General features: G+C 47.2%; 3 protein-coding genes across 5 annotated transcripts; 2 read left to right on the forward strand and 1 right to left on the reverse strand.

The window, feature by feature from the left end:
* The first annotated feature begins 15943 nt into the window (after positions 1-15943).
* MYO7B (myosin VIIB) lies at positions 15944-81574 on the forward strand. Of its 2 annotated transcripts, XM_056110353.1 has the most exons (47): positions 15944-15961; positions 22403-22507; positions 23564-23716; positions 24333-24517; positions 28918-29039; positions 31242-31384; positions 33495-33608; positions 35147-35300; positions 37750-37826; positions 39052-39171; positions 39441-39583; positions 41128-41338; positions 42052-42187; positions 43613-43776; positions 45618-45755; positions 47773-47925; positions 48744-48842; positions 50677-50771; positions 52684-52768; positions 54122-54340; positions 55373-55540; positions 56605-56823; positions 56986-57153; positions 59725-59802; positions 59901-60028; positions 63249-63375; positions 65617-65736; positions 67068-67241; positions 67965-68192; positions 69484-69651; positions 71723-71828; positions 71928-72054; positions 73044-73210; positions 73671-73852; positions 74801-74922; positions 75168-75325; positions 76160-76313; positions 76761-76916; positions 77774-77879; positions 78632-78745; positions 78926-79013; positions 79517-79623; positions 80095-80280; positions 80527-80643; positions 80895-80978; positions 81088-81207; positions 81473-81574. In XM_056110353.1, exons 1-47 carry the CDS (start codon positions 15944-15946, stop codon positions 81572-81574), a joined length of 6408 nt encoding a protein of 2135 aa, XP_055966328.1. The 2 variants fall into 2 exon arrangements, with proteins under 2 accessions (XP_055966328.1, XP_055966329.1); XM_056110354.1 differs by lacking the exon at positions 59725-59802.
* A 1031-nt stretch (positions 81575-82605) lies between these two features.
* Positions 82606-115648, reverse strand: LIMS2 (LIM zinc finger domain containing 2). 2 transcript variants are annotated; one of them, XM_056110349.1, is made up of 10 exons: positions 115384-115648; positions 98441-98600; positions 95568-95634; positions 95232-95352; positions 86759-86908; positions 86000-86150; positions 85132-85224; positions 84534-84582; positions 84358-84433; positions 82606-83527 (listed from the first exon to the last, which is right to left on the reverse strand). In XM_056110349.1, exons 1-10 carry the CDS (start codon positions 115392-115394, stop codon positions 83380-83382), a joined length of 1026 nt encoding a protein of 341 aa, XP_055966324.1. In that variant the 5' UTR covers positions 115395-115648; the 3' UTR covers positions 82606-83379. The 2 variants fall into 2 exon arrangements, with proteins under 2 accessions (XP_055966324.1, XP_055966323.1); XM_056110348.1 differs by lacking the exon at positions 115384-115648 and adding an exon at positions 103692-103815.
* Positions 90142-93331, forward strand: GPR17 (G protein-coupled receptor 17). Its single transcript, XM_056110350.1, has 2 exons — positions 90142-90162; positions 92100-93331. Exon 2 carries the CDS (start codon positions 92169-92171, stop codon positions 93186-93188), a length of 1020 nt encoding a protein of 339 aa, XP_055966325.1. The 5' UTR covers positions 90142-90162; positions 92100-92168; the 3' UTR covers positions 93189-93331.
* Positions 115649-143387: the final 27739 nt, after the last annotated feature.

Genomic DNA, 143387 nt, shown 5'->3' on the forward strand with positions numbered 1-143387 from the left:
TGAAGAGCTAGACAAAGTATCAATTCCACCATCAAAATCAGCATCACTTACCTGGTTTATTGAATTATCACCTACTCCAGTTTTACTTTTCCTTCCAAGTAACACAGCCTCCTCTGGGAAATCAAATGAATCATGGGGATGCATCTACCATGGGAATGGGGCAGAAGCCCCCTATTTATGACCAGTGGGCCAAGTTTAAATTCCAGAGTCAAGATAGAGATTTATTCACTGGGCTCTCTACAGCTCTTCAGAGAAGAGAAAGGAACACTTACATTTGAACCACCGCATTATTTCCCTGTTGCCTTGGACAAGCCTCTTATAGGAACGTGACCTCAAATCTGTAATGGTGATAAAGCGTTATCATCCACGAACCGGTTCTGGTCCTCCCTGGTTCATCAGGACTTTGGGTCTGAGCTCCACCCAGTGTAGAAATCTCTCTCTCACTGTTGCCAGTTTACTGAGGGTGAAATACTCACGCTTGCCCCATGAAACAGATACTTCTTTGGTGTGTCAGTATCACAATCCTCTTGGGATTCCCAATGCAAAAGCCCTTTCCCAGAGGGACTCCCGTTCCCCACAGCTTTCTGTCATTTTAGGAAGCCAGATGTGGAGTTACATATTTGGGTAGGGTATCTCATTTGACCTTAACTGGCCTTTACTTTCTTCAGCTTTAATCATTGTGAGGGTACACATTAGTTCTCTGCTATGGTTACTCTGTCTCTCAGGAGATACTTAGCAATATATGAGACGTAACTCTCACCACTGAGGAAGCAAATATAGTGTGTAGAAGCCAGGGATACTGCTAAACATTCCACTGTGCACAAGACAGCTCTTCCCCAACTCCCAGCAACAGGTTAACCTTGTTCAAAATGTCAATAGTTCCAAGACTGGGAAGCCCTAGATTTTACAGTTAGACTGTCCTGTGAGCTACAACTCTTGCCTGAGTGGTACCGTGGTTCCAGAGATGCATTTAAGCTTTGCTTCATCCTTCTGTCTTTAAGCCTCAGAAACCATGGACATGAAAGGGGAAGGTCCTTTAAGATTTTGGGCTTGGTTAAGTTGGGGAATCACCTACTATGAAAATGTAGGTGTCATATCCTTCTTTGGGGGTGGGGAAATAGGTACTGCAAGTGTATTTGTAGTTTGTGTGGTGTGATATAGGGAATGAATCTTGGATTCAGTAGATTAAGATTCAAATTCTGCCCTTGTGATTTAATTGTTTAATGTAAGCAAATTTCTTGATCACTTTGCAGTCTTTTGGTTTGGTTCACACTGACAGTGCTCAGGGCTTATTCCTAGCTCTGTGCTCAGGGATCAGTCCTAGAATGCTCAGGGGACCATGTGTGGTGCCAGGGATAGAACTGGGTCAGCCATGTACAAGGTAGGTGTACTACCTGCTGTACTTTTTCCCCAGACCTGGTCTCTTTCCTTTAAACTTCCTTACTAGAAAAATGGAGACTGGTGAGGGTTGAATAAGTGAGCACATGCAAAGATCACAGAACATGAAAAATGCCTTTTATTTATTTATATTTTTAGTAACTGTGATATACACTGTTACAAAGTTGTTCATGATTGGGTTTCAGTAATACAATGCTCCAAAACCCATCCCTTCACCAGTGCCCATTTCCCACCAACAATGCCCTCAGTTTTCCTTCCAACAACTTCCTACGCCACCCAGCCTGCCTCTACATCAGACATTTTCTTCTGTCTCTTTCTGGAAAGCACCTTTTAAACTTGAGTTCTCTGAAACTGAGAAATGTAAAATTCTCTAAAGAGTAGCACAGTCACAAAGATTTATGCTAACAAACTTTGCTATTTGATATCATTAATGGAAAATAGATTTGATGGGAAGGTTAGGCCACCAAGAAAGCATGGGCCACTTCTACAATGTGGTAAAGATGAGACAAAGTATGTGCTATGCTCTGTTACAATTGCTGTGGCAGTGGTATAAGGGAATGAACCACAGGTAGTTCCATGCATAAGTTTTGGCTCAGCTCAGAAACATGTTTTTAAAGATTAGATTGAAGAGAATTGTGGAAGAAACATCAGGTTGTAGGATAGTCAATTTGGATCGTAGAGGAATGGGGAAGAATCTTTCTGGCCTGTCTCTAGCCCCTTTTCTTGATTTCTAGGGTTTGGGGTTTCTCAGTCATGGGAAGTCCAAGGTTCCAGGAGGACAGTCTAGAGCATGTCTCATGTATATGTCTGGTGACTCATGTAGAAGCAAACTTTTTGTTGGGAGGAGGATTCTATTGATTTCTCAGACAGGTTTGTGCTGTTTGTTTCAATAAGTTACCTTTTGGAATATTACTATGGTGACATATGTAAACAAAGCTACAAGAGTAAATTTGTTCATTGCAGTGCAATAAATGATAACACAGGACTGAACACCTTCTGATGCCCATCTAGGGAGATTGGCAACATAGATGAAGAAGTCCTTCCAGATGACCACTGTGGCATCTTTAAAGAGGCGTCTTTAAAGAATAGTGGTGAAAATTTGGCACAGTGCACGAAAAGGTTCATGACTGAATGTTGAATGTATAAAAGAGCAGACAAGAAGATTGCTTCTATTGACATTTACTTAACCCAACCTTTGGATCACAAAATCACAATCACAAATCATCCTGTTAATCGTCGATTGCCTCGAGCAGGCCCCAGTAACGTCTCCTTCATCCTAGCCCTGAGATTATATTCAAGGCTCTTTAGGAGAATGAGACCCATCATTGTTACTGGTATTTGGCATATTGGGTACGCCACGGGGAGTTTGCCAGACTCTGCCGTGGGGGCAGGCTGCATTCGGTAGCCTGCCAGTTTGTCCAAAGTAGGAATGAGATAATAAGATGTCATAATAGGATGTTGCGCGGCCGCAAATGCGGCCGCTCGGTTCCAGGAGCTGATTTTTATAGTCTCTGAGTCTTGGCCGTTGATGGGATTACACGGCGCCAGGGGGCCAGTTGGTGGGTATGACCCCTGCCTACTGGAATATGGAGGATCTGGGTGGAGGATGCTCGGCCCAAATCCGAGTAGGCTTGGAGATCTCGGTCCCGGAACCCGCGTGACTTTGTCCCTCTGCCAGTATCTTCATGTGTGCGGAGAGTGGTCTCAGCATGGTGGTGGCTGGTCCTGGAGGTCTTTGGCTGCCGGAGCCCTGGTCGGGGCGGGGAGGAAAGCTCAACCCCCTCCCCTCCAAGGGGTCCCAGCGAGCGAGGACAGTCAGGCGCGGGGGCAGGAGACTGCACTCTTCTCTTCCGGGGGCTGGTTTTTATAGTCTTGGATTTGGGCCGAGCATCCTCCACCTTTGGATAAAGTCATCCAAAAAATTGTTTCATTTTATGCAGATGTTCCTACCCACTGTTTTTTCATGTAAGGGCAGAGGAAGAGGGTTGGAAAGGTCTTAGTTGGGTGCTGGGATTTCCAGAGTGAGGGACTTGCCGTTTTTGAGAGTTACCAGGAGAAGCAGTGTCACTCCTGTGGGAGTGAAATGGCATGTTTCTAAATAGAAATGCCATGTGAAGATCCCTAAATAGACATGCCACGTGAAGCTCCCTAAAGCAAGGATTGGCCTAGAAAACTAGATGATATTTTATTTATTATTATTGGCGGTGGTGGTGGGCTGGAGCGATAGCACAGCGGGTAGGGCATTTGCCTTGCACGCAGCCAACATGGGTGAGACGAGTTCGATTCCTCCGCCCCTCTCGGAGAGCCCGGTAAGCTACCGAGGGTATCTCGCCCGCACGGCAAAGCCTGGCAAGCTCCCCGTGATGTATTCAATATGCCAAACACAGTAACAACAAGTCTCACAATGGAGATGTTACTGGGCCCACTTGAGCAAATCGATGAACAACGGGAGGACCGTGACTGTGGCGGTGGTGGTGGTGGTAGTAGTAGTGGCTGAGTCTTACCCAGTTGTGCTTATTCCTGTCTCTGCACTTAGGGATCACTCCTGGTGGGGCACTAGGTACCAATGGAGTACCGGGGATTAAACCCAGGTCAGCTGCATGCAAGGCCAGTGTCCTACACACTATACTATTGCTCTAGCCCCTTGGATGAAATTTTAGGGGTTAAAAGTCTAATTGGGGGTAGGGTAGAAATTGGAGAATACAGTGGTGGGGGAACATGTGCTTGTACATGTATGCACGTGTGTGTGTGTGTGTGTGTGTGCGCATGTGCATGCTTCTGTGTGTGTAGAGGTAGAGATGTCATAGTGAGGGTGGGAGCTGGCCGAAAGGCTCAATGCACAGCGCTCCTTTTCAAAAGGCCCTTCACGGAGTCATCTCCCAATTGACTTCTCTACCTTTGTCAGTCTCTCTCTCTCTCTCTCTCTCTCTCTCTCTCTCTCTCTCTCTCTCTCTCGGTTTTTGGATCACATCCAGTGAGGCTCAGGGCTTATTCCTCCTGGTTCTATACTCAGGGATCACTCCTGGATCTGCTGGGGATTATACGTGGTACCTAGGTAGGCATTGTGCAAGGCAAGTGTTTTAATCCCCTATACAGCCCTGCCCCTGGTGGTCAGTTTTTTTTTTTTAATTATTCTTTTCTTTTTCTTTCCTTCCAGGGGATAGGTTTTAAGAAACAGAAACTTCTTGGGGCTGTCCCCAGAAAAGGCATATTTAGCCAAAGAAACTGGACATTCCACTCCCTGGGGCCACAGCAGGAGGCCCAGGAATGTCCCTGCCTGTCACTGGAGCTTTCAGTCTCCTCCTCTACAATCACTCATTTTGCCTTTAAAAAAAAATCTGCATGTGTGGCTGGCCTCCATGATACTTAGCATGATACTTTCCATGTAGTACCACAGCTCAGATAGAGAAGCGAGCACCAAATAAAGGGTGTTGGGAGGATCCTCCCAGGATGGGAGAAGCATGCTGAAAGTAGACTATAGACCAAACATGATTGCCACTCAATGCCTCTCTTGCAAACCACAGGACTCAAAAGGAGAGAGAGAGAACAAAAGGGAATGCCCTGCCACAGAGGCAGGATGGGATGGGGGGAGATGGGGTGTGGGAGGAATACTGGGATCCTTGATAGTGGGAAATGGGCACTGGTGGAGGGATGGGTATTTGATCATTGTATAATTGAAACCCAAGCACAAAATTTGTGAGTCTACAACTGTACCTCATGGTGTCTCACAAATAAAAATTTAAAAAAAAATCTGCTCGTGCTTGATTCCCACCTCCTAGACAGGTCCAAAGTCAAGGTTGCTAACTTATCTTTAACATTATCTATCAGATAATTCCCACAACAGGACCTGCCATTGGGAATTATTCCTCCCAGGAATCTGCATGGGTCAACTCTAAGGACCACTGAGCCCTCTTTTTCCCCACAGATGCAGCTGAGTAGGCTTTACCCAGGTGCCCAGCACCCACCCATAACTTCTGAGCACACATTTTCCACCCTCTTTCAAAACTACTCCTGCTACCCTCATATTTTCACTCATTGCTGTCTGGATGCTCTCTTAGAGCACACTCACAACTATTCTTTTCCTCAGAAGAACATACGTTTGCCTTTCATTCACGTTCCCCCCACAGCCAGTCCGCTTGCTTCCTAGGGACCCTAAAGAGAATCTTGTTGCTGCATGACCTGACTGGCCTCACCAGCAGGTCCCTACACTTGCCCCCCTCCTCCCCTTCTCATCACTCCCTGTCTCCTGCCCCAGTGTGCCTTTGGGACACAGGGTGGATGTTTGAAAGTAAGCTTCTATTTTGGACTTCTTTAGGGTCCCTGTGACTTCTGGGAAGATGCTCGGCTCCCTTCATGAGACCAGTAGCACCACAGATGCCAGGTGGCCAGCAACAGGTGTGTTGCATGCAGACCCCGTGACTTCAGATTGAAGAGCCCAGGGTTAAAGATCAGATAGCAGTCAGGCTTCACTCTCTGGAGCTGCTGGGCTATGTGGGATGGGTGAGTCTGCAGCTCAGGGACAAAGTCCTGTAATAAATTACGTGGACCCAGAGCTCTCAGCCATTTCCTCTTAGGGCCCTTCCGCCTCTGCCATTCCCTCTTTTTCCTCTTGTCTGCTGCCCAGAACCTCCTCTCCCTGCTTTCAGACTGGAGGGGAAGGGAGTCAGCCAGCCCCTGCATTAACAAGGTAAGGGAGCCGGGGGTGGGGTGGGGTGGGGGGGGACTTCTCTGCTTGCAGGAAGTGTGTGTGTGTGTGTGTGTGTGTGTGTGTATGTGTGTGTGTGTGTGTGCGCGCGCGCGCGTGCAATCTTCTGTGACAGGGAAGGAGGAAGGAGTACAGTTACTCCTTTGGGAATTGGAATAGGAGGGCTGGAGGGAGAGATGGCAATTCTTTCAAGGAGGTTTGGAGTCCCAGACCTAGATAAGAGTTGCAGGGTGCAGCTGGAATGAAATAGGGGAAGGCCTGTGAAGCAGAGAGCTGGAGGGTCTCTTTCAGAGCCTGCAAAATAGAAACTCCAGCACAAGATTCAGTTCATCAGACTGCGGGCAGGTGCCTGGGGAATTGGGAGGAACTGATCTGCTTCTGGGGTAAGAAGGAATCCCTGGGCATGGAGGATCTGTTCCAAGATAGTTATCCAGCATGGGAGGCTCACTTTGTGACGGGTGGAGAATGGCAGAGGTGCTGGTTTCCCATAAGGAGCTGCATCCAGGGCACACATTTGTGTTATTGTTCACATTTTAAGAACCAGGAAACAGGATCCTGAAGAATGAGGTGCCTGTGGGAAGCACCAGGGCCCTGACTGTGCTCAAAGCCCAGGCTTACCTGCCCGCCCAGCTACCTGCCTTGAACAACTATGGAAAACTGCATTAGTCATTTCTTCAGGGAAGAGGCCCAGACCCCACCCACTGGGCCTTAAAGCCTCCTCTTGGGCTGTTGGGAAAGAGGGAATCTACCCAGTGTAGATTCCTGTGGGCTGTCAGTATGGTGGGCATGCACCCTCTTCTCACAGCAAAGGATATTTTAATCATAGGTATGGGGAGGCAACTGAGGGGTAAGGGTTGTAGACCCCTCATTTCTCCCAAATCATGCTTGTTTCCTTCCTTGGCCAGGCCTCCCTTCTGACTCCACTTTAACTCTGGACTTGAATTTGATTCTAACTCATTAATCTCCTAAACCCCATTTGGGATTTTAGTTGGAAGCATGGTTCCATGTGGAATCTTGGCTAAGAACCATTCCCTTCCGCAGAACTGCCCACAGGAAACCCTCCCATCTTCCTGGACCCACCAGGCACCTACTGTCTAGGCCTTGGGTGCTTTGTCCCAGGGACCCCTGCACATATGTCTGTCTGGGGTCCTGCTTTGTCCTTAGCTCAGCACAGGGCAGGTGCTCTGTGGTAAGTGACATGGCAGGAATGATTGTATTACTTGGGTGCATTTCTCTAACTCAGTGCTTGGCCTGTCTTACTGCCTCCACGTTCTCATTCAAGCCGTTGACAAGTTTGGGGAGGAAGAGAAGGAATTCTAGAGTATCTCTTTATGAAAGTGACATGGACATGAAAGTAGGTAGTGCTTTCACTAGGTTTTCTGAGGGCACGGGCTTCTGTTCCCACCTAGGGTGTGGCAGAGACCAGGTTCTTCGTCAGTCTATGTTGAAGAACGAAGTAGTGAGTGGCAGAAATAAAGTTTCAAGTCCGGTTTCTGAGTTCATTGTCATTTTGAATTCTCTTGTAAGCTTTTTAAAGTAATCAGGAAACTTGGATCACAGTCCTTTGCTGCTGGGAAGGCAGTTCAAAGGAAAAGTCACCCACCAGAGCAGTCAAGTGTCAGGGAAATTGGGAAGGCAGTTTGGGGGCAGATGACACGCTCTGTATGGATGGAGCCTGGGCAAACACTGCCACCCCCCCATCCCCCACCCCTGTAAAAAAAAGAAATCAGAGAGAATTGGGAAGGGGAATGATAATAGTGGGACAGGCTGTGGAGGGAAGAAAGGCTTGATGAGCATGGGGGTGAGCAGGGGGTATTCTAGGTCAAGGGAAGGCCATACAAAGATGGACGTTTTGAATCAGATTTTAAGTCTATCTCAAGTTCTATTGTGTTGTTTTGGGGCTGTTTGTGGACTTAAGAGCTATTCCTGGCACTGTGCTTGCAAATCACTATCAGCAGTGTGTGGGAAATAAAGATACCAGGAATGGAACCCAGGTCCACAGCCTGCTGAACAGGCACACTAGTCCTTCTAAAAAAATATTTTACTTTTTAAAATTGAATCACCATGAGATACTCAGTTACAAAGTTATTCATGATTGGGTTTAAGTCATACAATATTCCAACACCCTTCTCTTCACCAGAGTAAACTTCCCACCACCAACTCTTCAGTTTCCATTCTCTCCCTGTCCCCAACAACCTGTCTCTATGGCAGGCACTTTTCTTCTCTCTCTCTCTCTCTCTCTCTCTCTCTCTCTCTCTCTCTACCCCTCCTTTCTCCCCCTCCCTTTCTCTCTCTCCCTCTCTCTGTTTCTTTTTGGACATTATGGTTTGCAATACAGACACTGAAAGGTTATTATGTATATCCCTGTATATACTTTCAGCACTCAGCTCTTTATTTATTTTTTATTTTATAAAGTAGTTCACAATATTTGATTACATTTAGTATTCAAACACCAATCCCACCACCATTACACCATCCCACCACCATATTTCAGGTGTTTCCATCCCAAACTCCAATTCCTTACCCAAAGAAGAATAGAAATAATATAATATTTTCCTCTAAAGTTGGTTGCCTCCTACTTTGAATCCCATCAGATGTGGTGCAGTACTCTTGGACTATGGGTAGGGTGTGTCCTATAAAGTGTCTCACAGCAGTTCAGGGAAAGGTTCACTCATGGGTGAGGCTCGGCCCAGGTATGTGGAGAGCGGTGTCAGCACTCAGTTCTTGTCCAGAATGATCATTTCCAACTCTTATTATCATAGACACTAATTCCTTGAATTGTCTCCCTGATCCACATGCATGCACATTTGGCTCCTGGCAGGAACCAAGCAGCTCTAGTAGCAGTAGGAGATGCTCTTTCCAGGCTGGAAGAAACCATCTGTGTTGTACCTGCCAGTACAATAAATAACCCCTGGGCACTTGTGACTTGGAAGCACTTAAAGGATGACCAGTGTGACTGGGAACTGCAGGAAGGTGTTAAATGATTTGAGGCAGCATATAGACAGCTACCACAATAGAATGGAAAGTGAAGGAGAAACCAGGATGAAGGGAGAATTAAGGTGAATAATACAATACAGCTGGAGAAAGGGTAGCAAACTAAGCTTCAGTGTCTTTGCAGAGATAACCACTAAATAAGCTCTCACCCACCCATTAGACAGTGAAAACTAGAATAAAATCAGCCACATGATTAACAATGTCCAAAAATAAGCTTACTTGGGGTGGGGGCACACGTAGTGGTGTTCAGGGTTTACTCCTGGCTCTGGGCTGGTGGGGCCTGGGAGAACCATACGTAGTTCTAGGGCTGCATGCAAGGCTGGCGCTTCAATCTCTGTACTATTCTCACTGATTCCCAAGGTCTATTACTGAGGTGAAGACTGTCTTCCTTGGTGGGGTGTCATGAAGAGGACAGCAAGCGAGGAAATGGGATATGCAGTAAGTCAGGAGGGCATTGCAAAGGCTTTATCTTTAAAGCTCTCTCTGGTCATGCTGATAGCACTCAGCTAAAGTGAAACCCATAAAAGCTGTTTTCTGTAGCCAAGGAGATAGTACAGCAGGTAAGTGCTGTACATGCATAGTACTTGCATGTGGCTGGTGTGGTTTGATCCCTGACCTCCCACATGATCCCCAAGCACTGCCAGAATTGATCTCTGAGCACTCTGAGCAATCCTGGGTGTGGGCCAAAAGCAAAAAACCAAACAGACAAACAAACAAACAAAAAACATTTTCTGGACAGATGTTAATCCAGGGGCTGGAGCGATAGCACAGCGGGTAGGGCATTTGCCTTGCACGCAGCCAACATGGCCGACCCGAGTTCGATTCCTCTGCCCCTCTTGGAGAGCCATGCAAGCTACCAAGAGTATTTCGCCCACACAGCAAAGCCTGGCAAGCTCCCCGTGATGTTTTCGATATGCCAAACACAGTAACAGTTGTCACAATGGAGACATTACTGGGCCTGCTCGAGCAAATTGATGAACAACGGGAGTGATGGTGGCAGTGATGTTAATCTGAATTTCAATAAAAGGCAGTAAATAGCTTGGTGAGGGCTGTCTAAAATCCTTGAGGCCAGAAAAGGGCAAGCAATAGCTAGTTTGGATGAGGACGCTCCCACTCTTTCTTTCACTGAACTTCGTGGCTGATCTCTGCGGATGGCCATCTCTGTGGGGTAAGAGGTGGGATTTTAGGCATTTGTGAACAGTGACATTCTGTGGATGGTGAAATAAAGAATAAAAGCAATCTGTGGGAAATTCAAACATTATAGAAAGGTGAAAAATGCAAACACAATGTCTCCTTCTTCTCTCCGTCCTCCTATTCCTCTCTTCAGAAGAAAACACTGTCAACTGTTTAGTATAATTATCTGCAAACCTCACATATAAGAAAAGGCAAGCAATAGCTAGTTTGGATGAGGACGCTCCCACTCTTTCTTTCACTGAACTTCGTGGCTGATCTCTGCGGATGGCCATCTCTGTGGGGTAAGAGGTGGGATTTTAGGCATTTGTGAACAGTGACATTCTGTGGATGGTGAAATAAAGAATAAAAGCAATCTGTGGGAAATTCAAACATTATGGAAAGGTGAAAAATGCAAACACAATGTCTCCTTCTTCTCTCCGTCCTCCTATTCCTCTCTTCAGAAGAAAACACTGTCAACTGTTTAGTATAATTATCTGCAAAAGTAGCTCCATATGTAACCTATATTTTAAAACAAAAATGAGTGTAAGATGTAACTTCCTTTTATGATGTATTCACCCCATCAATACATAGATCATCCTTGGTCCCAGAGTATTGGGTGGAGGAGAATAGAGAGTCTCAATGTGGTTTTGATCCTTAGATGGCAGTCTTCTTATATGTGAGGTTTGTATAGTCTACACAAGAGGATATGGACACAGTGATCTGGTGCACAGACCCTTGGTCCCTCCATCTCCCTTCTGGTTTCAGTAATACTGATTTTCCGCTTAGTACCATCCTTCCTTATTTACTTTTCAGCATTTTCTTTGTCACTCCCCCATACTCCACTTCAAGGATGCCCCAGAAACACGTTAGAGGTGTGATTTTGGACTCTGCAACTTTAAAGAGGTTTTTGGCAGTCAGTAAAGTAAGCTGATCTCCAGGATCTCAACCACACGGACCTACCTTAGGTTTAACAAGAGGTCCTGAGCTAAGAAGGTAGTTTGCTTCCTAGGGGCAAGAACTTGCAAGTATCCTAAAGCATTACCTCAGGGACAATGCCTTACCTACCTCTCTGGGATGAGGGGGCAATACCACCCATCCGTCCATCAGTCTGTCCACCAGTCTATTAATTCCGCAATCATGTCCTGAGAACCCTAAGGCACAGTCTAGCTTTGAAATTTCTCAGAGTGTGGGGTGACAAAAGCAATAATACATAAGAAGGAGTAAGTACTGAGGTGTAAAACTGCAGCTACTGCATGGAACAATGCCCATGCCTTTGTGTGAGTGTGTGTATGTGTGTGTGTGCGTGTGCGCACATACATGCGTGCATGCATGCACATATATACATATTCATGTATAAAGATTGCACTGAGAGAATATGGAATATTTAGGAAGAGCTTGAGATTCAAGGGAAGATTCAAGGGAGATTATTCCAGGAAAGAAGTGAGACACAAGGTAATGTTAAAAAATGGGAGGAAGAAGATGAACCCAGAGGACCTGAAGTGCCCCAAAATATGGCATACTCTTACCTATGTATGGAAGGCATAAGGTGGTTTAAAAAATTATTATTTTGGGGCTGGAGCAATAGCACAGTGGAGAGGGTGTTTGCCTTGTACTCAACCAACCTGGGTTCAATCTCCGTCATCCCATTTGGTCCCCTGAGCACTGCCAGGAGTCATTTCTGAGTGCAGAATCAGGAGTAATCCCTGAGCATCACTGCGTGTGACCCAAAAGGCCAAAAAAATAATTATTATTTTTCAGTTTTAAAGTGTCATTTGGTGGGTTGTCTGATGATTTTTTTTAAGTCCAGAAGAAGCAAGCCTGAGAGGATTTTCCTCTTCTAAGTGAAGGATAAAGGGGATTAAAGGTTAGGAAAGTCAGTCTTCAAGTATTTTAATTGATTAACAACTTTATCTGGTTTAGGTAATAGGACAACACTGATATCATAAAATGAGTAGGAATTATTCTCTCTGCTTCTGTTTCCTGGAAGATATAAGAAAAAGTAGTATCTTATCCTTAAATGTTTGGTGGAATACATCTGCAAAATAAACTGGGTTTAGTGCTTTCTTTCTTGAAAAGTTATTAGTAATAGTGGAGGGAAGGTGTAATGGTGGTGGGATTGGTGTTGGAATATCGAATGTAACAAATTATCATGAACAAAAAGAAGAAAAGTTTTTACTGACTTAATTTCTCTGATAAAGACAAGTTAAATCTATTTATTTCTTCTTGTGTAAATTTCAGTAGTTTGTTGTCTCTCAGGTAATTGATTCATTTTGTTTAATTTCTAAATTCCTAGTCATAGAATCAGCATAATATTTGCTTAGTATAATTTTAGTACATGGGATAACCCTATTTTATTTCTGATAATTAGAAATTTATGTCTTTTTTCCTTTTATCTTGATCAAGCTGACTTGACATTCATTAGTTTTATCAATGTTTATTTTTTGTTGATTTCCTGATTTTATTCAAGTAGTTTATACCCTAATTTCTGTTTTATATTATTTTAAGAATTATATTGCTCTTCTTTCTCTTTTTTAAAGGCAGAAATTTAGTTTACTGATTTTAGGTATTTTTTCTTAATAATATATCAAACATTATACATATTTCTATAAGCCCTGTTTTCCATAACATTGGAAATTTTGTTTTTTCATTTTCATTTACTTGAAGACATTTAATTTTTTTCTGGAAGTTTTTTTTGATTTATTATTCATTTAGTTATTTTTAATTAATTATTATTATTTTTTTTTGCTTTTGAGCCACACCTAGCTGTCCCTGTGTTTACTTCTGACTCTGCTCAGGGGTCACTCCTAGTGGTGCTTGGGGGATCATATGCAGGGATTTGATCATGGGTTGGTCATATATAAGGCAAGTGCCTTGCTCCCTGTACTATTTCTCTGGTTCCTCATCTATTATTTTTGTGTTTTTAAATCTCCATATGTTATGGAATGTTTCAATTATTTTGTTGCCTCCTCCTCCTCCTCCTCCTCCTCCTCCTCCTTTTTTTAGTGAAACACCATGAGGTACAGTTGTAGACTTACAAACTTTCGTGCTTGGGTTTTTTTAGTTATATAATGATCAAGTACCCATTCCTTCACCAGTGCCCATTCTCCACCACCAATAAAACCAGTAGCCCTCTCACCCTCCCATCCCCCACCCTGTCCCATCTCTGTGACAGGGCATTCCCTTTTGCTCTCTCTTTTCTTTAGGGTGTTGTGGTTTGCAATAGAGGTATTGAGTGGCCATTGTGTTCTGTCTGTAGTCTACTTTCAGCATGCATCTCGCATCTCGAGTGAGTCCTCCAAACACCCTTGACTTGCTGTTCCCTTCAGGAGAGGAGGTCTTATTCACCTCTGGGGTTAGGGAGAAAAATGTCACCTCAGATGTTGAAAAGGTACCTACACTGATTATAACCATTTGCACGGTAGGTACTCAGCAGTATCTGTGAGGTTAAATTGTCATTAAGCATATAATGGCCCATGCATGAAATCAAACTTGGGAAAATAACATTCTTTCTTCAGAACAGGACAGCTTAAAAACTATCATATTCATTTGTACCTGTGCCCTACTCCACTCTAAACTCCCTTTGCTCAGCTCAAATGCAACCCCAAACTGATCTCTGGCAGCACTGGAACTTTTTCCGCTCTGCCTTTGCTAAACTTACAGCATCCTCGGAGAAGGACCTTATCTCCTTCCTCTGTGAATTCTTATTCATCCGTCAAAGCCATCATTATAACACTTCACCTGCAAGGGTGGCTTTATTCTCTGTTTATTGAACAAATATGTATGACTTCTCCCCCACCCCCCCACCCCGCATCAGATGGAGGGACATGGCGGTGGACAACAAAGCCCTATCACTTCACACTGCTCAGTACAATGCAGGGCAAAGTGCCAATGTCTTTTAGTTGGATCATGGCAGTTCCTGCTTTTCCTCCCCACAACACCCTGCTCCTGCTGACCTAATCAGGCTTCTTGGTTGCTCCCAAAGTAGTTGGGAGGCCATGAGGTACTGGAGATAGACTGGTAAGGAGATACATCTGGGATGGGTTGCCACCTATGCTACTGTTGAACTTGGGACCTTTCTTTGTGTTTCATGTATGGAATGAAAACACAACTGTGAGGTTGGGGTGCTATGAGATTGTGATCAGACATATGAGTGATGCTGACTGCTTGCCTAACTCCCCAAATTGCACGGTAGTAATTTTGAGCTTCTAGACCACTTGGATTGTGTTTTAAGTGGGGTCAGAACTACCTCTGTTCCCTACATTGAGCACAGGCTGAGTGCAAAGTAAAGGTTCAATGAAAACGAGTCAGGATGAGAGAAACAGAAAATATCTTCTTACACTTGAATTGAGACAGAGACTCATTTGTACATTTATCCAATAGTTTTAACTTGATTAAAGAAACAAACCAGTCTTTTATTTTTAATTTTTATTAGTGAAACACCATGAGGTACAGTTGTAGGCTTACAAATTTTTGTGCTTGGGTTTCAGTTATACAATGATTGAGTACCCATCCCTCCACCAGTTCCCATTCTTCACCAAGAATGATCCCAGTATCCCTCCCCCCCAACCCCCCCTCCATCCCACCCTGCCTCTGTGGCAGGGCATTCCCCTTTGTTCTCTCTCTCTCTCCTTTTGGGTGCTGTGGTTTACAAAAGAGGCATTGAGTGGCAATCATGTTTGGTCTATAGTCTACTTTCAGCATGCATCTCCCATCCTGGGAGGATCCTCCCAATACCCTTTATTTGGTGCTTCTCTATCTGAGCTGCCTTTCCCTCTAGCTTGTACGGCTGGCCTCCAAGCCATGGAGTAGACCTCCTGGTACTTATCTCGGCTATTCTTGGGTGGTACTCTCCTATTTTGTTACTTTATGTTCCCCAGATGAATGCAATCTTTCTATGTCTGTGTCCCTCTCTGACTCATTTCGCTTAGCATGATACTTTCCATGTAGTACCACTTGTATATAAACTTCATGACTTTATCTTTTCTAACATCTACGTAGTACTCCATTGTGTAGATGCACCAAAGTTTCTTTAACTAGTCATCTGTTATTGAGCACTCAGGTTTTTCCCAAATTCTGGCTATTGTAAACAGTGCTGCAATGAACAAACTAGTACAGATGTCATTTTGACTATACTTTTTTGCCTCTCTGGGATATATTCCAGGAGTGGTATTGCTGGGTCAAATGGGAGCTCAATTTCTAATTTTTTGAGAATCGTACATAATGTCTTCCAACAGGGCTGAACCAGTTGGCATTCCCACCAGCAGTGAAGGAGAGTCCCTTTCTTGCCACATCTGCATCAACAGGGGTTGCTTTTGTTCTTTTGGGTGTGGGCCAGACTCTCTGGTGTGAGATGATATCTGATTGTTGTTTTGATCTTCATCTCCCTGATGATTAATGACGTAGAGCATCTTCTCATGTGCTTTTTTGCCATTTGGATTTCTTCTTTGAGAAAGTTTCTGTTCATTTCGTCGCCCCATTTTTTTTGATGGGGTTGGATGTTTTCTTCTTGTGGAGTTCAATCAGTACTTAAACAAACGAATCTTGAGGTAAGCCCAGACCAAGCACTCTGGACTTACTGATGATCCCTTTGCCCAGCGCTCCAAATCAGGATTCTGAGAAACTGAAATTCTTCTTTCTCTTTATATACAGGCTGGGAGCAGCTGCTGGCTCAGGATGTCGGCCTTCAGGCTGGTAAGAAACACTTGGTTCCATCTCAGGAATGTTCGTGAGAATTACCAAAGGCTGAATTAAATTGCTTCTAAGGAAAGAAGAGACAGACTACAATATTAGGAAAATGTCAGCAATGATAGAATTTGAGAAACAGGACAGATTATCTAAAGAGAACAAGCTGGCCACCCCTGGGTCTTGGGGTCTTGGTAGGATGTCTACATGGGCAAATCATTTGTTATTTAAATATCTTAACAAAGAGTTGTCTTCTCATTCGTTCACTCACCACAGCTGTTGGAAAGACTCAAACTTCAAGGACCCAAATCATTCTGGGCCCTGAACTACCTAGCTTTCCTCAGCCCCAAAATATTTATTTAGAATCTGTTGTGTCCCTGTGGCTAAGAGATGGTGCTACCTGGGAAAAGAACTGAGGATTTTTGCATTTACTGTAAAAAAAACCCTGGGAAGTTGCCCTAGCTGAGGCAGTCAGTGGGAAATAGCCTCCAAGCATGCCTAGTGGTGCTTGCAAAACAAGAGAAACTCAGGGGTTGGAGAAGCCCTGAGGAGAGCCCTTAAACTGTGTGTGTGTGCTCCCCTGTTCTTTAGAATTGTAAACCAAACTCAGAAAAGCCACTTATTGTTTTGTTCAAAAAAATTCCTCTATAACTTTCCTTGTAGCGATGGCAAAGCCTCAAATTGGGGAAAGAGAGAGAGAGAGAGAGAGAGAGAGAGAGAGAGAGAGAGAGAGAGAGAGAGAGAGAGAGAGAGAGAGAGAACCATTAACTTCAAGTTGACCATTAACTTCAAGTAGAGTTGAGTTGAGATTACATGTTTCGTGACGGGACGGTGATGTCTTATTCATCAATGAATCCTTCAGCAGATGTGCTGAATAAAGGCAGAACTATGCTGAGGTCATTATTGACAAATCACCTTTGTCCACCCTCTGCTGCTCTGAAAAAGTTTTACTATTCTCTCTCTCTTTGTTTATTTGTTTTTGTTTTGGGTGACACCTGGCAATGCTCAGGGACTATTTCTTGCTCTGCACTTAGGAATTACTCCTGGCAGTGCCAGGGGACCATATGGGATGGCAGGGATAGAACCTGGGTCATCTGTGTGCAAGGCAAATGCCCTATCTGCTGTACTATCACTCCAGCCTTGGAAGTTGGACCTTTAACAGACAGGAAATGGACTTGCCTGAAACCATAAAGCTCATAGAACGCAGAGAAGAAATCAGAACTCAGTTCTGTGTGACTTCAGAGGGGTTTTCTGCTCAGACTGCCATAGCATGCAACATGAATGGTGTCCTTAGTTCAATAGAAATTTATTTCTTCACTGTCTGGAGGTCTAGGTACCAATAGAGTCTTTATCTATGAGTCCTTTCTTCCTGGCTTGCACCACCTTCTCTCTGTGTCCTAATATGCTTTTCTTATTGTAATTGCATGTGTGGACATTCTCGTGGTATGCACACACAAGTGTATACACATACACACAGTGCTCAAGTTTTACTGTCCTTATAAGGTTAATGATCCTATAGATCAGGGCCCTATCCTTTTATCTATTTTAATCAGCTTTAGCATCTGAAAAACCCAGTCTCCAGATATCGTTGGTTGGAATTAGGTTTTCAACATCTGAATTTGGTGGAAAACAATTTAGTTTCTAATAGGCTTTAATTTTTTTCTTTTTGGGTCACACCCAAATGCACAGGGGTGACTTGTGACTCATGCACTCAGGAGTTACTCCTGGCAATCCTCGGGGGACCATATAGGATACTGGAAATCAAACCTGTGTCGGCCGTGTGCAAGGCAAATGCCCTACCCACTGTGCTATCGCTCCAGCCCCTAGACTTTACTTTTATTCAATATCTATTATTAAGAAAATCTAAATATATGAAATGTTCTACATCATATATTTTTGGAAAAACAATGGGTGCTGGACCCTGCTTTCCAGCTACATAACTTCTGGTATAGTTAAAATAGGAATTGAGTTGGAGAAGTTTGATTTTCACGCTTCAGGGGTTGGTGCCAGGCTAGGTGTGAGATGGGCATTTTTCCAGCAGCAGTGGAGCACTCCTTTCTCAAAGATTGGCTCTCTGCCCAGGGAAACTTTGCTGCTTGCTGGCTGTGCCACCTTGGCCAGGATCTCCAACCTTCAGACTGCCTTTCTGCCATCTGTCATATAATTGTGGGATGTCAGAGGCACTGCCCTTTTTGGCCATGTGGTAAGGAGAAACAACTATAAATTCTCAAGTGCAAAGGTTACAGAGGAACCAGTCATCTGGTGCCTGGGTCAGCTGATAGCAACTTCCCAACCTTCTTCAGCCTCCTTTGAAACTCCTGCTCTCTATGACCACCTCTTGGAAACAGACTCTCCTTGATACAAACCCCCAACACTGCCACTTGCATTCTTGTGGTAAAACAGGAATAATGGTACTATTGTTGCACAGTACATTGGTGGCCTCATAGAAGCTTAAAGTTTGATAAAAGCATTGGGCAGCTGGATATTCTGGAGGCAGGGAGAGTATGTTTCAAAGGAAAAGCATGGTTAGGTCGAAAGTGCGAAATTTGTTCTGTCCACATAGCTGTTGCTGCTGCTGGTAGTGGTGGTGATGAACCTGAGGTGGTACCAAGAGGGGAAATGTGTCTGCTCTGCAGAGATGTTCTCTAAGTTTAAAGTGCACACAGGATCCAAAAACTTGGTACCAGGAAGGAATTCAAGACATGCCAATAATTTTATATTGATTACCTAAAATAGCAATACTTTAAGTATATTGTACTCAAGAACAGCATTTATAAAACTAATGTCACCCATTTTTCTTTGCCTCATACATGTGCCCAGTAGAATATTTTCTTTATTAGTTTTCCTCTATTATTATTGAGGTGATATAATTTACAATAGTGTTAATGATTATGTTTTTGGCTTACAAAGTTACTGCACCATCACCACTACCAAAGTGCCACAGACCCCCAACTACTGTCCCTGGTCCTTTATAGTTCGTTTAATCCCTCCTTATCCCATGCTATTCCCCTGCTTGTAGAACATTTTAAGTCACTGGTATGGTTTGCATTATGTTTCTATTGGATGACACCAGCCTAGACCACACTAACGATTTACAAACTGAGCATTACGCACATCTTTTTGATGCTACCACTTGCCCTGCCTCTCAATATTTCCAAAGAATCACATGACGAAGAATCGGGGCGGGATACGTGGTCGAACAAAAATGGAAAACTTTTAAAGAAGGTGAACAGATCTTGCATTGGAAGTATTTTGTTTCAACCATTAGATTTCCCATGAGTTAACCTTTTGGGGATTTCACCAAGCTCACAACTCAAGAATGAATATACAAACAGAACTTTTTCTTGTTGGGGTTACCACCAGCTCTCTCACTCCCCACCTTATGATGGGGTCATGAAGAAGCTCAGAGTTTGACACTGTCACACACACTCTAAGCATCTCAATACCCTGGGTAAAGCGTCTACAGTCATTTTTGCAAAACCCAGTTTTCTTCTGAATATTTGCAAATGGTGTGCAGAGGATCTGGGGCCCTCCAACAAGCAAGACTGGTTGAGCATATTTTGAACATATCTCTATCAGATTGGTATAGTCTCTAATTCATGAAGCTTTAAACATTGTTTATCTTGCTAGTAAATCAATCATTCCAAACCTTAATACACCAATGCTTTATTAAATGGGGGGTTGGGTTCATCATTGGGTTATTTTTTTGGGGAAATGGTAGCCAGGCCATCTCTCCCTATAGATAGATGGGATGAGCTTCTGTCCACCTTCTGGTGGGTTTTATTGTACTGTTTCTGCAGGCTTGAGCACTTCCACCTTCTTCTCCAGTAAGAACTCTTTCTGATGTTAAACCCTTGGCCTTGGATGACAACTGAGATTACCTAGTTGGGGGCAGTGGTAGGGGGACAGTAGTGGTGGGTAAAGGGAAGGAAGAAATATAATATACGAACATCAATGTAAATTGAAACCTAAGCACAAAAATTTGTAAGTCTACAACTGTACCTCACCATGGTGTTTCACTAATAAAAATAAAAAAACAAAACAAAACAAAACAAAACAAAAGCACATCAATGTATTATTACATTAATATTAATGTAATATTAATACATTTGTAACAATGTTAAGCTATAATAATATTTTTAAAAGAAAAGATAAATAAAGGAGCTCTGTTGTCAGGTGTTTCTTATAAAAAGCATGAAAAGTTAGATCTCTCTCCTTAGATCTCTCTGCTTCTGTAACTCTGTCTCTACCTCCTGAGTCTCATTGGACCTTTACTTTCTTTGCAGTGGATAACTTCTATTTTTGCTTCTCATTTTCTCTTGCCCTGATTCGGCTGTGTTTGCACAATCATCTGACTAAAGCGTTAATAAAAAGTTTCATTTTCTGCTGCATGTCCTCTCATTATTTCCTAGTCGAGTTTTGGCCAAATGGAGTGAATAAAGTCATTTATTGACTTTTATTTCTCCTTCTAGACCATATTGGCTAATACTGCCTCATCGGTTGGTCTGGATTGGTGGATTGGAAATGACCTCTTTCTCTGTCATTGCTGACTAATATCACTTTTGCTGTGAGATGCCCATCATCTGTCTTTGACTTTTAATTTCTCTTTGGTGACCTGCCAGCTGTTTCACTGAATGCTGCAAAATATTTGCACTGGAATTTCACTCTTGTAAGAAAGTTTTTCCTGGGTCTCTGACATTTCTGATAAGTTAGTTTTCTCACTGAACACACTGTGTGACTGATGCAGGTCTTCTGCATATTGTAACAATTGCTTATTGCTGTTATTTATAGCTCAACTTTTATTTTATTTTATCACTTGGGGTATGTAAGGGTGGACCAGACTGAGCTTGGGGATCACTCCTGGTATGGCTCAGAAGACCGTAGGTGCCAGAGATTGAAACAGGATAGTCTGTGTGCAAGGCAAGCTCCTTCCTCCTATACTGTCTCTCCAATCTGCTATCTTTCTAACCCCTCAGCTTTTATTTTTATGAAGTTGTAATAGGCATATAGTCTAAGAATCGTTCCCTATTTTCGCTCCCTCATACGTGACCCCTGTCAATCCTTCTAGTTGGTTTTTTTTCTATTTCCCTCTACGTTTCTAAGGAGGGCCTTATAGGGCTACTTGAGTTTTCTTGTTTTGGGCATCAACTATTAATTGATTTTTCATTAAGTGAGAAAGGCCTTAGCACTTTGTCCTTGACTCCCATCGCTGGCACAGAAACACATTTTGTTTTTTGCTCTGTCCTCTTAAGGTAAAGGTAAAGGCCCTCCCGTTGATCGTCGATTTGCTCGAGCGGGCCCAGTAACGTCTCCATTGGAGACTTTGTTGTTACTGTGTCTGGCATATCGAATACTCTCGGTAGCTTGCCGGCCTCTTACCATTGTTAAATCCTGGTTTTGGTAAGATACACACACACACACACACACACACACACACACACACACACACACACAAGATCTCCAAACTTATTTAAGTAAGTGCTACTCTCAATTGAGTCATGCTGTGTGTTCTAAATTTTGGTTTCTTTTGCTAAACTTTATAACTGTCTTTCGCTTGCCTTCTCCGCCTTCACTGACAACTTAAAGCCCCAGTTTCTCCCAGATGTGTCAATCTCTTCTCAAAATGTTCTGATACACTTAGAATTCAAGCAGTTTTATCCTCAGGAAAACCTATCTCCCAGAGTTGATGGCCTATGCGTTCTACACTGGTGTCTCCCTAGTTCAGAACTCTCTCACCTCCAAAAAACGTTCCTTCTTTCTACTCCTCCAGCCAGTCTCTCTTTTTTTCCACTAATCACCATGGTTTTCACTGAGTTAAGTGATTTGTTTTGTTGTTTTGCCAGTTCATTTGCATTTGTTACTTATATTACACCATGAATGAAGTTACCTAGAAATTGTTTTCACTTCCTTATTTATTGCACATAGCTTAATCACCTCAAGTTCCATCTACTTTGTTTAGGAAGATACAATTTGTCTTTTTTTTTTTTACCTGCAAACTAGTGTTTCATTGGGTATTTACACCAAAGCATCTTTGTTTACTCATCTGTGGTTAGACATTTAGGTCGATTACATATTTTGGTTGTTGTGAATAAAGGTGATATGAACAAAGGGGTACAAATATGGTTTAGAATTAGTGTTTTCATTTCCTTTAGATAAGTGCTTATAGAGTAGAAACTTTGAATCATTTTGTAAAAGGAATATCCATACTATTTTCTGTACAGATTGTACCATAAATTCTATTTAAAAACACCCTTTCTATCTCCTTTTCAACCAGTTTTTTTAAAATTTGAATAGTCTATTAATATTTTTTGTCTATTTTTTATATCTATTATTTCTTGGTCTGAATTCTGCTTTGGGAATTTCAGTAGAAAGAAGCAGAAATGAGAAGTTCTGAGCAAGAAGGGGAAGCTGGTGCAGAGCTCTAAGCACTGTTTTCTCTCTACTCTCCAGGGTGACCATGTGTGGCTTAACCTCTCCTCTAGCAAGGTGGCCATTGGAGGCATCATCAAAGATACGAAGCCTGGCAAGACACTGATTGAAGATGATGAGGGCAAGGTCAGTGTGACTGGCTCTTCCAGGAAACAGAGTCCTACGCTAGTCCTCCAGGGCCCCGAGACCATCTCTTTTTCATAACTCCTCCCCAACACCAGGGCTTTTAGAGCCCAGGGTGCAGCACCTATGTTACAGGCAAAGTTAGGCCCTGTCATTGAGAGTGTTATGGACCTATCTCAGGGAATGTTTCCATAGTAAAAGGGAGCCAGTTAGCTGGTAAAAGACTGCTGTTGGCTAATGAGGGAAGAAGCATTGAGGGGCAAAGGGATGGGGTAAAGAGGGAAGGGCAGGAAACTGGCCTTTGAAGTCAAGTGGGGTGGAGCTAGAGGAACAAGGAAGCAGAGGTAAAAGTGCATGAGGAAGTTGCAGAGATAGGGAAGCCCCAGACTGTGAAGAGGAAGGGGTATAGCTCATATTATGCTGAGCTAAGTGGCACAGGTAGGAGAAAGGTGGGAATCTGAGATGTTCCCCTGGGGGGCAACTCAGCCATAGAATGCTCAAGGTGGCCAAGGATGCACGGGGAGAGGCCTGCAGACAGAGGGGACCAGCGGTCTACTGAATGCCTCATCAAGTGCCCCCTTCACTGGACTAGATGCTGTAGGCAGAGACTGGATTGCCAAGGGAAGATTCTAGACCGAGATTCTAGACTGATTTATGAGATTCAAATTACGCAAAACAGTAACATATTAACAAAACTATCTCTCACTCACAACTGATTTTTATGTAGTTCGAAAAATTACTTTTATTTGCACATTTTAATGGCTCACAATCAGTGATACCCTCCCAGCTATAAACTGATCACAATCACTGCCATCTTTGACTTTTGGCCACAAGCCTCTCTCAGCTGGTGTGAAATTTATCACTGCTGCATACTCACCCATGTTCCTGTATACTAGCCACAGATTGCCCGTATCTTGACATCATTCCCTTGGTCTTAACCACAGATCCTGGATAGACTGGCCCTCAGGTCCACTGATATGCTAAGAACTTGGAGGAAAGACCCAGGGCTTGGTCCATCAAGATGTCATCCCTCACACTTATTCATGTTGTTTGTTCTAGGAACACTGGATCCAATCAGAGGATCTTGGCACCCTCAGCCCTATGCACCCTAACTCTGCCCAGGGTGTGGATGACATGATCCGCCTGGGGGACCTGCATGAGGCAGGCCTGGTCCACAACCTCCTCATTCGCTATAAGGAGCACAAGATCTACGTGAGTCCCAGGGTCCAGGGGATTCCCCTCCCCACTGCCAGAGAGTGAGTCTATGGGTGCTGACTGCCTGTTGGCAAAGGAAAACCATGGGTGGGGCGTTGGGGATGGGGGTGCTTGCAGGCAATTGCCAGGAACCTGCAACCCAGTTCCTAGTCCTTATACCTTCCTTGTATGAGAGGGACAGAGCACTTAACTTCCCTCTGCTCCCAGTTGTAAGGAACTAAAGTGCAAGGAAATCGAACCCACCCCATGGGCTCCAGAACTTCAGGTGGTCTTGACCTGGGATTGATGAGGGCAAACACAATTGTGCAGCCCCACAGATGATGCTGCCATAGGCGGCAGGTAATGACTCATTTCAATCATCCTGCCTGTTTGTTTCCCGGGACACTAGACATTCACCAATGACTGCTTTGTGTATTGTTTTGTGAATGCACCACCACCCCAACACCCAGGTCAGGTTCACGAGGAACAATCCCTTCTATCTAGAGGAAGGACTTGAGTGTTTTGTCTCTCTCTAGCTTCGAATCAGACTGTCCTCCCCCACCAGAGATGGCCTATTCAGGTAACCACCCCCGGAGTCACCTCTGAAGCACTAACCATCTCTTCCCTTCCCCAGACATACACAGGCTCCATCCTGATGGCTGTGAACCCGTTCCAGTCATTGCCCCTCTATACCCTGGAGCAGGTACAGCTCTACTACAACCGTCACATGGGTGAGCTGCCTCCACACATCTTTGCCATCGCTGATAACTGCTATTTCAACATGAAGAAGAACAAGAAGGACCAGTGCTGTGTTATCAGGTGGGGTTCAGGCTCTCAGCCCTGCTGGGGATGTGTAAGGGCTAAAGGGCCAGGTACAGCCCCCGAGCAGCTTGTAGAAGAGAGTTCTCCTTTCCTTAGCTCTCTCCCTACCAGCATGCCTGCCAGGCTGATGTGCTGCAGGGCCCCGGTTCAATTGCAAACCCTGGCCTCCATCCATACGAACTCACATGTACCTGACTCTGATGGTCTGTTTTTTTTTTTTTTATTCTTTTGGGATTTTTATTTATTTTTATTTATTTTAGATTTTTATTAGTGAAACACCATGAGGTACAGTTGTAGACTTAGAAATTTTTGTGCTTGGGTTTCAGTTATACAATGATTGAATACCCGTCCCTCCACCAGTGCCCATTCTCCTCCACCACTGATCCCAGTATCCCTCCCACCTCCATCCCTCCATCTCACCCTGCTTCTGTGGCAGGGCATTTCCCCTTTGTTCTCTCTCTCTCTCCTTTTGGGTGCTGTGGTTTGCAAAAGAGGCATTGAGTGGCAATTATGTTCAGTCTAAAGCTCCCATTTGACCCAGCAATACCACTCCTGGGAATATATCCCAGAGAGGCAAAAAAGTATAGTTGAAGTGACGTCTGCACTTGTTTGTCCAATGGTCTATTTAAGAAGCCCTTCCAAGTGTTTGCTCCAGAATCTGCTATTGTATGCTGAGATCAGCAGGGCCTGGATCATCCCAATCTTCAGTGACTGTTTCCTGTGCAGGGTAGGATGGGCTAACTTAGAAATGGATCCAGGCTGTTGCCTGGAGGTACAGGGGTGCAGGACTCAAACAGATGAGGTCTCACTTCCAAAAGCAAAAGCAACAACCTCTTCTTCCCGTCCCCTCTCCCCCCAATCAAAACCAACCAAACAACCAAAAAAGCAACAAGACTCGGCAGGAGACTGGGTGGTTGGAAGTGGTTCTAAGTAGCTGCTTTTGTGTGAAAGGGACAGGTAGGAGACTGGGAATTTAATTCCAGGGAACTTACTTATTGTTTTGATTCACACACTCACACTAGGTCTAATCTTGCCCTATAGTGAAACTTGGGTAATTCTAACATGAGAAGACAACAACAAATGAGAAGGATAAACTCATGGAAAGTCTTGTGTAACTGATATTTAGAGATTATATATAGGCAGGCAATAAATAGTCCAATGTTTGCTGTTGTTGCTGCTGTACTTTTGGGGACACCCCAGGTGGTGTCAGGGATTATTCCTTTCTCTCTGCTCAGGAATGATCCCTGGTGGTGCTGAGGTACAATATGTGGTGCCCCTGAATCTTCAATTGAGGCTTGCCACGTGCAAGCCAAGTGTACTCTTCTCCACCCCTGTATTCTTTCTCCAGTCTGAAGCTGATTTTCAGTCTTGTTTTATTTTATTTTGGGGTCACAACTGGAAGTACTTGGGGCTACTCCTAGCTCTGTGCTCTGGGATCCCTCCTAGCTATGCTCCAGAAGACCAGGTGAACAAGCATTAAACGGGCCATTGTTTCAGGCAGGGCTTTGCAGAGAAGGGCTTTGCAGGGAAAGAGGAAAGGGTGATGAGCTCCCAAGGTGATCTGTCACCCTCTTACTGACTCTCTCACTTTCCTCAACTCTTCACCAGTTTGGATGGATTATGCTGGTGCTAGGCTCATGCTGTGGCTGGAGCTCGCAGGGCTGCCTTTCCCTTCAGGAGAGCAGTGCCTGGAGGAGAGGGCAGAAATCTCTGTGTGGTCTTCTAGGTCAAACCCCCTTTCTTCCCTAAGACCATATACTTGCCATTTTCTGCTCTCTGACCTCATCAGGCCTCTCCTCATACCAAGCCTGATGGGTGAACCTCTGTTTGCCCCAGGCACTCAGGGAGGGTCATGGAGGTTTGTTGGATGTTTGTTGATCTTCGTTGTCCTAAGCATGGGTCAAAACATTAAAAATATTTTCAGAGAGAACAATATTTGTTTAGGATTTGCTTCAAGATAGCGTAGGATGGAAATAAAATTGGCCAGGAATAGAAACTGGGAATGAGATGGTTGGGGCTTATTATGCAAATTATGAGAGCAGAAGTTCTCTGAAGGTCAGGAATTTGTGAAAACAGAGATTTTGAGTGGACAGAGCAGGGTGGGGCTTGAAAATCAGTGTTTATGACACCATGACAGGCACTGCTGATCTGTCCTTTTGGTAGCAAGACTGCATTGTTCTGCCTCCATTTGTAACATTCTTTTGGGGTTTATTTTTGTCTGTTTGTTTTTGGGCCACAGCCAGCAGTGCCCAGGGTCACTCCTGGCTCTGCACTCAGGAATCACTCCTGGTGAATCCATATAGGATGCCAGGGATTGAACCCAGGTCATCTTTGTGTAAGGCAGGCACACTATTGGTTGTACTATAGCTCTGACCCTCCATTGTAGTGTTCTGTATTTTCATAATAAATGAACTTGTATAATAGCAACATTCAAGAATTAATGATGCTAGATGTTTTAATCACTGCAAATCTGAGTGTATTCCATAGATGAAACACGGTATATTTTTGGAAATCCCTAGATTTTCCCTAGTGTATACAGTGCTCAAGATGCTGAGAGTATCTCGCCCTCACGGCAAAGCCTGGCAAGCTCCCTGTGACATATTTGATATGCCAAACACAGTAACAAGTCTCACAATGGAGACGTTACTGGTGCCCGCTTGAGCAAATTGATGAATAATGGGAGAACAGTGCTACAGTGCTACAATACAGTGCTGGAACTGAACCCAGGCTTCACAGAGGAGAGGAATTTGATTTACCACTTAGTCATATTCCTGGCCCTCGTAACTACATTCTTTAATTCTAGTTAAATGACCTAAGCAATTTTGTTTTGTTTTGTTTTGTTTTGGGGCCACACCCGGTGATGCTCAGGGCTTGCTTCTGACTTTGCACTTGGAAATTACTTCTGGTGATGTTCAGGGGACCATACAGGATGTTGGGAATTGAATTTGGGTTAACCATGTGCAATACAAATAACCTACCCATTGTACTATCACTCTAGCCCCTTAGTTTTAAGCAATTTTTAAAAACTAGTTTTTTATATCTGGTCCGGAGTGTTAGCACAGCGGGTAGGGCATTTGCCTTGCACATAGCCAACCCGGGTTCAATTCCTCTGCCCCTCTTGGAGAGCCTGGCAAGCTACTGAGAGTATCTCGCCTGCACGGCAAAGCCTGACAAGCTACCTGTGATGTCTTCAATATGCCCAAAACAGTAACAAGTCGCAATTTGTTGTGAGACGTTACTGATGCCCGCCCGAGCAAATCGATGAACAACGGGAGGACAGTGCTAAAGTGCAGTGCTACTTATTTGGGGTGACACCCATTGGTGCTCACAGCTGCTCCTGGCTCTGCACTCAGGTGTGACCCCAGTGGTACTAGGGGGACCAAACTGGGGTCAGCTGCAAGCACGGTAGCGGTTTTTATATCTATTGCTGTGACATTAATATGTATTTTCTTGTGGACTAGAGAATTAGTTCAGTAGATAAGACACTTACTTGATTTGCATGTAGTCAATGTGGGTTCAGTTTTGCCACTCTTGAACCTAGCCAGGTTTGATTCCTGAACACAGCACCAGGAGTAAGCCCTAGCACCATTGAGTGAGCGTGGCCTCCAAAACAAAATAAAGATATATTTGCTTGAAAATTTTGAAAGTTTCAGGAAATAGTCAGATTTTTTTGGAAGAAAAGGGCGTTTTCTCTTCACTTGTTTAAAATGAAGACTAGGCCCAGCATTTGACTGCCACCTAGTAAGCATCTGCGTCATTGCAGTAGTCCTGTGTAGACTTGGTTTTGAGGCAGTTTGATGTTCTGGCTGGATGTACCATAATTAATCACCCTTATTATGTTGCTTCCAATTGTGGCAATGAATTAGTAACATTTAATGAGCACAAAGTTTTGTAGAGAAATCTATCTTTTCTAATTTTAGGATTACTTCCTTTGGTTAAAAGCAGGAAAGTGCTGAAAGTTCTTTATACTTACCACCAAATTACTTCCCAAAGGACAGCTGCACTTTCCCTCTGGCCAACATACAGCCACTGTGCACAGATCAATGGCTACATCTGGGCATCCTGCCATTGGCTCTGGTCCACAGAGCATGGTGCCAGGAATCCTGGAGCGAGCCAGACAGGACCTGGCCTGCATGGGACTCATAGTGGAATAGGGAAAAAAAGACAAATATACAAATTAACTGACTCCACATAGATGGTCTGGGGTCCCCAAGGGACAGTGGGGTTCCCAAGGGACAGTGTGCATGCGTGGGAACTTCTGCATGAGCAGAAGGCATCATTGTAAAGACTGTAGTTCTGGTCCAGGAAGGAGACCTATGGTGGGTTTGTGAGAACCCTAAGAGAGGTTGAAAAAGTTGTTCTTCTACGGACTAATATCCTTGAACCCCTTTCTGCAGTGGTGAGTCTGGGGCAGGGAAGACAGAGACCACCAAGCTTATCCTACAGTTCCTGGCAACTGTCAGTGGCCAGCATTCTTGGATTGAGCAGCAAGTCCTGGAGGCCAACCCCATCCTGGAAGGTAAGTGGTCACCTATAGGGCTGATGTTCCTCTCCTGAACCTACAGCTGAACAGCTTCTGCAAGGAGGACCTTGGGGGAAAAGATGGGATAGGCACTGAATTTTCTGTGACTTCCCAGGATTCTTTAGGGCAAGAAGATGTCTGTGCAGAAAGCATTGAGGGAAAGATGGATGACTTTATATAACCTTTATTAGGTGTGTGCTTCACAGGACTTTATGAAGTATTCCTCTGAAAAAAGGGCTCAGGATGAAATCAACTGGGGAAAAATCTAGACGGAAGTTTATACAGAGCTAGTTGGTTTCAGTGCTCTGGGAAGAAGCTGAATTCCAGGTTGGACTATAAGAGGTTTAATGACAGGCAAATTCTGCAGCACATAAATAAAGTGGAGGCATGAATGAGCAGGAGAAACTTTCACACTGGGTTGCTGACTAAGAAAAGGAAGGAACAGCACTGGACAGAAGAGATTCAAGTGGGGATGCAGATCTGATATGTCTTGGTCAACCCCAAGGGGAGATGAGGAGTGAAATTCCCCAGGGAAGAGTCCTTCAATGGGCCCAGAGTCAGGCCCAGCCCCCCACCTGCTGCTCAAGGTCTGGCAAAGGTATCCAAAGGTAGTACTGCACTGCACTGCACTGTCCTCCCATTGTTCATCAATTTGCTGGAGAAGGCCCAGTAACGTCTCCATTGCGAGACTTGTTGTTACTTGTTTGGCATATTGAATATGTCACGGGGAGCTTGCCAGACTTTGCCATGCAGGTGAGATACTCTTGGTAGCTTGCCGGGCTCTCCGAGAGGGGTGGAGGAATCGAACACGGGTTGGCCGGGTTGGCTGCATGCAAGGCAAATAGTAAGCATCTTCAAATCTAGGACTGTCAGTCACTGGTCAGCAGCTGTCTTTTTCCTTTATAATGGAGGCACAATTGACATATCGAGACAATTCAACTTTTTAATGTACAGTTTTATGTTTTTTGAGATCATGTAGTCATGTGAGTTTTCTATGATGATCATGACTTAGACTATCTCTTCGTCCCTCCTTCTCTGTCTCTCTTTCCTGCTTTCTAGATGGAGACCAAACCACCCTAACTCTGTTTGTCAAATGCACTGTTGTTACTCCAGTTAGTTGCCTTTGTCCATTGTCTGAAATCAATGGTTCTTACGCTGTGCGTCTGTTGCGTTATTCTTAATGTCTATCATTCCTTCGGTATGACACTCTCATTTTCTGTTTTTTTTTCTCCCCATCTGCATTTTAGAATCTGCCTGTTGAAAGAAAAGCAAACCTGTCTCAGGTTCCTTTCTGATGAGGGTTCTGCCTTTGGGTCCAACAACATTAAACAAGATTCTGCTCTGCAACTGGTATTCTTCAACATGTAGACACAGTGCAGGATTTCCTAAACCCGAGTGATTCTCATCCTTCCTCTCAGGAGACTGTCTGATACTTTCAAACTGCACAGAAACCCGTAAGTGGGTAATTGAGTCAGTGTTTAAGAATAAATTAAATAGCATAATTTAAAAAACCCTCAGCATATGACTTTTGGTAAGAAGCAGAACAGAATATTTTCTTTTAATTATTTGTGCATGTGCAGTCTGCATGTCCCAGGACATAACACAGTCTCTATCGTGCCATGCTCACCCAGAAAAGCCTGCAGAAAGAGCTCGATAAAAAGTATTTCCTATCAGGCTTCAACCCACACAAATACCTCCCATTATGATCTTTTTCTCTATGCCTGGGGTCTGCACCAATACTTGTCCAGCTCCCTGCCAAGGCACCTTCTCAAAAACAGCCTCCCTGTGCAACCTAAATTAAAATGTGTCCTAGCATTTTCTTAGAAGCTATGCTGCTTCTCATCACCAATAAAAGTAATTTCAATCTTTTTAGCGTTGCACTCAAGGCTCTACAGTACCTGGCCCCTAAATAGTTCTAACCTGTTCCACTACTTTATTCCTGTCCCTTTCTGTAACCAAGTTTCCCCCTTGCAGGCCCCTCTCCCCTCCTCCCTGCTTTCTGCCTATGGAGCTTTGACCGACACAGTGCTGGTACCTTCTTTGAACCTCTCCTTGGTTACTGCCACTGTCTGGTGCAGTCCTATCCACCCTTTTATTCTGGGTATCATGTCCTCTGAGAAGACTTTCCAGATGATTTGCTAAAATAGATTTTCTGCTCTTTACCCCCATTTATCATGAACCTCATTTTCTGGTCTGCAGCCTTTGGAAATGCCAAGACCATTCGAAATGACAACTCGAGCCGCTTTGGGAAGTACATCGACATCTACTTCAATGCCAGTGGGGTGATTGAGGGTGCACGGATAGAGCAATTTCTTCTGGAGAAGTCCCGGGTCTGCCGGCAGGTGAGAGCTCCTCTGACAACTCTGGTCCTTGGGGCTACTTTCACCCACTTCAGGATGGGGAACCAGGGGCCTGGGAGGTACCTAGGACTAGTTCCCTTTTCCCACTTTCATTCCTCCATTCCTCCTTCTTAAGCCTTAGTTTGCAGCCACTATCAGACAGGAACAGAGTGGAGGAAATCATATGGATACAAATTCATATGATTTCCTCCACTCTTCGGGGCCTTCAGCTTCTTATCTCTGCTAGAACTAACCCTGCAGCCAGACCAATCCCTAACTTGTGGAATGTATATTCATGTAGGGTGGGTGGGATGGGAGCCTGGGGAGAGCTGTAGCAGAGGAACCTGGGTGACAGTGTCTAAAAGACCCCCTAGCTAGGAATGAAGAGGTCAGTGGCCCACCCAGTATTCAGAAGGTCTTCAGACTTGGTTTACTTTTCCATTGTCATGGTTATAAAACTCTTTTTCTGGTCTCCTAAGGAGTACTTGGAGGTCCTGGGACCACTGTGAGGATGCTGTGCTCTGTACTGCAGGACTAACGGTTGGGTCTTCAGGCTTGACTGTGTAGTCTCCAGCCTATGGTACCCCAGAGCTTTGTTTAGGGGCCATGCAGGGCTGGGGGTCAAACTCAGGACCTAGTATACGCAAGGCATGTGCTTTAGCCCTTTGCGCTGTCTCCCTAGTCTATGATCTTGAAATTCTCAATGCCTTTTAAGCAAGATGCTTTATGTTTCCATTTTTCACTGGGGGTCCCCTAAATCACGAAGGCAAGCACTAAGGGGTACTCCCAACAGAAGAGCAAGCACAGACTTTGGTGTATGCTTGTTTGCATAGGATAGCATAGCGCCTAACATGCGTGTACATAAACACACATGCAGGCATGCACGCACGCACACACAGAGGAAGGCTTGTAGGATTGAGGCTGTGTGTGAGGCAGTATTGACATTGTATTGTCCTGGGAAGTCTAGCGAGGAAGCTCACTTTCTGAGCCAGGCATCTCCTTGAGAGGTAGGTTTATTTTCCCCCACTGTACGAATGAAGAAACAATCCAGAGAGATTCAATTCATTTGTAGAGGGTCACAGAGCCCGAATGAGGTGCGATCTCATTGGTACATTCACAGAACTTGTGAATGGGAAGGCCGCTTAACTGCAGGCAAGACACCCATCCTATCCACACTAAGGAAGACACTAGAAATGTAGGGCTGTGAAATGACAGGCGAAGCTTAAGAGGATGAGATTTGTCTGTGAATGTGAACTACCAAGAGACATTTAGATGAAAAATGAAAGGTAGTTGCAGAGCAGTGGATATGTTCCTGTATTAAAAAGAGTATCAGTAAGTGTATTTATAACGTCTAGGCAGGAACAAAGACCCTCCACAGTTCTGGGGAGACACAGGAGGAATTTGAAGAGGATGAAAGTTCACCTTTTAATGTGGTGCTCTCAGGTTGTTTGAATATTTGCAACAGGAATGCATTCATAAATAGTGTTGGAAATACAGGAGGCTTGGTGAGGTGAGCTTGTGGGTGTCAGCCCTCTAGGGGGTCACAAGTAAACAGGGAGGTTTTGTGGTCGTCTTAATTTTTTTTTTTGTGTGTTTTGGGTCACACCCAGTGATGCTCAGGGGTTACTCCTGGCTCTGAACTCAGGAATTACTCCTGGCGGTGCTCAAGGGACCATATGGGATACTAGGAATCAAACCTGGGTCTGCTGCGTGCATGGCAAATGCCCTACCTGCTGTGCTATCGCTCCAGTCCCTGTGGTCATTTTAAAAAGCATGGAAGGCCGATCTGACTCCGACCTGAATCCTGATGTGACTCCCTGGCTTGTGAGGCAGATGTGCTTAGAGCTTCAGGCACAGTGTAGATGCCAGAGAGGCCCTGGTACAGGGAGTTTACTGGGCTGTTGACTGTGGGAGGATTACCTTGGAGGCCTAGGGTGAGGGCAGCAGCCAGGACAGGCCACCTCTTGAGTCGATGTCAGAGAAGTCACTGGCTAAGAGTCATGGACGGAAGCCAAGATAGTGCTGGGGGCCAGAGACATAGAGACAGCCCTGCCTATCACTCCCTTAAACCTCTGGTAGAAGCTCACAATCTCCCTGGATTTCCTTTATTCAGGCCCCTGACGAGCGCAACTACCACATCTTCTACAGCATGCTCAATGGCATGAGTGCAGAGGAGAAAAAGCTGCTGTCCCTCGGAACACCCTCCGAGTACCACTACCTGACCATGGTGAGTCTCCCCATGCCCCTCCTCACCTTCCCGCTTCTTCCTCACAGGCCTCTCCATGACTCTCCCATGATTGCAGCACCAGGCTTGTCACAGCCTTCCCCAACTCTCCCCTCCTGCCTTCCACTCCTCCTGCCTCTGTCCACATCATCACACTTTTACTCTCAATAGCAAATTCAGAGTGAGGAAGACCTACTCGGTGCTTGTTTGGCACTAAAAGAGGTTCGCTTTGACCAGGCCTCCGAGACAGGAACGGAAGCCTCCTTCTTCTGTTTTCCATTTCACTGTCCTTTGTGGATGCTTCTGCTGGCACAGAGACTTACTCTTGTCTTGCACAGCTTTACATCCCATCAACACATGGTTCTACCCCATGGGCCTGCATTTTATTTTTTGGTCTCTGAGGAGAAAAACTTCATGATTACCCAGTGAATTGTGGGAACTATTTATGATAGCTCTCCTTTCTGAATGTTGTTCTAGACAATGGTCTTTGTAGGTGGTCCTTAAACCTGAACTCAGGAGAAGCAGATCCTTGCTATTGTTCTCAGTCACGTCCCTGAAACCTGCAACAATGGGCCGCAGCAGTTATCACACTCCTGTCAGTAGACAGGACAAGGGAGTGAGAAGGTCTATTGAGTATCTGTCCGGCATAACCCTCTCTCCAATGTTCAGTCCTCAAGGCTTCATCTTTTCTTGCCTGGACCCCAGAGGCAGTTTCCTCTGTGATTCTCCCTGTTGCCCAGTGTTTCATCTGTCCTGCAGGCTGGATCCCCTGATCTATTATCAACCTTGCTGATGGAGCACATCTCCAATGACACTTCTTTAGAGACTCTCTATGGCTCTGTACCATGGCGTCTGAGTCCCTTCATATTCCATTGTTGCATTGTGGATTCACCCCCTTCACTCAGCCTTCTTGAAAACCACAAGTCTACCTCCCATCACTTTACCTTGCTATTCCCCAGATATTCCAAGTATTCTCTATTTATCTGCATTGTTTTAAAACTCAGTCTATGGGAAAACACACACACTCCTCCAAGCAGACTTTTCCCACTTCTCAGTAGGGCTAATCCAGCTGGCCTTTGCCTCTGCATCTGTAACAGCCACTGATATGTCATTTGCCTCCTGCCTTCCCTTATGAATAGATAACCTTTCGGGCTGGGCCAGATCTCTTTGTTGCACTTTATAGCAGATAACATTGGGCTTGGTATGAGGTAGTCTTTGGAAAGTGTTTATTAGAAGAATGTTCCCCGGTGAGGGTAAATTTCATCTTACTTATAGATAGATAACAAATAGGTACTCAGGAACTGAACATTTTGGCCAAGTTCACACAACTTCTAAGTGTCTGCTTGTTGCAGAGCTCAGGCATGCCCCATCTATGGCATCATGATGCTGCTCAGTATTCTCTGAGCATGGTCCATACAGAACCTATGAAGCGTTGTTTATCAAGGCTTTACCTGAACACCTAAGCCATCTCTATCTTACTTGCTTTCTGAGGGAGGGCTTCTGGTGTAGTGTCTGGAAAGCTGAGATGTGCTTTCTTGCAGGGGAATTGCACTTCCTGTGAGGGACTCAACGATGCCAAGGAGTACGCTCATGTCCGCTCGGCCATGAAGATCCTCATGTTCTCTGATTCTGAGAACTGGGACCTCAGCAAGTTGCTGGCAGCCATTCTCCACCTGGGAAATGTGAAATTTATGGGTAATCCTATTTTCACCCAAACTATATTCTTTGGGGGGCACTGGGAAAAAAAGAGCAAGAAGTCTCCAGTGTTCTTCATCTAAGAACTCACCCTGGTCATGTGGTCTAACTCTATACTGGGAATTTACATCAGAAATTTTAGTTAAGTTTTTTTTTTTCAAAAACTGTATGGGAAAATGTGAAAGGGATAATGTGAAAGGTCAAGACTGATAAATTAATCACCTCTACTTTGATCTAGAACCTGTTAAATTTAGGATAAACCAGAGTAAATGAAATCATGTGTGAACTTGTAAATCAGTTTTTAAGCCTCGAGGTGGTTGGGGGTTAAAGATGCTCTGTTTTGCTGTAGAACCCATGCACCGGACAATCATCTCTGGAAGAAAATAGCATCTACCCAGACTGTAAATTATTCCTTACAGTGGGTTTTCAGAGACAACATCCAGCATGGAGCCAAAAGTGAAAATGGGCAAGGAAATGAGATACCATGAAAAAGAGCCGGTAGAAATAATAGATACTAGAAATGGTGTCACTAGGACTTCAGACATTGGGATTAGCAGACATAGACTATAAGACAACAATGCATGGTTGCTATGCTTAAGAAAAGTCCAACCCTGAAAATTTAGACAGAAGACTAGAAAACATAAAAAGTGACAGTACGGATTTTGCAAGGAACAACATAGAAAGTCTAAAACTGAAAAGTTTAGACAAAATGAAGAACTCAGAAAATGAATTTGACAGTCAATTTTATAGATGTTAGGAGTGGTGAAATTAGTTGGAAGAAAAATCAGAAGAAACCCTGAACACAGCATGGACAAACAAAAAGATGAAAAACAAAAGAGAGTGTAGGTGATGAAGTGATTATAGTGAGAAGATGTAGCAGTCATATAATTGAATTCTAAAGAAAAAGAGGAAAGGAATAGGAGAGAGGTCATATTTGAAGAGATTATAACTAATTCTAGACACTAATTCACAGGGAGTAAGGAAAGGGAGGACTTTCCAGGAAACTGTCTCAAACAATTATGTATTTTCCATATGGAAAACAAGAACTTGGATTGCCACTGCATACCATGTAAGAAAATCTAATCCAGGAATGTGAAAAAGTAATAAAAGCCCAAGGAAATGCAGTAAGGCACAGCAGAGAATACGCATAGTTTGACCACACACACAATTTAAATACAACAAAAATTAGATGCTGCAAAAAATATTTTACACATGTAGCTGAAATTAAGTACATATTAGGGATTAATAGGTGGGTAACAAATAGAAAAAAATCAAGGTAGTGATTTTGATGGCAATTGGGAGTGTGGTCACTTTTCCTGGAGAGGAACAGGACCTTAGGAAGAAGGGACATTGAAGGACTTTGGGAATAGGCAAGGTCCTCTATTTTAGTAGTGCTTATACAGTGTTGACTTAATTATTCTTTATAACACACTTTGTACTTTATGCATTTAAAAATATGTATGCTTTGTGGCTGGAGTGATAGCACAGAGGGTAGGGCGTTTGCCTTGCACATGGCCGACCCAGGTTCGATTCCCAACATCCCATATGGTCCCCCGAGCACCACCAGGAGTAATTCCTGAGTTCATGAGCCAGAAGTAACCCCTGTGCATTGCCGGGTGTGACCCAAAAAGAAAAAAAAAGTGTGCCTTATTTTTGCATATTTTTATTTTATTTTTTAACTAATTTTTTTTTTGTTTTTGGGCCACACCCAGCAGTGCTCAGGGGTTATTTCTGGCTCTGCACTCAGGAATCATTCTTATTGGTGCTTGGGGGACCAGTTGGGATGCTGGGGATGGAACCCAGGTTAGTCGCAAGTAAGGCAAATGCCCAATCTGCTGTTCAATCACTCCAGTCCCTATTTTTACATATTATTAAAATTGAAAAAAAAACCCACCCAAACAAAACATGTGACCTCTTCTTCCCGACAATTGTCTGGCAGTGCAAAGGTCGACTGTGACTCAAACAGGAGGGGCTTGCATTAGGTTAGACCAATTAAGAAACGCTGATAATGGGGCTGTGCCTGTCAGAACGGGTGCTCTGTCGACTGACCTTTGTTTTATGCCACTAATGAGGAAGTGAATGCCTAGGTTTCTGGGAATAACAATGTCCTAATTGGGGCCGATGACTCATTTTCTGGCTTAAAGCCCCTACCTGCCCCCATGAGACCCAGATTTCTCCCTCCAGAACGCCTCACCTTTCTTCAAACTCTGCTGATCAAACGTTGCCTTTGCTGATTGGCTTGTTTGATCTCAGCTAAGGTGCTGAGAATCCCCAGGGGAACACTGGCTCCTTGAAAGAGGTCCCTGAGAGGGGAGGCACCTCCTTTCACATAAGGCATCTGGACTCTCTTCTGCGACTCCAAGCCTCTGTCCATTTAGTCCCTTACCGAGACCCTCTTCACATCACTCCTGGCCACACTGGTGTTCACTGTTACTGATTTTTCCTGCAGCTGCTGTCTTTGAAAATCTGGACGCCTCAGATGTCATGGACATGCCCGCTTTTGCCATCGCGATGAAGTTACTGGAGGTAGCTGGCCGTTGTGTCTGCCACGTTGCCCAGAGGACTGGGTTGACAGAGTCCTGAGCCCTGATCCTCACCATCCTTCCAGACTCTTGATTCTGCCTCCCACCCTTCTTCTAGCTCTCAGCTCAGTTCCTATGTGTACTGCAGGCCCTAGGAGTAGGAATCTGGGTAGGACAGTGTGAACTAATCATAAACAAAGTAGCAGAAATGAACAGGGCTGGCCTAAACAGAGTTTTTGTTTGTTTGGGGATCACACCTGGCCGTGAAAGTGGGGTTGGATTCCTTTTTCCTTTTCATTCCATAAACTCCACACCAGAATCATCTATAGGTGTGATGTGGTGGAGAGTGCAATGACCCCAGTGTATAGAGCCTTCCCCACACTATGCCTGCCACGCTATCTCCTGAACCAGGTTCCATGAAATGCCTATAACTGTGTGGAGGGCTTATAATGTGACAGACACTGCTTCTCCAGAACAACACAACTCATGGAACATTCCTAGGGAATAAAAACACAGGCAGGCATATTTAATTAGAAGAAAAGTCTAATATAATATACTATTATATTGGGCCAGGCATTTGAGTGGGGGGGGGGGAGTTTGGCGACTGCATAGAGCAAAAGTGAGGGTGCTGAGTGCCGATCAAGGAAGAGTAGGAGAAACCTAGGATAAAGGAAGATATGTTTGGGACCAGAGCCATAGTACAATGGGTAGGGCACTTGCCTTGCACGTGGTTGACCAGCTTCAGTCTCTGGCACCATATATGGTCTCCCAAGAACTGTCAGGAATAATCCCTGCACATAGAGCCAGGAGTAAGCCCTGAGCATGCCAGGTGTGACCCCAAACCAAAAACAAACAACAAGATGTATGTGTAAGGCCAGAGAGACAATATAGCAGGTAAGGCACTTGCCTTGCATACAACCGACCTGGGCTGATCCCTGGCACCACCTCAGATGGTTCCCCAAGCCAGTTAGGGAGGCTTGAGCACAGAGCACAGATCCCTGAGCATAGAGCTCCAGGCCCACTCTGCTTGAGCCTCCTCCCCAAATGTTCTGACTCCCCAATGCTCAGCCTCCCAGAACCATGTTGGGCCTGGTCCAGCTCCCATTCTCAGGCCTTGTGTGCAGACTGTGTGAGAGTGAGAGAGAATGAGACATGACCCAGGCAGGTCAGAACCCTGGAGCTAGGCTCTACTCTAGCAGTTGTGACACCAATGTCCCTCCACTCTCCAGGTACAGCACCAGGATCTCCGGGACTGTCTGGTCAAGCACTCTATGATCGTCCGTGGCGAGTTTGTCATCAAGCCTCTCAACATCACCCAGGCTGCTGACCGGAGAGATGCCTTTGTCAAGGTGTGGAGTTGCTAGGGAAGGTGCAGTGCTTGTCTGCTGAGCATGTGTGGCTTCTTGGCTTGTAGATGGTCAACAGGAAAGAGCCGAGCTAGCTGGGCAAGTCTTGATGCAGCCAGTCTCTTAGCTGGTAACTTTATGCTTCCCGTTTTCTCTGGGTCCCTAGCATAGTTAGTGTGAGCTCCAGTGCAACCTTACTAGGTGAACTTTGGGGGAGGGTCAATCTCCCCACTGTGCATCAAGTTCAGAGGCTATTTTCCATATCTCCTCAGGGTATCTATGGGCACCTTTTCCTGTGGATTGTCAAGAAGATCAATTCTGCGATTTTCAAGCCACCTGACAAGGACCCCAAAAATGTACAAAGGGCCATTGGCCTTCTGGACATATTTGGCTTTGAAAATTTCCAGAAAAATAGGTATGAAGATTTCAGTGCACTGGCTCTTAGGGACTGAAAGACAATGGGATGGAGAGAAAGTGCAGTGGCTACGGTTCTTGTTTTACACATGCCAACCCAGACTTGATTCCTGGTACCATTTATGGTCCCTCAAATCCACCAAGAGTGATTCAACAAATAAAATGAAAAATAAACTGGGGATCAAGCTGGAGGAGAGTAATTTTCCCATTGGACTGGAATTAGGAGTCTCACTTCCACCTAGTTGTCAGGCTGAGTCTGACATTGATTCTTGGTTCATTCAAGGGTCTCTGAGTTAGAAGGTCTAACTCACACATATCTGGAAATAGTTGAAGTGGTCCAAAGACCCAGGCTGACACCTAGGCATGTTACCTTTCTTGAACCCTCTGTGATTCTCATGAGCTAGCTTGGAAATCATATGAGGTTAGGTATAATAATGTTGCATTAATTCAGCCAACTCTTGGGAACTGACAGAGGAACCCAGGTATGCAGGACCCATGACTGAGATCTCCAAGCCTGCTCGGATTGGGACTGGGCCTTCTCCATCCAGGTCCCCGTTTTCCACGTTTCCAGTAACTTGGCAGTCACACCCACAAACTGCCTATTCCCCCACCATGCCATGTAATCTCATCAATGGCCAAGATCCAAAGACTATAAAACAAAGCTCCCGGAAGAGAGCAGTGCAGTTTTTCCTGAAGAGCCCGGCCTCTAGGAGAGCCCAGCAAGCTACCAAGAGTATCCCATCTCCACGGCAGAGCCTGGCAAGCTACCCATGGCGTATTTGATATGCCAAAAAAACAGTAACAAAAACGGGTCTCATTCCCTTGACCCTGAAAGAGTCTCCAATACGGCAGCATTGAGAAAGACTAGTAAGAGAGGCTGCTAAAATCTCAGGGCTAGGACGAATGAGACATTACTGGCACTGGCTCAAGTAAATTGATGAACAACAGGATGACAGTGATACAGTGAATTCAGCAACTCTTTGGATAATAGGCAGAAGATAGGGGATTTGTGGTTCGTCTCTGACTTTTGAGTTTGGCAGAAGTAAGATGAAGCAGAACCCTAATATTGTCTAAGTACCCCAGACTAGAGACTGACATGCTGTCACCAGGCAGGGGTAAAGAGCATCTCCGTGGATGAGAAGAGACTAGGAGGCAATACCAGATTTTCAGAAGCTCATTTCAATACCTGTGGAGCTAGGGCTACTCCTGGACATTTGTCCCCCAAGGACTGTCTCTGAGTCAGAATGGCAGTCCTAGCAAAGGACTCTGCAGAAACTTTTGGGAGCCAAAGGCAGGAACTTGAAGACATGTTGGATCTCTCTTTTATTCCCACTGTGGGTGGAGGATGGGATGATGACTGAGGAGGAGAGAAGAGGGTAGGAGTGTTAGCTAATACCCTAAGTTCCCTGTGGATGGGCTTGTGCGTCAGCGGGCAACCACATCTGTGGCTGTATGCCGATGCCTCGTGGCCCTTGGGTTTGGGCCACTGCTGCAGGGATGGAGCTCATGCTGTCCCACCCCGGAGTGGGGGTGTTACCTCCACAGCTTTGAGCAGCTCTGCATCAACTTTGCCAACGAGCACCTGCAGCAGTTCTTTGTGCATCACGTGTTTACCATGGAGCAGGAGGAGTACCTCTCTGAGAACATAACCTGGAACTACATAGAATACGTCGACAACAGGCCCACCCTGGAACTGATCGCGCTCAAGCCCATGAGCATCATTTCCCTCATGGACGAGGAGAGCCGCTTCCCGCAGGTGTGTTCCTGGGTCTGCTTCCCTCAGGTGGAGGCCTTTTCTTCTGGACCTCATCCTGGAGGTAGAGAGCTCCATGGGGTGGTGCATTTGTTCCCAGGATCACAGAAACATTTTCCATGGATGCAACCTGAAAATTTTTCCTAGGGCAGTAAAAATGCAACCTTGTGTGGTAAATGGTATAGACAACCCAGCCTTTCAGATCCGGCTTTCCTTCAAGGTTGGCCTCAGGCTTACTTCCTATAAGAAAGCTGCTTTACTTTTCTTTGCTTTATCTGGTTTCAGCAAACAATGTTTCAATCATTTGTTACTTAGGAACACAAACCAAGAGGGGGCTTGTTAAGCTTCTGTGGATCAAGGTGGAAGAGAAGGAAATTTAGGTTTTCTAGCTTTCAGTATGCTGCCTACCCTGTGTGGGGTGTAGCCAGTGAGGACTAACCCAGGGAAGGAAAGAAAGAAGCCAGGGCTAGGATCCCCTGACAATTGTTGGGCAGGAGAGATGGAGGAGACGGTGATGGAGAAAGGAAAACCGGGTCTCTGCTCTGAACTTTGCTCGAATTCACTATGACCAAGTCACCATCCCTGGGCATTAGCTTCCTGTCTGTAGAAAGACTTTAGACATTCTGAGCCCAGTTGGGTTACCCTTATCAGAGAACTTGTGAGCCTGGTGCATAGACTCTGGCACCCCAGCCCATAGGACCTCTGTGTTCTTTCAGGGAACAGATATCACCATGCTGCAAAAACTGAACAATGTCCACGCCAAACATAAGGCATTCCTAAAGCCCAAGAACATCCATGATACCCGTTTTGGCATTGCTCACTTTGCTGGCAATGTGTACTACGAGACAGAAGGTAAGGCAGCCTATCCTCTATACCTTCCTTTTTCTGAATCTGGCTCAGATTACTGGGATACTGGGAAAGGGTGGAGATGGGTGGGTGGGTGGTGAGCAGGTCATTTTATAGAGAAATGTGACAGGGCTTGGGATTGGGGCTGGACTCCTTTTTATTCATTCGTTTTTAAAGCTCCTTTATGTACCCAAATACGAGTTTCCTAAGGGCATCCAGAAATTTAATGCGCAAAGTCTGATGAGAGCCCACAGGCTTCTATCTCACTGTGGGAAACTAGGTCTGTTGGCTAGGACGGCTATAGCAGAGCTCTGCAGAGAGGCTCAAAGTTGATTTTCTCACAGTTCTGGAGACAAGGAGTCTAAGGTCAAGGTGTACTGAATGCACACCTGTTCTGGTGTTGCTAATAATCATTTTCTAAGCAAATCTCAGTTACAATGGTGGCTGAGACTGCGGAGATGTTGGGAAGAAGGACTGGCTCTGATCCAAGGTCTGCCCAGAACTGTACCCAGAGTGCTGAGACTGGGGAAGGAGATGGAGAGTTCTCAGACCTCCCTTCCAGTCTTGGGGCTCATAAATGACCACCTGGAGGCATCAGGGACCCTGAGAAGTTCCCTTACTGCACTGTGACCCAGGAGAGCCTCCTGGAATAGGTGACTTTAAGTGGATATTAAAGGATAGGCAGGGTTGGTGTGGGTGGATTAGTAAGAAAGAGCATCCCCGGGATCAGGAAGATAGTACAGGAATTAACCTGCTTGCACACAGTCTGCTGGGTTTGATCTGTGGCTCCACATAGGGTCTCCTGAGTTCCACAGTGATCCCTGAGCACAGAGCCAGGAGTAAGCCCTGACCATTGCCAGGTATGACCCGAAATAAAACAAAAACAAAGAATTGAAAGAGCCCCCTCCCACCCCCCACCCCCAAAATGCAGAGATCCCCTCCTCCCTGCCAAGAGTAGCTTAGTGCCAGGGAGGATGCAGGAGATGAGCATGAGGTGAGGGGGTGGTGGGGGCACAAAAATTCTGCACACTGGTGGCAGGGAGAGAGAAAGCATTCAAACACAGGATGAAATGATCTGGACTTCAGAAACATCTCTCAGGCATTAATGAGGAAATGCATTTGAAGGAGAGAGGAAGTGTGTGACATAAGGTGGAAGGAAAGGTCTTAGCTGAAGGCATGGTGAGGATGGTGAGAAGGGGTGGAGAGGTGACAGAAGGCTGTGGATGACTTGGTACTGGGAGTGAGGGTGAGTGTACATGGCTCTATTGGCAGGAACGTGTGTCTGAGGGAGAGGAGATGAGAAAGGCTTCAAGGGCGCTCTTGGGGCCCCTGGATGACCTCTGCCCCCATCCTACCACCTTCTCCTGCCCTCCGGATTAGCGACAAAGGTTTACTTGGCCTGGTAGACTCAAAGCTCTATTTTCCCCACAGGTTTCCTGGAAAAGAACCGAGATGTGCTGAGCTCAGATATCCTCACTTTGGTTTACTCCTCCAAGAACAAATTCCTGAAGGAAATATTTAATCTGGAGTCAGCAGACACAAAGTTGGGCAACATGACCATCTTCAAGGCTAGCAGCAGAGGACAGCTGTTCAAGGTGGGCTCCTGCAGGCACCTCCTGTATCACCTTATGGGTTTCTCAATTCTCAGGACCTGGCGGTCATACAGATCTGAGATGGGAAGACACCATGCTTGGGATCTGGGTCCCTCAGCCTGAAGATCTGAGTGAAAGTAGGGCTGAGCTGGAGCTGTTTCTGTTTGGGTAGAGCATGGTGCAAATGATTGTGTCTGATTTATGCATGAGTGATGAATTTTCAAGGTCACAGCTGTTTCTGTTAATGGCATTAGGTATATACATCCATATATACAGTATATATTGCTCCGGTCTCTGTCTCTGTCTCTGTCTCTCTCTCTTTCTCTCTGTGTGTGCGTGTATGTTTGTGTATTCTGTATACTGTGTATCTGCATGTGAGGTATATGTTTTTATGCCCTATATGTGTATTACACATGAGTGTTGTATGTGTGTGGTATATAGTGTGTGATATGGATGTGTGTGCATTTTTATGTGTGTTTTGTGCCATGTGAGATGTGTGTGTTGTGGTTGGGTGGCACTTAAAACTGTTGGCTGGAAGATGTGGGCAGCCAAGAGAACCTGGTGCTTCTTCCTCAGGGTAAAGAAGAGTTACCATGAGCAATTTGGGGGTCAGTTACCCCTGTGTACTCTGTCTTAACCCTTTCCAGTGATGCTTCTAGAAAAGCCCCACTTTTGCCTGGCCACACTGAGGTGCCCTTGACCTCACCTCAATTCCCTTGTCTGTGGGAGCTTCTGAGGTCTCTGTGCAAGGGTCCACAATAGAGTGCTTGGAGATTGTAAGGATCCATGGGGCCAGGCAGAAATTGTTCCTATGTGGAACCAGTCTAGGGTCTCCACAGCTGAGGCTAGTGCATGCCGTATTCTGGCCCTGTGAGAGCGTCAGAGAATGTTTCAAAGGTTTTGGAACAGAATGACAGTGGTGGGTGGGGAATGAACATTATTTTACAAGCCAGGAGGACAGGAATATGCTGCCATGTTCATGCCAGTGATCGGACCCTCCTCTCAGAAACAAATGAGTCTGGGTTCAGAGTGGTGTGACTCAGCTGATACCTTGGCTCAGGTACACTGTCACTATTACTGTCAGTGTCCTCCTGTTGTTCATCGATTTGCTCGAGCGGGCCCAGTAACATCTCCATTGTGACACTTGTTCCTGTGTTTGGCATATCGAATATGTCACGGGTAGCTTGCCAGGCTTTTGCCGTGTGGGCGAGATACTCTCGGTAGCTTGCCGGGCTCTCCGAGAGGGGCAGAGGAATAGAACTCAGATTCAGCCATGTCGACTGCATGCAAGGCAAATGCCCTACCCGCTGTGCTATCGCTCTAGCCCTCAGGTACACTAGACCTTGCAAAGTTTTGGTCAAGGAGCAGCAGCGGCATTGCCTGAGACATATGTCTCATGACTAAGGGTGGGACATGTTTTCCTCTTCCTGCATCTGTAATTCTGATACTTTTACTTAAAATCTATGCACATTTGTTACAATAAATGCCATATAAAAATGAAGGACTAATAAAAACCATATAAAAACTAGAAATGTATGAGTGAGGCAAAAAGTAAATGCTGACTGTTCTGATTTTTTCTTCTGAATCTCTTATGTGGGGATGTCATTTTGTGCACCCCACATGGGTACAGCTAAACAGATGCCTTGCACTAATATATTCATCTCTGGATCACCAGTGGTCAGGTATACACACACAAACACACACACACGAATGAATGCGTAACTGAATGAATGAAGCCTTCTTTGCCTGTAGGATGTTGACAGAAACCCACCCATGGATGCTGACCAGCAGTACCCCTGGCTATGTTCTCAGATCCTCACTTTTCCCTCTGTTGCTGTCTCTAGTCTACAGATAGCAATAAGCAGAGGTCCACCTTGGCCGGCCAGTTCAAGCAGTCCCTGGACAAGCTGATGAAAATTCTCAACAGTTGCCAGCCTTATTTTATCCGCTGCATCAAGCCCAATGAGTACAAGAAGCCTCTGGTAATGCTTCTAGGGCACACCCTGTGCTATGGGGAAGAAGGGTTCTGGCCAGCATTGGGACTCTGTTACTCATTTTACAGACAGGGATACTGAGGTAAGGCTGCCAGGATAGGTCACTGATGGTCAGTAACTTTGGAGGACTATTTTTTTCTTGTGTGTGGGGAGTACATTCAGTGTTCAAGGTTTACTCCTGGCTCTGCACTTAGGGATCACTCCTGGTGGGCTCGGGGAAACTCACGTGGTGTTGGGGATCAAATCTGGGTGGACCGTGTACAAGGCAAGTGCCCTACCTGCTGTCCTGTTGCTCCATATTCTGACCTGGAGGACTCTGAATGATGCAGACCTCAGCCTTTCCATTTTCTCGGCTGCAAAGTTAGCACTGCACCTGTTCGGCCTGCCTGCTAGCACTGCACCTATCTGCCTGCAGGGGGCAGCAAGGAACTGGCCTCACAGCTACCGCACGTGTGCATGCGTAGACAAGCGAAACCGATCAGTAAGAGGATTGGAGAGACTGACACCAAACTCTGACCCGAGGTCAAGCAGCCTTTGGAGAACAGTTTTACCTGAATGTGTGGTGGGGTGGGAGCCTGCTGGCCGCACCAAACCTGACCTGAGGGTTTGGAGATGCCAGTCAGAGGCTGCCAACAGGGGACTTCCTGAGAGATGCTGTCTGAAAGGCAGCCCGTTTGGATAAAATGACCAAAACAAAAACAAAAACAAAACCCTCATAAGGGAAAAAAATATTACACTCTGCCAAGAGAGAATGCTTATAGGAACTAGGCAGGTTATTGGCACTCCTGCCCTTGCTCTTCACTTCAGAAGTCTCAGGACAGCTGTGGACAACTGATGCTCCGGTTTTGTGCTTGCCTCTGTTGGAAACATCTCTGAGACAGTGGCTGTTTTGTGATCGGAGGGCAAACTCTGACAGTGGGGCCAGGGAGGTTCCTGGTTCAAATCCCTTGCGTAGCCACTTAGGGGCTTGACCCTCAGCTTCCTCCTGAGGCCCTTTATCTTTACAACAGCACTAAGTTCACGGTCACTCAGGATGGTTGTAAAGAATAAAAGAAAAATGCCAGCTCCTAAGAAAAACTGAGTAAAAACAGACTAGTTCTCCAGGACTGACTGCTTTGTGTTTCTCTGCTGTTTTGAGCTCCATGGCCCCGTGTTTCCAGGCTGTTGATGGATTTCCCAGGCTAGGGGTGCTCTGGGTTTTCAAAGACTAGAGACCGGAAGGTCAGGGTACAGGAAGGCTCTTCATAAGCCAAAATGTTCAGATTCTTGGGTCCATGGCTCAGATGCCCACGCTCCTGTGCAAAGCATCATGGGAATTGGAGCATCCTCCTCTGCTAGCCACGCCTATTTCTAGGGGTGGAAGAGAGTGCCTCTCTCTGAGTAGCAAAAAGTATTCTTCCACTCCACTAGACAGCCGGAGAGGCAACCCAACAGAATCATGGCTTGGAGAAAGATATATTCTTTGGGATCCTTACCTAGGGGTGCTAAAAAAACATTTTGAATAATATTTATTCAAACAACTCTTAAGTTCCTGCTACTCTGCATATGTTTATCTGTTCTTGTAAATGTTAGTGTCTATTATGCACTTTTATCTCCTTGGAAACCTTGGAAACCTTTTTCTGGGTTTTTTTTTTTTTTTTTTTTTTTTTTTGGTCCACACCAGGCTTTGTTCTGCCATCAGGGATTGTTCCGGTTAGGGCTCTAGGGCCCCAATGGGATGCACAGGATCCGAACCAGGTTGGCCACGTTTAAGGCCAGCACCCTTCCTACAGCACTGTAGCTCCAGCGCCTCATCTTGGAAACAGTTTAAGCATTTTTCAACAACTTTGACCGAATGATTCGCTTTGAAGTAGAACTTTAATGCATTTGTGTGGTGTTGTCACGTTTGGTGACACCCCATGGGTTGCTGGGCGACCTGCTGTCACAGATGGTGTCCACTTGCAGGCAGTCCGGTTTGGGGCCCCCAGCAGTCAGCACCTTGGCCTCTCTCCACTTCTCTTTGCAGCTCTTCGACCGGGAGCTGTGCCTCCAACAGCTGCGGTACTCGGGCATGATGGAGACAGTGCATATCCGCAAGTCCGGCTTCCCCATCCGCTACACGTTCGAGGAGTTCTCAAGCCGGTTTCGCGTTCTGCTACCCACTCCTCTGAGCAGGCAGGTGCGTGTACCTGCTCCCTGGACTGCGCTGGATTAGAAGGGGGTTCTAGTTTACCCTCAGACCATTCCTGAACTCCAAACTTTGAAGACCTGAGTTCCACCTTCCTTTCCTGTATCCTCTTCCCATCTCATCTTACTCCCTCTGTATCCCAGATCTGCTTGGCCTGGAAGGGATTGATTGTGCTTATTCCAGAAGGTTCTGTAATTTTTTAATTTTTGTTTTTTTTTTTAGGGGGGAGGGTGCTACACCCAACTGTACTCAAGGTTTATTCCTGACTTGACATTTAGGGATCACTCCTGGTGGTCTTGGGGGACCATATGTAGTGCTAGTGATTGAACCCAGGTCAGCTGAGTTCAAGTCAAGCACCCTACCTGCTATTCAATCTCTCTAGCCAGAAGGTTCTGCAGTTTGAAGAATGCCAGTGAGATGAGTGTGGCAGAGAGCCAATCCAGGCAGGGAGTCCTTCCTGCTCTCTGTTAAACACATAACCATCCTCAAGTTTGGGCTCCTGAATGTCCAACAGTTACAATAGTATCTCCAAGCTCCAAGCTCTGAAAAGTGTAGTGACCTTCTGGCCTGGACCCTGGACCCCACCTTGAACCCGTGTCCTGAATCTATTCCCTGCACCTGTGCCCTGTACCTGCTCCCTGAACTTTTGCCCTGCACCTGCGTCCTGCACCTTGCGCCTCTGATTGAAGCCCTTTGGGAGGGGCAAGACTGGGTTTCCCAGGAATCCAGTGAGGAGTGGCCCCCACCTCTCACCCTGGGGATCCTATTCCACCTCCACCAAGCTTCTCTCTTTCAATTCCCTTTGGCAGCTACGGGACAAGTATCGACAGATGGCCCTGCACATTGCAGAGATGTGGTTGGGGAACGACAAGGACTGGAAAGTGGGAAAGACCAAAATTTTCCTGAAGGTGAGATTCGGAGAAATATCAGGTCCTGAATCTGTGGTTCGTGACCACCAGGCGGTGTCTGTTCTCACACCGTGAGCAATCTCACCTTGTACTCGTGTAGAAAGTTCCTGTGACAAAGACAGGAGAGCACAGTTCAGCCTATGGAAGCCCAGGAGCTTCTCAGAGGAGAAGGTACAAGCACCTCCAAGTCACCCAGTATCAGCAGGAAGGAGCTCAGGGCAGGTTCCCACTGTCCCTGTCACTGGGTCTCTAGGGGTCACTGTCCCTGGCAGGGAGCTTCTTTTGACCTGGAAGCTCTTCTCTGCAGCACCGCTGAGAGCTGGTGCTTTAGCAGTAGGAGCACAATGCTGACGTTCCCTCAACGAGGGACAGCCACTTGCCTTAGGCTGAAAGGTATATGCAAACAGCGCCCATGATCCCCACTTTCAGGGAATCCCACAGAACCACTCTTCTGGCTAACAGTTCCTAGATTTTTTTTCTTTTTTGGGTCACACCCGATGCACAGGGGTTACTCCTGGCTCTGCACTCAGGAATTATTTCTGGCGGTGTTCAGGGGACAATGTGGGATGCCGGGAATTGAACCTCGGTTGGACGTGTGCAAGGCAAACACCCTATCCGTTGTGCTATTACTCCAGACCCACAGTTCCTAGATCTTGAGACTGCCTTTTTGCCCTCCAGGATTGCTGGTTTGATCAAGGATCCTTACCTTCTAGGCTCATAATGTTTGATGCATGGTGAAGGGGAGCAAAGCTAGAAGGAGGAAGATGAGACAATAGGGGTCAGGTCAATAGAGCACCTTGCTTCATCATCCCTTAGGCCCCCTCCAAGATTCTACATCCTCTCTTCAGTCCCCAGAGGGGTTGTTCACTTACTCTTTTCTGGCTCAGAGCCCCATCAACCCCAGTCCTTCCACAAACGTCTGATCATCTATGCATTAAGCTTGCTCTGGGACTGGGTTCAGACAAACAAGAAGTAAAAGGGCTTCAGATTCCACTGGAGGTGTGGCTAGCAGAGTGAGCACATCTGGGTGGCCGTGGTGTTGCATGGTGACCCAATCTAGACAGGATAAGGTCAGTGTGGGTAGGTGGAATGCCCACCTCTTCATTCTTCCCCTATCCCTGATGGCTCCTTGAGTCAACAGTTGAGGGTATAGCTCATCTGTGTCTCTGGTGCCTAGTAATTCCCAGGCACATAAAGAGACTCAATTTTTGCTTGATGCAAGACTGATTGAAAATGTGCCCCAAATGGGGCTGGTTCAGGGTGAGTGAATCAACATGGCTAGCTGGGCAGTGCAGCTCTCGTTCTACAAGGACAGTCCCCACATTTCAAGTCCTGGGTGACAGATTGCAAAGTGAGCTATGGAGAGCCATAGCTCAGGACACACACTTGATCCTCTCACACTGAATCCCACCCCAAGCCCAGAAACGTTTTGTTACTGAAACAAGCACTAGTCTGAAACACAGTTGAGTGTACATTTCACAGGCATTCTTGGAAATAAAGCACAACTCTAAAGAATTTTTTCCCCACCTTCCTGCCTTCCCCCTTCCCTGCCCCATCCTCGCACAACTGAGTTCCTAGGAAAAAAATTTACTAGATTGAATTAACCCATGAAGCTAAAATGGAATGTTCATGCATGGGAAGGGAGGATAGTTGCTGCTCCTAATTTTGAGGCACATCAGACAGTCAGAGCCTCCTTAAGGTCCCTTCCCTAGTTTGCCTTCCCAGAGTTCAGGCAAGAAAAGTCTGAGCACTTCTGACTCCTGGAGAGAGCGTCTGGGTCCCAAGGATTTGGGGATATTGGGGACAACTACATAGCAAGATATCTCTCTTCCAGGATAACCAGGACACTCTGCTGGAGATTCAGAGGACCCAGGCCCTGGACCGGGCAGCAATCAGCATCCAGCGAGTCCTGCGAGGCTACAAATACAGGTACTACACGGGGCTCAAGCACCCTTGCACACATGTGCCCTCCATCTTCTTACCACAATTCAGTCTTATTTGCTTTTATATGTTAGTAGGATTTTGGTTGTGGTTAGAAAGAACAGTAGTAAAAAATGTATCCATTCTGAAAGTTATCACCATTAACATTTATGTAGCAGAATTAATTCCTATTGAGATCTGCTGACTTGAATGTTTGAAAGAAAACGGTGTCTTCATTTTATATATAATTTAGATGTTCATTTTTTTGCCTCATACTAGAATCAGCTGGGAGATATATGAACTGTGTGTTACTATATTTCCATGTATGAGATACAATAAATAAATATAGAACATCTATTATCCATATGATCAGCAATGGCTCTGTCTTAATTGGACTATCTATGATTGAGGCATCAATAAATATTGAAATTCTTAGATGATTTTTAAAAATGGCTGAGATCTGCCAGAAACCTAAGAAAATTTCCAGAAAAAAATAATTGAAATGACAAGAAAAAGTTTACCTCACAATTAAATGTGAGGTAAAAGATAAATTTCGGTGCGCCAAACTCATCTGGGAGCTTGCCTTTGCTTTCCCAGAGATGTAATTTCAGGTTTCTCTCTTCATTTTTCACCCACTCTCCTCCCTGTTAATGATGGAATTGCCAGCCTCTCAGGGTCTGGGGCTTCCTTCATGTTTGATATGCCTCAGAAAGAGAACCCTGGTCCTGGGATTTCTGACCTAGTTTCTGGCATACGCCTAGGGGAGTGGATGATGGAGAAAAATGTTGAAAATGATGGAGAAAAAATTAATCTTTCATAAATCCTTTGGAGAAATGAGGAAAAATTTCCTGGTTACTCTAAAAACTGTACCGTCATTCACAAACTTGAATATTTGCAATAGAGTTTTTTCTTTATTTTTGTTTGGGCCACACTCAGCTGTGTTCTGGGCTTACTCTTGATTCTGTGCTCAGGAATGACTCCATGAGGGCTCAGGGGACTTCTGGGGTGCTGGGGGTTGAACCCAGGTTGACCACATCAAGGCAAGCATCTTATCTCTTTTGCTCCCAGTGGATTTTTTAAAAAATCGATTGACCATAGTTTACAGTATTGTTGAAAGTTATGCTTTTATAGTTGCAGAGCTACTATGTTGATTCCTCCCCTTCTCTCTCAAGATCCCTCCACCTATAATCCCTTTCCTTTTCCTTATCCTATAGTCCCTTTCCTGTGCCTCACACTCCCTCAGTTCCCAGTTTTATTGATCATGTCTTACTGCTTGCTTGAGTTAGATATGTTTTATTCCCTTTATTTGTTTCTTTATAGTCCTCATATAAGTGAGAAAATCTGGTATTTATCTTTAACTTTCTGACTTACTTCACTTAATAGACACTCTTCAATTGCGGTAGGGCGTTTGCCTTGCACGCAGCTGACATGGCCGACCTGAGTTCGATTCCTCCGCCCCTCTCGGAGAGCCCGGCAAGCTACCGAGAGTATCTTGCCCGCACGGAAGAGCCTGGCAAGCTCCCCGTGACGTATTCGATATGCCAGACACAGTAACAACAAAGTCTCCAATGGAGATGTTACTGGGCCCGCTCGAGCAAATCGACGAACAACGGGAGGGCCTTTCAATTCTATTTGAGTTGCAGAAAACGACCAGATTTCATCTTTGCTCATAGCTGAATCATATTATATTGTGTATATATAGCACAATTTTCTTATTTACTCATCTACTGTACTGGCAAGAGATTTTATTTTCCTAAAATATGTCTTAGACCTATGAAGCCTTCAAGAAAAGAAGTATGTATTAATTTTCCCCCAATTTCATTATCCCCTTTCTCCTCATCATGTCCGCCTTACTACTGCCATCTTCAAGGGTTTTGCAGTGTGAAGTTGTGACACTTAATGGCATGTATCTCTCTTTTAGGCAACAATTCCTGAAGCAAAGAAAGGCAGCCAAGACCATCCAGGCCATGTGGAGAGGCCACCTTTCTAGGAAAAACTTTCAGATGGTGAGGGGCAGGGAATGAGAATGTGTGTATGTGAGAGAGAGACAGAGAGAGAAAGCTTGTCTGGGAGGTTATGCCTGTAGTTATGCCTGTAGAAGTAGAGGTAAACTGTCCAATATAAAGCAAGCCTGAAGGATTTGCTGCTATAATTTGAGTGTGTAGGCAGAAAGGATTAGGAACTAACAGATGAGATGGTAGAACTCAAGGACCAGACCACAGCATCCCTTATACTGTTCTTTTTCCCATCAGTCTCAGTTTGTTGGTCTCTAATTGTTCCCAGAGCATTTTGGGTGTCTCCAGATCTAGAATCAGTTATCTTACTGTGAATTAAGATTATGTATATCATCTTTTGTAGGCAGCAAAATAAATGAATGAATGGAGTATTCTCTGTTTTGAGCATGTCTTCCTATTATTTTTAATAGACACTGGCACTGTTAATGAGTGCCTTCAACAAATGAAGTAGTCTTGACCCATACACTATAGATTGATCAGACTATAAATGAGAGAGACAGTGGTAATGTCAGTAAAGCTGACCTCAAGCTCGTTCATGTTTTGTGTTCTCACAGGAATAAGGTGGTTGGTCAATATGGATGAAACAGGGCCCATTGTATTGCATGTATCATGATATTTATTATTAAAAAACCCTATAAGTCAAAGGACCTGGATCATATAGGGGTTAAGTAATTTTCCCAAGAGCACACAGTTAATATAGCTGGAGTTTGGATGCAGGTCTATATAAATTCAGTGCCAACATATTAGATGCTACCTAGCACCCTTGGATTCTCTTTGAGAAGTCACCAAGAATCAACAGGTGGTCTCAGAAACTTTTGGAAACAAGGGCACATTTACAGCACAGAAATGGGTACTCATCAATTTATCATTTCCTCTAAATTTAGTAAATCCTTGAGAGATTAGCTTGATCACCACATGTCATAGGTCTCCAAATATATATACTAGTCTAGATCCTGAAAGCTGAACATGGCTAATGGTTGGGAAAAGTGGGGGCTAAAAAAATAAAGTGCCCCATCAAATATTAAATTGATGGTATTCAATACAATTTTTGATCACTGGCCACCAGAAGACTACTTAAAAATATATATGGCATTGAACAAATGCATACCTAGCACTTATTTGTATGCCAGGCTCTGGTCTAAAGTGCTTTACAAGTAATAAATCTCTTAATCTTTTTGTGTTTATAGGTGTAAAAAACATTTAGCACCAACCCTTTTGCTACATAGACATAGGGCTTTCTGGGTGTGTCTTACCTTTGGTTCTTGGGCCCCTCTGAAGGGCTCTGTGCTCTGTGCGTGGCTGGGCCCAGCCTCCCTTTAAGTTCATTTTCCTCTTGCATCACAGATCTTTCTGGGGTTTGAGCGTCTCCAGGCCATTGCCCGGAGTCACTTGCTCACAAAGCAGTACCAGGACACACGGAAGAGGATAATGCAGCTGCAGGCCCGCTGCAGAGGCTACTTGGTGCGTCAGCAAGTCCAGGCCAAGAAGAGGGCAGTGGTGGTCATCCAGGCACATACCAGGGGCATGATTGCCCGGCGGAAGTTCCAGCAGCAGAGAAGCAATGTAGGTGGTTTCTGGGGATTGGCTGGGGCCCAGATGGGGGGCAGGAGACAGTAGGCAGGGGTATTCATCAGAGCTCTCATAAGATACTCTCTCCCTTCCTGTCCAAAATCACTGTGGCAACAAGTCCTCATGCCATCTAGAACAGTGAGGTCACCATCTGGGAGACGGAAGGACGTAGCATGAAGAAGTGCCACATCTGCAGGAAAATCTAATCTCTGGGACCTGGATCTAGAGCATCTTGGTCTCTTTCCTTTAAATTTGGGGTGATTTATCAGTGGGCTTGTGGGTCCCTAGAAAACATAGTCAACCAGGGCCAGATAGGTCATGAAAGTCTGTCAGGGAGAGAGAAGGAACCTGGTCATTGGGTTGTGGCATGACAGTTCCAGAGCCAAAAAAGGAGCCTCGCTAGTGTCTGGGCCAGAGAGGCAGAACAGCAACCTTCACTGACACGTATGCTTCTATAATGGGGAATTTCACCAAAGTGGGATTCCATTTCCTCCAAAAGGCACCTGCAATCACCTTATTCCTCAGAAATGGCTCCTTTGGAAACTGTGATAAGGAAAAGGGGCTCAGATAAAGTTTTCCTCTGCTCTATAGGTGAAAATCAGATCTACGGAGTCAATTAGCATAACCATGTTTAGGGAATATAAGAGGACCGAAATCCAGATAGATTGAAGAATACGCTTTGGTACCTCCCTGGCCCTAGATAGACCCAATGACATTTCCTGGTGGAGCTTTGTTGCTCTGAGTGAGGAACGGGGTGGGTAAGAGAGATAGCTTTGAAGGTAGGTCCTGAGGGCATTTGGGGTTTGTAGTTATGCCTCAGTGACCATGTGGGCCCCCTCTCTGGACTTCTGATTCTCCACTGGGAAATAAGTACTGACTATTTCATATCTGATCATTGGCTATTAAAATCTAGGATTTTGGAGGAAAATTTGCTAATTTGGACAACAATGGTAGGAGGAGATATATTTGGTTTCTGTGAGGACTTGCTCCTGTGAGTAACCTTTGTCTCTTGGGGTGTGTATTCAGGGTCCACTGAGTATTCCTGCCAAAACACCAAAGAAGAAAATTGTTTCCCCTTCCAAAAAGCAACCATCTATCTACGACACCATCAATGACACAGAAATGGTGGAGAGGGTATTCGGCTTCCTCCCTTCTATGATGGGGCAGAATGGCCAGACCTCACCAATCTTCGAGGTAAGATGGGGTCAGTCCTTCAAGCTTTGGCCTGAGTAGTAATGGGAGGACCCCACCCAGTCTCTGAAGTCATTCAGCTTCTAGATCCTCTTGGAAGCCAAGGCTCAGAGTTTGTAGAAAGCATAGCTGGTGTCCCACAGGGACAGGATAAGAATATGGGAGCAGAGTTTGTATGGTCAAACCTTTTCAGATTAAGCAGGTTTCCTACCTGTATGACTACCTAGAGCTTTGAGGCTATAGTGATAGTACAGTGTTTGGTACATGTGATTGCCTTGCACATGACCAACCCTGGGCTTGATTTCTGGCATCCCTTATGGTTCCTTAAGCCCATCACGGGTGATTCCTGAGTGCATAGCCAGGAGTAACCCCTTAACGCTGCTGGTTATGGCCCTAAAGCAAGCAAATACCTTCTTGACATTAAATAAGCAACTGTACTGGGCTTCCAATATTGTAGCATTCTCCATGTGTTTCTGTCCCTCTCTGACTCTGTGGAGACCTGATGTATAGAGCTCAAGAAGTCAAGGGAGGAATGGGTGCCTGAGGGGAGGCAGAGCAGTGGAGGAAGAGGCAAGAAGGGAATAGAGGGAAAGCAGAGGGGTAGGGAAGAGGCAAGAGGGAAATAGTTCCTTAGGGCTATTTACTACTCATTGAATCCCCCCTTCGTCACCCTCCAGGTGCTCATGCCTTTTGCCTCTTAGTCATACCCATACACATGTGATCTTTCTCACCCCCATTTATCCTCACCAACACACACACACCACGCCAGGCAGGGGTAGGGTACAGGGGGAAGGGAATAGGGGTGATCAAGAGAACGTGTGTGTTGGCAAGGGCTCTGGGTCACTGAGCCAAGTGTCTGGGCCATTCACACTGGAGCTCTTTCCAGCATGTGGAGATGACCAGGGACACAGTGAGGGTGTAGAGTCGGGGGAATGGATAGGAAATTCTGCTCCTTGTGGATAACCAGACAGACCCTTCTTGGGGATTTATGACCCAGAGATGTGTGGCCCGTGAGATCACATCTGAACGTACAGCTTACCTTTGTCTCTGCTTCTCATGGGGCCCAGGATTTGGAATCAAACACCCATAAACTGCCTGAGATTGACCTGGACACAGTCCCCATGGTCGAGGAGACTGAGGAACCTGAAGACGATACAGACAGCCTGTCCCAGTACTCTTTCCCCAAGTTTGCAGCGACCTACTTCCAGAAATCAGCCACCCACACACACATTCGGAAGTCTCTTCGCTACCCACTGCTCTACCATGAGGATGATGCTGACTGCTCGGTACCCAGTGGTCCTCTGGTTTCTAGTGGTTCAGGATCCCACTCAGCATGGGATCTGCATACTGATTCAGAGGGAAAAAGGAGGGAGCAGGGTGGGACTGGGGGCCTCGTGCCAAGAGCTGGGTACCAGCTATACCCTCTGCTTCTGTCTCTTCTTCTCCAGGCTGCCGTGGCTGTGTGGAACATCATCCTGAGGTTCATGGGTGACCTTCCGGAGCCACTGCTTTTTGCCAGGAACACCATGCGTGGCGGCTCTGTGATGCGGCAGATCCACGATTCCCTGAGCAAGGGGAGCAGTACCCGGCCTGAACAGCATGATGCTCTTGCCCAGGTGGGAAAGTGAGAGTAGTAGATTAGGGCAGATACTGCAGGTTATCCCTGACCCAAGATCCTGGGGAGACTGGCTGAAAGGAGAGGGAAGACATAGTGGAGCATCATTACCCATTGAAACACCAGCTAGGAACCATGGGTGTTTCAATATTGAATCACACTTGGATACTCATGAAGCAGGCACTAGATCTGGCAGTGATTGATTATTAATGAGCAGTGCCCCCTGGGCTCTGAACACTAGATTTGATTTGAACAGAATTCATGTAAGCCATTGATAGCATCAGATATTACTGCCTGCCTGACAAGCCAGTGGCTTCTCTTTAGTTAATTCTCAGCTGAGCCAATCCTTCCAGGTAAGATTTTTATGATTTAGTTAAAAAATGATAAAAAGTGAAGTGATTTACTCTGTGACATATGTAGAAGAGGTGGTTCTTTCATCTATCCTGCAGAATTCAAAGACTATGTGTTAGTCTCTTCCTTCCCTTTCCTCTGATAGAAGTCTGATCACATCTATTTTAGAGTTAGAAGTCCTTCCCTAGGACTCAGTCTCATGATGTATCTCAGTGGAACTGCCCAGCTCAGCTCAGATACTGCAGCAAGAGTATACAGCCACCAGGAATAAGAGCCCTAGCATGACCCTGGAATCAGCTCAGACCCTGCATATTGGGTTCTGCATATAGATCCACTATATTAAGTTCTCTGGGAATCTGCAGACTGTGGTTTCATGGCCAGACCTGGCTCACGTATTCCACAGAAATTTCCCGGGCTAAAGTCCTGATATTCTGCTCCCTAGAGTCATATCTCTTAAGTATATTAGTTATAGTGGTAGGGTGTTTGCCTTGTGTGGGGCTGGCCTGGCCGAGCCATGTTCGATTCCTCTGCCCCTCTCTGAGAATCCAGCAAGCTACTGAAAGTATTTCGCCTGCACGGCAAAGCCTGGTAAGCTACCTGTGAGGTATTCAATATGGCAAACACAGTAACAACAAATCTCAAAATGGAGATGTTACTGGGCCCGCTGGAGCAAACCGATGAATAACAGGACAGTGATACAGTGCTACAGTGTATAATACATTAGAGCCGATGTTCAGCTTCTTAGAACAGTATTTGCTCATTATCTCCTGGGGTTCCTGAGCTTGTTACTTGCAGCTCTAGGTCTCCATTGAGTGGTGGCAAAGCTGCTGACAGCTGGTATCATCTCAAGGTTAGACTGGGGCTGGGGAATGTGCTCCCAGGAGTTCCTCATGGCTGTTGGCAGGAGGCTCAGTGTGATTTCCCTGTAGCCACTCCATAGGACTGCTTGAATATCCTTACAATATGCCCTCTATCCATACCCCAAATGAGTGATCCAAGACAGAAAGCAAGAAGGCTATGAGGCCTGATCACATACCCTAGTGGGCAGGAATTTCAAGAGATCAGGTTGGGGGGCATCTTATTTTATTTTATTTTTTTTTTATTAGTGAAACATCATGAGGTACAGTTGTAGACTTACAAATTTTTGCGCTTGGATTTCAGTTATACAATGATCGAGTACCCATCCCTCCACCAGTGACCATTCCCCACCACCAATGATCCCAGTATCCCTCCCACCAACCCCCCATCCCCCCCCCGGCCCATCCCACCGTGCCTCGTGACAGGGCATTCCCTTTTGTTCTCTCTCTCCTTTTGGGTGTTGTGGTCTGCAAAAGAGGCATTGAGTGGCAATCATGTTTGGTCTATAGTCTACTTTCAGCATGCATCTCCCATCCTGGGTGGATCCTCCCAACACCCTTTACTTGGTGTTCCCTTCTCTATCTGAGCTGCCTTTTCCTTGGGATGCATCTTAAATGCAACTACAAATCAGGGAAAAGATGTAGGTTGGTTTTTTTTCTGGAAGCTGAGCACTGGCTTCCCAGACATCAGGGCTGAATTTGTGCACTTGCACAGGTCCATCAAACACCCTTCATGGGCATCTCACAGAAGCAGTGAGTTGAGCCATCCCTACCCACATTCAGTGCATTTCATGTTCATTTCCTTTGTGCAAACTAGTAATGCTCCAGCCAGAACCAGGACTGATCCCCAACGAATCTGAGTCCCATACAGACTCTTGTTTTGGCAGGGACCGCTGAGGATGCCATTTGTCAAGGAGACCAGCAGATCATCCTGAAGGGTCCAGATCTGTCATGCCCAACCTGGGCCTCACAGCTTAGATTCTTCTAGATTCCCTCTTTGCTGTCTAATTCATTCCCTGCTTTTCCACTGTCATCAGTACCTGGGCTCAGGCCCAGCCCTCCTTCAGTGGGATTTACTGGTGAGATACTGAATTTTGGAATCTGAATGGTGGAGGGCTCTTCCTAGAGATCAACAAGCTTAGGTCTGATCTCCTTCCCTTGCCTCTGTTTCCCACCTGGAACTGAGAATAGTGACAAGCACCTGAAAGTGTTTCAGAATTCAACAGAGATGAGAGACTATAGCCTAGTTTGCCAGTACAGGCAAGGGCATGACCGGTGAGATGGAATTTACTCATCCCTAGGGAGCAGTCAGGTCAGAACCATGCTACTGGCTTACATTCCCTCTGAATTGTCTCTGTCTACAGAAGGCCAGCCGCTGGGACAAAGGGACCAAAGGCATATCCTCTATGAAACTAAAGCGGTCCTCCCGAATCACAGGCCAGGTAAGCTTATCAGCTGGGAGGTTCTAGGTCTTTGACCCTCCTTTTGCTGCCCCAGTTTCTCCCGTTGCCAACATCCCATTGCTGCCTTTGTGTATCAGGTGACCAGTCAGCTGTTGATTGGAGAGGAGACCTTTGACCCAGATGGACCTATCTCAGAACGACCCATGTCTAACCTGGAGAAGGTGCAGTTCATCGTGAGTTTTGCCATCCTGCGGCCTAACCTCAGGTCAGTCCTATTCCCACCTGACCCGATCTCAGGGCATATAGCTTCCTCCTCTGCCCTCATGAGATGCTCCCTCCCTCCTGGTCCTGTAGCTTCCTCCTCTGTCTCCCATGTGATGCCCCATCCCTCATGGTCTTGTCTTGATGTCTGCAGATGAGGTGACTGTATGTAGATCTTAAAACCATTGAGGGGCCTCTGCTTGCTCTATTCAAACCTGGTGGGTAAAGCATAGTATAGGAATCCAGTTTCAACAATGACTGGTGACTGATTTTTATAATAGACTTTAATGCAAGTCTCTATAAATAAGAATTTTCCTAATTTATCTGGAGCGATAGCACAGCCGGTAGGGCGTTTTCCTTGTACGCAGCCAACATGACTGACCCGAGTTCGATTCCTCCGTCTCCCTTGGAGAGCCCAGCAAGCTACCGAGAGTATCTCGCCCGCGCAGCAGAGCCTGGCAAGCTCCCCGTGACGCACTCAATATGCCAAACACAGTAACAACAAAGTCTCCAATGGAGACGTTACTGGGCCCGCTCGAGCAAATCAATGAACAACGGGAGGACAGTGCTACAGTGCTCATTTATCTTATACGTGTTTTGCTTCAAAGAAATTGGGTTTTCATTAAATTTTTGAAAATATGCATACTACTTTCAGGGACAAACTAGTTGAAGAATCTATGAATTTTAAATTGCTCTTTTTAAAAAGCATAGTTTTGTTGTTGTTTTTCAGTGCAAGTGATCAAACCCAGGCTCCCTTACACAAAGGCAAATACTTCCCCAGAGTCACATTTCAGGCCTTAAGCTATTATTTCTAACCACTGGAGGCGCTTGCTAGGCATCATTTCTTCAAATGCGTCCTTTACCTCACTCTTTTTCTGTCTACTTTACTCCCTCCACTTTGAATTTTAATTAAAACTATGTAACTTTTTGTTACTGTCTTTAGGTGCCTGAACAGGTATTGGTGCCTAAATAAGAGTATTTCTTATTTATTATGTACGTAATGTTTTCACTTTTCTCCTTTTGTTCTTTAGATTAGAATTTGTGTTGACCACTCTTCAAATTTACTCATGTTTCTTTTCACTAATCTCTGGTGTACTTTTCTGATAATTTTTTTTATTTCAAATGTGTTTTTCAATTCAAGGGTCTTATCTTTCTCTGTCAGGACCTCCTATTTTTTCACTCACTATGACGATAGCTTCCTTGATAGGTATCCTTGAGTTTACTTGTGGTCATTTAAAATGCTCTTCTGAAAAAAAAAATAAATAAAATGCTCTTCTTCTAAGTCTGGGTTATATTGGGGCTCAGTGCTTGCCTTTTCTATTGAGAATGGCCTTGTATTCTGTTTCCTTACATGCCTGTGGTTGGCTATTATTTTCTCGAGTCTAGCACACTGAGGTCATATCCTAGACACTGAGTATGACATGCTTAGGTAGTTGAAATTTTTTTTTGGTAGGGAAGGGCAAGCACCTGACTGTGCTTAGGGCTTACTCCAAATTCTTCACCCAGGGATCATTCCGGTAAGGCTTGAGGGACTATATGGGATATCAGGGACAGAATCTGGGTCAACCTTGCATGCAAAACAAGTGCCCTATACACTGTACTGTCTTTCCAACCCTGAGAGTCTTAGAATTCTTTTATATTATATTATTTCAATATATATCTCCATATTGTTCGAAATAATATAGTATATATCTCCATATTGTTTGAAAAAGTATTTTTGAACATATATGTATATATATATGTATATATATACACACAGAAACACACATATATATAATCAGTTGACTCATTTGGTTATCTTTAAGCTTTCTCTGGGATGTATAGCAGATGGAATCCCTTTTTCATTAGTTTAGCCTTTGATGTCTCCCTGAAAATCTGCTCCATATGTGGGCCAGGGATTGGACAAAGATTTAGAAATAATATTTTTTGGGGAGGTGCATCCTAAGCAGTATCCAGGGATCCCAGGGGGCCCAGCCAGCAATTCTCAGCTGAGTAGGTCCACAGTTTAAGAACCCGAGGATATGGAGTGTTAGCCCTGCCATGCTGGGGACTTGGACCACTTCCAGAAATAGTCTGGGAATTCTGCGGTGCTGTAGATCAAAATGAAGGTTGGCTGCATGCAAGGCAAGTGTCTTAACCCCTGAACTGTCTCTTTGTCTCCTGATTTACAACGAATTTAGAAGCAAAAATTCGACTCGTCTCTTTTTCCCATTCCAGAATTTTCCTTCTCACTTTCATTTGCTGCTGGTATGCTAGAGTGTGCTCAGATTCTTCAGTCTAATAAAACCACAGGGTTCTTTCTAAGCTTTGACTTGCCTGTGTGACAACAGTCTGACAACTCTTTAATTTGTTTCTATTGTTCATTCTCTCCCCAATAATCACCTGACCATCACACCCTCCAATACAACATATGTGTGAAAGCTGAGTCCAAGTGAGATTCTCTTTGACTTCCTCACAGTCCCTTGTTGGAATTTGCACACAGTCTGGTGCTCACTGGGCCACCACTCTTATTGATTCATTGAGTCCCTGCTAACTCTAGTTTCTTGTGGGACACACTACGACCTCTTACAGCTGTAATTTTCTAGAATGTTGGGCTTCCTGCTTGAGTAGAATCCCATCAAGATGACCAAAGCTCACCTACTTTTTTTTCTTGAAACCAAGAAGATGCTCATCAATGATGGTCCCATCCAGCAGAGCAATTCCTAAGTCCTACTCTTTCTGAATCTTGCATATCAAGGATAGCCGAGAATTCTTTAGGAGAAAGCAGAAAACTCATCTCTTGGTTCATGGAGGTCCCAAGTTTGGGTGAATACCAAATCACTTTCAAGAATGCTATCATTTTGCTCTGTTCTACTATCCTATGTGAGCCACAGACTATGGGACTGTATGTAAAGGGAATGGAGTTGAATGAGTTTCACCTCAGACAGATGCCTCCATTCCTGTTGTCATCTCTTCTGGGTATGTGGGTATAGAGCTACCAGAAACACTGTAGGTGACCCCATTCTGGGAAGTGTCAGGGTCTGGGATAACACCTCAATTGTGGGAGCAGAGGTGAACAAAGGCAATGAGAGGTAAGGAGGTGGGAAAGACCCAGGTGCTGGAGAACACTTTATGAACAAGGTCCTACTTAAGGAGGCAGAAGGAGCTGTGTCCCCAAGTGCCTCCATCCCCTCTCCCCTCACAGAGAGGACGCAGCATGCTTCCCAGAGGTTTGTGTCTTTCAGAGATGAGATTTACTGCCAGATCTGCAAGCAACTTTCACAGAATAGCAAAACTAGCAGCTTGGCTCGTGGCTGGATCCTGCTCAGCCTCTGCCTGGGCTGCTTCCAGCCCTCTCAGCGATTCATAAAGGTGAGAAGACCTGGGCTAGGGTCTAAAGGGTGGGTTGCTGCTGAAACATGCGTGTGGCCTCGATCTGGAAATCCCAGTGATGGCCCAGTCCTCTTGCAGGCTGCATGAACAACAGCACATGTGCTTCTTTTCTTAAAAAAATATTTTAATAAAGTTGTTCACAAGGATTTATTACATTCAATATTCCAACACCAATCATTATACCTTTCCACAGCCATTATTTCCAATTTTCCCGATCACCACCCAAGCCTGCCCCAATAGCAGGCCCTAAATAAATTTATTTTGTATTGCTATGAAGAAAGCTGTTAGGAAAAATTCGCTAAAAATGATCAAGGAAGATTTCCTTAGAAGAAAATGTATGAAGATTATTGTGTCTCACCTCGGAGACATTAAGCCCTTGTATAAGAGATTACTAAAATATTGTTACAGGTTAATCTTTGTGTGTTAATATTTTCTTAATTGAGATTGGTTGTCTTCTACTTTACATCCCATACAATGGGGTGTGCTACTTCCTGGTATATCAGTGGTGTAGAGTTTAAGATGTCACTTCAGGAATTCTAAAAGTTTGAATGGGATGATACAGCTGGGATTAAATTTTTAACTGGCTGGAAACTTTGGGGATCCAGAAGCATCTCTGCAGCTTGTTGATCTCTTTAGAGATTTATTTGTGAGGCTAGGTCATGGCCGGTTAATGAGTTTACATGCGCCCATGCTTCTCTGATCTTCAGTTTCCCTGTCTGTTAAAGGAAAAATTAGACCTGACTTCTTCCCTAATTATTCAGGGTGGGCAGGGTCACTTCTCATGTGCTCAGGCACCAAGACAGTAATTCTGAGTAGACTGAGAAATAGTGGATAAGATGTGCTTTGAGAAGACAAAATGGCCCAGGAGTGGAAACAACTTGAAATGGACTATAACATCTGTCTCTAGCCGTTTACATCGACAGTGGATATGGAGTGTTGCCAAGAGCTGCCCAGTGTTGGAAGCCCCACTTTCACTGCTTTAATGTACTTTCTGGTTTTGGTTATAATAGAAGCTTGTCGGCAATGCAGAAAGTCTAAAAGGAAGGTGAAGGGCCAGAGAGAGAGCACAAACAGTGACCATGGTTTGATCCCTGGCACCACAGAGCCAAGAAGCATCCCCTGAGTACCACTGGCTATAACTAAAAAAAAAAACAATAAAATAAAAAAGGAAAACGAAAGTTAGCCTCCACTCCTATCCAAGATACAGTCTCTTAATATGTCTGACCTCTTGTGGTGTGCAGGGTTTTCTTTGTGGTCATGGAGAAAGCAGTCTTGAGTGTTTTGGTGTCCTTTCCAAGGGCAGCAGGAAGCAGGGTCACCATCACCTGATCACCTGCCTGGGCACGAGGGTCATTCCTGACACCAGGCTACTCTTCCGTAAAATATATATATATATATATATATATATATATATATATATATATATATATATCCTGTAGCACTGTCCTCCTTTGTTCATCGATTTGCTCGAATGGGCACCAGTAACTTCTCCATTGTGAGACTTGTTGTTACTGTTTTGGGCATATCGAATACACCGCAGGGAGCTTGCCAGGCTCTGCCGGGTGGGCGGGATACTCTCGGTAGCTTGCCGGGCTCTCCGAGAGGGATGGAGGAATCAAACCCGGGTCGGCCATGTGCAAGGCAAATGCCCTCCCCACTGTGCTATTGATCCAGCCATATATATATAAGGTAAAGGTAAAGGTAAAGGCCCTCCCGTTGATCATCGATTTTCTCGAGCGGGCCCAGTAACGTCTCCATTGGAGACTTTGTTGTTACTGTGTCTGGCATATCGAATACTCTCGGTAGCTTGCCGGGCTCTCCGAGAGGGGCGGAGGAATCGAACTCGGGTTGGCCATGTTGGCCGCTTGAAAGGTGAACGCCCTACCGCTGTGCTATCACTCCACTCCTATATATCCACTCCTATATATATATGTATATATATCACTGTCCTCCTGTTGTTCATCTATTTTCTCGAGCGGGCCCGGTAACATCTCCATCGTATATACATATTTATTTATTCCTCCAGCTTTATTGACTTACCATTAAGGCATGCAGAGAGTCCTTTTATATAAGTATCTACTGTCAAATATAGATCACAAATAATGATCAGGTCAGCTTCCATACTCCTTATGTCCCCTGGTTAGTATCAGCTTAAGTGTGGCCTAAATAAAAAGTTGTTCTGCTAAAGTGTCTTCCTCCCCTCCCTTCTTTCCCCACCAGTATTTGCAGAACTTCATCAATAATGGGCCCCCCACCTATGGGCCCTTCTGTGCTGAGCGCCTGAGACGCACAGTTGCTAATGGTACGCGCATGGAGCCCCCCACCTGGCAGGAACTGCAGGTAGGAGACTGCAGGGGTAAAAGGTGGGCTGTGTGGGGTGTCAGCCCTCATAGCTTCTCTGGTACAGTTGGTGAGCCCTCTTCTCCTGTGGGGGGACTGTCCCCCCATTGGTGGCCTCTGTGCCCCTGTCCCTGCTCCCCCCACCATGGCCTCAGCCTCTACCAGTACAGATTCCCAGCATGCCCTTCTCACCTCTGACTCCACATTCTCTCAGGGCTGTCTCCTAGCAGGAGGAATTCCTACCCTATTTGTGTTTAGTAAGGAAGATTTGACCATTCCAAAGCTGTCTTTCTTGATAGCAGGGCTATTTGTGTCCCCATAAGGTGTCAGATGGCCTTCAACAAGGGTCATTTGCTCAGCCTTTCTCAATTTTCTCCCCACTAATAATGTCCTTCTGACTTTGTTTGCTTCCTGTGACACCCCTGTCCTACTGGCTGACCCTTAGTATCATTTTTTATCTGAGGTCTCTTTGGAATACTCCGATGCCTCATGGGGGCCAAATGACCCCATTGAGAAATGCTAATTTGGACACTGACTTAAATCCAGATTAGAAACTCTGATTTAGAGTTAAGGGGGCACTCTTAAACCCCTATAGCATCTGTGACTTCTGTAACGCTTACCTAACTCCTGTACATGATGGTACCCTACACTAGGACCACTTCTGTCACACCCCCACTCATTCTTACCTTCCACCATGGCCCATAAGGCAGCCTCCCTATTCCTCCTCACCCTCTGCCCTGCTACAGGCCTGGCATTGTAGGTGAACTTGCAGCCATGTGCTCAGGGAGTGGCAGCAGTTCCTGTGAATCTGACTGTCCCACAGCAGACTCAAGGTTTCCAAGAACCCTTTCTTCCTCTGTCACTCTAAGACCCTTAACCTTGCCAGAGCTCAGGGGTCTTAGGGTGTACAAATGGGACACCCCTTGCCCCAGCCAACACACACACACACACACACACACACACACACACACACACACTATCTATTCAGATATGCCTACAGCTCCTACTCTGGCCAGCCTGCAGAAGCACAGACTGCCAGGCTATAGCTGTGGCCACATTGCCCTCACCCCTCACTTCCTTACCTTGGACCATTGTTTCCACTCTGTAGCAAATATCTAGATAGATATTTTTGGGCTAGAAATTTAGCCATACTAAGCCCCAACAGGACTCAGAAGACCTCGGACTGCAAGGGGTATCCAGGAGGGGCGATTATTTGGCGGAGGGAGATGAGAATGGGCTAGCGTCCTGCCCAGCCTTCTGGAAGCTCCCCGGGCAGACAGCTGAGCCCAGGGACCTGCAGGGCACAGGATTGAGTCTTTCTCTCTTATCAGGCTGTCAAGGCCAAGAAGCACATCTCGATCCATGTGGCCTTGCTAACTGGAGAGAACCTGACAGTCACCGTGGATTCAGCCTCCACATCGAAGGAAGTCTGCCAGCACATTGCCCGCAAGCAGGGCCTCAGCGACCACCTGGGTTTCTCCCTCCAGGTTTCCGTGTATGACAAGGTACTGGCTGGCCAGTCTTCTGGTGCCACCTCTCCCACACACCCAGGCCATTTTGAGCACTCTGAACCCGGCCTCCCGCCCATCACTCACATCCCCTGAAACTGTTGCTGGCTCCAGCTTGTCCCACATACCTTATCTGGCCTCTTTCTCTCCTGAGCAGCTGTCACTGACACTCATCCTGTCCCAAACCCCTGCCCAGCCTGGAGCTGTGGCCTCACCCCCCTAGATGCACCAGCTACCACCTACCATCTCTGCCCACATGCAGGCCCACTTCTACCACTGGCCAGCAGGGAGTTATGACCACAGCCTCCTGGGTTGTGGATACCAATGTGACAACCTAGGGAGGGCTTACAGGGAAGAACATTTCTTAGGGTTAAAGGGCAAGGGGTGTTTCCCTGCATGGGATGCCATCTTCATAGGACCCAGATCCTGGTTGCTAAGCAGAGCACCCCACCATTGCATGTTCCAAGCTGGATGTCCCTGCAGAGCCTGGAATATGCCCACTGCTCACACCTGTGGTCTCGGATTTTGCCCTCACGTCTACTTTTTATTTGTTTGGGCTATCTTTGGCGGTGTTTGGGGCGTATTCCTGGCTCTGTGCCCAGGGAACACCTCTGAAGGGGTACAGGGGACCATATAGGGTACCAGGGATTTGAACCTGGTTCTTCCACATGCAAGGTGAGTGCCTTACCCACTGTCCCTTCTCTCTGGCCCTGCCCTCAGTTCTGGTTCCTGAGCAGCGGGCGTGACCATATTTTGGATGCCATTGCCCAGTGTGAGCAGTTGACCCGGGCTAAGGGTGAGACTGAGCGCCAGTCGCCCTGGCGCATCTACTTCCGGAAAGAGTTCTTCACCCCCTGGCACAACTCCCAGGATGACCCCGTCAGCACGGAGCTCATATACCGCCAAGTCCTCCATGGAGTGCGGTTGGGCGAATACAGCTTTGAGAAGGTGAGTGGGCACGCCGTCAGGGCACTAGAAATTGACCTACCCACTGCCATGCCCTGTGGCATGTCAAAGAGCCAGGCTTCGGCCATCAGTGAATACTCCATGGAGAGAGTACTGCATACTCTGCATGCCAAGACCACGGGGATGGGGCACTGGGAGATGGTCAAGTGCCAGTCCCCAAGCCCCTCAGCCATTCTTGCAGCTGATCCCTCCTGGTCCAGCCTCCAATGCAGGGAACCGTGACTTTACTTAATCTTCTGGGGTGCTCTTATGCAGATGCTCCTTTGTGCCAGGCTTGCCTGGTCTTTCTGGAACCAGACACATGGATGTGTCCCTGGAGCTGGAGCACTCAAGGTAGTTTAAGGCCCAGCTGCTGCTCCTTCCTGTCCAACCTGGGAATGGACTGTTACTCTAAGCCTTGGGTACCTCAACTGTAAAGTGCAGACAATAGAGCTCTCAGTTAGGCTGAAAGAATCCAGGGGTGGGGAGAGACCAGGGACTGCAAGTCTTGGAGTACAGTCCCCAGGCCTGAAAATGATGCACTGTGGAGTCAGTGACCACTCATATCCCAGAGGCCGCCTGGGAAGGGGCAGTGAATGGGGAGAGGTGGGGGCAAAGGCAGGGGAATGAGGACAGGCTTCCAGGTTTTGAACCATCAGAGAGAGCAGCCTCTGGCAGGGGTCTGCTGTGTTTCTGAGGAAGTCCTGATGTGGGGTGACCAGTTGATTTTAACAAGCAGGGACTGGCTGAGAGAGGGTGAAGCCGTTTAGGCTATGTGCTCCACCCTGCTCTCAGAGTGCCCCTCCCACCCTCACTGGCTTCCTCTAGGCTGGGGGCATCCTTTGTTAGGGCCCCAGTGTGGTTCCACCGAGTAGGGAAGGGGTGGTTCACAGGTCCTGTCCTGTGGCTGATATGGCTGATATGGCTCAGACTCCCAGTCCTCCTTTTGCTGGTTTTTGGTCACATCAAAGTGCTCTGAGAGGCCATAGGCTACTCTTGGCTCTGGGCTGGAGTTTACTCCCAGCAGTGCTCATGGGACCCCCTGGTGCCAGGGATCAGACCCAGGGTTCCTGCATGCAAAACACGTGTTCCAGCCCATGGAGCATTTCCCTGACCCCTCGCACACCCAGGGTTCTTTTCTGTGTCATTGGTGATCTCTACTGAGGGGACACAGAGCTGGGACTAGGGTGTGTGCACACGTGTGTGTGTGTGTGTGTGTGTGTGTGTGTGTGTGTGTGTGTGTGATGATTTCCCAGCCTCACACCCCCTTAATGGTGTGTGCCTGACCATGCAGGAGGAAGAGCTGGTCCAGCTGCTGGCCCAGCACTGCTATGTGCATCTCGGTGCCTCACCGCGGAAGGAGGCCGTGCAGGAGCTGCTGCCCAGCTGTGTCCCCTCCAAACTCTACAGAACCAAGCCCCCAGAGAAGTGGGTCAGCCTCATCACTGCCGCCCTCGCCAAGGTCAGTTTCTATGGAGCCTTGGCTCTTGGCCTCAATACTTTGCTCTGGGGTGGCATGTATAAGGGAGCCCTTCTCCAGCCCCCCCCACCCCAGACCTAGGGTATGAGAGACTTACATTTCCATAGGCACAGTGCTGTCACTCTAGGTTTATACACATTACTGTACTGATGAGTACTGTACTAACTCTAATGAATGTTAATGTCCCTACTTGAGAACCATTCCCCAATTTTTTACTACTAAAAGATTTTGTTGTTTTATATACTTGTTAGTTAACTCATCAGAGTAAATCCCTAGCATCAAATTTCTGAGTGCATGTATGTTCTAAAATATTTGATAGTCTCACATATAGCCAAATCAACCTTCAGCTATGATGCAAAATATGGTTCCAAGTCCAGAATGTTACCCAACCAGATTTTGGAGTGAGAGGAGCTTCCCAATTAAGATGAGGGGGCTAGGAACTATTCCTGGAGATACTCAGTCAACTGGGCCAGTAGTTCAGATCTAGGGGCTAAGGATATGGTGCTGCCAGGGCCCTGTGCTGCCACACTGCTACTCAGAGCTAAACCCTGGCAGCGCTTGGGAGGCCTTGTGGTGTCAGGGATTAACTCCAGATTCCACTACACTCTAAACCCTACACTCTCTTCCTGGCCCCCACCCCACCACTTTTAACATAGAAACAAGAGAAAGGGGACTAATCAAGAAACAAAAGAAATCAGGTTCAGTTGTATATTGAAGGCAGGGTGTTCATTTGAGAATTAAGCAGATGTGGGCACAGGGGCAGTGGGTTTGGGGAGCAGAAAGGATGAGGTAGAGCGGGATGGGGAGAGGGAAGAAGAAAAGTCAGAGGCAGAAGCTAGGAGGTGGAGATGAGCTGCTGAGAGCTACCTTACACATACACAGAGCTTCAGATGAGAAAGAAAGGAGAACCCAGGACACAGATACACACTGAGTCGAGCCTGAGGAAGTTGCAGATCCATGAAGCATTGGAGTGTGAGAGCAGAGCAGAGCAAGTGCAGTTCTTGCAGTTCTCTGTGTAGACACAGACACGCAGAGCTGTGGTGTGCACACACAGACGTCTGACTCCGTAGCCCTCAGGTTCAAAAAGGAGGTTCCCCTTTAAAAAATTTTTTTAATTTGTGAATCACCGTGAAGTACAGTGTCAAACTTACTAACTTTCGTGTTTGCAGTACAGTCATACAATGATCGTTTACCCATCCCTCCACCAGTGCCCATTCTCCCCCACCGATGTTCCCAGCATCCCTCCCACCACCCCCACCCCACCTTAGTGGCAGGGCATTACCTTTTGTTCTCTCTCCTTTTGGATGTTGTGGTTTGCAGTAGAGGTAGTGAGCGGCCATCATCTTCAGTCTATAGTCTACTTTCAGCATGCATCTTTTAGCCTGAAGGGTCCTCCCAACATCCTTTACTTGGTGTTCCCTTCTCTATCTGAGCTGTCATTTCCCCCAGCATGTGAGGCCAGTTTCCAAGCCGTAAATCAGACCTCCTGGTCCTTATCTCTACTACTCTTGGGTGTTAGTCTCCCATTCTCTTACTTTATATTCCACAAATGAGTGCAGTCTTTCTATGCCTGTCCCTCTCTTTCTGACACATTTCACTTAACATGATGCTTTCCATGTTGATCCACATGTGGATGCAAATTTCACGACTTCATCTTTTCTAACATCTGCATAGTATTCCACTGTGTAGATGTACCAAAGTTTCTTTAACCAGTCATTTGTTCTCGGGCACTCGGGTTTTTCCCAGATTTTGGCTATTGTAAACAGTGCTGCAATGAACATACAAGCGCAGATGTCATTTCTACTATACTTTTTTTTGCCTTTCCAGGATATATTCCCAGGAGGTTCCCTATCCTAAAACCACCACCTGTAGAGCCTTTTCCCAAGCTGCGTGCCCCCACCTGTGCCCCACACCACTGTCCAGCACTGGTCTATTTAGGCCGAGGCAGCCAGGAATTATCCAGCAAATGCACATCCTGAACACAGGGTTAGCTGGGGGGAGGCTGCAGCTGCCTGAGAGTGGCCATGAGGGCTAACCTGGTGCCCCCCCACAGGCTTCGTACACCCAGAGAAAGGCTGTGCAAGAGCAGGTGGTGGATGCTGCACGCCTGCACTGGCCGATGCTCTTCTCCAAGCTCTTTGAAGTCACCCCACTTTCTGGTAATGGGGTGTGATGAGGGTGCAGGGATGCGGGCTGGGCACACCCCACTCCAACCTGGGGGCCGACTCTCTCTTCTTGTCTCTGCCTCCTTGCACCAGGCCCCCGGCTGCCCAGGACTCAGCTGATCTTGGCTATTAACTGGAAGGGGTTGCATTTCTTGGATCAGAAGGAGAAGTTGCTTCTAGAACTTTCTTTCGTAGAGGTCACGGGTATGATCGCCAATAAGTAAGTGCCATTTTTTTTCTCTCTTCTTTGGGGGTTCTGGGAGAGACCAGGACAGAGGGAGGCACATGATCTCTGGGTGCCCATCCAGGTGCAGGGATAAGGATCTGCATGTAGAAGGTTATGGTTGCTCACTTGCTACCCCCTTCCTCTGCCCCAGGTCTGCACTGCCAGGTCAGTGTTGGGTCTGTGCATCTTGCAGTGCCCTCTAGGCTCCTCTGTACCGGGACTGGAGAGATAGGGGTTAAGGTGCTTGCCTTGCATGTGGCTGATCTTAGTTCAATTCCTTGCAGAACTTATGCCTCCACCCAAAGCATTGCTAGCAGTGTGAGGAGTAAGTCCTGAGCACCACTTGGGGTGGGGTGGGGGGCTTGACATCCCCACTGCTGCCAAATAAATAAAACCTGGAGAGGAGGCGTGAAAGTTTGCAGCTTTGGGGGGTGCATATGAATGCCTAAGTTCTTTATTCCTCATGGACCAGAACAGGCCACAACGCAGGTACTTATCATCTGCAAAAGGGAGTGAGGAGCAGAGTCTGGGGGCATGTGAGTAGGCCTCCAGTGTTCCGCAGAGTCCCCACTGAGTGAAAGCACCCATAATGCATGTGCTTTAGCGGCTGACTGTGAGGGCCACTCATGTCAGGCCATCCGCCCAGCATTCCTCGAGTCCTCAGAGAGGAAGCAGAGGAGAGAGGGTCTGGGCAGCTCCCCTGACGTGGCCTAGGCGGCTGCCTCTTCCTATCATGGCCCTGCACCCCTCCCAGTTGTTACCCAGAGCTGGCCTCCAGGTAGGCCTGACATTCATCACCCGAGGTCCTGTCACTTGCCACTAGGCACAGAGGGATCTGGGATTGGACAAACCTAACCTCAGAGCCCTCCCCACTGGTGGCCCTGGACACCACGATGTTTCCTGTCTCACCTCGAGTGCCATGCCCTTGGAGAAGGCTGGAGGGCTGAAAGCTCTCTGGTCATTTTTGCTCTTTGTCCCTACAGGGAGGCCCGGGGTGGGCAGAGACTGCTGATGTCCACGCTGCATGAGGAGGAGTATGAGTTTTTGGCCCCTGCGTGCGTGGCGATTGCGGAGTTGATGGCCTTGTTCCTAGAGGGCCTGAAGGAGAGGTCCGTGTTCACCATGGCTCTACAGGATAGGAGCAATGCAGGTGCCCAGTGGGTTGGGGACGGAGTGGGCTGAGGGGTCACTGGGGTGGTTGGGGATGCGGGCAAGGGGTAGCGGTCCCTCCCACCCCTCAACTCTGGATCCTGGGGCTCATTTTGAGCTATAGCTGTTCTAGGAGGGAGGGTTCCACACACCGTTGCCAGGCAAGGGAAGGAATTGGGACACAGAGCAGTCAGCACCAGTCCATGCCTTCTCCCTGCTGGTCCACCAGCTGCTGTCTTGTCTCACACCACGGGGGCATCCTGGGCAGAGGTCGGTGCCTATCCAACCAGACTCTGCCTCTCCCAAACCTCTGGGAATCTCACCACCACTCACTCTCCAAGGGGTCTGGGCCCCAACTGCTCTGAGCTGCAGTTTCCTCATCTATCAATGAAGCCCACCCCCTGTCGTTTTGGCCTAGCCTCTGGTCTCTGCGGAGCCCTCCATAAATTGGAATTTTGCAGATGACGCCACCCTCCTGCCGTTCAAGAAGGGGGACTTGCTGATCCTGAACAAGAGGCAGGGGCTCCTAGCCTCTGAGAAGTGGGCCCATGGCCAGAACGAAAGGACGGGCAAGAGTGGACTGGTGCTCTTAGCCTCCCTCTACGTCATCCCCACCATCACCAAGCCCCCGGCACAGCTGCTGGTAACTCACATTCCCCTGTCCTCAGCCCAGGAACCTGTAGGCACCTGGGGGAAGTGGCCCAGGATGCCCAACCTGAGCTCAGGGGCCTGCATCCTACCTCCCAGGAGGGCTGGGAGGGCCACCGGGATATCCAGTCAGATCTGTCAGCTTCATCTCATAGTCAGACCCCTCTGGCCACATTGCAATGTTCTGCAAGGACTGGCACAGAGCTTAGCACTTACTAGGTGCTCAGTAAATGGGCATTGCTTCCATCATCTGTGTTTTGGGAACAAATCTTTCCTTTTCCTAGCCACAATTTCATTTAAACCCTGATTTATGGGGTCTCCCTGTCCCTGTGAACTGCCCCAGCCTAGCTCAAAATACTGGTCACACAAGAGGGTAGGGGAGACAGTAGTTGACATAACCTATGGAGTGTCAGCAGTGTGCCTGTACCTATGTATATGTACCTATGGTATAGGATGGTACACATAGTGGTTCTCCTTCAAGGGGCATCAGATCCCCAGGTACCTACTGATGTGATGCCATGTGTACCAACTACCACACAGAGGAAAGGTAGGGTGCTGGTTGCTAGGGGACAACTCATTGAGTTGGAGCTTTCTTTGTCTGGGAAGGTGTCCTCGAGGTTATGACATTTGAGGGTTAGGAAGAGGCGGGGGGGGGGGGGGTGTGAGGTAGGTGGGGCCAAGGGAAAAGATGGCCCTGGGGAAATATGTCCAGAGTAGGATGCTCTGTTAGAGTGAGACATTCTTCAGGGAAAGGAAGCAGCTTAGAAAAGCTGAGTCTTGAGCCATGCAACACAGGGCAAGTGTGAGAGAGGCAGGTCTGGGATTGTGCAGTGCTTGTGGGTGAACTCCTCTCAAGCCCCAGGCCCCAGGACAGAAGGAACCAAGGACAAAGGCCTTCTGGACAGTGTCTTTGGGCCCTCATAGGCCTCTGTCCCTGCTTCAGAGTTTGCTGGCCATGTCCCCTGAGAAGAGGAAGCTCGCCGCCCAGGAGATCCGGCCCAGAGTGCCGACAGTGTCTGAAGAGAAATCACACACCCTGGAGGAATTTTCTTACGAATATTTCAGGTGCTCCACCTGTGCTCCCTCTCCGGGCCCAGTCCCCTGAGACCCTATCTGCACTCCCTGCGGGCTGGGGAGGCTACGGCAGTCGCCCATCTGCCCTGTAGTCAGGTCCCAGCCCTCTGGCCTCTGGTGCAATTTGGAGGGTTCGGAAGAAGGACCTCAGCTTATTTCTGCCCTCACCCACCTGGTAGCAGCAGGCATGGGGAGGGCATGAGGTGGGCCTTCCCAGCAGCATCTGCTTCCAACAGGACCCCGGAGAAGGAGTCGGTCAGCAGAGCCGTGCTCCCCTCGGCCAGGGCCCGGGGCCGCCTCTGGGCTCACTCTTCCGAGCCGCTGCGGCAGCCTCTGCTCAAGCGTGTGCACGCCAACCCTGAGCTGCGGGACACTGCCTGTCAGATCTTCACCGATATCCTTCCCAGCCCGTTGTCCCCGTGGCCCTGGGCAAAAAGACACCCAGAACAGGGTCAACATTTCCTTCACTTGGTGCTGCTGGTGGTGCTGGGGCTGGAGGGAGACTTTATGGAGCCCGATTCCAGGGTTGGCCTGGGAGCCAGGGTCAGGGTCTGAGGGGAGACAGAGGGCACTTTCTCATATATATATATATATATATATATATATATATATATATATAATGAATCACCGGGCTGGAGCGATAGCACAGCAGGTAGAGCATTTACCTTGCACACGGCTGACCCAGGTTCGATTACTCTGCCCTTCTTGGAGAGCCCGGCAAGCTACTAAGAGTATCCTGCCTACATGGCAGAGCCTGGCAAGCTCCTCGTGGTGTATTCGATATTCCAAAAACAGCAACAGCGAGTCTCACAGTGGAGACGTTGCTGATGCCCGCTCGAGCAAATCGGCGAACAATGGGAGCACAGTGCAGTGCAGAGCTAATGAATCACCATTAAAATGTATACAGTATCTACAGTTACAGACTTCCAAGCTTGCACGACTACGTTTCAGTCATACAATGTTTGAGTACCCATCTCTCCATCCGTGCCCATTCTCTACCACCAATGTTTCCAGTATCCCTCCCGCCACCCCACCCCCACCCCCATCCCACCTCTGTGGCAGGCACACTCCCTCTTTCTCTCTCCTTTTGGGTGTTATGGTTTGCAATACAGGTACTAAGCGGTCATCCTGTTTGGTCCATAGTCTACTTTCAGCACACATCTCCCATCCTGAGCGAGCCCTCTAACCATCTTTTACTTAGTGGGCACTTTCTCCTTAACGGCAGTACCGATCCTCAGATATATGGGTGACTACCCCACTCGGCAGAACTGGACCTCCCTGTACCTCACGGACCAGATCTTCTCTTCGGCCCTCCAGAATGTGGTCCTGCAGGATGAGGTCTACTGCCAGATTCTGAAGCAGCTGACGAACAACACCTCAGGGTCTGCTGGGGACCCGAGTAGAGACTGACAGGGTCTAGGGGGCGGGTGGGGGGGAGAATCCCAGCTCTGTGCCCAGTCCCTGGAGTAGACAGTGGGCCCCACTGCCAGGGAATGGTGGCAGCCCTTGTTCCCAAGGCAGCCGTGGAAAGAGCTAGACTTTTGACTCCAGGAGGTGCTCAGAGCTGCACAGGGCCCCACTGGCTCCACTTTCTTCTTGGAGATCCCGGCAGGTCCTGCTGGCATCTCTGAGTTTCATGCACAAGATGGGCATGATGGCCCCACCCGCCCCGGGTTTGGCTGTGACGTCCTCAGGGTCACGGTGGGCTTCCTTGCTCACTGTGCAGACAGGCCTTTTGCCCTCTCTCCCCAGGGTGCAGGGTTGGGCTGGGAGGCCCTTACTGGGCTGACAAGCACTGATTCCCCCATCCCCGCACCCTGGGCCCACAGGTACAGTGAGGACAGGGGCTGGCAGCTGCTGTGGCTCTGCACGGGCCTCTTTCCGCCTGGCAAGGCGCTGCTGCCCCATGTCCAGAAGTTTGTAGACACACGGAGGGGGAAGCCCTTGGCTCCTGACACCAGTCGCCGGATCCAGAGAGTCTTGAAGTGAGTCTCCCGGCCCCTGCTCCCCAGAGGGCAGTGTTGGGGGTGTGGAGGGGAGCAGCCTGGGAATCCAGGAGCTTGTGTCCCTTAGGGACCTTCACCAATGGGACTGGGCAGTGGCCTCTCCAAAAGCCACTGTCACTTTGGAGACACAGGACCAGGCCTTCTAGCACTGTGAAGGGATTGGGGATGGCAGGAAGAGGTGGTAGGTGATCATTGAAGGCTTCTGGCTAGCTCAGATGCAGCAACAAGGTCCCCCTGCCCTGTAGCTGCTTGTTTAGGACAAAGGGTGACCTCCAGCTCTCTCGATCACCATCTCTAGGGGACCCATCAGAGACGCAGCCCCGCTAGGCCACGTCCCATCTTCCTGCCCAACTCCCCACTGCCGGCCTCTTCCCTTGCTCTGTCTGTGGCTCCTGTGCTGCCTGCTTGGCCACAGTGGGGCCGTCTATGGCTGTGGGCCAGGGCGGTGGGCAGAGAGTGCCTGAGGCAGCGAGCGGCAACCCATTGTCTGCAGAGAGGCCCCAGTAGAACCCCCGACTCCAGGTCCCTGTTCTCTGAGAGCAGAAACAGCCTCACCCTCCCACACGGTGGAGGTGGGGGTGGGAAACGTAGGGGTGGGGGTGGGGCGAGGGTTGAGGGGCTATCTTCTCCCAAGCAGTGCCCAGGCTTTCCTGGCCTCTCTTTAGAAAATCTTGGGTCACCGGGAAGGTGAGTCGAGACTGATCTTGGAAACTTCCTCTTTTCAAGAGGGCGTCCTCTGCTTCTTATGCTGGAATTTGGGAACTCTTGGAGGCTGGTGGCGGGCTGGGTAAGGGGTGGCAGGGCGGGGAGGCCCTAAGTGCTCTGTCCTGCTCTAGGTTAGGGCCGCGGAAGCAGCCCCCACACCAGGTGGAGGTGGAGACCGTGGAGAAGAACGTCACCCGCATCAGCCACAAGGTTTTCTTCCCCAATGACACCAATGTGGTGAGTCCCCTAGCCTGTGCCTCAGAGCAAGGCCCCTCCCCGCTGGACCCTCCACCCCAGGAGATGGACAGGCCATTGGCAGATAGATCAGGCTTCTCAGCTGGACCCTCTCCGGCACCCCCAGCCCCATCTCCTCTGAGCAACTGCTCATCTCTCCTCGATGCCCCTGAAAGCCTTCGAGTGCTGCAAGCCGGGACAGGGGGAGGTCATCTGAGGGGAGGCAGCTTGTACAGTGGTGGTGCCAACCTCTGCTTTCTAGGCAGAGGCCCTGCCGGTAGTGTGGGCAGTGAGACAGAGTCCCAGGGGTGTGCTGGCTGCCAGGATGGTCTAAGGGACAGGTGGGAGCAGGAGACTGTCACGACCTGCTATGGCCTGGTTGTGACTGCAGCGGATCCCAGAGCCAGGAGGCAGGGCTGGGGTGAATGATGCCACCTCTCAGCATTTTCCCCCTGTCCCCCAGATATACGGGGGCTCTTTAGTGTGAGAGCCCCATAACAGGAAGTTCCCACAGCCGGGCCGTGCCTGGCTCCGAGTAAGTTCAAAAGTCCTGTGGCCTTTTGAGACAGTGACTCTAAGACATGGGAATGTCTCTACCACTTTGGAGAAGTGAAAGACAGTCCTTCTTTGAACAGAGCCCAGGCAGCCAGCCCCTCTTGAATGGGGCACCTCCATGTCGAGAAAGGGTGAGTTTTGAGGGGATCGTGACAAGCAGCCCCTCTCCTGAGACATGGCCTGGCTGCCTCTGTGCTCAGGTGCTGGAAGTAAACAGCGGCGTGCGGGTCCGGGAAGTGTGTGAGAAAATTTCCAAACAGCTGAAGCTGAGCTCCTGGGAAGGCTGCAGCCTCTTCATCAAGATCACCGACAAGGTATGCCTGTGGGCATGAGTTGGGGTGGGATGCGTGCGGGTGGGCAGCAGTGTAGGTGAGGGTGGTCTCCTCAGGGACCATGAAGCACCCTCCATGGCCACAGTCTGAACCTCTGAGGACACTCCCCAGAAGCTCCTCGACCTGCCCATCCCCCTAAGCCTTCCTCCCCACCCATCCCAGGTCATCAGCGTGAATGAGGGAGAATTCTTCTTCGACTCCTTGCGGAATATTTCAGACTGGGTGAAGAAGAACAAACCCCAGAAAGAAGGTAGCATCGTCTTCATAGAGCAGGGGTGTGGGGTGGGAAAGATAAGGAAGGAGGATGCGGCTGGTCCGGGACCAGATGCCTCCTAGAACAGTCAAAAGAGTCTTCTAGAACCTCCAGCATAGCTCATTCATTCATTCATTCATTCACTCACTCATTCAGTCACTCATCCATTGATTGATGGATTCATTCGTTCCTTTACCTTTGTGTTCCCTGCTCATGGGCACAGCAAGGCCTGGAGCCAGGTGATGAGGATGCAGTCCTGGCTGGGACAGGGCAGGGCATGTGGACAGATGGTGACTGCAGGAGATCCGATGCCCAGTGGGCGGTTGGGGGCCAGTCCTGGAGATGGTGCATGCTACACAACTCAGGATTGCTGAGGAGGAGTTGAGGGGGGTGCAGGCACACCCAGCAGGGATGTGCAGGCTGCGTGGTGTCACTGAAACCTCAGGGGGGGGGGTGCAGGACTCCAGGCTGCCTGGATGCTCACCCCCTGTCCCTGTCAGGGGCCCCCGTGACACTGCCCTACCAGGTGTTCTTCATGAGGAAATTGTGGCTCAACGTGACACCAGGGAAAGATGTGAATGCAGACACCATACTCCATTACCATCAGGTACCCGGGAGGGTGTCCTTGGGGGAAGCATTTGGCCTGATCTCACCTACCCCACAACACCCCCGGAATGTAGGGACTGGGCTAGGCCAGCCCAATGGCCTTCGTTAGGGCATATGGTCCTTTTTTCAGGACTCAGGCCCAGCTCTGACAGTGTTGGAGCTGGAGCAGAGGGAGGACAGGAGACCAAGAGACAGCGGGTGTGCCTGTACCTACTGTGTGCTGGCAGGGGGAGGGCGGGGGGGGGGGCAGTAGCCCCAGAGTATTTCTGAGCACTGGGAACACTTCCTGCTGGAGTGTATATGAGAGGAGGGGAGGGGTTTGTCACTCTTTCTGCTACAAACTCTCCTCCAAAGACCACGGCTGTTTGCCATCCCAGCCTTCTGCTTGAACCCGGGGAAGTGATAGCTTGGGCCCTTGCTCCCTTGAGCTCACAATGGGGGCAAGCCCAGCGCCTATGTATCTGTCTCTCAGGAGCTGCCCAAGTACCTGCGCGGCTTTCACAAGTGCTCCCGGGAGGACGTGCTGCAGCTGGCAGGCCTCATCTACCAGGCCCAGTTTGGCAGCGATCGTTCCCACCTAGCTAGTCTCCCCAAGATCCTGAGAGAGCTTGTGCCGGAAAACCTCACCCGCCTCATGTCCTCAGAAGAATGGAAGAAGGTTCTGGAGGGGGGGAGGGGTCCTTGGGTGGCTGCTTCTGCCAGGTCCCCCACCTGCGTGCTGGCTGATGCCCTAGGTGTGGCCCACCACCCTGCCCTCCCCACTGTCCACCACACCTTCTCCCCAAGGTCAGAGGGCATGCTCAGTTCTCTGTGCCCCACCAAGCGGCCCTCGAGACGCAGTAGGGGACAGCTGGTAGGGCAGAGTGGTGTCTCCAGACCCTTACTGCCCGCCCCCCTCCCTTAGAACATCCTGTTGGCCTGTGACAAGCACAAGGACAAAACGGTAGAGGAGGCCAAAGTGGCCTTCCTGAAGTTGATCAGCCGTTGGCACACCTTTGGGTCGGCCTTCTTCGAGGTGAAGGTAGGCTTTCCCAATCAGCCGCCACCTAGCTTAGGCCCCCCGGCCCAAGCTTCTCCCTAAAGTGACCATTCAGGTCAGGGCAGACCGTTTGGGAGGAGGAGCATGGGTGTGTGAGCACTGGCATGAATGCATGTGTGTATGTATGTACGCACGCACTCCTGCACACATGGTAGTACTTGTGTGTGGTATAGCTCAAGGAGGTAGTATTTGGCCTCTGACCTGGCCTGTGACCAAACTGTCCCTCTCCCAAGCAAACCTCCGAGCCCTCCTATCCGGATATCATCCTCATCGCCATCAACCGGCACGGAGTTCTGCTTATCCACCCGAAGACCAAGGTAGCCACGGGGGCCCTGCCTGCCATGAACACCCACAGCCCTCAGGCTCCTGGGGACCTGGGCATCAGCTCACACACAGGAGCCCCAAGTCCTTTTTTTCTGCCCTCAGGATCTGCTCACCACCTACCCCTTCACTAAGATCGCCAACTGGAGCAGCGGCAGCACCTACTTCCACATGTCGCTGGGCAGTCTGGGCCGCAGCAGCCGCCTGCTGTGTGAGACCTCCCTGGTGAGCGCCTAAACCCTCTCCCAGCCCAGATTCGCAGAGCTGTGAGGCAGGGGATTGAGCTCCCCCCATCCTGGGGCCCAACCAGGTGTTCTGTCTGTCTGAGAGCCAGGCTGGACCAGTCTCATGGGGAGCCCGTGACTGAAGGGGGCCCAGCAGCAGGAACCTTTTTCCTGCATTGCCCACTGGCCCTCTCACACAGAGCTCTGGGTACTGCCCGGCCCAGAGCCCCCCACCTCACAGCCTGCCCCTCCTTTCTACTGTCCAGGGCTACAAGATGGATGACCTGCTGACCTCCTACGTGCAGCAGATCCTGAATGCCATGAACAAGCAGCGAGGATCCCGCGCACCAGCCCTTGTCAATCCCTAGCGTGGGGACCCCTTTGCTCACTGTCAGCGCCCCCAATCAGGGGGCCTTCAGATGCCCCAAGGAGAGCCAGGGCTATCCCTCTGCAGGGAGCCAGCCATGCCCCTCTTTCCTTAAGGCCTTCACCCCATCTCCTGGAATCCTAGGATGCCCCTCCCCACGGCTACGAGTCATGGGGGCCAAAGAGGGATTCCAGGGCCTGGGGGATGCCACGAGGACCCTCTTCAGAAATGTTCAATAAATAAACCCAGGCGAGTTCCAGGCTTGCATGTCCATGAGAGGAGCAGGTGGGACCTTGAGGCAGTGGGGGCAAAGAGGGAAGAAATCAAAACTTCTCCAGGGACAGCAGAGGGAGGACAGCTCCATCCTCAGGGGATGACTCCGTTTCTCCTCCCCACTCTCCCTGCCACCCCTCCCCATTTCTGAGACTGCAGATTCTTCCTGGAAAGCCCCTGTGCAAATATTATTTTTTTCCTGCGAAGCATTAAGACACACAGCCCAGATCTAAGGGACCATGAGGCACAGGGATTGGGCGCCCTGCCCCAGCCCTGCTTCCACAGTCCTGCTGAGAGATGGACGTGTCCCTGTTTTGGGGATAGGCAGCAATGCTAGATGGACCAGCAGAGGCCTAGATGGAGACCAGGGAAGGAATCAGGAGATAAGCCTAGAAGTTCTTCGTGACTTGAGTCACTCAGGATGGAGGGCCCTGGTAGGTCAGGTGGGGCACCGGCTAGGCTGTGGGTTTTGGCCACTGCGTGTCTCAGGCTAGCATCTATGCTTGTAGAGAGCAGTGTTGGAGTCTGGTGCCACATAGCCCTGCAACCCTGCCTTGGGCCCTTGGGCACACCAAACCAGCCTCAGTAAATTGAGCGTTTGGGTCTGAACTTGTCCCTGAGTTCCCTAGCAGAACGGTTCTCCCCAGAGTGGCCACTGTCATTCTTTGTGTTCAGTGTTCTCTCGGCAGTGTGTTGCTTGGGGCCCAGGCCCAGCTCCTCAACCGTCTGTCACAAAACCAGGCAGGCCATGTGCTTGTATCAATAAGGCTTCATTCACTGTGCAAGAGAGCGACTCCCAACACCAGGCCCTGTGTTGTCTGGAGGGAAGCAAGGCGCCACCCACTGACCCCATCCCACCTGTTCTGACCTGGTCCCCAACCTCACCCACAAGCTCAGGTTGTGCCCTGGAGGCCGACAGAGGCTCCAGATATGGGGTGGAAGGTCCGGGCAGCTTTCATTCTCAGGGGCCTCGTTCCTCCTGCTGATGTGTGGGCTGCAGTGGCCGGCTTGGGCACAGGGACTTTCTGTGTTCGAGTGCGTGTGTAGCCAAGAGTGCTGAGAGCGTTCCTCCAGGGCTCCATCCATATAACTGGGCTGCCCTATAAGCCGTGTGCTCTGTGTGCTGGGGAGAGGCTGGCCAAGTTCCTTCAGGGAAACAGGAGCCTCCAGGTCCCCTGCAGGGATGTTCTGGTCAGGAGGGGCAGGGCTGGGAGCTAGGGCCCATGTCCAGGGCCAGGTGACCAGAGGTCCTGCCATGCTTCTATCCCTGGATGGCTTCTGGCTGTCACAAGCTGGTCCCAGCTCTCTCTCTCTCTCTCTCTCCATTGCCCCTCAAGGAAAGAAGGGGAGGAGCCACTGTGAGGGGGAGGGGGGAGGGGAGGAGGGGAAACAGGGTAAGGGAGAGGAGTGAAGGCAGGAGAGGGGGCAGATGCAGGGGTCCTGGGGGAAGAGGCAGGCGTGGAGGCGGCACCCCGGAGACAGCAGAGGCAGAGACAGGCAGCAGGAAGAGAGAGGCGGGCAGCAGGGGGCCTCTCAGGCCGAGTTATGGCCCACGGACTTGGGGTGTGTCTTGCGGGAGGTCAGTTCAGATAGCTTCTTCAGCCGCTTCTTCAGTTCCAGGGGAAACTTCTCGTAACACTTCTTACAGACGGGCTTCATGTCAAACTCCACAAACTTGTTCCTGGGGAGCACAAGTGCCTTCAGGAGAGCCCCGTGCTCCCTGTCTCTGAGTCAGGCCTCCACCCCCCCTCGGAGGACCTGTTCCGGCCAAGACCCAGGGCGTTCCCAGCCTCAGGACACCGTGGGCAGGAGACAGGCCTCTAGGCTGCCCTTCCCTTCCAGAGGCTTCCAGATTCTGACACTGCAGAAGCCTCCATAGGCCCCACTGTCCTCAGAAAGCCGGACTTGGTCAGTGCCTCGCCCAGTCAGCCCGCACCCCTCTGGGCCTCCTGGCTGGGTCAGCTGGCTTACCCCGGTTGGCCCTTTGGCCCAGGTGTCTGCTCCTTTTTTTTTTTTTTTTAATTTTTTGGTCATACCTGGCGATGCACAGGGGTTACTCCTGACTCTGCACTCAGGAATTACTCCTGGCGGTGCTTAGGGGATCATGTGGGACCATATGGAATGCTGGGAATCCAACCTGGGTCGGCCACATGCAAGGCAAACACCCTACCCACTGTGCTATTGCTCCAGCCCCATGGAGTCTGGTCTTGCCTCGGTGGGGCCCAGTGTGCCGGTGGGTATGTGAGGGGCTCCTATCATTCCTCTAACTGAGTCTGGGGGCCCCCTCCACCTGCTTTCAAGGGGGCCGCCCCCTTGTTCCCTCTGTATCCCCAGGCCTGGCCTTGGGGAACTTCAGGGAAGGATGCGGGGAGAAGCTGCTGGAAAGTTCACTCAAACCTGAGCCTCCCTCCCCTCCCACACCCCGTCCTCCCAGCCCATATGGGACAGGAGGAGGGAGGTCCAGGGACAGTCCCGCTATGCCCGCAGGGCCCGGGGCCGGCGCACACTCACTTCAGGGTGAGCTTGCTGTTGCAGGTGGAGCAGGAGAAGCAGTTCACACACCAGGCCTTGTTGAGGGCTGACACCACTGTTGAGGAGCAGAGGCGGACGCGCTCAGCCGGCCTCTCCCAGCTGGGCCTGCAGCTGGAGCGCGGGCAGGGGTGGGCACAGGGACAGAGGAGCCTTACCGTCCCCCTCGATCACATGGCTGCAGTTGTAGCAGACGTCCCCAAAGAGCTGCACACAGACAAGAAATGTCCATGGGGTGCCAGAGCAGGAGCCAGCACCACCAGCCCTGCCCACTCCCCACTGCCCGCCCCCTCCCCCACCGGCTGGACACCCTTAGGCACCTGCCTGTCAGGACACAGCCTCGGGCCTGAGGGAAGTGCACCTGCATACTACACACCACCGCCATCAGAACCCTCCTTGGGAAGCCCCTCAGGGTGGGGGCTGAGGAAAGGCCCTTTGGCTCCCATTTGAAGACTGAGAGGGTGTTGGCTGTGACTGAGTCCCTGTCTTCTTGAAGCTGGCCTCACATATCTCTCAGGCCCCACAAAGGACCTGGGCCATGGGGCACTCAAGCCAGGTGAGGCCTACCCTGATTCCAAGGCCCTGAGCTGGAAGCAGATGTGATGGACAGGTGCACCTACCAGAGGCGCTGACCCCACATTCTCTCCTCCCACGGCTTACCTCCCCCTGGAGCCCTCCCCTCTGTGGGCGCCCACCACCCCTCCGCCCCATGGCCTCGTCTGTCTGTCAGCTCGTCCCGCGGGCCCTGCGCCTCACCTGGTTGTAGTGGGTCTCGCAGTACGCCAGCCCCTTCTTCTCATAGTGCCGGTGGCCCAGGAATGGCTTCTCACACTTGGCACAGACGAAGTGCTGGAAGGAATGTGTGTGTGTGTGTGGGGGGGGGGGGGGGAGAGTGTCAGGGTTGAATAGTGACCTAGGGGACAGGCAGGAAGGGGGTGGAGGGCGTCCCTGGGCTCACGGCGGGCAGTGGGACTGACACCTCCATGGACTGTGGGGTCAACAGACCCAGTTCCTCTCCTAAGGCAGGGCAACACGAATGTCCCTATCCTCTCCGGCTCACTCTCTGCTGAGTGTTGGCCGAGGTGGGTGTCCTGGGACCTGTGTCTGGGGAGCCCCGTTTGCAGGTGATCAGGAGCATCTTCCCACTTGGTGAAGATTTCCTGTGTGAGGGAGTTGCGGGTCTGTACCGCCTTCTCTTAGAGGCCAGCTGAGGCAGAGCTCCAGGTAACAGAAGACCCCCGTCCAGATGGGAGTCTGTGAGGGTGTGCAGGGACCACAGTGCCGGGCTGAAGGTCCAGACAGCTGACCTGGGGTTATACAGCCAGTTCTGTCCACCAGGCACCCGAGACCCATCGACCTCACAGGTTTCCTAATGCTTTGGGAATGGAAGACCTGTGGTCAAAGGCAGGGTGGTGGTCTGTGCCCAGTCTCCAGGCTCCCCAGGGTAGGGGTGGGAATTCCCCAGGAAAAAGGTTCCTGCTGAGAAGCAGCCCCCTAAGCTGTGTGGGGGTGAGTGGAGCCAGAGATCGGGGGGATGGGGGTTGGGGGGGACGGCTTGAAGGCTGCGCTCACTCACACTGGGACTGAGCTGACCTATCTGGGGCTGTGGGCTGACCCCGCTCACCTCCACGTGCCACTGCTTGCCCAGTGCATTGACCACGCGGCCCTCGATGGGCCGGCGACAGGCCCCGCAGATGGGGACGCCCATCTTGTCATGGCAGGGCAGACAGTAGAGCTCGCCCTTCAGCTCCCGGGCCTCAGCGGTCAGCTCCTTCCTGGAAGACATCAAGGAGCCCTGGGTGGCGAGGCAGCAAGGGGCCAGCTGAGCCCCTGCAGCCCCCTGCTGAGAGGCCTGCTGTGTCCCAGCACAGCGCCCAGGGCAGCAGCCGGCCCTTTGATCTCTCTCTTGGTGGGGGGGACTTCCTGTGTCCCAGACAGGCCCCGGGCACAGAATTCCCGCATGCACAGCCCTGGCAGAAGGCGGCCTGTGTGCTGCGCTGAGAGGCCAGTCTGTTCTCCAGGCTCTGGTGTCCCGCCAGTCGCAGAGGGGTCGTCCTGCAGCCCCTCACCCCCCTCCTCCCTCCTCCGCACCTTCCTCCCCCTTGAAGGAAGGTCCACACCTTCCATTCTTCCCCCTCAGCCACCCCCCCCCCCCCCCCCCCCCCGGGCCAGCCAGGCCTCATGCAAATTCTCACGGAGAGGAGTGTCCTGTGCAGGTGACTTCTGGCCCCGTTCTCCTTCTATCCTGCACCCCCACTTTCCAGACAGCCCCTTTGCCTGTCTGCCTGCCTGCCTGCCTGCCTGCAGGCTCACCCTCTCCTGCTCCAGTGCTGCCCAGGTTGGGGGCACGTGACCTTCTCCGTCCCCCACTTCCTCAGCGTACCCGCAGTTGGTGCAGTTGAAATGGTCAGGGTGGTAGGCATCGCTCTTGTACATGAGGGGCTGCTCGTCCATGACCTGGTGGCAGCGCTGGCAGATGTACTTGCCCAGGCCCTTGGCTTTCTCCCGGTTGTGGCATGGCCGGCACAGGTGCCTGCAGGAGGCAAGGTGAGGTGTGAGGAGCAGGCAGCCATTCTTGCTCCTTGGGAGGGGCGCCCTGAACCCCTTCCTGTGGCCCCAGGTGGCAGCACAGTGAGCCCAGCCCAGCAGTGCCATGGCAGGCAGGCACCCCACAGACATGAGGGGTCTCTGCATAGCAGAACTGACCATACCAGAATGTGGACGGGGGCCAGCTTTGTCCCCAGAGCCAGGGCTAGAAGAAAGTCTTCCTTTTCTGCTTTCTGCTCTTGCTGAACCCAGGCATCGTTCTGAAATAGATGCTTATTTATATTGCTCAAAATTTGTTTTAGTCTGCCAGTCTTTAAAAACACGTGTGATAACAGTGACCCTAAGACTTCACTTTGCCTCGCAGAGATGCCAAGAGACACCAGGTCCTGGGGGCCCACTCAGCCCTTCCTTTGGGGTATGCCAGACAAAGAGGGACCCGAACATCCACAGGCTCTTTCTGTCCCCCAGAACAAGCAGGGCTGTGTAAGACAGAGGCCCCGAACCGGGAACTGTCGCCACAGAGTCTTTTTTTGTGAAGACGCAAGTGATTTCTGATGCCGATCGCGGCCTTGGGCAACAGCTGTGGTCTCTGCTCAGGGAAATCAAAACGGGTTCTGTTTCCTGAAACCTCCAAGGTGACAGGAATTAGGATTCAAAGTCTCTAGTCAAAGATGTACAAAGACAGCCAGAGCTGGACCCCATCACTCACAAGCAGATCAGGATCCCCCAACCAGGTGTGAGGGGAGGGCAAATTCTAGATACCAGGCACGGCTGACTCCGGACCCATGCCTGTGACCACAGTGCTACCATAAGCATCACTCTGCCCTCGGCTCAGGCTGTGGCCTCTTATCCCCAGCAGCGGGTGTGATGGCTGGCCGGCCCAGTGTGCGCCCAGGAGCTACTCATTGTGTTGCTGGCTCTCACCAGTTTTGTTTTCTTTTTGCTTTTTGGGTCACACCCGGTGATGCACAGGGCAAACTCCTGGCTCTTCACTCAGGAATTACTCCTGGTGGTGCTCAGGTGGTGCTCAGGGGACCATATGGGATACTGGGGATCGAACCTGGCCCAGCCGCATGCAAGGCAAACGCCCTACACGCTGTGTTATCACTCCAATCCCTCTCACCCGTATTTTGCTAGATCCCTGGTGCCTGCTCAGAGCAGGAGCCCAGGATGAATGTACTGGAACTTGAAGGAATGAATGATGGCAAAGGGCACTGTGGGCATCACCTTTCCATGGCAATTTGGACAGATGGCGACTGGGACAGTTTCCCGACCTGTTTCTCAGCCTGATGTGGTCTGCGGATGAAACCTTTGGTTGAAGGCTTCATTGTGTGATGAAGATTTGATCCCTTTCAGTCTCCAGATCCCTGATATCCCATGGGCTTTGTCCAGCCCACCCTCACCTAGAACTCCTGTGTCCCTGGCTCCATGGGGGCCAGGGTGGGGAGCTAGTCTCCACATCAGGTCTGAGGCAGAGCCCATCCTTCTAGCAACACTCCAGAGCTGCCCCTGGCCAGGACACCTCCCCACCAACTCGAGTCTCTGTCTTGGGCATGGCATTTCTCCCCAGCACCTCACCCCCAGTTCTGGTGACTCCTCTTGGCAGGAGAACATTCAACGCATGCAGAGTAACTTCTGTTTCAAAGTTAGAGAAATTTGCAATAGCCAATGCTTTTATAACCAATAAAAGAAATGTCAAGGTCAGGGCAGCAGTCAGAGGTGATTTTAAACCAGCTTGAACCAGTTCTTCCAGTCATTCATGCCAAGATGGAAAGGGACCATGTCCTACTCCACACAGACACCCACCCACTGGCTCACAAGTGAGATGGAAATAAAGAGGCTCCTGAGAAGGGATCCCAGTGGGAATTCCTGAGAAGGAATCTTGATAGATGTGCCCCAGCACCAATGCAAAGGCAGCCTGCAGATATTTTTTCCCAGAGAGAATGGACATGAAAACTAAGAATTCTAGTTTCAAGGAGATACAGAAATAATGGACCCCTCTGTCCTCTGCCCCACCCCCCATATACAGACACACACACACACACATACACACACAAACACACATACTTAAGGCTTGGAGACACAGTTAGACAGAATAATAGCACATGCCTTGTTTTAAAATCTGTCTCTGCCACATTCTAGTGATTTCTCTTTGGCGAGTGATTTTATCTCACCAAGTCTCAGTTTCCTTGTCTGTAAAGTAAACAAATATCCCATCAGCACAGGATTTTGTGAAAAATAAAATAAAATTTTACATAGCACAGGTGTTAAGTCCTTCTCAAGACAGCAATGTGCACTTCCCTCCAATGTTCTTCCTAAGGGAATGAAAAGTTTTTGGAAAGCAGGAACTGTAATTTGGTTTTCTGACACCCCTTTAGGAGGACAGGAGGAGCCAGCTTTGTGCACACAGTCTCAGGTGCAGCCCCCTCCGAGCATGAAGCCAACCTCAGGAGACGTCTCAGGGGCCAGCGACCTGTGGGCTGCAGAACTCCGCACGGTATCTGGACCACAGGAGAAGCCCTCAGAGGCAAGGGCTGGGTCTCCCGCGGGTCTCCAGGGCTGAACTGCTTGCCCAGAGACCCAGACAGCGCCCCATTATGAGGCGGTTTGCAGCTGTGTCCCGCGGGAGATAAAGGCCGTGATTTATTCTGCACGTCTGAACGGAGCCTAATTATACGGGGCAGGACACAAGAACTCTACAGCGAGTGTCCTGAAAGACTCCCCTCTCTTTCCCCCAACAAGACTCCTCAGCCTGCCCTCCTCCCCATTCACAAGACCCTCCTCTGCTGGGGTGGCGAGAGGGTTTGGGAGCCTGGGTTGGTTGCTCTGGCAGCAGGCCCCTCCCTGAGCCCCCATTGGTAGGAAGCAATTGGGGGGGGGGCCTGAAACATCCTGTTGTGTTAGTCCTGGCCAGTGCCCCCACCCAGCCCGCGCCCACTCCACTGCTTCGAGGACAGCCGCACACTCAGCTTCTGTGACACTCGGGGGCCAAGCTGCAGTGGGGGTGGGGCCCCGGGAGTGGGGACACTGGAATATTCACAGGCTGATGGCAGCAGAGGCAGCCCTGGAGGAGTGGCCCACCACATACAAAAAAAATAAGACCCCTTGGGAATGAAGCCTCCTTTCAGGGTGGCAGGGGCTGGAGTCTCTCCTCCCCTCCTTAAATAGCTGCCTCCCACCAGCCACCCCACAGAGGAAGCCCGCGGCACCCACTGACCCCTGCCACTGGACCCTGGAGAGGTAAGGGCTGGGCTGGGTGGCCAGGAGGGGAACTCAGGGGCCAGCTCAGGAGCGACTCAGGGAGGAGCCCCTGTGGGAGTATCCCGATGGGCCGTGACGGGTGCCTGGCTGGCTGTCCCCATCTGGGTTACAGGGCAGAGGACAAATTAAGCACAGTGCCTTGGGGGTCTCCTGCATGGTTGGTCTCCGTGAAGACCCTGCTCACCCTCATGGAGGGAGGTCCTGCCTTGTCACTGAGGGTCTTGTCTTTCCGTTCTGCACTGGGCCCGGAGTGATGCCAATGACTTGAGGAGGTGGCCCCTGGGCTGGCGGGTCACACATGAGCTTGGAGACCTAGTCACAGACATGAGGCCAGGGTCCCTGATCTGTCCTCTGAGGCCAGGGTCATGTCCCTACTTAACTGACTGACCCTGGTAGGTCAGAGGGTTCTGAACCTTGACTTACCACCCTGGAAGGAGGGCCTGCTGTGAGCTGTGCACAGCCCCTCTCCTCTGCAGGCTGGTCTCCTGGCAGTCAGGAGGGGCAGCTTGGAGTGGCGGGTGCCCTTCTTAGTCAAACAAACACCTCAGTCACTTGTCCCCAGCCTCCTGCAGGCCTTCCCCAGGCACACAGGGTGCAGAGACTGGACGCTGGTCAGCCTGACAGTCCAGCATACCCATACACTGGGCTTCTGGCCCCACTTCCTAAACCAAAGGTGGGCAGCCCAGTCTGCTCACCATCCTATTTCTCCATCCTCCCATCCTCCTCCTCTCTGAGCAACTGCTCTAACTGGCCTGTCACTGCACCCCTGAACCACACCAGTTTTCCTGCCAGCCAGCCGGCTAGAGGTTAGAGGTCAGGACCGACCATCTGCAAGGGGTCTACAGGGCATCTGCCCCAGTCTGCTCCCCAGCACTCAGGGTAGAGCAGGATAAGGATGCGACCAAGTTGCTGAGGATACAGGTCTCATGTCCCCTTCCCTGATGCTTGGGGCTGGCTTCTCTCCCTCTAGTGCTTCTGTGGCCCAGCCTGCCTGGTAGAGAGTATGGCTTCTGGGAGGTGGATCTTCCAGGAAAGCCCCCCAAACTGTGCTACAGGCGAGGGTCCCCCAGGCAGAGGGTGGCAGGATGGAGACTGCCCTAGCCCCACGGTCCTACCCTCTCCTGCCCACACTCCCACTTTGGGGGCAGCAGGAGAGATGGCAAAGAAGGTTCCCTGGAGGGGAGAGCGGTGCTGCAGTCTGGGAAACACACTCATGGCTGGTGCAGGCTCAGGGTTGCATGGTTGAGGGGGCAGGGAGGCTGAAGAGCTGCAGGCTAGGGAACAGTCAACCCACCCAGACCCATTCAGCTAGTGTACCTGGGGTGCAGGAAAGAAAAAGAGGAGGTCCTCCGGCCCCCATTCCCCTCTCCCAACCATGACTAAAGAAAGGAAAAATCTCAGGATGAGACCCTGCAAAGTGAAAACCATCTCCCAGTTTTTATCTTGGTAGCTTTCGATCACACACATCCAAGCCCCACTCCCTGGAAGCCCTGTAAGAAGCTTGAAAACCACTGCCTTATCAGATGTGCAAATTCCCAAGGAAATTTGAGATGTCCTCCCGTCTCTCCTGACCCTCAGAAGGGGGTGCACCCTCCTCTCCCCACTGTGACTCTGTCCCCACAGAATTTGACAGAGGGTTTCTAAGACCCTAGCCTGACGCCCAGCCCTTGTGCATGTGGTAGGGATACAGCAGCCCTGCCAAGCTCCACGCCCTGGTTTGCTTTTCACTTTTTGCCCAAATCCAGAAAGTCTGCGACACGAGCCCATCTCCAGATGAACACTGAAGGTGCCTTCAGTGATTCGAAGACAGTGTCAGTGTGGAAAGAAAGTATCCTGGGGGTGGGGCTGGCTGGCACAGAAGGCCACAAAGGGCAGCTTCTGGACCTCCACAGAGGGTGACACCTCACTGGGTCCAGGCTCCCTGGGACCCATTTCTTTACTCCCTTCAGGCACATCCTCAGTCGAGCTCTGTTTCCGGCCGAAGCATGAATGGCTTCGAGGTGGCCTCCCCAGGTCTGACCGCCAATGCTTCCCTGGCCTCCGCTGAGCAATGCGGCCAGGAGACGCCACTGGAGAACGTCCTCTTCGCCTCCTTCTACCTCCTGGATTTCATCTTGGCTTTCGTTGGCAATGCCCTGGCCTTGTGGCTGTTCATCCGGGACCACAAGTCGGGCACGCCAGCTAACGTGTTCCTGATGCACCTGGCTGTGGCTGACTTGTCCTGTGTGCTCGTCCTGCCCACGCGCCTCGTCTACCACTTCTCTGGGAACCACTGGCCGTTTGGGGAGATCCCCTGCCGGCTCACCGGCTTCCTCTTCTACCTCAACATGTACGCCAGCATCTACTTCCTCACCTGCATCAGCGCTGACCGCTTCCTGGCCATCGTGCACCCCGTCAAGTCTCTCAAGCTCCGCCGGCCCCTCTACGCCCACCTGGCCTGCGCCTTCCTCTGGGTGGTGGTGGCCGTGGCCATGGCCCCGCTGCTCGTGAGCCCGCAGACCGTGCAAACCAACCACACGGTGGTCTGCCTGCAGCTCTACCGGGAGAAGGCCTCCCACCATGCCCTGGTGTCCCTGGCCGTGGCCTTCACCTTCCCCTTTGTCACCACGGTCACCTGCTACCTGCTGATCATCCGCAGCCTGCGGCAGGGTCCCCGGGTGGAAAAGCGCCTGAAGAACAAGGCCGTGCGCATGATTGCCATGGTGCTGGCCATCTTCTTGGTGTGCTTCGTGCCCTACCACGTCAACCGCTCCGTCTACGTGCTGCACTACCGAGGCCGCGGCACCTCGTGCACCGCCCAGCGTGTGCTGGCCCTGGGCAACCGCATCACCTCCTGTCTCACCAGTCTCAACGGGGCGCTCGACCCGGTCATGTACTTCTTCGTGGCCGAGAAGTTCAGAGAGGCCCTGTGCAAACTGGTCTGTGGGAAACGGCTCTCGGGCCCGCCCCCCAGTTTCGAAGGCAAAACCAACGAGAGCTCGCTGAGCGCCCGGTCGGAGCTGTGAGAGTCAGGGGCACCCGCACCAGGGTGCGGTGGCACCCAGATCCACGAAGGGGAAATTCACCTCTTCTCCAGCTCATCCCCTGCCCCTTCCCCTCCAACTATGGGAAAAGAAACCGGAAGCTTGGGGCGTCACTGTCTTGTCCCCCCACCCTCACCCCTGAGTGACACCCATCTCCCCCACTCCAGCTCCAGCCAGTTTTACTGCTGTGGCATCTTTCCACATACCACTGGCCATGTGTGAAAAGACTGAAGGCCACGGAGGCGCAGATCCCTAAGAGTTGGTGGTTAGCTGCTGCCCCTCTGCAGACGGCACTGCACCCCGCCCCCACTACAGAAACCAGATACTTGGTGACTTCATCCACAGCAAATGGGGGGGTGGGGGTGAGGAGGCCCAAGGATCCCTCCCCAACAATGAGTGTCTTTCTTCCCCAAGTGCCTCCTGCTAGGCTCTCAGCCTTTTTTCCCACTGGAGAGAGGCATGAGCTTGAGGCTCCACAGAAAGTTCCTCAGCAGGCAGAAGCAAATAACCCCCCAGAAAAAGAAAGGGGTTTGAGGTAGAGAGTTGGATATTTCCTAGGAAGTTCAAGAAAGTGCTCTGAGGTCCCTTTGTGGTGACTTGGCCAGGAGACTTGTGCATTGAAGGGCTACAAAACCTATGTTTGATTGCTGAGCACTCAAAGTATATTCCATGCGGGTCAGCAGGTGACCTCCAGGGAATGTGGCCCAAGAGCTCAATGTGGGGTTCCCCACCCTCCTCCTGCCAACCCACAAGCAGATCTGCCCTGACAATCCCTGGAGCTTCTATGGAATTCCATGCAGATCTGCTTCCTCTGGAGTTTGGGTTGGGTACCCTGCATAGGTCATGGTCACAAGACTGGAGTTTTGTCACCATCAGAAGACACAGAAAGTAGGGAGAAGGGCCTGGTGTGTGTCTAACTCCGTCCCATCAATGGGCGTCCTGACCCCTTGCCTGCCCAGTAGCCACCACCAGCCTTGGTGCCGACCAAGCTGGAAGCTCTCTCACTTTATTGGGTGGCATGAAAGACCCTAATGATCTTGGGTGGCTGAAGAGTAGGCAGAGCGGCAAGAAAGGGGGGCATGACATTGAAAGGTACTGAGAAACCAGAGGGGAGCCACAGGGACCCCTGGGCCTGGCTGGGCGGAGGTCACAGGGACCCCTACTGCTCTGCAGAGTGGGGAACAGAGTAAAGGTGGCAGTTGTGCCTGCTGTTGGCGCTGCAGAGAACTGCATTGGGAGGAAGCCCAGTGGCATTTTGAACCTCCGGGATGTGTAGGAAAGGAAAAGGGGGCGGGCGAAGGGAAACAAAGGCAACAGGCTCTTGCTCCAGTGGTTGGTCAGGTGCCCGCCCTAAAAAGGAAAAAGGGTATGCAACAGGGCTGCCCCTAGAATCTACTCCGGAGGAAGTAAGAGGTACCATAGGTGTAGGACAGATGTAGGACATAGGATGGAGAGAGAGGAGCCGTTGACAGAAAAATGGCCAGTGAATTGATGAGTGTATTGGGACCCCCTTCATCCAAACTACAAGGAGGGAGGTGGAAGTTTGGGGTCAGCAGCAAGGAGAGGCCAACTTGCTGTGCGACTCCAAGTGCGACTCCAAGTCCCTCCTAAGACTCCGCTCTGCCTTCCCCCAGGTTGCCTTCTGTCAACTCCAGACCTCCCCATCAGCCTGCATGCTCTCTCTCCAGCCTTGTGAATTCTTATTAGGCGACTGTGTGTGGGGAGGGGTGCTCCCAAGTAGTGCTCAGGGGCCTGGAACATTCTTGGTGATATCTGACCAACGGGGCTGGACCCTTCAATGGTGGAGTATATCTGGTGGGGCTTGGGTGTCCATGCTATGCTGGGGGATCAAACTCAGGTCCTTGCGCACCATCCCTGACCCCTTAGCTATCTCCCAGGCCCTATTCAGCTTCATTTCTTACCAGCAGGTTTTGGTAAGACAAAAGGCCATGGACAAAACACAGTCTTCCAAACCCAGCTGATGGGGACGGGGTTGTGTTCTCCTGTCCTGGACCAACCTCTCACCTGCCCGCATTCTTCACGAAGCCCAGGTCAGCCAGCTCCGCGTCACACAGCTCGCAGCGGAAGCAGCCCGGGTGCCAGTTGTTGTTCATGGCCTTGATGACACGGCCGATGATGAACTCACCTGGAGGAGAGAGGTCCCTGCTCACCTGGGCGGAGCACCAGCTGCCCTGCTTCTCTCCACAGGACTCTCCCAAGACAGATGTCGGGCACCCTCTGAGAGCTGGGCCAGGTCTTGTCTGCAGGGGCTCAGAGCTGGGGCTCAGAGAGTGGTGGTGAGGGAAGAGCCCCCTGCCCCCATCTCCCCAGGCCCAAGGACTGTGCTGCGCCAGCTCTTACCGCAGGATCCGCAGCATGGAGCAAACAGCATCTGGAAATCGTGTTCACAGTACTTTCGGCCTTCGAACTGCAAATAGGACCAGCAGAGAAAAGGTGACCAACCAGAGTCAACTTCACAGAGCTGCTCTGCTGGGCTCTGGCCCATGAGGCCCTGACTTGGGTTCAGGCTGGACATAGCTCCTCTTTGTACAAGGGCTAAGGCTGCAGGGGGAGGGGCACCCACCCCTCCTCCAGAGAGGATTTCCTGGGGCAGAAGGCTCAAGGAGGTGCAGGGTAACTGGGACAGACCGGAGACAGAGGGTGTTTCAGAGGGAGAGCGGCAAGTTCCGGATGCGGGGATGGGAGGAAGCTGGGACGCATAAGGGCGACGGTCTCACGGAAACTGGGCACTCACTCCAATGGCCACTTCTCACAGCTGCTGCCTGAGGATCGGGGCCCTTGTTGGTCCTGGGAGCAAGTGGAGGACTGGGAAGTGGGGTGAGGGGAGCGTGGGCCGGGAGGGCAGGATGAAGTTTCTAATGTTTGTGTCCTTCTGCTCAATTTCCTGTGTTTGCCACGTGTGAGAAATCCGTTTCCCCCAGAGGCCATACAAGACACAGGGAGAGGAAAGAGAAGGGGGGCACAGAGGAAGAGCTCAGGGTGAGCCTGAGAGGGAATTCTGATTCCTCCCGCCAGAGGGAGCCGGTGTGGACACCAGCAGGCAATCAAACTCCCAGTCTGCCGGAGGATGGGACCTCTGCATTCCTCTTTAACACATTTTTTCCTTTTGGGTCACACCCGGCAATGCTCAGGGGTTACTTCTGGCTCTGCCTCAGAAATTATTCCTAGAAGTGCTCGGGGGACCATATAGGACTCCAGGGATTGAACCCAGTTCAGCCGCATGCAAGGCAAATGCCCTCCCCGCTGTACTATGGCTCTGGTTCCAACACATTTATATTCTTTTCAAGAAATGTGACTTTTAGGGTTAGAGAATTATACTGGGGTTAAGTCACTTGCCTTGCATAAGGTTGACTCTGGTTGGTTTGATGCCAACAACAGCACATGGGTGCCTCTGAGCTACCAGGACTGATCTCTGGGCACAGAGTCAGTGGAACCACTGAGCATCTCCAGATGTGGCCCCCAAACAAACTTGGCTCCCTTCTTCTCTAATGTTCAGTCTTATGAGGTTGCAACTGGTTAGAGTCCTACCAAGCAGCCGATCAAGGTAGCAGGAGTTTAGATCCATTTAGAAATGGGGATTTCCGGAGCACCTCTTGCATGCAGGCTTGGGGTGCCTGAGCTCCAATCACGCATCTCTGCCCTGGCCCACAGCACACATGGACAGTCAGCATTTCCAGGAGGCACCAGCAGATGGACACCTGCTTCAGTCTGACCCAGTAGATCACATCCCACAGTCCCCCAATTCGAACTTTGCTGTCCTTGAAATCTAGCCTCTGGAAACTGGCTACGACAAGACACCAGGAGTGTATGACAGAACTGAACAATGGGCTCTGGGTGGGCTGGTCTGTATTGCGGGACAGCTAGTACAGTGTGAATAATACTGTGGCCCACGGGTCAGCATTGGTTGAGAAGACAAGGGCCGGGCTACCACTGTATAATGTTCTCACCACTAAGGTACAATAGTGACATGTAGCAGCAGCATAGATATAGTAAAATGCAATCAAATAATTAGGAGGTCGTAAGTTTTGAGTATCTATTACCTTAGTTTTAAATAAAGTTGTATCTTATTCCAAGTTTATAACATTACAAACAATTTTTTGTGTGGTATGGGGACACAACCCAGGGCCTCGCATATGTGTGGCATGTGCTGTATCACTGAGCCCCACCCCAGGTTGTTATTTAGTTCTTTGGGCCACACCCAGCTGTGCTCAGGGCTTGCTCCTGGCTCTGTGCCTGGGGGTCACTCTAGGTAATACTTGGATACTACCTGGGGTCCAGGGAATTGAAGCGTGGTCGGCTGCATGCAAGGTAAATGCCCTCTCCACTGTACTATTGCTGCACCCATTCACTTAGCTTTTAATAATGATCCTGGTTAACACATAGCTGATGAGACTGTGGAAAATTTAACAAATTACTCTTCTGAGTCATAGGGGGCCAGTCGAAGTTCCTTGACTTTCTTCTGGATTGTTGCAACAATCCAACTTCCGGTCCCTCCTCGTTTTCTAGCTCCTGCCCTGGGCCCACTCACTTCTCAGCATAGAAACAGGACTGCTTTATCCAAATATTGGAAAGAGACTGTGATTGTTGCACACCTTGCTGTGGCTCTCGGAGTGAAATCTTAAGGCCCAAACAAAATATTCTGTTTCCTGCTGCTGCCTCTCCTTTTCTCCTTCTAGCACAACTGCTCCCCAAGAATTCTCAAATACCCTGCATGCTCCCACCACAGGGCCTTTGCAATGGCTGTGCCCTTTGCTGGGTGCCCTCTCTGTATGTACAAGACTCCCTCATTAACTTCAGATCTCTCAGACATTACGTACCCCCAGCCCCCTCGAGTCTGCTTAGACCAGAGAACACCACGTGCATTCGTTGTGTTTACTATCTGATGCCCTGAGAAGGTGAGTAGCACAGCTGAAGGGTTTTGCACTGAAAGCCTCCCAGAGTCTGACCAGTGGAAGCTGCATAAACAGGACTTTCCTGAGCCTCCACGGCCACAGGCAAGCCTTAGTCTCTTCTCAGAGGTGAGGGAGGGATCAACAAGCAGCTAGCAAGGTTCTGTCCTCCGAAAGAGCTGCTCAGCTCGAGGCCTGGCATGACTGCCCTATGGGGCACTCACTAGCCCCTAGAGGCAGCTTCTGAGCCTCCCTGCTCCAGAAGGCAGCTTCTGAGCTCAGGCTCCTGGAAGGCAGCTGTGGAGGGTCCTGGGAACAGCCTACCTCATAGAAGAGTCCCTCGGGGAACGGCCGGAAGCACTGAGCACACACGAAACAGTGCTCATGATACAGTTCTCCATTGCTGTTGACGATGCGCTCGGCAGGGGTGAAGCGGGCCTGGCAGCGCTGGCATTCGGCATTGGCCAAGGCGTTGGACATGTTGCTGGGAGGGAAAAACCATAGGAAGATCAGCACTGGAAAGGACAGGGGGAGAGGGGTAGATGGGGTTGCCCCTTATGCCTGCAAACACGTTCCAGCCTAAGGAAACCTGCTGTCCTCTTCCTGGTGACCACTTCCACACTGTAATCACACAGGCCAAACTGTCTGCTGCTGCCTGTCTGCCACCACTCTTTCCCCCCCCTCCGCCCCCATGGTGTGAATGTGCTAAGTGCCAGTGCCTGCCAGAGGCTGCTAAATGCCTTCCCAGGTGACAATCCTGCAGGACCAAAACAGGTCATCTGGCACAAATGACCTGTCACAGCTTGGCGAGCATGAGCGAACTGCTGGAAAACTACAGTAAGCACAGGCAAAGCTGGGATTAGAAATCAGTGCCCTCCCACCCCTCACCCCCTTCCCCACTGCACTCCGCAGCACCCCCTGACCCACAGGGTGCATGTCCCTGGAGCTGGGGAGGGATGGTGAGCCATGGGAGGGATACGCACTGCCTGGTCAGGACTCAAGTGGGAAGTTCACTCAGGTGCAGCTTTGCACCTTCCCAGCTGGTGAAGGGCCTGAACCATAGTTGCAGGGGCCCAGGAGCCGGTAAGATGAGGGACTATGCAGAAGCATCTGACACAGTACTTGGCCCAGACCAAGTCCTTACAAAGGAGGCCATGGGTTGTCCAGGTCGCTGACTTGCTTTCTCCTCACCATGTCGGCCCATCTACTGGGGTCACCCCATCTCTCTCTTACATCTCCTTCCTGGGTTTGGGTTCAGCACATGACCCAGGCACTGGTGGGTAGCCCTGTAGTCTCACTCTTACTTAATCCCAGAAACCCTTATGCTTTCCACGTGAAGAGCCAAGAGCCAAGGCTTCGAGCTTTGTTAAGATCCTTGCCCAAGTTCACGCAGCACATAAAAGAGTCGAGGTTGGAGCCCAAGTTGGCCAGATTTTAATGGTTCTTTCCTCAGGACCATAAGTTATTTCGAATCCTTTGCCACTCCCCAGCCAACACATAAGGTGTGAGTCTGAGCTTTGGGATGGGAACACGGTGGGCAGAAAATTGCTCCATCTCCTCAACCTTGAGGAGCAACTGCTGTCCCCTGGAACTATCCCGCACAATGTTTATATTGCGTCAGCCCAGTGTTCCTGTGGCGAAGCCAGGAGACCGGTTGTGGAGCCTGTGCCGTGTGCCTGGTGCTCAGGTCCTTCGCCATGAGGGGAGCAAAACAGGTTTTAATTCCACGTGTCAACTACAGTGAATTGGTGGCTGCCCCCGGGTGTGACTGAATGAGAAGGCTGATCAGGTTCAAGGTAGCGAGACACATCGGTTGGCAATGTCTGGCTGGCAGAGTGGCGTGGCACCGCTGACCACTTGGAGATGCCTCAGCTGCAGGCTCTGGGGAACTGAATCCCACCCCTCCCTCTCTGTCATATCACCACGGGAAGTTCTGAGTGTGTGACACTCTCGGAGGAGAGCAGGGGGTGGTCTCAGAGCTCGGAGGAGGTGCTGCCTCCTCAGGCCTGTGGGCACTGGGTCTATACTGGGAGAGCTGCTGTCACGCGGACACGGGCTGGGAGCTGGGAAGAGGTAGGCAGCACTCCCCCTTCCTCCACCCCCTGCTTGGCATGCTGATCTCCATGGCAGGGTCTGCTCCAGAAGGCCTCTCAGCAAGTCACGCCAGGCATGCAGGATTTTTCTCTGCTTCAGCCCACCCTCGGCCTTGCTTTAGGACCAAAGCCCAGTTCTCTGTATCTTAGGCTGCAGGGCCCAGGAAGAGGGAGAGAGGTAGAACCTGGGATAAAAGGGAAAGTGTGTCCCGCGCCACAGTTTCCTGAGACCCAGCGGCTGGTCTCCAGGAGGTGGACTGGGCAGGACGGCCCTAGGGAACTGGCTGGGACTTCGTCAGCATGGCTGGGGTTTCCTGCCTGAGAACACTGTGAACCTGAAGGCCTTTTCCTCCAGAGCACATGCCCAAGTGCGAGAGCAGCTCAACGCTTGAAGGAGGACAGCACCTTCTGGGTCTGGGTACAACCAGAAGACAAGAGGAAATCCTGTGACTTGGGGTCCAAAAGACCAGAACATGAAGCCGAAATGAGGATTCAAATCCAGCTCCCTGGCTTCATCTTGCTCACATTGCCAACTGAGCACAAAGCAAACTCATCTTCCCTTTGTCCTGGCAGCACCTCAGGTCTGGGCCCCTCAGGAACGCGCAGGCCAGCTGTGTCTGGACAGTAGCCATCCTTCCCTTTTCTTTTTTTCTTTTTCTTTTCTTGGCTTATGAAGAGTTCTCTGCCAGGTCCTTGGGCCTCTTGGGTCAAGATTTTGATAGCATCTATCTCCTACATACTTCACCTAAGCCCTGGCCACAGGTGAGAAGCGTTTGGGGGTACCACCATCCTCCAGTACTGCCTGTCTGCCCTAGTTTAGGATAAGAAACTCTCCAGTTTCTTATGGCTGCTGGTCCATGCCACCCTGCTTAGAAATACAAAAAGCACTCCCACCAAGACCTTCTCTCTGGTGAAAGACAGAAGCACGACAGATGTACAAATAACCGTGTGCCCAACAACTAGATCCATCATGGAGAAAATGTGTCCTATAAAAGAGGTAATGAGACAATAGGGTCCTGTAGGTCCCCCCACACATTCCGGCTCACAAAACCCACAGACAACAGCTGGGGGACCCCAGAAAGAGCAGCAGCTTCTCTGGACTTTGAGTCCTCATCTCTAAAGAGGTGTGCCCGAGGAATAGAGGCTACCTGGCAGAGCTGAACTGAAGAACTTGGCTCACAACATGTTGCACAAGCAGCTAAGTGTGGGATAAAGGAGTTGTTGTTTTCTGCAGTTCTGAGCCTTTCAGAGTCCCTTCACTCAGGCCTGCCCCGCAAGAGGGCAAAGGGTGGGAGCCACAAACATTCCACATTCTGCATCACACATTCCGGCCAAGCACAGGGAGCACAAAGTCTTCCCAGTAATTCCCCAAGGAGTTATCCTGCCCGCCCCAGCTGGACAGAGCACTTGCATGCGCGCGCACATGCACACACACACACACACACACACACACACACACACACTTCTGAGAACATGTCCAGCCTCCTGGAACTCAAATCCCAGTACTGAGGGAGAGCACACCCATCTGGAGAACAGTTCTCCATCCCTAATTCTCCCCAACTCTCCTCTATCAAACATTCTCAGTTACTACAGTTAACCCAATATGTTGCCAGATCTAAGAATTTGGCAGGAAAAATAGAGTTCAGCAGGCCAGGTACTCTGTATGAGATGCCCGTCAGTGCTGACTGGCATTAGCATGCCCATGTGTCCTCCTTGCTTCTTGGGCATGGTCTGGAGGTGCATCCTTCCTGTGGACTCCTTCTCCAGCATGGCCCACCAGTCCTGGAATACCCTGTTCCCTGAACTGTGGCTCACTGCGTGAAATTCTGAATCATCTGGTACCAAAACATAGCAAGGGTTTCCATTCTAGCATAGCCACAATCAGGGGAATCATTTGGCCTGCAAAGCCTTAGGTTCCCCACCCAAGCTAGGAGCTTGTTCGGACCCACAGCATCATGCATGGCCCCGAGGGGATTCTGATACAGCTCCGCTCTTGGGGTTCCCCCAAGGGCATAGCTCTGTCCTCTCAGCTCCCACTCCCCACCTGGTTCTGTTTCTTCCCTCCATTTCCCCCCTCCCAAGAAGTCTTTAGGCTTCAACCTGCTGTCTCTGGAGGGCTGCCTGACCACACACTACTAGAGGCTCCGTTTTCACTGGTGGTGCATTAACCAGCTCTCTGCTTCTTTTACTCTAGGGTGCCCAACCCCTTCTCTAGACTCAGCATTCTCTCCTCTAGTTTATCACCCACCTCTTTCTCTGAGGCCCCCACTTCTCACTATGATGCCTTAGACCTCCAAGCCCACAGTTCTTGCTTTCTCCCCAACATCTATGAGCTAGTTCCTCCCAGAGAGGTCCCGGGGATCCCCAAACTCTCTTGTCTTGGCGGCCTCCCCCTAACTCCGAGGCTTGATGGAGATACCCATCATCCATGTCCTCCCCTTACACCTCCTCCATCTCATTTTTATTCATTTTATTCATCTTCAGAGATTCCCACCTTAAGGCCTATCCTGAATCTCACCTATCTCACTTAGCTTTCTCTAAAAGAATTTAACCATTGGTCTACACTAAAAGTTAGGGCAGTGTAGACTTGAGGTTCACACTACACATTGCTGAGCCATTTGCCAGAGGATGAGGATTTAGTTGAGTTTAGATGAGTTAGTTGAGGTTCACACTACACATTGCTGAGCCATTTGCCAGAGGATGAGGATTTTTTTTTTATCACCATGAGATACAGTCACAAAACTTTCATGTTTGAGTTTCAGCCCTACAATGATCGAACACCCATCCCTGCACCAGCACACATTCTCCACCTCCAATGTCCCCAGTATTACCACCCCCTCCCTGCTATTCCAACCCTCCCCCTGCCTCAATAGCAGACAATTTCCCCCCCTACTCTCTCTCTACTTTTGAGTATTATGGCTTGCAGTACAGATACTGAGAGGCTATCAGTTGGGTCCTTCATCTAGTTTCAGCACACATGATGAGGAATGTTTAAGGCGCTGTTCCTGGACGCCCAACTGGTCCCTCCATAAAGCCGCAATAAAAGATGCCCAGTCTGGGGGCTGGAGCGATAGCACAACGGGTAGGATGTTTGCCTTGAACGCTGGGGTTGGATTCCCAGCATCCCATATGGTCCTCTGAGCACAGCCAGGAGTAATTCCTGAGTGCATGAGCCAGGGCCAACTCCTATGCATTGCCAGATGTGACCCAAAAAGAAAAAAAAAAGATGTCCAGTCTGAAAGCAGGAATAGGGGTTCCGGGGAGACCCCTGTCCCCCAGCCCCCCTCTCAGCACCCTCCCCAGGAACACGCATCCCAGGAGACAGCAAACTCCTTCTCCCGACCGCCCACCCAAGCGCTGTCCCCACACCCTGCGCCGTCGTCGTCGTCGGAAGGGCCAGGCCGAGTGTCCGAGGAAAGGCCCTGAGCTGCCGCTTTCCGGCTATTGTCCGGCGCGGACCCCGCCCTGCCCTGGCCACCTACCCGGGCGCGGAGGAAGGAGGACTCTGCCGGTGCTGGCGCCGCCGGTACAGCCCCGACGCGGCCAGTGCGCCCAGCCGGGCTGCCATGGCCAGGGCCTCCTCGGGGTGGTCGTGCCGCTCTGGGGCCGTCGTCGGAGCCCCTCGCGCCACCCACCCCCACCCCGCCCAGGCTCAGGGAGCTGCTGCTGCTGCTGCTGCTACGGCGGTGGGGCGCTGCGCCGCACCCCGCGGCGACGGGACGGCCGGGCCTCTCCCCGCCGCCCGCCGCGGGACGGGCGCTCACGTTACACACTGCGATCTGCAAAGGGCAGCGGAGTCAGCTCCGAATAGAGAAGGACATTGTTCGCCCGCGGGGGCAGTGAAAACCGAAGCGGGCCAGGAGTGGGTCGAGCCTGGGAAGGGGACTCGCGGGGAAGATCCCAAACAGCAGAGGCGAGGACCACGGTGACTACAGGACAGGATGCGTGCCAGGTCCACCCCCCCCACCCCCGCCCCGCTCCGGGTGGACAGGAGCCTGGGAGGAAGCTGTAAGCACCCTGGACGTGTGGGGGTTGCCGCAGGATCTAGGAACCTGTCAAGAAGCTGGGGAGGGAGCTCCACCCATGCCACATTCTGTCTTGCCTCCTTTCTTTAGAGCCTGGGGCTCCCCAGATAGCAATTCAGAAGACCCAGAATGGGTGGTTATAATGCCCTGCACCTGATCAACAAATAGCACCAAAAAGAAATCCATGCCGTCAGAAAGGAGAGAACTGATGATCCCCCAGCTTGTCAGTAGGAGAACTCCAGTGGGTACCACGTTACATGCATATGACCCTAAAGAGATGGGCCGGGTTGCTGGAATCCAGCAAGGTCGGCATCTGAACAGCGACTTCTGCTGACTAAGCAGGCATCAGGGTCAGCAATAAAATGGAGATCCAGAGAACGTACAAAATCTTTAACATTGATTCATTTTCCTGACAAAGCTTCAATCGCTGATCGAAGGTGTCTCCCAAGACAAAGAAATGGAAGCCATTCTCTACTCTGATGGTGGGCGGAGGGGGAGGTGGGGAGCGGGAGGAGACTGGGCGCGATTGGTCTGCACACAGATACCAGGACCCTACACATCCTTGGCCAGCAAAACCAAACACGAAAAAGTACTCATTTAGCCGTTCTGAGGGGCAGACCCCAAAAGTAGTTAGGTTCATTGTATGCCGTATAATTTATAAATGCAATGCTATTCCAAAGGTATCAAGCACTGATCAATTCTGTAAATATTTTTTGAAGCTATCTCCAGGGACTAAAGGGCATAGAAAGGCTGAGTCTGGAGGAGCCCACAGTAAGGTACCATTCCTTGCTTCAGACACAGATACTAGAATGTTTGAGAAAGTTGATGTAGAAAAGACTTCCTTTTTCATGTTTTGAAGGGGAGGCCATGCCTGGCTATACTCAGGGTTTAATCCTGGCAGCCCGTAGGGGACCATATGAGGTGCTAGGGATTGAACTGTGGTTGACTGAGTATAAGGCAAATTCCCTGATCACTATCTCTCCAGCCCCAGAAAAGACTTTATAGCAAGTTCTAAGTCAATGTCCCCAGGCCTCGCCTTACTTTATTTCATCACCTCAAATTATGCTCCTCATGGGGAAATCCTGGACACTAGAACCCAGCATTTTTTTCCCAGAGACACAGTTTCACAAGTCACCATCACCACCATCACCACCATCACCACCATCATCATCTTCGTGGCCTTTGCACCACACCCTAAAACCAGGGCTTACTGTTGGCTGTATGTTCAGGGATTGCTGTTGGCAGTACCTGGAAAACTATATGGAGTTCTAGGAACTGAACCCAAATGGGCAAGGCTAGCACTTTCTGGCCACTATACTTTCTGGCCCCTCACAATCCTTATTTATGAATGAAGTTCAAAATTATGAAGCATCAATCCTTCAAAAAATTGGTCACTGTAAAAGGGGATACTAGAGGCCCTCTTTGAGAAATTGAGAGGTTGAGAGTTTGATTCAGCCTAAATCCTGGCACAAGCTTGCTCCTTTGTTTTGAAGTCTGCCTTGCAAGGGTGTGTGCGGCGGGTGTGGCACATCTGCTCCCCTGTCAAGAGGACACAGCTATAAAACCACAGTAAGAATGATGTCTGTCAGCAACAATGGCAAAGCAAGAAAGCCTGTCCTTCCATAAAAGCAATGAAAACACTAACATAATTGTCCCAATAAGCTTTTTTTCAGACCCATGCAAAGTGGAGGCTAACAGAAAGCCAAGAAGCATTTGTTCTAGAGAAACAGATGAATCTTGTCAGTGTAGTGAATTTTACGGTATTTTAACTTTCTTGGCCCTTAATTCCTGCTCTTTAATTCTGTGGCTGCCATGAAAAATGATAGTCCATAGTTCCAATAATGGGGGAGCAGGCAGTGTTGTAGCTCTTTTGAATCTTTATTCAATCAAATCTTATTACTTGATCTAGTCTTCCCTGAAAGACCCGATTTGATATGTTTTTTAATGTGGCCTCAGTCTAAAAGTAGTGAAAAAATCTCTTCCAGGGGAGTGTTTCTTAAGTGTATTTCCAGCACTGCTTTCTATGATACTATAGCTGTCACTACCATAGACAATATAATACAGTTGGGGCGAACAATATGTTAACCAAAAACCTTACCAGGAATCAAAATCTGAGAAGGGGCCAGAGTGATAGTACAGGGGGTAGGGTGCTTGCTTTGCATGGTTTGGTCCCTGGCACCCTATAGGGTACTCTGAGCCCCACCAGAAGTGATCCCTAAACACAAAAGTATGAACACTACTGGTGTGGTTGCCTCAGAAAGTAAGAAAGAAAGAAGAAAGAAAGAAAGAAAGAAAGAAAGGAAGGAAGGAAGGAAGGAAGGAAGGAAGGAAGGAAGGAAGGAAGAAAGATTTCTCAGGCAGGCTGAGAAATAAGATGCCTTTAGGGCATTTGGATTAGAAAAGCTGACATAATAGTGGGAATCTATAAGAAAGTCAAACATTAGCTGTGTGCATGCCTGAAAATGCCCTAAACTTTTGGTGTACCTTTAGAGCCGTGCAAAGCTGAAATGAAAGCTAAGGTAGAGTTAGTGTAAATTCCCTTGTTGAATGTTCAAAGTGTGCCAGAGTACACAGCAAATGTTGGGAAATTTCTTGGTTTTAGGTATTCAAGAAAATATTGTTCAACCATTAGCTGGTTATTAAACTAACCAAGCAGAGACTTCGGTAGCAGATGACAGAAGCACATTGTTACTTTGGAGTTCAAAAATTTCTGGAGTTGAAAAAAAATAGTAAAGTTTATAGCTATAGTTTACATTAACAAAGAAAAAATTCTGAAATAGAAAATATAACCTTTGCCTTAATAAACTAGAAAGATTTGAGGAAACTAACTCACAGTAAGATAAGATTGGAAAGAGTGGCAATAAATAGAAATCAGAGAAAGAACAGAGAAAATCAATAACCCAAAAGTTAGTTTTCTGATGAGGTCAACAAAGTCAACAAGCCTTTAGTTGGACTGATCAAGGAAATAAAAATGCTACTGAAATGCTCAAAAATTTGAAATAAAAGAAGTCACTGTGTTTAGGGAAACTGAAAAGAATCCAATGAAGTACTCTGAATTGTGTCAATTGCAATAGCATGTTTTATAAGAAATATATATTTAGAGGACTAAATAAATATTTATTTATATTTGGCCTTCATTCACAGTTCCTGGCCCAAAGTTCCCCCAAATCTTAAAATTTCCTATATAGTAATATGAAAAATGTGTTCTTTTTATGTGAATGGGATGACTTGGGGGAAGCACTTGATGTGGGAGCTAATTGCTAGAGAAGCCAGCGATGTGATAGATGATTAGAACTTCCCGTTCTATTCTCAGGCTTCTAGGGAAGGGAGAGGATGCTGCAGATTGTCTTCAGTGGACAGTGACTAATGACTTAATCAATTGAACCTATGCAATGATGTCTCCATAAAAACTCAAAAAGTGTTCAGGTTTGAAGAGAATGGCATTTGTGGTGAGGACTTGGAAGCTCTACGTTCTTTTCCCAGACCTTGCCATCTGCATTCGTTCAATCTATTTAACCCTGAGAATTATGCTTTATAAAAATGAGGATCTAATGAGAAAAATGGGTTTCCTGAGTTTTATAAGTTGTTATAGCAAGTGGAAGAAACTGAAAAAAGGGGGTTGTGGCAACTTTCTATTTATAGCCAACAGTCAGGGGCACCTGGGCTAAAGAATATCTATCATCTGAAGTCTAGAACAGTCATGGAATCCTTGTACTGGCGACAGGTTAGTCATGAACAGGTAACAACACGAGACTGACATCTGAAGTGGAGGTTGATTTGAGGGCACTGAGCCTGTAACTTCTAGACAAAAATTGGGACAAGTATGGATTTTCGAAGAAGTCTTTTTCAGTCAGTCACCAGTAAGGAAGGGGCAAAACACTTTTTTTTCTTTTTGTTACTACAAAATCCCTGCAATGGCCTCCACCCATTTACATTCCAACTCTTTACTGAGATCATTCTGGTAAGACATTCCAATTATTAACAGTTGGGAGACTGGGCCAGGCATCTTCGTAATCACATATCTTACGAATGACAAAGTGTTATTTCCTAATTTGCATTCATTCACACCTAGAATGCTCCCTCACTCAGGTACCTAATCTGTAAGTTTAAGTGTATTCTTCTCTTGTTTGGCAAGAAGGATTCTGGAAATTGCAATGAGTCTATCAAAAGACAAATGCCTTGTCTCCTTTTACCTCTGCTGAAAATATTCCACTTGTCAAAATGATATAAACAAAGGCTGCACCAGGAGTAGGAGTGAGGAAGCTGCTAAGCAGAACCCTGTTAATGTCTTTCTCCAGGCAGACCTAAGCTTTAAATATTAAAGGGAACGCCCTTTGATATTTTATTTTCATTAGTAAGTCTATAAAATATGAGATGATATTCAGGTAAATTGTATCAGAGTTGAGTACCTTTCTCAGATATCCTGCTGGTATCTAAGAGTTGCTTATTGGTATAGGGATGTCTACACTTGCATATACATACATACACACGCGCGCATGCGCGCGCACACACACACACACACACACACACACAACACCAAACTATGGAATTAGTTCTGGAAACTCCAAACACTAACAAATTAAAGAATATAGCTAAAATCAACAAATTCTTAAGAATAACACAAGTTATAAAACGTGACTCAAGAAGAAATTGAAAATACAAATAGTCCAGGAAAGGTGAGATCTTGGTTTAATAATAAAAGAAATTTCCAACAAGGGCCCAAGTGATTTTTGTTCGTTTGGGTGGTGGGTCACAATTGACAATGCTTAGGCCTTAGTCCTGGTTCTGTGCTCAGAGATTATTCCTGGGCAGCTCCAGGAACTATCTGGGGTGCCAGGGATGGAACCAGGATCTGTCATGAGCAGAGCAAGCATATTCACGATCAACTATACTATCACTCTAGTCCCTAGGTAATTTTATTACTAAATTCTGCTAAGCACTTAAGTAGAAGTAAATCCAGTTTTCACAAAACCTTCTCAACTTTGATTCAAGACAGAATAATTCTCACTTCATTCTGTGGGACCAGTATTACTCTGACAGCAAATCTATTCATTGCAAAAACAAATGACAAAAACAACTATAGGATTGGTGTATTAGCTCTGTAAATATAAAATAATGACTTCAATAGTATTATAAACTATAATTCCTCAAATCCAACTGGCCCAACTGGCCCTCCCGTTGATCGTCAATTTGCTCGAGCGGGCCCAGTAACGTCTTCATTGGAGACTTTGTTGTTACTGTGTTTGGCATATCGAATACTCTCGGTAGCTTGCCGGACTCTCTGAGAGGGGCTGAGGAATCGAACTCGGGTCGGCCATGTTGGCCGCTTGTAAGGCGAACACCCTACAGCTGTGCTATCGCTCCAGCCCTCAAATAATAAATTAAAAGAAACTATAGACCAATATGCCTTATATACATAGACACAAATGTCCTGAATAAAATCAGATATGCTATACTATCACTAAATAGGTTCTGTGTAAGGAATATTGCTTGCTTGTTTTTACAACCAAAATCAATGTAATATGCATTGCCAGTAGAATAAAGGAAAGTACCAGATAAATATCTTAATAAATGCAGAAAATGCATTTAACAAAATCCAATACTTTCATGATGACAAAAAACCAAAATAAAACAACAGGAAATAAAAAACACATTGCCAAAGTAGGAATAGAAAAGAATGTTTTCAACCTGATAAATATTAGACCTAATATCACACTTAATGACAAGAGACTGAAAAATTTTCCTCTAAGTACAGAAAGAAGAGTAAAATGTTTGGGTTGGATAATGCAGCAGATAGGGCACTTTAGCTGATCTGGGTTCGATCCCCGGCATTCCACATATTCCCCCCCAATAATCCCAGGAGTGATTCCTGAGTGAAGAACCAGGGATAAGCACTGAGCATTGCTAGGTGTGCCCCCACCCAAACCAAAACCAAACCAAATCAGAAAAAAGAAAGAATACAATATTCTATCTTGCTATTTCTTTTTAACATTTTTTGTTTGTTTGTTTGTTTTAATGAGAACAGTCATTCAAGAAAAAGAACAAAAGGCACTCAAATTGGAAAGGAAGATTCAAAACTACTTTTGTTGGCATATTGCAAACTCATATATAGAAAATCCCAAAGTAATACCTCAACCCACACACCAAAACAAAAAACAAACAAAAAGCAACCCCAAATTTAAATATCTATTGCAATATAATAAATGATTTATCAAGGTTACAAGATATAAAATCAACATACAAAAATCATTTGTAATGAAAAGTATAAAAACAAAATTAATAGAAACTATCCCATTTACAACACCAAAAATAATAAAGCCCCGAGGAATAAATTCAACCAAAGAAGTATAGGAGTTACACACTGAAAACTACAAAACATGGTTGAAAATATGAAAGATCTAAATAAATGATGTTCATGGATTGGAAAATTTAGTATTGTTGAGATTACGATTATTATCTTCCTGAACCAGAAAGTACACGGGGTTAAGGTGCATGCCTTGTCATGCAACCAACCCTAATTTGATTCCAGGCATAATGTATGGGCCCCAGAGTACGGCCAGAAATAGCTACTGAGCACTGTTTAGTGAGATGAGAAAAGACCACTCTCTACCACATTGACATATGAATTCATCACAAACCTTTTCAAAATTATATTTTTTAAACAAAAACGATCCTAAAATTTATATGGAAATGCAAGGGACCCACAGTAATCAAAACAACTTGAAAAAAAGAACAAAATCATAGAACTCACATTTCCTAATATTAAATATCTCACTACAGGACAAGAAAGATACTTCAGGGATTGAAACATTAGCCTTGCTGCAGCTGACCCCAGTTCAATCTTGGGAAATTCTTTGTCCCCCGAGCACAGACATCTAGAGTATTGAGCGGGGAGTAGACCCTAAGTACCATCTGGTGTGGCCCAACATTCCCCTGAACCCTGCTCTTCACACAGGCTCACATACACCAAATTTGCCAAATTGCAATAATTAAAACATTGTGATATTGGCAAAAAATTGACATACATATCAATAGAATAGGATAATTTTTATAATTAATCCAGCACATTCATTTTTATTGAAAATCAGTTTCAATCCAACACAATTTCAATCCAACATTAATTTTCAACAAGGCTGCCAAGACAATTTTGTCAACATATGGTGCTATAAACACTGTATAGTCACATGCAAAATATCACAAGTCACTAGAGAAATAAATATTAAAACTGCACTGATACCACTTCACACTCACTAAAAGAGATTTTAGTTAGTGTTAGTGTAGATGCTGAGGATTGGATTCCTCATGCATTTCCTAATGAATATTTTAGAAAAGCAGAAACACACTTTGAAAATCAGCTTGATAGTTACTCCAAAAAATTTAACAAAGTTAGCATATGACCCAACAATCTCACTCCTAGATATATGCTCAAGAGAGTAAGAGATACATGTAGGAGTGTTCACAGAAGCTTTTATCTTCTGTAAAAGTTAAAAATTAGAAAGATTTACTAAACTAAACAAAAACTAAATGTGGTTTATCTATATAAGTAGTGGAATATTATTTGGATAAAAAAGAGAATAAAATACCAATTCCTGATACATCATGAATGATCTTAAAAACAATATTCTAAATGAAGTAAGCCAGGAAAAAATGCCATATGATATATGGTCTCATAAATCAGGTAAAGTCATAGGTTGTCATGGCTTTGAAATTGACTACAACAAAGGTTTCTTTTGGGGGTGATGAAAGTATCCTGAATTAGTGATTTTACAATAGGTTGATAGTACTAAAAGCCAACTAAATGCATACTTTGGTGAATTTTGAGAGAAGGGAAACATTTGAGAAACAGGAACATGTGACTTGCACCTTGTAAAGATAGGATCCCAAGTTTAACGTTCTGAACTTAGTGTCTTAATTCCATCACAGACTCAAATTCTGTTCAGTGGGCTCTGGTGATCACTCATACTATAACTCAGTGCACTCTGCTGTAGAGATGGCCCCTGAGTACCCTTCTCAAAAATGAGAGAAATTGCTGAGAGCTCTGTGAGGTAAGGAAGACGGAGATTGTGCGGACAGGAGTCTAGTTACCCCACTCTATACTCTCTAAGCATGGGAACAGCCTGTGGCACATGTGATTCATCTCATTGAATCACAGTTCCATGTTGGCTGGAACTCTGAGCTCCAGCAGGCGAACCCCCTGAACTCATATTGCTGAGTCCCACGCTCAATTTAGAGGACCTTCCACTCATAAGCTGGACCTCTGGGCAAGGGGTATAAATTTCCTGGCCTTAATATTCTCCTTGTAGAACCATGGTCATGCTCTTTGACTGTGAGAGAGAAGTGGATGATTTGAAGATGGTAAGTCATTGGGCCATAGGCTGGAACCCAGCATGCTCCCCATGCATGACCTCTTACTATGCTCTACACCTATGTTCAGGTCTGTCCCAGGCTTCAGACCTTCATAGCCAGCTGAGTCCCAGTGTTTCCTCTTAGACGTGTCTTAGCATCTCAAACACTTCCTGGCCCAAACTAATCTGCCTCCACAATCTCAGCATCCTCTTACGCCAGAATCCTGTTATTTCAGCCTCCCAAATCCCCGAAGTTCAACTTATCCCTTCTCTCGCTTGTCTCCTGACCAGTCCCCCTCACCATTTCTCTCTCGATAGCCTATTCTCTGCACAGCACCTGCATGTTCAAGTCCAACGTGCTCTCAAGTCACTTGTGGCATTTCACTGACTTCTTCCTGATCCTGCTGCTCTGGTCCTGTGGAGTGCTGGAAAGTGAGGTAGTTGGCTGGGAGGCCACCTGAGGGTGGATCTTGCAAAGATCATTCTAGTGCAGGCTGGCTGGAATCGTGTGGGGGCGAACCAGGATCCAGAGATCCTGGAGAGCTGCCTTGTCATCTTGACAGGGAGAAGTGGACAAAGAGAGGGCCTGGTGGTTTGCAGAAACCCCCTTGATTCTGGGATAGGAAAAATATCACTCATTCCCAGCTTGGCTTAGATGTCCATCCCTTGGCTACCTGACTCCATCCTGGGCCGTGGAGAGGCAGCAAGCCTGACACTGACACTGCAGAGGTTGGGAAACTCCAAAGGAGGGTATAAACCTCTGTCCACCATTGACTCTGAGCAGGAAAATAGGCCATGAGAAAAGCATGAAAGAAAGTCACCCAATAGTGCCAGACGGGATCTCTGAAGGGTGGGACCTGGTTGTCTTCTTTGTCAATTCAGGGTTTATCCCTAATTCAAGGAGGAGCTGTTTCACTTGAAATCCTAACAAAGTTTCTATGTTCCCCTGTGTTCCTCTGTTCCCATGCAATTTAGTGACCAGACTTTCTCAGACATGGGTGTCCAGTGAATCCCCTGTAACAACCAACACTTGTATCCACTTGCCTTTTCCCCAGCTTCTCTGGCTGCTCTTCGGGGCTGGCTGAACTGCTGGGCCCTAATACTGGAGAACACCCGAGGTGAAGTTGCCCAGGAGTCAGATCTGCCTCTGGGGCTTCCATAGCTTTACATCTATGGGGTGTGAGGGCTGAGTCCCCTGTAGAGGGGGGTACTAACAGCTTGGGGTGACAGTTCCCAGGAGCTTGTCCCTCCATCTTACTGGACACAGGGTCTTGCCTGAGGTCTCCTGGTGTCTTGATGTCAGCCTGTCTTCTAGCAGGCGCAAACAAGGCAGAAGGAAAGGGGAGGGAGTGCAGGAGGGTTGGAATAGAAGGGAACCAAATGCACCAGGATTGTGTAGGACTCTGCTGTCCCGGCCTCCCGGGGCTGTCCTAAGCCCTAACAGTAATCACTGTGAGCCTGGGAATGGATTACCACGATGTTTATCCCCTGGGTCAGGGACAGCACCCTGTCCTTCCCAGCTGCTCTCACTCCTGAGTGCTGCCTACCATTCTCCAAACCCCTTTTCTCCTCCAGTAAAGTTTCTGAGGCTACAAACGCCGAGCATGCTGAGCAAGGGGTCATGGAGATGATCATTCCCCTGCCAGGGCTTAGCTGGGCCCCAGAGACCAGCCCCTCCCACCCAGTGCTGCTGAGTCAGACACTTGAACCCTGCCAGGTTCCAAAAACGGACTCCGAGGCCACCCTGGCTGGACCCTGGTGGACATGTGACTGGCCTCATGAGTCACTCAGTCTCTGGGGGGCCTCTCTTACCTCATCTATGAAATGACAACAAGGGGCCTGGGAATGGAGGCTGGGGCACGCTGAGGAAACTAACCCCCACCACTGGGCACTTGGTTTGGGCACTGTTTCTGGATGGCATCCACACAGGTCCTTCACCTCCACTTTCAGCAACACCATTCCTGGGGGCAGAGGTGGAGACAGTAGCTCCCTCAGGCGAGATTTGCCAGGCACCTAGCAGATGGGGGTCAGAGGAGCAGCACAGGCTCTCCTTCTGGTTGAAGGCTTTGTGGCTTTGCTCATGTGTGACTTTGGGCAACTGCTGATCCCTATGGCCCAGGTTTGTGGTGAGGGGAGGGGAGGGACAAGGAGCAGGTCCCCAGATTCTCCCTGGTGGTGCTGTGGGGCAGGCCAGAACTTCACCTGCTGTTGCCCAAAGTCATCTGAAGGGACAAATTGGAGGGAACTACTCCTCAGTCTACTTTTTTTTTTGGAAGTATGCCTGACATACAGATTAATTTTTGGTGTTCAAAAGAATAATCTAACACTTGTCCGTTTGGGGAAATGACCCCCCACCATGTCTAGTTAACATGTTTGTGACCATTATATATACAACATCCTCCCCACCCTCCTTATATTTCAAACCTGCTCTCTTCTTTGCAGCCTTCAAATGACGCAGTACAATATTCCAACTCCAGCGCCTCTGCCCAAAGGCCATGCCCGTGCCAGATGTGCTTTCGAGCTGGGAACTCGGAGCCTTCCGACCCCCTTTGCCGCTAATCATCCTTTCACCCCGGCTTGCAGCCTGGTGTTGACAGGTGCCGGCAGCCCAGGGCCAACCCAAGCCGCAGCCACCCCACTCCCCCTCGCCCCCAGCTTGGGTTCCCCGGAGCTGCTGCTCCTCGGGAGACCGGGGGTCTGGCTGGCGGGACCCGTCTGCGGCCCGCTCCAAACTGACCCGCGCCCCTTGGCGACGGCGCCCCCAGCCCTCCTCCCCCGGGGTGGGGTGGGTAAGGGACTGTTACCTTCCCGTCATGGTGACTGCGCTCGCCGGACCCGGGTGGCCTCCGGACTCTCTCGCCGCCGCCGACCCGGCGCCCGTCAGCAGGTCCGGGGCGCCCAGCGGGGGAAACGCCCAAAAAAGGCCAAGAGCGGCTCCGCCCGGGCGCCCAGCCCAGCCGCCGCGCCGAGAGGGGTGGGGACACCGGGAGGTGGGACGGGGGTCACCCCGATCGGGAGGTGCTGGGCTCGGGAACAGGGAGCGGGGACCCACGAAATAGGGTCCTGGAATGGGAAGGAGCGCGCGGGGGTGGGATCCCGGGATGCGCTCCGCGGACCGCGCCGCCCGACTCCCGGTACACCAGCTGAGTGCGGCCTGAGCCGGGCGCGGGTCACGTCCTCCCCGCCCGAGCTTCCTCGCCACCTCCCTGGATTCCGGGCATAGTTTTCCTTTTAAAGGGAGTGAAGTTATAATAAACGCTAACTAAGGCGCCCCCCTAGCCCAGCCGGGACGCTCCGCCCGGTGCTGTCGCTCCACCGTCCCGGCTGCACCGCAGTCGGGACGCTCACGGGAAACGGCGGGGAATGTAGAGGGGCTATACTGAGACCACCCCCTCCCCCACGACCTTCAAACCTTGAGTTCACGGTGTTCCTGGGCTAGCGGAGCGGGGTAGGGGTTGGCGGGGTGGGCACTGCGGTTCTTTAATTCCTGAGATGTAATGGCTTAGGACTGTCTCCCAGGGCACTGGGGACTCCTAGTCCCCGCAGTTCTGTCCCCAAGGAGACCAAGGTCAAGGGGACTCCCTTGGGGCTGTGAACCTGATTGCATACTTAGAGGCCAGGCCAGTGCCTTTTCCAGAAATTAAACTTTTCAGCCAAGTAGGTGATATATCTCCTAAAATTTAACATGAGCGGATGGAGACAGAGTACAGAGGGCAGGGCATTTATCTTGCATAAGGTTAACCCGAGTTCCATCTGGGCACCCAGTGTGATCCCCCACCAGCACCCAGGGAAGTGATCCCCGAGCAGAGTCAGAAGTAAGTTATATCAACAATATGAACAACAATGGGTGTGACTCAGAGTCAAACAAAAACAAAACCAAAATCTAACCAAAGGTACTTTATAATCACGTTACCCAAACTGCTGTGTTTGGGGAGGGAGGAGAGAACCTTGGTTCTCTCTTTTATGATGGAATGCGACTGCCAATCTAGACAAGAGCCCGTAAGGAACTAGTGATATGAAACAATTTAGGGAATCTATCCAGAGAAAATCATTAAGCAAACAAATAGCCTTACTCTACCTAAAGGCAGTTAGTATGAGTTGGGCAGTGGAGTGCGGATCCTAATTGAAAGCTGCCAAAACATCACACACTATACAGAGGGCAGGGCATTTACTTGCATAAGGTTAACCTGAGTTCCATCTGGGCACCCACTGTAATCCCCCACCAGCACCCAGGGAAGTGAGCACTGCCAGCACTGAGAACCCTGGTAGATAAACCAAACTTAACGTTCCGCTGCTACTTCTAGTCTTGGCAACAGATAAAGACTACCTAGAAATGACCCAGCAAAGTAGCAACCCACAAATAAACCCACAAAATAACATTGGAATTCAGAAAAATGAGCTGACAGTAACATGCCAATCCAGTGCTTCCCCCCTTAAAGCTGCAGAAATAAGTGGGTGGGAGAGGTAGCTGTTTTGAAGTAGCTGATCTTGCAGATGTTAGTTCTTTCAATTGCATCTTAACTGATTCTTTTTAACTATAATTGATGATTGATTATGGTTTCTTCACTGATTTGCCTGTTTAGGGAGAAACATTTTTCACAATTGTCTACATGGAAGAGCAGGCAGGCTATGGGCCATTCACTGGAAATGACATTATGGTGCACATAATTCAATGCTTTTTATCAAACATAAATGATCATACGGTTAATTGAGTATTGATGGTCTAAGGGAATCAAAGAAGATGAAAAGCAGAAAACAGAAACAATTGTTCCTTCCCTCCAGGAGATCCCAAGATTTTAATTTAATAGCAAATATTTCCCCTGGAGAATTGCAATCACCTTGCATGCCTTATCCCTGGGGGGTTGGGGAAGGAAGGGGAATTCAGCAAGAACTGGAAGGTTACTGTGATCTCAGCTTATCCCAGCTGGAAACGTGTTGCCTTGGGCCAGTCTCCTAAGGCAAAACCAAGTCAGCATTTGAAGAAAGACCAGAGAGTTTCCTTACAATGGGTCATGCATACATTTACTCTAGGATCAGTCATTCATTTATGAGTATTTTATTTACTTTACTTTACATATTTATGAAACAAGGAGACACTAAGCAAGGACAAATACAACACTGATGCCTACATGGATGTCAGAACATAATTCTGAATGAAATTTTTTAAAGATTCCTGCTCCATTTATATCAAACTCTAGAACAGTAAAACAATCTGTGGGTTGCATTGGGGAGAAGTGGGAAGAGATAGTCTGGGAAAGGGCAATAGGAAATATTTTTCTGGTAATAGTAATGTTCCATATCAAAATAAGAATTTGGGTCACACAAGTACATACATTTGTCACAATCTTTTCATAAGATTTATGCTTTTCATCATATGTAAATATTTTCATCATATGTAAATATAAAGAAAAACCATATAAAAACTCTAGCAAATGATGTATACACTGAAACTTCTATGTAGAAAGGTAGATAGATATCTGTAGCTTTAAACTATATTTAAAAATGTTGGAAAGCCATAGTGACCTAAACAGCATGGTCTTGGAATAAGGAGACTATGACCAATGAACCAGAATAGAATATCCAAGGACAAACCCCTACATATTTGGTCACTAACATTTGACAAAGGAGGTGAGAACATGAAATGGAGTAAACACAGCCTCTTAAACAAATGGTGCTGGCAAAACTGGATAACCACACGCAAAAATTAAAACTGGATCTGTATCTCACCCCTTGCACAAAAGTTATTTCAAAGTGGACCAAAGGCCTTGAGATCAGACCAGAATCTATAAAATACGTCGAAGAAAATATAGGCAGAATGCTCTAAGATCTAACCTCAAAGATGTCTTCAATGAAACTGTGAAGGACAGGCCCAAAGTGGACCACCAAAATTAATTTAGCTTTGCTTAACAGGAACCCGTATTGCAAAATAACTTGTTTTTCTGCCCCTGAGCAAGAAACTCGGATACAAATGCCCCGAGTTGCGAGTCACGAGATGGGTGGGGGTTAGACCAGATAACCAGATGTCTCTCACAAGACCCAGGACTGCCCTAAAAGCCAGGACGTTCCTAAGCACTGACAAAAATGCTGATCTTTAAACTATAGGCTAAGGAGTGATGTACTTTTAAATGGATTGGTGAGGAAAGTAGGTGTTGTTACAAATCTATTGACTATGAAATGCACAGGCTCTGCTGTAAGGGCTGGTGAATAAGATCTCCTTTGAGGAAGCTCCGGGGGTCTTGCCCAACCTGCCAGACCTGCATGTCTGTACAGGCGGCTGACCCTGGCTAGCCAGTCTTACAATAAACCCTGTTTGCTTTTTGCAGTCTCTGGAGTCTCTTTGTCATTAAAGGGAGATCTTGATCCATGCCCTAACAAAACAATGTCACCAGCAAAGGCAACAAATAAACAAATGGGGCTTCAGTAAAATAAAGGGTTTCTGTATGGAAAAGAAACACAGACTAAATTTAAAAGACAGATCCCTGAATGGGAGAAAATATTAGTTGTCAATACATCAGATACATGGGCTGTTATCCAGGATATATAAAGTACTCACAATGATTAACAACAAAAAATTCAAAAACCCCATTAAAAATGGGAAAAGGGAATGAATAGAGACTTCTTCGAGGAAGATCAATGTATACCCAACAGGTGCATGAAAAAAATGTTCATCATCACTTATTATCAGGGAAAGGCAAATGAAGACAACAACAAGATACAGTATCACAGTGAGAATGACACATATCAAAACTACTGAGAACAATTTATGTTAGCAGGGATGTGATAAAAAGGGAACTCCCATTCACTTCTGGGAAATGTTGTCTGGTTCAACCCCTGTGGAAAAGAGCTTGGAGGATTCTCAGTAAACTTAAAATTGAGCTGCCATCAGACCCAGCAATTCCACTTTGGGGCATTTACTTTCAGGACAGAAAAAGCATTCATTCAAAAGAATGTATGCACACCATTATTATTCACAGCACTTGGTACAATAGCTAAAATTTGGAACCAGTCTAGATGTCCTACAGTAGATCAATGGGTCATGAAGATGTGATATATATATATATACATACATACATATATATATACATACATATATAGTGGAATACTACAAAGCAGTAAGTAATGATGACATCATGCAATTTGCTGCACTGTGGATGAAGCTAGAAGAAGATACCATGTTAAATGAAGTAACCCAGAAGAAGGATAAACACAGATAAACACAGGATGATAATATCATTTATATATGGTGTTTAGAGTAACTGGATGAGGAAATGCAATGGTTTAAGGAGGAGATGGCTAGATTTCCTTTGGTCCCAAGGTATAAGGAGGATAAGGACGAACAATGAATGGAGGGTAGAAGAGACAGATGAGGAGCAACAACAACACACACACAGAGGCAAGGGGCAAGGTATTGGTGGTGTTTAGGAAATGATAGACCTAAATGTCAACAACGCTGAAATCATGAGACCCAAACTTAAATTAATACAAGAGGTGCTTGTCATGATGGCAGGCTGGAACGGGGGTGAGTGTAGGAGAGGGGACCTTCAAATATTGGTGGAGCGAAAAAAATTGTATGCCTGAAACCCAACTATGAATAACTTTGTAAATCACGGTGATTTCATAAAAGAAAATTTGGAAAAAATAGAAACAAAAAAATCTAGTTGGATTGGGTTGAGAGGTAGTGAGAAGGACTAGAACACATACTTTGAATATGGAGATGGACTCCTGAGCATCTCTAGGACTAATCCAAGAACCATGCCAGCAGTAGACCCTGAGCACCACCAGACTGACTCCAGAAATAATATCAAGATGGATTTATGATAGGGATGGAAATATGAACAATTAGTTGATAAAGTGAATATAATATAATATTTATGGGGGAATATAGGTGGTGAGCATCTGAGTAGTCATGGTGAAATTCATTCAACTTTGCTGAAGGCTTGACTGGTGAGTCATTGGTGGATACAGTGTGATGGTAATGAGAATTCTGCTGACTATAGATTTTCTTGCTTTTCAGAATCTGTGTCTACAGTGTGAACTTAAAGTTCAAAGGAGAATTTTGATCTCAGAATTGGAAGGTTTGCTGCAGATCGAATTCCGACCCTGCAGCTCAGGATGTCAGTAGAGTTGTGCACAACCTGGGAACCTCCAAAGAGGAAGGTTGGGAGAAGCAGAAAGCAAGGGGGCATGGAAGAGAGAGATGCAGTCTCAGAGAAATGAGAGGGCACAACTGCTTCCCTGTTGAAGCTGCTGGATGCAGAAGGATAGGGAGGGAGCAAGTCTGTGGGAATGAGGGGACTTCTGTTTAGTGGGAGAGGATGAGAGGAGGCCTGGAATACTGTCAGAAGCAGACCTTCTCAGTGATCCTGCAGACATAGCTCCCTGCAGAGGGAATAATGAGGTGACAGAGAAAGGAAGCAGAGACTGCCATATCTGCTTGGAATAATCTTGCTCTGACGGAAGCAGAGAAGAGGGAAATGGCAAGAAAGTGCCTGGGGTGAGATCTGACAGTGAGAGAGAGATATTGACCTTCAAAGACTGAAACTTGAATTATCCATTTAGTCACTCAATGGGACAGAAGGGTCTCTGAAATGTCAGAAATCAAAGATAGACTTCAGAATCTGCCAAAAACTTCAGGTACATGGTATTCTTGGCTGAAAATTCTAGGCCTTCTCTGAGTTGGGATGAGTGACCTCCGTTTACCTCCCTTCCTACTTCCGGAGGACCCAGCAGCCATCCCCATGTCCCACCAGTGCCACCATGTAAGCTCATCTACCGGCCTTGTTCCAGAGACTCATAAATAAATCTCAAAAGAGGAAAAAAAAAAGATGGATCTCGAAGTGGGTTGTGTACCAGGTTTGGACCCTCCCTGAGCCACCATCCACTTCTCCACTTACTTCAGAGGAAGATCGATTCAAAAAGATAGGACACTCTGGTTCCCAACCATGGGAGCTGTCCTTAAAGAGAATGGGAGATCTGCGGTGCCCCAACACAGACCCTGCTCCCCTCAGGAGCTCAGAGCAACAACTCTGAGGAACCCCCTCATAGAGGACTTCCCTAATTGCTCTACACTCTCTTCTCATCCTCCACTTCATCTAACTGCATCCTGAAGCAGTTTCTGGGACCTCTTTTCCTGACATGGCCTGAACCCTGACAGGGAAAGGGGTACTTTCCAAGCCAGCAGGCCACTGCCACTCTCATTGAGCAGTGGCCTGGGTTGTGAGGGTACCCAAGGACTATCCCATGTATAGGACCTTTTTTTCTCACATCTGGTTTGGGCACTTCCCATTCGGGGCTTTGGGATAGTCCAACCCTGAGGTGTCAGTAGTAACAGGGAACTCAAACTGGCCCACTCCTTTCACCTGCAGTTGATTCCAGAAGTGGCCTGCGAGGATCCCTGGTGAGACAAGAAGTGTCTGGGGAATCTGGATCCTTCTGCTCTGGAATCCAGGGTCGAGAGAAGAAAACTGGGCAGCATGTCCAAGCATATCCACAATATTTGATGATTTCATTGGATAATGTTTATAAGTTACTTTGCCATTTAATTTTTTTTGGCTTTTAAAATGATCTATAGATGTATATTTACAACAGTACTAATATTTTTGTGCTATACTTGCTTTGCTGATACACATTACCCATCACCAGAATGTCAGAATCCTGCCACCATTATCCCAAGGCCCCTGCTTCCACCATCCTCAGATCTCAAAATAAAATTTCTAGTGTCCTGAGCTGGTCATCAGAACATCCATCTGTTAGTATCACACACAGCTTTTGATTGCCAAAAAGTGACCCTTCATTTTTCTGAACCCTAAGAACTTTGTGAAGGAAGTTGGCAGAATCATCACTTGTAAAGTCTTTTAATGCTTGTCCAACCAATGACCCAGGTTCAAGAGCTTACTCAGTCCAGGAGGACACAGACCCTTTCCCAGGAGCATTCCTGGGTGCTATAGCACCTCTTTCCCAAAGATTCAAAGATTGCCTGCCCATTCTTTGAAGAAAAAAATGCCTTTCAGTCTTACCTTTGCTCCGAAAAAGACTCAATTCAATACCTCACAGGTTTGAAACAAGAGTTGCCAAAAATAGTCCCAAGTAGGAATTCAGGAATGCCACAGATTGCACCTCAAAGCATCAAATCTTCATCATCCAACAAGAAACCATTTGTAGACATTAACCACAGACCTCTGCTGCCTGTCCTCTGCCTCTCCCTGCTTCAAAATGCACCTTTCTTCTGCGTGCTGAGATTCATTTCGCTGCCTCTTTCCCTATAGGACAGCCAATACAAGCACAGTCCCATGGGAGTATCTCAGTTTTTTTCCAGAATAAAGATTAGCCTGCCTTCCCTCCTCCGCCCGCAGCTACCCTGCCCCACCCATCCTGTCCAGGGTTGGCCCCACAGCCAGGACACCAGGCGCATGACCCAGGTGAGCTGTGTTTCTGTGTCCTCAAGTCATTTGATTAAGGTCTGTGAAACTAAACCAGGAGGGCAGCACCCAACCCCATGTGCCCTCACCCAAATCTAAGCAAGTGAACATGATCACAGAAAAGGCACAGACAGGCACAGAAAAGACTGCGCAGTGAGAAGCAGACATTGGGTCCTGTGCAGTGCACATCTTGACAGCAAAAGGCACCTCAGGGAGCCTCACATTGTCTCTTATCTTGGTGGCTGATTGGCCACTTGCCTCTTTCTGCTGTTTCCTTTCTTTCTTTTTACTTTTATTTTTTTAGTCAATCACCGTGAGGTACAGTTACAGGCTTACAAACTTTCATGCTTGTGTTTTAGTCAGACAATGATCAAGTACACATCCCTCCACCAGTGCCCATTCTCCACCACCAATGGTCCCAGAATCTCTCTCACCATCCTACCTTGTCCCCTCTGCCTCTGTGGCAGGGAATTCCCTCTTGCTCTCTCTCTCTCTCTCTCTCTCTCTCTCTCTCTCTCTCTCTCTCTCTCTCTCTCTCTTTCTCTCTCTCTCTCTGGGTGTTGTGGTTTCCAATAGAGGTATTAAGTGGTCATCATGTTTGGTCTATAGTCTACTTTCAGCCCACATCTCGCATCCCGAGTGGGTCCTCCTAGCACCTTTACTTGGTGTTCCCTTCTCTATCTGAGCTGCCTTTCCCCCCCTCTGCTGTTTCCTTTCTTGAGCTCTGCCAGCAATGTCTCCAAGGGAAACAGCAGCAGCCTGCTTGAAGGACTGGGAAGGAATGTCCAGCAGTCACGAGGTACCCAGGCATTCCAGACTCACCTCTGCTTTGTCAGAAGGCATGAGGTTGGGGTGGATAAAGACTCTCCAGAGGCACCTTCAGGTTAGGAGGATCTGGAGGAAGCTGAAGAAGGAAAGGCGGGTTTCCCTGGGAAGATGCTTGTGGAGGGGTCAGTGCCAGCCATGAAAGTCTAGTCTTCCTGCAGGTCCGAGGAGCCAAGACTGAGAGCTAATGAGGGAACAGCTGCTCTCTGAGTTCAGTGGAGCCAGCAGGACAGCTGCAAAAATGAGCCTTTACTAAACTCCACAGTTCTTGGGTGCTCTCCCAGTCTGATGCATTTTATACTTATATGAAAATTCAGATTACAGGGGCAGAGAGAAAAGAAAATCTGCAACAATTACTGTGAACAGTCCAAGAACAGTTATTAAGAACAGCTTCTTGCCATTTACTATTTTCTCCGAGAGGAGGAACAACTCAGGAGAATTTATATCATGTTAGACCTGTGACTCTATGATCTTCAGCTCTACACTTCTTGTTACGCTGAGAGACAGCCAGAAGCCAGAGAAACTGCCCTGCGTTTCACCACTCAAGGTGTGTGCAGGCATCACGTGCATTCAGGTCGTGTCTGAACAGAGTGAGTTTGCTCCCCTGCGTGATCATTTTGTTGGCAGTTTCATGCTCTGTTCTTTTTTGTAGGAGTTAGGGCTGCCCTGTTGTGTAGTTTGAGGTCTCATTCCCCCTGGTGGCCCTGAATGTAGCCCAGGAACTCTCTGGACTGGTGTACTTGGGGCAGGGGCCCAGCATTTGTGAGCAGTGCATGCGTGTTTTGTGTATTAAACATCTCTAAGGAGAACTGGCTTTGTTTATTTGTCAAATTGTACTCTCTATGAGGTTGGAACTTTTATGCAGTACAACCATAGCTGAGGACTGGAGGATTGTCTAGAAATAAAGCAGACATCTGACGTTCATTGGAACCAGTGATGTTAAACGGCATTGCTTGTGGTGTTTAAAATAATCTGCCTTCATGTTATAAATATACCATGAGAATGTAAACTGCCCAAGAACAGAGTCTTGCCTTGTTCACAACTCTCCCTCTGGATGAAGAACAGAGTTCTACTCAGAGAAGTTGCTTAATAAATATTTGTTACATGAATACTGTTTTAAATATTCTTAGTACGTTTTCTTCTCATATGACAAGTTTTAGATGTGCCTGTCACTCTCCTGCTACACAAAGCAAACCCTCAAATATCATTTGACCCTACACATCTACTCCTGAACTAAATTTGTATAAATAAAAAATCTCTTTGCCTAAAAATTCTGTAATTAATTTTAAGAAATTTTATGGAAATTAGTTTGAAAAAACAGATTTTTTTTGGAAATCCAGTGATGCTCAAACTTCATATACAGTTGAATACTCATCTGAGATTTAATCTGGGATATGCAGGTCTGGACAGTAACAGTTATCTGCCATGCCTGCCCCAGTACAGCAAAATTACTAAATTAAATGTATGTGTGAAAGGGCTGTACAGCTACAAGGAGGTTCCAGGGCCCCAACAGGTGGCACCATCCAGAGAAGCCGTAAATCCCCTGCATATCTATTAGGTGGGAACGAGTCAAGCAGGGTAGATCACTGTGTGAGGGATAAGCAGAGACTGACCAGATACCTTTTCCCCTGGTACCACTTCAAAGTTGATGACAGAATCTAAGGACTCTATTAGGCAGAGAAGAATGAGAGGAACAGGGGTTGGGCTGCACCCAGTTGTTTCACTGTGAAGCTTAGCATTGCAATGACAAGTCAAAAACCCATGCTGTTGACAGCAGAGTGTTGAGGCAATTTGAAGAATTCCAACCATGGGGTCAGCCTATTTGGGTTCAAATACTATCTTGCACTTGCTATTTCTATGATCTTAGACAACTGCTACAATTCTTTGGTCCTTAACCTCTTCATCCGTGATTCAGGGATAATGACAATAGGACCTACCTCAGAAGGATGTCATAAGGATTAAATAAACTCATCTATGTAAATGGTTTTCAAGTGTTTTTGTTTTAAGTGCTTAAAAAAGTATTGTGGCTACTAAAAGGTTTTTATTTGTGTGGGCTATATGTATCAATATTTACCATGTTGGAAGTTAAGATGAAACATTTTAATGTAGTTATTAATTTACTTAAAATCAATTTAAGACTTATTACATAATGGTAATATGTAATATGTAATATTGTCCGAACTGGCAAAACAGTGCAGAAAAGCCATCAAGGATGACCTCAAAAACAGGAGAGCAGCAGTACTGGTAGATGCAGCAGAAGCTGGGAAAAACATTCTTAATGCCCGCCTGTCCTTCACCAACTACAAAACCAAGATGACTGCCCTCCGACATCATGATGGATCTATCACATCTTCCAGAAGGGCAATGGAGAAGATTATTCATGACTTCTACTCAGATCTCTTTAATAGCCACATCCACTTGCCCACATACCACATACCACATGATGGATATGTTGTTCCCAATGTTCTCCCTTCCGAAATCCAACATGCCATCTCGTCGGTAAAGAAACAAAGAGCACCTGGCCCAGACAAGATCAGACCTGAACACCTGAAGAACTTACCATCAGTACTCATCAATACATTGGCTCGACTCTTCACACGCTACCTGTCTGAATGCAAGGTTCCATCCCAATGGAAAACCAGCAGGACTGTACTACTATACAAGAAAGGAGACATCCACGACATTGGCAACTATTGCCCAATCTGCCTATTGTCTGTCATCTACAAACTATTCACTCGAGTCATCCTGAATAGGATTAGCAGAACACTAGATGAAGGACAACCATGTGAACAAGCTGGATTCCGAAAAGGATTCAGTACCATCGACCATATCCACACAATAACCACGCTCATTGAGGTATTTCGGGAGTTCAAGATGCCGCTCTGTCTAACATTCATTGATTTAAAGAAGGCCTTTGATTCTGTTGAGACAGAAGCGGTCATGGAAGCCCTAGCCAATCAGGGCGTACAAACTCAATACATCAGGATCCTTCGTGAGCTCTATTGCGGATTCACTACCAAGATCTCACCATTCTACAAAGAAGTAATCATCCATATCAAGAGAGGGGCTCGGCAGGGTGATACCATTTCACCAAAACTCTTCAGTGCCACCCTCGAGAACATCATGCGACGACTAGAATGGGAAAACATGGGAGTGAAGATAGATGGTCGGCAACTACACCACCTCCGCTTTGCTGATGACATCGTTCTAATAACACCAAACATCAGCCAAGCGGCACAAATGCTTGCGGACTTTGACCGTGAGTGTGGAAAGGTCGGACTACAGCTGAATCTTACGAAGACAATGTTTATGAGAAACAGCCTTGTTCCTGACGCTCCATTCGCTCTCAACGGAACCACCATCTCCGAATGCAACAGTTATATATACTTAGGTCGAGAAATCAACATGATGAATGACCTGGCACCTGAGTTACGCAGGAGGAAGAGAGCGGCTTGGAATGCCTTCAAGAGCATTGAAGAAATAACTAAAAGGACAAAGAACCTCCAGCTACGAGCACATCTCTTTGATTCCACTATTCTTCCTGCATTAACATATGCCTCAGAGACCTGGACCCTACGAAAACAGGATGAGAACACTATTCGGGTCTCTCAAAGAGGAATCGAAAGAACTATGCTTGGAATATCACGATTCACTCAAATGAGAGATAGAATCCGGAGTTCTGATCTTCGTCAACGCTCAAGAATCAGGGACGCTGTCTCATTTGCCAAGACATCAAAAATCAGATGGGCTGGACATGTAATGAGGTTTACAGACAACCGCTGGACTAGAGCCATTACTGATTGGATTCCACGAGACATCAAAAGATCACGTGGACGCCCACCTATAAGATGGTCAGACTTCTTCGTCTAGACCCTAAATGATCGGTTTGAGGCTCTACATGTTCCTAAAACGAACAGATACCATTGGGCTACGCTAGCACGCAACCGGGATGAATGGAGACGTTACTGGCACCCGCTCGAATAAATCGATGAATAACGGGGATTAAGTGATTAAGTGATTAAGTGATTACATAATGGTACAATGATACATATTTTGAAAGCTCTCTCTACAAAACAAAAAAGTAATTACTGAGACTTCTGTACCTAGTCAAGATAAAACAGTAGGATCTAGACAAAATAAATGAAATGACAAACAAAATACATGCAATGATTAGTTTTAAGACATTGAGCATTAAGACAAAGGGCAGGGATTCACAAGGTAAAGCAATGAGTAAATAATGCCACAGTCATCCAATCATATTCCTTCCTGACTATTATCAGGCCCTTGCTTAGGGAAGCAGGACTTAGTATTGGAAAGGGCAAAGAGAGAAAGAGAGAGAGAGAGAGAGAGAGAGAGAGAGAGTTTCAAAGATCTCTAGTAGGTAATTCCTTTGAGTTTTCAAACAATAAACCAATAACCATGCAGGGCAGAAAGCTGCTTTCGGCCATGAAGAACCCATCTATAATAAAGAAGGAATCGTATCATATCATACCTGGCACATAATAGCACAATTTCACCAGCTAGAATGGGAATGTGCAGAAAGAGAAATAGACATTATCCTAAAGGAGCACATAGGAGTCATAGGGAAAACAACAACAACAAAAACACCCAGGTGCCTAAAACACTGTAGACTATAAATAACATGTGTATAATTTTGTAAGGAAATGACTGTAAAATCAATATAAAGAGGGACAACAAAAACATATTATAAACGATAAAAACAATTCTAAAACGTGTTAAAAAATTATACAGGGGAGGGGGGGCAGGATAAAATGGAGTAAGCTATTGATACACGAAACAACTCAATGGCATTATGCTGAATAAAGCAGAAGTCAATTTTGAATCTTGAAAGGTTGCATTCTACCTGGTCCTATTTGTAAAATATTCTTGAAACAACAAAACTATAGAGATTGAAAACAATGGATTAGAGGTTTCCAGGGGGTGAGCAGGTTAGGGGGAGAAGAGGCAAGAGTGACTGAGTTTTCTGATACTCCTCCCATCTGGCATCTGTCCTCCTTGTTCTTTTTCTAGGAAGCTACCGCATTGTCCTCCCTCCCCTAAAGGTACTTTTCTATAATTGGATCTACTGGGCATTCAATTTGGCCCTGCTATTATTTCTCATCAACAGAAGCTGATTGTTTGAGAACTTTCCTGTCTCATTCCCTAGTGGCAACATGAGTGTACTAAACAGGACTGGGAACTGAAAACTTGAACCCTGTTCTTTTTTTCTGTGGCCTGAGTTACTAATAGATGAAATAGAAAGGGCATTTCTGCAGCATGCTGCACATTCAATAGTGTTTTGGTACAACATTGGGGTTTCTTTTCCATTCTGAAGAGCTTGAACCAGAGGCTCTGTGCCAACACAGAAACTTCAGCAGTTTCACTGAAAATGCACAGAATAGGGAAAATAAAACTGGGAGACAACATGGAAGAGTTAAATGACTTATCTAAACTGTGGTACTTTCTGATGGAGTGCAAATATTTCTTGAAATTGAAATAAGGATTTGTGGTGCTGAGATTGCTAAGATTTATGAATCTTAACACCAATTGCCTTATACATTTTTGTTTGTTTTTGGGGTCACCTCCAGAAATGCTCCAGGTGATCACACCCTTGCTCCATGCACTCAAAGTGTGTGCTTAACCTATTGAGCTGTCTCTCCAGCCCCCTTGTACCATTCTTCATGTGGATTCTGGTAAGTAATTTTGTGAAATAATTCAAAAGAAGAAAGAAAAATATTGATGATCTTACCTGTCTATGGAATAGAGAGAGACAAAACAAAGAATGGGCAGGATCATTGAGGACGGACTCTTGGCCTTGGATTGCAAAACTGAGATTATTAGACAATGGGAGCAAATGGGAAGGTGGAGTAGAAGTAACTGGAAGGTGGACAGTGGTAGAGGATCTGGAGCACTTTGGTAGGGTGAGGTGTGGTGATGTGTGCATCAAAGACATAAACTTCAACACTATTACAAAAATGAAACCTAAACTATAATAATAATAATAACATAAAATTTTAAGCAATGTTTGCATAACTAAAATATGGGTGCAAGTGCTCTCAAGGGAGAGTTGTACACAGGGTTTTAGGACAAGGGCTTTTAAAGAATGAGTTAATTAAGAAGAAATGTTATGTATAAAGTATTGTTTAAGAATAGCATGTTTTGGGTATGTTAAATTACAACATTCATATAAGGGCTACATTATTTATTTTATGTCAGATAGCTCATTAACATTTAATTATGCAAGTAGGAGCCATGTGAGCTAGTATGTATTTTTTGACTTAATTAGGAGAGAAGTGAAATTATGTTAAGGTTCTATTCTCTGAGCATGCTCTAGTAACTAATTGGTTTTCCAAAGTCTTTTCTTATAGAAAAGTTGGTAACTTCAAGGCTGACCTGGGGGGTCTCAAGGGCCTTTTATTTTTCTTTAGATATATGCTAGTTTTTGCTCATTATGGAAGTTTTACACATTCCCTTTGCTCACGTCAATTACACATGTCGAATTGCATCTCTTTTGCTTCTCTTAAGATTTTCTCTTTTTCTTTGGTACTAAGATTTTCTGTTTTTTCTTTGGTACTAAGATATATGGGCTGGAGCGATAGCACAGCGGTAGGGCGTTTGCCTTACAAACTGTCAACATGGCCGACCGGAATTCGATTCCTCCGCCCCTCTGGGAGAGCCCGGCAAGCTACCGAGAGTATCTCGCCCACACGGCAGAGCCTGGCAAGCTACCCGTGATGTATTTGATATGCCAAACACAGTAACAACAAAGTCTCCAATGGAGATGTTACTGGGCCCGCTCGAGCAAATCGATGAACAACGGGAGGACCGTGACCGTGGACCGTGACTAAGATAATGTATCTGGATGTGGTCCTCTTTATGTTAATCCTACTTGGACATTCACTGTGCTTCTTGGTTATGTGGATAAATATTTTGATCAAATTTGGGGAAATTTCTATTATTTTTCCTTCAGTAGCTTTATTTCCTTTCTTAGTCTTCTTTCTACTATGCACATATTGGTGCATGTGATGATGTTTCACATTTTTCTAAGGATTTGTCTAGTTACCTTATGTATTTTAAATTTTAGACCACACTATCCTTACTGATCTATCTCCATGTTTACTTGTTCTTCTGTTCTTAGCATTCGTTTTTCTATGTTCCATAGATTCTTATAGCATGTGGTTTTATTTTCATTTATTTCCAGAAATTTAAAATTTTTTATTTAATTTTCTGGTTGACCTATCAGTAATATGTTGCTTAGTTCCCAAATATTTAAGGTAGATTATAGATTTCACTTTTCATGAATTTATGGAGATTATTTTTTGTCCCTCAACATATGGCTTATCCGGGATAATGTCCTGTGTACATTTGAGAAGAGGCTGACCCGGGTTCGATTCCTCCACTCCTCTCGGAGAGCCCAGCAAGCTACAGAGAGTATCTGGCCCATGCAAAGCCTGGCAAGCTACTTGTGATGTATTCGATATGCCAAACACAGTAACAAGTGTCACAATAGAGATGTTACTGGGCCCGCTTGAGCAAATCGATGAACAATGGGAGGACAACGACAATGACAGTGTATGCATTTATTCTGGGGACAGGGAGAGGGTACATTAAATATGCATTAACTCCTCATTTAAGAATGTTCCTTCCTTATTTACGTTCTCCTTGGTTTTGATAATAGTGTGATTTTGAAGTTTCCAACTGTTACTTAATCACTGTCAACACCTCTTTTTGGGTCTACTAATTTCCTTAAATATTGATGTTACTTTATTTGTTGAATATACCAGCACAATTGATAAATTGATCCCTTGATAACTGCATAATGTCCATCCTTTTACTTTGTTTTCTATTCTAGTTTGAAGTAGGCTGTAGCATAACTGTGTCCTTTAGCCTTAGGCCACTTTTTTCCTTGTATGATTATACTCAAGACTTTTACCTCGACTTTATGATTTTTTCTTTTTAGCTTAAGTGTGTACTTTGTAGGCAGCAGAGGTTGGATTATTATCTAATATATCCTGTAACTCAGCACCTTTTGATTGGTGAGTTCAGGCTGTTGACATTTGGTGAAATTACTCATAGGAAAGAATTGTTGTTTTCTATGTGGGTTCTGTATATTACTGGTATAAGTTTCTGCTTTTTTTTGTACTTCTCTTATTCTTTTCCCTTATCCTTTAATATCTATCTTCTTTGTAGCAATATTCTATTATTTGCCTCCTATTAATTTCTTCTAAGTCTATTTGTTTGAAGATTATCATCAGTCTTAGAAGTGGGATGATTTCCTTAGTGGTAGTTTTTCTGAAAAAATTCCTTATTCCTCTTTTAAATCTTAAGGCCTTTCTCAAGCTATGTAACATGAGCCATAATCTAGCTGGGTAGAATATTCTTAGTTGGAGGTCTTTCCCAATGAGCCCTTTGGATACACCAACACCCTTATTTCTGATTTGTAGAGTTTCTACTGAGAAATCTACTGCCATGGAGATTTCCTTATAGGTGACTCCATGCTGTTCTGTCATTTTCAGGACTCTATTTTTCTTTGATCTTTAACATTTTAATTATAGTATTTTGGTGTGTATGTTTTGAAGTTTTATTTGGAAATTTTGGAGTCCAAGATCTGAATGTCTGTTATTAGCCTGTGGAAGTTCTTTGCTATAAGTATAGCAATTCTACTAAATAAAAATTCCTCCAGTAGAAATTCTACCCCTTGCTCTGTTCTCTTTTTGGGATAAGTTAGTAGGGCAGCCCCCCTGGTGACAGAGAGCACTCCTGGGTGACAGTGCAGAGTCTGGGAAGGGCTGTGAGATGGGCTGTCAGAGCAAGGGACCCTTTTGTTAACTCTGTGTGTTTTGAGATCTCTAGGGCACTTTCTGTCTGTAGAAGTGACTTGTTTGCTTTTCAGATGGGGACTGGCAATGTCTGGCTCTGATACCCTGTCTGAGGCAAGCAAGTTTGGTAATTGTCTCTCCTGCCCAAGCTAGCTCAGGTATTTGGCAGTGGTGGGTGGAGCTTTCTTGGGAATTTGCCCTCTGGTTATGTTGCTATGGTGACTAGGGGACTAAAGTGACATCAATGAGCACTGCTATTGCTGGATTGTGGGAGGTAACCAGAATGGTGCCTGCTGAGGACTCTGACCCCTGTTTATTCCCCTGTAGCTTCTAGTCTCTTGATCCAGTGTTGAACGAACAATATCATGGGATTTGGAGTTGAGTGTTTTGCACACTCCATTTTCCCCAGGATAAAATTCTGTACCTTAGAAACCTCATCCTGATTACAGTTTTATGTCCAAATGTGAGATATCATTTTTTTTTTGGTGAGAACCCCTCCCCCAAGTGCAGCGCTTTCCCCTAATTCCACTGTTGTAGTAGCCTTGTTTGCTTGGCTTTGATTCATTCTCTGTAGAGATTGATCCAGGTTTTGGTGTAGATTTGCTGTAATCACAGAAGAACGCAGAGATTTTCCTTTTCCTATCGCCTTGGCTTTCTCTCTAAATTTTTATCTTCATTTTATTATATTACTGTTATTTTTGGTTTTGAGCCACACCTGGCAAGGCTCAGAGATTGGGAAGGACTGTGAGAGGAGCCATCAGACCAAGGGACTCCCTAGCTTTGCATTCAGTAAGTACTGTGCTCAGGTGCACAGAGGACTATGGAGTGCTGGGGATTGAACCTGAACCAGTCACCTGCAAGGCAAACTCCCTACCCACCATCCTATCTCTTTGGCTCCCGTTCTCATTTTAAACAGCAAAAGTATCAACTTCTCATTTCAATTCTCTACTAAACCATGAGAATTATAAACAGTATGGTATGTCCATTTTATGTATACTACCTATTTTATACACTGTAAAATATATTCTTTGATTTGAAGAAATAAAACAAAAAAGTCCAGATTGATACAGTATGTACTGTTCTAATTATTTAATAGTATTTTGAGCTACTGCATTACAACTGGGTATGTGAAACCCAAACCAGAGTGTTTGTTCCTATAGTGCCATTCATGCCAGGGATACTGGCATCAATCCAATGTAATCCACTTGCAACTATGTGTAGAGCCTCCCCCCACCCCTGGGAATTTTCTCTATAACCACCTGCAGTTTCTTTTTCTCTTGTTGACAGAACATTTTTTTGTTGGTGGTGCTACCTCTGTATTTCTATGGCATTCCAGTGAAAAGTCTTTTCATGGGTCAAGGTGGCCATCGTGAGGGAATGTACTAAAAGTTCCATCTGATAGATTTAGTCATCTTCCAAACTGGGAAAGAGAGCTTTTTTTCCCCCCCTTTTTTTTATTATTAGTGAAACACCATGAGGTACAGTTGTAGACTTACAAATTTTTGTGCTTGGATTTCAATTATACAATGATCAAATACTCATCCCTCCACCGGTGCCCATTTTCCACCACCATGGGTCCCAGTATTCCTCCCACCCCCCATGCCCCCCAGGAAAGAGAGTTTTAAAATATGCATATAAATGCCTGATTAATCCTTTCTGCTGTGCCATGGATGAAACCAAGATCTTATACAGGTGAAGCATGTGCCCTGTCACTAAGCCACATTATGGACCCAAAGCATATCTTAATTTACCTTTAAATTCCCACAAGGACTTTCACAGACCTGTATACACACATATGTACACACACACACACACACACACATATATATGTATGTATATATCTTTAATTGTCCAGCTTTCTACTGCCATCTGATTGATCAAAGGCTGTTGTTTTTGTTCTCCAGAATCCAAATAAACCAACCAAACATAGGATTTCTTATTTGGTTCTAGGGAAGGATAACAAGAGGTTAGTTTTAGTAGTTTATGGAATAACAAAAGAATAGATTATAGTGAGTAATATTAATGTTATTATTCTTTAGATGCAAATTTGATATAATACACACAATTTTATTTATTTATTTTTTGGTTTTTGGGCCACGCCCAGCAGTGCTCAGGGATAACTCCTGACTCTGTACTCAGGAATTACTCCTGGAAGGTATTGGGGTATCATATGTGGTGCTGGGGTTTGAATCCAGGTCTAACATGTACAAGGCAAGTACCGTCCTGCTATACTATCTCTCTGTGCTTCTTAGGATCATATTGAAACAAAAGCATTTTAGGTTTCTACCATTGAGTCTTTCATATATCACCTATTTGCATTTCAAGCAAAAGTACCTGAAAAGTACCATTTCAAGCCAATAAATCACTCAATTTTATATTTTACATTTTACAGCCTCTAAAATGTATCTTAATTTTTTCCCAGTATGAATTACCAACTGTAGATCACAGTTAATGAACATTGAAAGATTCTATATAACACCTGAAACTACAGAAGACAAATTGTCACTTAATTAAACATGTCATAGCAATTAGTCATTATTCCTCTATGTATTTTGGCAGTCACCAACACCTCACTGTGTCTGTAAGTGTGAAAATCCTTTCAGATATGAAGCTTCTTAAATGTTAGTTCCAGGAAAGATATAACATGGTCTATTAGAATATGTTATTCATATAATTATATTAAGAGAGATCCTTTAAATATTTTCCCCAAGGACAAAGTCTTGAAATCTTTATATATTCCTGGTTAGTAAATACGGATTAATTTCCATTTCCACTTTATTTATTTATTTATGTATTTGCTTTTTGGGTCACACCCGGCATTGCTCAGGGGTTACTCCTGGCTTTGCACTCAGGAATCACTCCTGGCATGCTCGGGGGACCATATGGGATGCTGGGAATTGAACTTGGGTCGGCCACGTGCAAGGCAAACGCCCTACCTGCTGTGCTATTGCCCAGCCCCCCGTTTTCACTTTAGAATGCTCAGAGATACAAATAAACCAAACAAATAAAAATGGTTGGTTTTGAAAATGAAAAACCTACTGAAAATGAAGTCATGGTATGCAGTGGAATACTAAGAGTCACAAGAAAAAAAAAAAGAAAAAGTGCAATTTAGAAGGAACTGTAAAGTATCATTCTGAGTGAAAGAAGCCAGAGGGGAGGGCAAGCACAGATTATCTGGTGTATGGGCAGAAATGAGGGGTGAGAAACAGAACAAGTTTATAGACAATATCATTTAACAGCAAATCCTGGTTACTGGAGTGCAAACAGAGCTCCAGATTAGTGAGAAGTAGGTGGACTAAAGGTGACTCTGGGACGTGAGTGTGGGTTCAGGAACACTTTGGTAGTAGTGAGTTGAGGTAACTTTGTTCACCAAGATCATAGATGTCACATTATTATAAACACATAAACTACACTAAAGTGATTTTTTAAAAACACGTGGCAGCAAAATCAAGAATATTGAATGAAAACAGTCTGAGTTACTGTCAGCAGAGGGGAGGAAGCCCAGGGGCCAGAGAAGTGAATGGGCATGAGGTGGGGATAGCAGAAGGGCAGTGGAGGGCTAGCTAAGAAGGGGCCTAGGGACAGTGATGGAAGGGTACTGACAAAATCAGTGGAGAGCATTGTAAGCGTAAAACATGAATATTAATATCTCTGTAAACCATGATAACCTAGGGGCTGGAATGATAGAACAGCGAGTAGGGCATTTCTTGCACTCGACCAACCTGGGTTTGATTCCCAGCATCTCATATGGTCCCCTGAGCACAGCCAGGAGTAATTCCTGAGTGCAGGAGCCAGGAGTAACCCCTGTGCATCACCGGGTGTGACCCAAAAAGCAACAACAACAACAACAACAACAACAACAACAACAAAACAAACTCCAAAAATCAAAAACCCATGATAACTTCAATAAAAACTGGGAGATCAGAAAAAACAATTATTATAAAACTTAAGGCAAATTACATTTCTCAGCTCTCCAAGGTGTGAGACTCAAAGTTTTAAAATAAATTCTTATTAACTTCACCAAACTGAAAGGGATGTGAATTAGAACCATAAACTGTATCATCTTGGTTAGAGCTCCTCTCAGTGGTTTTACTTAGAATTTCACATGGATTTTATATATGTTTAGATTTTCCTCCTAAGGACATATAGGTTTTTCCCCTAAATTTTTGCTCCTCATTCCATTCCACTCTGCAGATAAAGTAGGAAAAAATATCTTGGTTATAAGTAATTGGGTTTCTTTCACTTATCTAAAAATGATAAAATTTAACCACTTAGAATTGCATCAAGAGCATAGGTTCTTTCAATTGACCACTCAAAGCCACTCTGTTTGCTCTTGAGACTTGAAAGCTTTTTATTGTTTAAAGGTAGGTTTATGGTAAGAGACTAGTTGGACTATGAAACCTAAGGGATAAAAGTAGTCGTATGTTATTATACAGCGGTAGGGCGTTTGCCTTGCACACAGCCAATATGGCCGACACGAGTTCGATTCCTCCGGCCCTCTCGGAGATCCCGGCAAGCTACCGAGAGTATCTCGCCGGCACAGCAAAGCCTGGCAAGCTCCTCGTGATGTATTCAATATGCCAGACACAGTAACAAGTGTCACAATGGAGACGTTACTGGGCCCACTGGAGCAAATCGATGAACAACGGGAGGACCGTGACCGTGACCAGATGTTTTTCAGAGGAAATACATTTTTTGAGAGGACTGAAATAAAAGCATAACTAATAAAAACACGTTTGTTTTCTCTTAAGTAATTAATTCTCGAGCGAGCCCAGTAACATCTCCATTGGAGACTTTGTTGTTACTGTGTCTGGCATATCGAATACGTCACGGGGAGCTTGCCAGGCTCTGCCGTGCGGGCGAGATACTCTCGGTAGCTTGCCGGGCTCTCCGAGAGGGGCGGAGGAATCGAACTCGGGTCGGCCATGTTGGCTGCGTGCAAGGCAAACGCCCTACCGCTGTGCTATCACTAAATTTCTTAGGGATAATCACTGAAACACACAAGATTACAATGTTAATAGAATGTCACTGTCACTGTCACTGTCTTCCCATTGTTCATCGATTTGCTCGAGCGGGCCCAGTAACTTCTCCATCGTGAGACTTGTTACTGTGGTTGGCATAGGAGAGAGATACTCTCAGTAGTTTGCCGGGCTCTCCGAGAGGGGTGAAGGAATTGAACCCAGATTCGCCAGGCCGGTTGCACGCAAGGCAAATGCCCTACCGCTGTGCTATCGCTCCAGCATGGAAATATATTGGTTTTTGTTTTGAATCTATAGTTCTATGTTTGAGTCAGCAGTTTTGACTATTTGATCCTCAACACCCCATAAGGTCCTGGACATAAACCCTGAGCACTGCTGGGTGTGTCCAAGAACAACAAGCAAAAAAAAAAAAAAAATCACTGTGATTTTCTTCTTGGTCCCCACTCCTTTCTCCTTTCACCCTTTTCCTTTCCTCATTTCTCCCCTCTTTCTTTTTCTCTACCCTCTCTTATCACTTGCTTAAGAGGAAATTAGCTCTCAAATTTTTGAGCAGTCACAAGGGCATGTGACAACAGAAGAATTCTGTAAGGTGAAACAAATTGAGGCTACATTCACTAGAGCTTGGTGTTGATGTTGGCGTTGGTATTGGGGTGCGTATGTGTGTGTGTGTGTGTGTGTGTGTGTGTGTGTGTGTGTAATCAGGCTTTGACAGGATTAAAGTCAGAATCAGATGTGTACTTTACCTATTTGAGCCCTACTCCTGACATGAGAAGATCAATTTTTCCAATGTCATCCCACAGTATTTGGGGGCTTACTCTTTCTTTGCTTGACAAAATCTCTCCTGTTAAAATCACTCATTTTTTTTTCATATTGAGGGCTACTTGACTATAATAGCATATTTTTCTCCAGACTAGTGCTAATCTCTTTGATATTCTAATTGCTTCTGTGGATACATGGCAGGGCTGGGATATTATTGGATCATTCTTCCCCTTCATATAACTTTTATTACTAAACAGAACCAAAAAGGGAAATTAAGACAATAAAAGGGAATACTATTAAATTATTTTCACATTTTCTATTTTGTTTTATCGTCTCAATATATTCAAATATAAAATATATTTGAGATATTTTAATGTACAAAACTACTAATATAATCATTTTGACAAATTTAGTTATTTGTGAAAAACCTAAGAAAGCAATGTTTTCACAGTGCCATTTCTGGGCATTGGATAAATGCTTCCAGTCTTGAAGGAAGTTCCTTTCTCTCTTCACAGAGAAACCATACACATCCTATAGCCTCAGATAACTGTTACCAACAATCTCAAGTTCCCCAGTATTCCTGAAAACCGGATATATTACTTTCTTTTAAGTTTAAATCACATCTTGTGTTGTCATTCATTGTTAGGTTAGCTTCCCCTTATGGTCTACTGAGCCCACCAGAATGATCTCTGAGCACAGACCCAAGAGTAGGCCATAAATGCTGCTGTGTGTGACCCAACAACTTAAAAAAAATTCTTTTATTTGAAAAGACTCATTTCTACTGAAATTAACACTAATATATAGCACATCTAAGGATAAGAGTCACAAAAAATGAAATCACAAAAAATAAGGACATAACCGAGGCAGGAGAGATAGCAGTGGGCAATACACTTGCCTTGCACGTAATAACCTGGGTTGGATCCCCTGTACCTCATATAGATTTCTGAGCATAGGGCATCCTCAGGAATGATCCCTGAATATGAGTCAGGAATAAGCCTGGAACATCTGGGTGGGGGTGGGGAACCCCCCCAAATAAGGACATAACTATTTTTAATCCAGAAGCCAAGAATTGATTATTCATGAGGAGCACTGCACTGTAGCACTGTCCTACCGTTGTTCATTAGTTTGCTCGAGCGGGCCCAGTAACGTCGCCATTGTGAGACTTGTTACTGTGTTTGGCATATTGAATACATCACGGGTAGCTTGCCAGGCTTTGCCATGGGGGCCAGATACTCTCGGTAGCTTACTGGGCTCTCCTAGAGAGGCGGAGGAATCAAACCCAGCTTGGACGGCCGACTGTGCGCAAGGCAAATGCCCTACTGCTGTGCTATCACTCCAGCCCATGATTATTCATATACTGAATTAAGTATTGTGACCACATTTGATGGTAAAGTGATAATAGCGTGTGTTTCTGGTAATATTCTAATGAAGCAACAAGCTATCCCACTTAAATTACTTGTATAGATAAAGCATCCAAGACCAGGGAAAACAGGGGCCAGGAGGACTGGTCAATGGTTGGAAATTGCCACAAATGTGGGGAGGAGTGTCCAGTATGACAGCAATAGTTGGAAATAATCACTCTGGACAAGAACTGAGTGTTGAAAGTAAGTAAAGGAGTATATACGATAACCTTTTAGTATCTGTATTACAAACCATAATGCCCAAAATAGAGAGAGAGAGAGAGAGAGAGAGAGAGAGAGAGAGACGAGAGAGAGAAAGACAGAGACAGAGAGAGACAGAGAAGAGAGATGCGAGGTGGGTTGGGATGGGGGGAGTTGAGAAAAGGGAACCTGGGGATATTGGTTCTGGGGAATATACACTGGTGGAGGGATGGGTGTTGGAATACTGTATGACTGAAATCCAATTATGAGCAGCTTCATAATGCTCTATCTCATGATGATTCAATAAAAAACAAAAACAAAAACAAAAACAAAAAATATATTTTAGTAGCCAGAAAGCTTCATGCTACCCGCCTGTCCCCCCCCAAAAAAAAGAAAGAAAAGGAAAACAACAAGAATGCATTATGAAAGAAAAGTACCTGGGACCTTACAGAGTACTAGTTAGGATTTCAATGACTTCTTTATTTATTTTTGGTTTGGGTCACACCATCCACTATCAGTACTCAGGGGGTAACTCCTGGCTCTGCACTCAGAAATAACTCCTGGAATGTCCTGGGAACCATGTACGCTGCCAGGATGGAAGTTGGGTTGGTCATAAGCAACCAAGCATCCTACTCACATCCTACTCATTATACTATCTCTCTGTCCTGAATGATTTAAATTATCATATATAACTGCTGAGACATTATTTAAAAGCATTCAATGAAAACAAGGAATCTTTAAAAGATTGACAAAAGCTGAGTATTGCTGAGGACATGTAACAATTCAGGATTCTCATATCCCGCTGCCTCGTAAAATTTGACAACCATTAAAGAATGCATTTTGGCAGTTTCTTAAAAAATGCATTTTTTTTACCTTTACACTGTAACTCAGTCCTGCCTCTCCTAGAGAAATTGAAACAGTATGCATGTGTATTTAGGTCAACTTTGTTTATAATGGTCAAAAAATAAATTCAAATGACCTTGGTTAAATGATAACGTAAACCATAGACTGTAGAATGACTTATAAAGTTAAACCCTCAATAAATGGGAATAAATTAATGATGCTGGAAACAATTTATAAAAATCTTAAAGCTGGTATTCTGAATGAAATAAGTTGACCTAAAAGTGAAAATACTGTATAAATCCATAAAGAAAAATTAAACTAAACTAGCAATATAGATTAATTAAATTTGATGATAAATTTAAAAAATCTTGGTCCTCTTGAAAGCTTTAATTAAAGTGATTAGATGTTAATGAAGTGTAGTATCTACAGGCTGTAAAACATCATTGTTCTAATTTCTGCTCTAGGGAAAGATGAAAAGATATTCTAAAATATCTTCTAATATAGATTGTGAGGAAGTCAGTGGTCATTAACAATTACTAGCCTTGGGCTGGAGAGATAGTATGGAAATTCAGGCACTTGCCTTGCACACAGCTGACTTGGGTTTGATCCTCGAACTATATACGGTTCCCTGAGCATGGATAGAAAAGATCCCTTAGAACAGAGCCTGGAGTAATCCTTGATAGACCCGATACAACTGGGAGTGGCCCTAAAACAAGCAAACAAGCAAAACTTAGTAGTTTAATTTAAAATAATGCCAGGAGGTAAATTTAAGTAGTTTCGGCTTGGTTGTAGCTCAGTAGTGAAGCACTGGACTCAATTTACCTCCTGGCATTATTTGAAAAGATAAAACTGGAATCTGACTCTGAATCTACCTGTTGATTTTCAAAAAAATATAAAGGCTATCTATAACTATGTTGAAATACATTGAGTGTGCAGCTGGCACAACCTAGATCATGGAAAAGTCAAATACAGAGCTTTTTAAAAAACAAACTGCAAAACAAAGAGAGAAATTGATGAGGCATAAATTGAATAAAATATTGAGATTCCTAGTTGTAGAATGTACAAATTTCAGCTATGTTTTCTAGGAGTTCACATGGTGCAATATAAAATTTCTTGAAAACAAAGAAAGATTGTGGTTAAAATTATAATAGTTACTTATTAAAAAATGTTCAATTAGTTATGGGACAGAATACTTAGAAGCGCTTCTAGGACGTTTGACAATAATTTATCTCATGAATTTTATTCAATTCCTTAAACCATGCATTTGTGTACTTTTCCATCTGGGATTTAATTTTATAACAATACCATTTTCATAAAAGAGAAAAAAGAAGATCTTTAAAAGGATATCCATCAATACAGGATTTCTATCATCAAAAATTAATTCAAAGTTAAACTTCGATATTATAAATTAAGTCACTAAACTCTGTAGAATGAAGGATTGAAAATGAATTTTGAAATTGCTTTACTTGCTTTGCTTCTGGAAAAAATAAGAGTTAACATTCTAAGATTGATGGAAACAGTTTAGAGTCTTATTTCTAATAGTGGATTTCTTTGATTGTTTAACTGTTCTTTTATAAAATGTAAAAACTGTTCCTTCAGACCACATCATATTCAATCGACGGTTTTGCCTGACTGATGTCGCTGTTGTCCCAAAATTTCGAACGGGATCGGACCACCGTCTCCTTCGTGCAAAATTCTACTTCACAGAGCGGGGAGAAAGGGCTGCAAAGTTCAAAAAGAGAACTCCCAGAACGACCACCAACTGGGAACTCTTTGGTACTATTGCGGCAACATGGGAAGATGCCATTGTTGACAACATTGACGAGGAATACGATCGACTGGTTCAGCACCTCCATGAATGTGCGAGGAACGCCAAGAGAGAGATAGCCACAAAAAGTCGCCTATCTTCGAAAACTCTTGAGCTAATTCGCCAGCGTGGTTTGGCGCATGCCTCAGGCAACCGCAAGCTAATGTCCGAGCTTGCAAAGCAGTGCAGAGATGCGATCAAGGAAGATCTCAAAGAGAGAAGAGCAGAAGTACTGGTAGATGCGGCAGAAGCCGGGAAAAGTATTCGTAACGCCCGCCTGTCCTTCGCCAACTATAAGACCAAGATGACTGCCCTCCGACGTCCTGATGGATCCATCACATCCTCCAGAACGGCAATGGAGAAGATTATCCATGACTTCTACTCAAATCTCTTCGATAGCCATGTCCACTTGCCGACATACCAAATTCCACAGGATGGGTATGTCGTTCCCAACGTTCTCCCTTCCGAAATCCGACACGCCATTTCGTCAGTAAAGAAGCAAACAGCACCCGGCCCAGACAAGGTCAGACCTGAACACCTGAAGAACCTGCCGTCAGTACTCATCAATACACTGGCTCGGCTCTTCACTCGCTACCTGTCTGAATGCAAGGTTCCATCTCAATGGAAAACCAGCAGGACCGTACTACTGTTCAAGAAGGGAGACATCCATGACATTGACAACTATCGCCCGATCTGCCTATTGTCTCTCATCTACAAGTTGTTCACTCGAGTCATCCTGAATAGGATTGGCAGAACA

Source organism: Sorex fumeus, unplaced genomic scaffold, assembly GCF_029834395.1.
Source record: "Sorex fumeus unplaced genomic scaffold, SorFum_2.1 ptg000009l, whole genome shotgun sequence".
In the NCBI taxonomy this organism is placed as follows: Eukaryota; Metazoa; Chordata; class Mammalia; order Eulipotyphla; family Soricidae; genus Sorex; species Sorex fumeus.

What these genes read in the sequence shown, in the direction of transcription:
- GPR17 (XM_056110350.1), top strand. Translation starts at nt 92,169, where the DNA reads ATGAATGGCTTCGAGGTGGCCTCCCCAGGTCTGACCGCCAATGCTTCC.
- MYO7B (XM_056110353.1), top strand. An exon ending in GAAAATTTCCAGAAAAATAG is followed by an intron (nt 39,584 to 41,127) that starts GTATGAAGATTT and finishes TTACCTCCACAG; the next exon opens with CTTTGAGCAGCTCTGCATCA. An exon ending in CTAGGAAAAACTTTCAGATG is followed by an intron (nt 52,769 to 54,121) that starts GTGAGGGGCAGG and finishes CTTGCATCACAG; the next exon opens with ATCTTTCTGGGGTTTGAGCG.
- LIMS2 (XM_056110348.1), bottom strand. Translation starts at nt 103,777, where the DNA reads ATGGCAGCCCGGCTGGGCGCACTGGCCGCGTCGGGGCTGTACCGGCGG. An exon ending in CCGAGGGACTCTTCTATGAG is followed by an intron (nt 95,635 to 98,440) that starts GTAGGCTGTTCC and finishes TCCTATTTGCAG; the next exon opens with TTCGAAGGCCGAAAGTACTG. An exon ending in CCATGTGATCGAGGGGGACG is followed by an intron (nt 84,434 to 84,533) that starts GTAAGGCTCCTC and finishes GCTCCTCAACAG; the next exon opens with TGGTGTCAGCCCTCAACAAG.